The 144,179-nt window shown below is 40.6% G+C and overlaps 3 protein-coding genes across 8 annotated transcripts; 2 read left to right on the top strand and 1 right to left on the bottom strand.

Moving 5' to 3' along the window:
• Nucleotides 1-225: 225 nt before the first annotated feature.
• On the bottom strand, nt 226-20,678 carry HMGCR (3-hydroxy-3-methylglutaryl-CoA reductase). Of its 2 annotated transcripts, none has more exons than XM_072859248.1 (20): nt 20,522-20,678; nt 16,800-16,995; nt 16,278-16,389; nt 15,647-15,734; nt 15,468-15,552; nt 14,328-14,433; nt 12,833-12,939; nt 12,288-12,404; nt 11,616-11,767; nt 10,479-10,723; nt 10,167-10,339; nt 9,508-9,702; nt 8,765-8,923; nt 8,465-8,622; nt 7,289-7,394; nt 6,148-6,318; nt 3,036-3,176; nt 2,775-2,933; nt 2,313-2,467; nt 226-2,162 (listed from the first exon to the last, which is right to left on the bottom strand). In XM_072859248.1, the coding sequence occupies exons 2-20, from the start codon at nt 16,962-16,964 to the stop codon at nt 2,108-2,110; spliced, it is 2,649 nt and encodes an 882-aa protein (XP_072715349.1). In that variant the 5' UTR covers nt 16,965-16,995; nt 20,522-20,678; the 3' UTR covers nt 226-2,107. The 2 variants fall into 2 exon arrangements, with proteins under 2 accessions (XP_072715349.1, XP_072715348.1); XM_072859247.1 differs by lacking the exon at nt 20,522-20,678 and adding an exon at nt 19,904-20,487.
• A 2,537-nt stretch (nt 20,679-23,215) lies between these two features.
• On the top strand, nt 23,216-95,643 carry ANKRD31 (ankyrin repeat domain 31). The gene is made up of 26 exons (XM_072859687.1): nt 23,216-23,319; nt 24,224-24,279; nt 26,038-26,117; nt 29,220-29,266; nt 29,907-30,001; nt 31,017-31,057; nt 38,585-39,238; nt 42,522-42,799; nt 43,126-43,253; nt 45,873-46,052; nt 49,223-49,365; nt 51,754-51,898; nt 57,297-57,358; nt 59,717-60,263; nt 60,826-61,074; nt 66,184-66,378; nt 67,248-67,390; nt 69,402-69,561; nt 70,027-70,130; nt 72,489-72,567; nt 74,723-74,819; nt 77,391-78,453; nt 80,685-80,825; nt 81,397-81,493; nt 84,767-84,964; nt 95,492-95,643. Exons 1-26 carry the CDS (start codon nt 23,216-23,218, stop codon nt 95,641-95,643), a joined length of 5,238 nt encoding a protein of 1,745 aa, XP_072715788.1.
• A 4,108-nt stretch (nt 95,644-99,751) lies between these two features.
• GCNT4 (glucosaminyl (N-acetyl) transferase 4) lies at nt 99,752-119,335 on the top strand. Of its 5 annotated transcripts, none has more exons than XM_072860427.1 (4): nt 99,752-99,848; nt 103,155-103,361; nt 116,134-117,438; nt 117,890-119,335. In XM_072860427.1, exons 3-4 carry the CDS (start codon nt 116,135-116,137, stop codon nt 117,981-117,983), a joined length of 1,398 nt encoding a protein of 465 aa, XP_072716528.1. In that variant the 5' UTR covers nt 99,752-99,848; nt 103,155-103,361; nt 116,134; the 3' UTR covers nt 117,984-119,335. The 5 variants fall into 5 exon arrangements, with proteins under 5 accessions (XP_072716528.1, XP_072716532.1, XP_072716530.1 ...); XM_072860429.1 differs by lacking the exon at nt 99,752-99,848 and adding an exon at nt 99,862-100,180; XM_072860428.1 differs by lacking the exon at nt 99,752-99,848 and adding an exon at nt 100,246-100,329.
• The last annotated feature ends 24,844 nt before the right edge of the window (nt 119,336-144,179 follow it).

Below are 144,179 nucleotides of genomic sequence, written 5' to 3' on the forward strand. Positions count from 1 at the left end.
AGTCAATTAGTTCTCTCACTTGGGCAAACTGTGTAATTCAGCTTGGAGGAGAACAAAGGAGTACAGGCCTCTGCAAGCAAGGTTGAGAAGTTCTGGTGTCATAGGCCCACTGTGTTTGGTACTGTATGCCAGTCGTATTTTCCTTAATCCTCTTATTTTATGTTGTCTACTAAAGTATGTCACTAAGTCATGAAGTAAGCTTAAAACATCACAATTAAGCCAATACATTTTCCATTGTTTTACTGAAACTGAAAAAGTAGTTCTGTACCAAAATGTACACAGTTTAGTAATAATACAAAATGTTAATTCTGCAAGACAGAATGTCTGTTAAATCCACAAAAATGAACACTGAACCACCATTTATTGCCAGAACAGTGTTACTTTAAATAAGATCACTGAATGAACATAGAAACAAAGTAGTTCCAACTTCCCTTAAATAAAACGGTAGATATTAGCAACAATACTGCAGGAAGATAAACATTCATGATATTTACATGCTATCATAACATATCTAGCATGTAGTATGTCTTCATGCTTGCACATCAGCTTTATGAGCTCATTACAATGATATTAATGTGTTGATGTACTACAAAACAACCCATCCTGATTTATATCAAATTTGCACATTAGAAGAGCACCTCTGCTAGTCACCCCTTTAGGAATGCCGCTGCATTCCTGCAAGAAACCCAGTCCAATCTGCTGATCCCCCCCTCCCCCCAAAACCCCAAACCAAACCAAAAAACCCATCATCAAGCATATTAACAATTTTCCTCCTGTGATTAACTAAACAAGGCGATGCATTTAGCAATATTCCCCGAAAGTGAATCAAACCAGAATACACCTGGGTTTTCTGTACTACATCAAGAACACCTGAGACTGCTTCACTGGTCCAAGTACAGTATTTTAATACAAAAACTGCTTGTTGCATTAACATGTCATTCCACCAAATTCCCTTAATTAGTACTTTTCATTGAAAAAAGGATAGGATTTCTTCTTAAAATAAATACTCCCCCCTCAAAAAGAAAGTTTGAAAAGAATTAAAGCATAAAAAACCCCTAGTGTTAAAGAACAGTGTGATTTTCTGGCTTCACTTTATCTCAGCTTAAGCAGTGGATACACACCTATTCCTGGGGAATAGGTGTCAAACACTTACAAAAAAAATTAGGAATATACAAACACACTGTACCTTAAGAGACATCTTTTAAAAGAAGTGTAAACATCTGTTCTTGACTCCTGTTGTTTGAATGCACTCCTATCAAAAAAAGTCTGAGAAACTGCATTTGCTTAAATTACTAACCTGTCTGACACATAACTTTTTGGAGTTACCAGTTTCAAAATCTGTTTTTTCTACCTGAACAAAATAACAAAACAGTTTAAGAACACTGTTTTTCCCTACTTCAGTACAGATTACATTTAACAGTTCAGAACTTTATAGGTCACAAGTTTTCTGTAAAGGAATAACCTAAATCGTGGAGTTACAACATTGAGTGCTGCTTAGCTGAAGCAGCAAGCAAATTAAGTACTACATACAGACAGAGGTTTCTATAAAACTAATATGATTCAATAAAATTGTCTTATAGCCTAAGACCTAAGTTTTACATGTGAACAAAAATAAAATTGGGAGTTCATGGAAAGTGATTAGGCTTGCCATCACTTTAAAAAAACATGCTTGTCTAACCAGAAAATAAAGATGGCAAGGACCAGTGCATTCAAGCCAAGTTTAGACCAACTATATATACATATATTTTTTTAAATGTACAAAGTACATTAAATCACTTTTCAGTTTGGTAGTTACCAGGAGCTTACTGGTCAATCTCAACCTGTAAAAACGTAAGACTGACCCTTTAGAAAGTGATGTGTAAGAGTAAGAATTCCAAAGCCATGTTCAAGGCATCTGACAGGACTTCTTTCGTGAAGTCATCTCTAATCACTGAAGAAGGTCCAAGGCGTAAGTCGTCTCACACAAGTCCATTGATCTCTCAGTTTACCTTACACAGACATCATTGAGTTGAAGGTGATTTTCATTCTAAACTTCTCAGATATTTTTTTCCCCTGTGCACCTGATCAGTTGCTAGAACAGTTCTTCCTTTCAAAGCCATTTTAGTATTCAAGCCGCCTTCTTAGTGCAGGTTCCTTGAAGATCTTGTAGATTTATTTTTGACCTAATAAAAACAGTAAGATAACTACATCAGATACATACATAACAAATGTTACATTGCTATTATATGTGGTAATTATTCATTTGTTGAATCCTGTGTACTTGGAAGAAGGGCAAAATAGCAGACAAAGACAAGAGTTTTTCCATTTCTTACCTGTTGTGGATCATGTGGCTTTTGACTAGATGCCCAGCTGCAAGAGCTGCCATTAGTGATAATTCCCCTGCCATCACTGTAGCACAAACAATTTTAGCAAGCTGACGGGCATTTTCACCAGGGTTATCTTGGCTTGCACCTTGCACCCCTAACATCTGGAGAGAAAAATATGCAATATTGTGCTATGAAATCTAAGTAGATTTATGCTAAATTTACTATTAAAGTAAATCTTTCCAAATTATATCCAATTAGATAGCTTTAAGTCTCTCTAATATTAAACATCTTAAGCTTTAGAACCTAGATACATGAAAACAATTCATTAGATAATTCTAAAATTGTCATGTCAAATACACTGAGTTTCAAGAGGCCCCATTCTCACAACATTACTCGGACACAATATACACAACATGAAAGCAAGCTTTGATTTAAAAGCTATGTTGCTTTAAACTTTCTAATTTATACCTGCAAACAGGCCTGCTGTGGCAGCAAGTTGGTGCCTCCGCCAACAGTTCCTATTTCTATAGAAGGCATTGTGCAGCTGATGTACAGGTCTTCGTTGGTGGACCCAGTTCGCTCCATCAAAGTGATGCAATTAGAGCTGCCCACGTTCTGCGCAGCATCCTGCAGATCAGGAAGGAGAAACAAAACAAAAACACTCAACTAGGTGTTTGGTGAAGAATTACTGAACTAAAGAAAATCTGAATTGGTGTAAAACAAACCTACCTGACCACAGGCAATGTAGATAGCTGTCACAATGTTTGCTGCATGTGCATTGTAGCCACCTATGCTACCAGCCATCGCAGAACCCACCAAATTTTTGTTTATATTGACTTCAACTATATCTTCTGTAGTTGTCTTCAATACCTAGACAAAGTGATACACCTTTACTCCACCATTCCTTAGGCAAGAGTAGAAATACTCTATTTATGGTTAATAAGCCCTCACCCCTTGTTTGCTTCCAAATGGAATTTGATTCAATCATTGTCCTAGATGGACATTGTCCTAGATGAGCTCCAAAAGGAGCCCTTTCAAATGCAGACTGCATTGTCCAAGTAACAATGAAAAAGTCAGTGCGAAGGGTTTGGACTTGCACAGGCCTTTAAGAAAAGCTCACTAGCTACCTCCTCCATTTCAAATTCCCATTTGTCTTCAGAATGAAACAAATAAAATCAACCTGGCAGAAAAATACCATTAATTCACCTTGACATGGTAGCAACATTCCTCCCAAGTTGCTCCAGACACTCAACCCTCCCCAATTCTGCTCTGTGTAAGAATACGGAGCTAAACTGAAGAGTTCAAACACAAATCACTGTGCTGCACTGGTAAATAAACATTGTGCACAGTAATACCAAATTAAATGGCTCATTTATACTATACTGACTGTATTTTGAAACCTTCAGATAAGAGATTTACACTGAATTTAATATACAAATGGTCGAAGAGAACAAAAAAAACATAGTGCTGTGAGCAAAATTTAAGATACTCCAGTGTCACAGGAATGCAACTGATAACAGAGATCTGCACAAAGTCTACAACACTGGGGAAAAAAAAAAGTTTATGTATTAGAGTTTAATGTAAGTAAATGTAGTCATGTACATGGCTGGGGGTTGTGGAAAAACATCCCAAATTTACCGAAAAACTATCCATGCCCATTACAGAATCACAGAATCATTAAGGTTGGAAAAGACCTCTAAGATTATCTAGTGCAACTGTCAACCCAACACCTCCATGCCTACTAAACCATGTCCCTAAGTGCCACATCTACATGGTTTTTTTAACTCCTCCAGGGATAGTGACTCCACCACCTCTCTGGGCAGCCTGGTTCAATGCCTGACAAGCCTTTCAGTACAGAAATTTTTCCTAATATCCGGTCTAAACCTCCCCTGGTGCAACTTGAGGCCATTTCCTCTTGTCCTATGGCTTGTTACTTGGGAGAAGAGACCGACCCCCACCTCACTACAACCTCCTTTCAGGTAGCTGTAGAGAGCGATAAGGTCTCCCCTCAGCCTCCTTTTCTCCAGGCTAAACAACCCCAGTTCCCTCAGCCGCTCCTCATCAGACTTGTGCTCCAGACCCTTCACCAGCTTCGTTGCCCTTCTCTGGACACGCTCCAGCACCTCAATGTCTCTCTTGTAGTGAGGGGCTCAAAACTGAACACAGTGTTCGAGGTGCAGCCTCACCAGTGCTGAGTACAGGGGCATGATCACTTCCCTACTCCTGCTGGCCACACTATTCCTGATACAAGCCAGGACGTTGTTGGCTTTCTTGGCCACCTGGGCACCCTGCTGGCTCATGTTCAGCCGGCTGTCAACCAGCACCCCCAGGTCCTTTTCTGCCTGGCAGCTTTCCAGCCACTCTTCCCCAAGCCTGTAGCGTTGCATGGGGTTGTTGTGACCCAAGTGCAGGACCTGGCACTTGGCCTTGTTGAAGCTCATACAATTGGCCTCAGCCCATCGATCCAGCCTGTCCAGGTCCCTCTGTAGAGCCTTCCTACCCTCCAGTGGATCAACACTCCCACCCAAAAGGACACTCCATTACCAAAGGACTGCCTCCCCATTACTACTCTGGAATGAAATCTTGGGGTTATAATAGATATTGCCAGTGAATCAGCTGTAAAAACACAATTTGAAAATTAGAAAACTACTAGGAAGCAAACCCAAAAGACATAAATTATTTCAATGTATAAATCCAGCCTGCACACACACTTTGAATAGTGTCCAACTCTGTACCCAGAATTTTAGAAGTGAAAAAGATCTAGAGATAAGGATGTTCACAGACATGCTAGAATAGTCTTTTTACTCATTCCTCATAAAGAAACTAGTACTTCTCAGTCTGAAAATGAGAATAGCTTGGAAGGTGGAAGGGCTGTGTTAGAGATATAAAATCTTGAGTAGTAGAGTGAAGATAAAAGTCTTAAGTATCCCTTCCAGTACAAAACTGGGGCATCATGAAATGGAATCAACAACAAAGAGGAGGGGGTTCTCACACAAGGTGTAGGTCCACTGTGGAATTCTGCCCAGAATACTAGTGCTAAAAGTTTACATAGTTTCACTAAAGGGACTGGACAAATTACTGGGGGAAAATAAACAAACAAGCAAACAAAAAAATCCATCAAATATGAAAGCACCAATTCAGAAAATCTTGTACAAGTTGATGGAAGACTATGCTGAGTATGGTGTAGTAAACTCCTCCGTGGATATTGTCTCTCATGGCCAGTGCTGGTGACCAGGTAACAGGCAATGGATTTGGTCTGACACACATAGCCAGTCTTCTGAGCTCAGGTGGAAGGGAATCTAAGATAGTTCTTAAAAGGTAGGACAAGTTTGCCAGGAGCTAGGACTGGCACTGGTTATAAACGTTACCCTTTGTCATGCAAGATGCTAAGGCAGCTTTGGAATTAAGTGAAGCACCTGTTTATCTGTTTTCAGTGTAGTAGGAGGCATATGAACTTTGAAGAGAATGCCAGGTTTGTGCAAGAGACAACGAATGAGTGACATGATCAAAATGACTGGGTTTAATGACAGGCAAAACCCCATGTGTAAAAATCTGACAAACTGTGGCATAATTTTTCAAAAGTAAAAAGTGAAAATCCTAATGCCTTCAGCTAGATATGCATTGCTAAATATATGCACATTATGTCAGAAGAGACAATGAAAGGAAAAAATATCTACCGTCTCAGGAAAAATGGCTTATCCTACAGCAGTATCTGAAAACACATATAGGAATTATCCTTACCTGGAAAAAATTTACAGTTAATATTTATGATGTAAGATAGGCATCAGTTTTGTAAAATGTATGCATTTTTATAAACAAGTAAAAGACAGCAGACACTTACTTCTCTAACAACCTTGGCTGGAATGACTGCTTCGCAGACAACAGACTTCCCTCTTCCTTCTATCCAGTTTATAGCAGCAGGTTTTTTGTCTGTACAATAGTTACCACTAATAGCTATAACCTGGAGATCAGGAAACTCTTCATTCAACCTTGCCAGTGCTTTTTCAGTACCCTGTTAGAAGAGAAACGGATAAAAGGCTAGTATATCATTACAGTTGCAAAACAAGCTATTCAAGGACAGTGGAACAGCCAGATTAGGTAAAGTTTGATCAGATCATCAGTTACAGCTCAAGAAAGGAACATAATTTCAGGAAGGAACCTGAAACAGGAAAAAAACCCCCCACAAACCCAATCATCACTATCTTTTTTCTAACCACTTTGGGAATTATATGGGGAATAAATGGTTCTTCCCAGTACATACGGACTCTCTGGATACATTCTAGGTGAATGGGCATATGGTTACCATACTGAAGATACAACATGAACAAAGTCAAACACTACCAACATGAAATGAATTCTTTTTGGATGTAGTGGAAAGAGCTTCCCTACACTAGGAATTCAGACAAAAAGTCTGCTACAATTAGTACCTGTATATGACCAGACCCATTTACGTAATGGTTCTGATAGACTTAAATTTTATATAGGCAATCAGTGTTAATCTCAAACAGCACAAGGCATCCCCCCAATCCATGGGTCATGTCTTGGGTTGTTCCACGTTTACATAAAAACAAAACCAACCAATCAAAACTAGAGAACACCCCTCTGCTGCCATTCACCAGACTCCTTATCCTTTATTTACAAGGAAGTGATAAACACAATAACAGATTAATTACTACTGGATAGACTCTTTAGCCCAAAGCAACAGAGTAACCAGCTTAACTTCCATATTATCAAGAATATTTTATTTAAATAATAAGAAAACACCCCCACAAAGTTACTTTCTTCTTTCATCGTTCTCATCCTATTCTTGTTTACACTTGATAAGGTCAAACACTTTTATTATTTTACAGCACTGCAAACAGTGCTATGTCTTATCTTTCTGTCTTTACATGTCACGTAGTCACAGATTGGTAGGCTATAATTTATTTATTTTTAAAAGAAATATACATTTATTAAAAAGACTTAAGGGAACTGGTCCTTACTTTTGAAATCATATTCATTCCCATTGCATCCCCTGTGCCAGACTGAAAACGGATATAAAGGTTACGACCAGCCAAACTGATGAGAAGTTTTTGTAGGCGGGCAAACCTGCAAGAAAATTTAACTGTTACTTAAAATCCTCAAGCGAAAAGATTAAATTAGTTTTAAGCAGCAAAATGACAGTAAATCATTGCAGATAGCACTGTTAACTACACTGTGCTCCTCCTCCTTCAGTGCAGGAAAAAACCTTCAGCTACCATGCACATAGTTCTCTCGAGTAAATACTTTAAAAACGTTCACTGTAAAAGTGTTTGCTACCTTTTTATGCTTCCTATCCCTGGACTTCATGAAATAAAATATCCTGAAGTGCTAACATAAATTTAATTCATTTGTATTCATTAAAACATCTGACTACCAGCTATAAACTGAAAATTAGGCCTTTGGAAATTCTTATGTCAGTTTTACAGCAAGGCAAAACCCATGCTATCTTCAACAACAGTGCAAGTTCCACAAGTCAAACAAAACCCAGAAAATACTGCATTTAAACAGCAGCATAAGTTGATTCTGGCCGAAACACACGTCCTTGGCTGACACTTGTAAGATCGGTAAGAAGCAAAACTGATAAGGAAATCTCTCTCTGAATCTTCCTAAAGAAAGCAAGTAATCATAAGTCTTAGAAAAAACTCTAGGGCTTGAAATAGTAAAGACTTATTCTTAATACTGTTTTACATTTTTTAGCATTTCAGTTCTACCATTAGTTTATCCTGTATTCTCTGGAACCTCACAAATTAATTACTAACATTAGTAGTATCATCTGAAAGGCTAGATTCCAAACTTTGAATTCCTTTTTGCATAGTAACTACTAAAAATCCAAATAAGCTTTTATGTTTATTTTTAAACACTTAGACAAAATAAATTATGTATGAAGTATTACACAATGCGAATGTATTTGTTCCTAAGATACAGTAGTTTACTGCTTATCATTGGAAAATGTTTATTACTAGCCTTGGTACATAGCCAGAGTGGCTTTTGTTCTCTTAGATTCACACTACATGGGACAGCCAAAATGAAGATGTAATTTCCTGTATTGCAGTACACCAGAAAAAAAGTTAGGAGCCTTCCACCATCCACAGAAGTCTTACATCAGGAAATAAGGCTGGAATAGCCATTGTACTAACCTACTTGTGCTGTCAAAAGCTTCCTTCATTATTTTAAAGCCCTCAGGGCTTTCAAGCCAAACTTTCACTTCTGCAGCCTGGCAAGCGGTGGGCAGCCTTACAACAGGTCCTCGAGTCATCCCATCTGCCAGAATGCGGCTGCTTGCTCCTCCACCAAGCTAAAAATCAAAGCAGAAGGGAAACAGAGTAAGATTACTGAAAGTGAAATTTAGTTTTTAGGAAGTAAAAAACATGCCATATATCACCCCAAATACATTTTATAATACAGAAAGTTTTTCAAGCTACTCAAACAATACTTACATATATTGCTCTACATCCTCTGTTTGTGCTTGCTACAAGACATCCTTCTGTTGTTGCCATTGGCACCTGAAACTCTTTGTTATCCAAAAATAGTGGTCCTGCTACGCCTACAGGAATAGGCATATATCCAATCACGTTTTCACAGCAAGCTCCCATAACCTTACAAAAATAATACAAAAGATACCATTAAGGTTACACTACAGTGGTATGGTACAGCATGTTACATACTATGCCTGTGACTACAACAAGATATCTTAGCAAAAAACCCACAACTGTACCCATAAAGCAACCAATTCCCACTTCAAAAAGTTAACAGCTACAGCTATCAACAGCTAATACTGTTCAAGTCTAGTATTTGGCAGATGTATTGGATCTTATTAAGTCTCAAACACTATTAAAAAAGACCTGATAGTGTTAAATGAATTTTAAATAAACTTCCATTTTGAATTTTGAATTTTAAATAAACTTCCAACTTGAGCTCAAGGTAATACTATCATTCAGCTGAACTGAGCCTAAATGTTAGTAGAATTCTACATTTCTGAGATAAGGCAGATGCATACTTTGGTAGAAAATATCATCAAGAGCAATAAAAGGTAGTGCCTTACGTTTGCCTTTTTTTTTTTTCCTTCTACATCAGTTTTGACCAAGCTCATTGTTAATTCATATACATAATTTCAAGCATGTATTTCATGTATTTGGAAAATGGTTTTACAGTGAGTTTTGCTTGTCTGCCTTTTACTTACCAAAGAATAATTGTAATTCCTATAAGGAAGATATTGCAAAGATGAAGGTTCAGGGAGTTTCTTAGATAACATCTGTCTGCGAATGGACACACCTCGCTCCTGAGTTTCCATCAGGGTTTCCAGTTTGTATGCAGGAATATGCTTAGCATTAACTAAGCTGATAACCTCAGCATCAGTAAGGAATTTTGCTCCTTTCTGGAAATGTAAAGGGTGGTGAGAGAAAGTACAAATTCTCCTGATGAAAATAATTTTAAATGTTTCCAAATGAAAAAGGGTAAAAACTTTACTTTGACAGTATCAGAGAACATCTAAAGGAACCAACTTCCAATGTCAGGTTTTATAGTAGAACAGGATATGATCAAAACCTTTTTTCTCAGACACCCACTTATACACATACACATGATGAAGCTTCAATGACTTGGTATGTCATGAATGATGAAGCTGCTCCCCGCTTGCCCCCTCCCCGACTGGAGGAGAAGTGACTTATGAAAAGGTTTTGTTTTAGTCATAACCCCCACCCAAGTTATTAAAGCCATATAACTTTCTGAAGAATGACATTACAATCAATAGGATCATTTAAAAGCTGGAAAATGAACTGTAAGGATTCTTAAATCAGATGTTGCAGCAGAGGTTAAAAAAATCAAGTTATTTTTCCGTACCTCTGCATTTCCAAGTATAAGAACACATTCCTCAATAGAACGTGGTTCTTTAGGCAACTCAATTTCTTCCTCTTTTCCATTAAGAAATGAAGAAGTTTCCACAGGGTTGCAACTGCCAACTACAAACGTAGCCTTTGTTGATGACTCTGCTAATACAGGTTTTATGACTTCAGCTGCATAAAGACAATTAAAATGAACTTTGGTTTACAAAATTCTTAAGTTTTGATTCCAAATACAACACACCAACACAGATTTCACTGTTTGTTCCAAATATTCAGGAATAGGTTCAGACTTTAAAATGCTAAAAATTACCATTTCCATCTTTGGGAACTAAAGCTTCTTCTACTGTGTTAGATTTCTGATTGCTGTTCAGAAGTCCAGATTGCTTCCTGCAACAATTCTCAGGCACCTTTTTCTGGACCATCACTGGAGACGTTATGGGATTCTTCAGTGAGAGTGTGGATTCAGTCTCTGCTTGCTCAAAGAAAATATATTTGACAGCAAGGAGGAGGGCTAATCCAAGAGTGATTACTTGTTCAATATCCATACTGGCCATTCTAAAACAAACAAATAAAAAAGTAAATACACGGTATATACAATTTGTTGGTTATAACAGCATTCTGACATCCCTTTGCTTTAGAAAGGGTAATAGTTTCATCATAATTTAAACAGTTACAGAAATTCTGGACAAAAGACATTTTCTACCAGGACATTCAAGTATGCTAGGTTAGGGTAGAGAAATAATTCTTTATATCATTAACAACCTAATAATTTTCAGATGTCGTTAAATAGTTACTAAATTTAGGTAAAAAGCAGTCCCAGTAAGAAAAATGATTGTAAAATATTCTCTAACAGCTACATCAAATTGATTTAACACCTATCTCCCAATGATAAAATAGAAAGCTTCAATTATCATCCTCTATCAATAATAACTACTATGATATAAGCTGAACTGCTAAGGGTTGAGGGGCCGCAGAAACCCCTAAAACAGACAGTTCGGAGTTTTCAGAAGTAATATGGAACCTAACTTCAGTTGGTTCCTAACTTCAGTTGGCTGCTAACTTCAGTTGAGCTGAAGGAAAAGCAATAGTGACAGAGCTTTTGCACTTTTTGCACTTGCGTGTGAATGGTCAGAAGCGCTGCGTAAATAATTACTCTAGTGCAGTCAGAAAATTTATTTTCCAGTGTGCTCTGAAAGGTGTCAGTGCTAGTGGGAAAAGATAGTGTTTCGATGCATAGAGGACAGCTGCCTCCTCAGCGTGTTCTTGATTACTTCAAGGAGATTGGACAAACAGTGTAGTATTGAAATATTTCTTATGAAATGTCATCTCTGGTTCCAAGAAATCCTACAGTGGACAGATCTGCAAATTTACAAGTTTACCCTAGGCCCATAGCTTGGCAGCACTGGAGAATACAACCTAATCAAAGAAACACTGTGAAGTTGCCTACCGAGAAAGGTAGAACTGCCATAATGAAACATTAGGTTCAATTCTCTTTGGTGCGTTCTCATCCAATCCCACTGAATTTTCTGCAGTACTGTTTTGAGCAGCTGGTTCCGCTATCCAACGACTGTGGGCGTGAACAAGAACCAAACCCAGCGACTGTATTAAAAACACAAAACAACAAAACAAATACTGATTTTTCAACTGCAATTAGGTATCTAACCTACTAAGACGAAACATTTTATTTTTTTGTTTGTTTGGGTTTTGGGTTTTTTTTTGTTTCCCATGCCTCAGAAGTCTAAAGCTAAAGGCTGATTTTCCACACCTCTCACCAACACCCTTTTTGGTCTATCGTAACACTTGTAGCTTTGAACCTGTCCCACCGCATCCTTCCTCTTGCTCAAGTAATAAGCAAAGGAAGCTAAGGGTACTATAGGGGTAAGAGGGAGGGAATTAGTACACATGAAAAAGCCCTGAGTGTTTGGCACAGAAACGGCATACGCAGGAAGACTTTAGGTGTAGATACAGGGCATGTTATTAAAAATTACCACAGTAAAATAGACTAATGGCATGCAGAATACAAGTCTATAGAAAACAAAAGCTTGATTTTCTATCCTTCTGTCCTGCAATCAGGACACCTTACTGATTGCATAACCACAGGTGAAAAAGAGCCACAAACCATAATCATTTTGACCCTCTGTGTTACAGGATTTGGTTTATTTTCTTCTTCTTCCAGAACACGAGCAAAATGGCTAAGCTGCCATATAGGGCGCCCTTCACGACTCTCTCGAGAAAGCTGCAAAAATAACAAAATTCAAAAATAGGTCCTATTTAGTACATATTAAAAGAACCAACAAGTAAGCTTCAACATTGTATTTATTTGATCATTAAGAAATTACCAACAAAAGAGTTACCCTACAATCTACTGTTTAGTCTACGTTAGACTTTAAATAGTGAAAAACCCTGGATAGCCAATAATTTACCATATAATTAATTTACTCTGCTTTAGATCGTAACTCATACTATTAAGCATAACTCATTTACAGTGGCATTAACAAGTTACTGTTATCAGCTGAGCCACCATAACTGTTTTTGTGCATTCCCTCTGTTCACTTTGAAAGGAAGACAAACGTGCTGGCATATAACTCCGTGAAGAAATGTACAGCCTACAAAAAGCACGGGGTCTGAACACTAAGCTTGATGTTGTCTTGAAGTTGGTCTTACCTCTAATACCAAGGACACGCAAGCTGGAAAGAAGGTCATGAAGACAAAGTAGTTGGCAAGAACAGACATACAGCCAAAGCAGCACATAATTTCAAGTTGTCGTACACCTACATAAAAAAGAAGACTTTTTTTACATTTGAATAGGCAAGGGGCTTTCTATAGACTTGAAGAAGTGTTGCAAAAGTAAGACAGAAACCATTAAACTGATACTGCAGATTATAGAGGGAACTGTCTAGATTAATGAAAAACAAGCACGCCCTAGTCATTGTACATTAGCTTATTCTAAGCACAATATGTATTTATGGTATGGTATTTACAGAAAACTTTTGAAGTGTAATTCTAAATAAATACAAATAATTACAGTTCACCAAGATTTTAAAGCTTCACACTGAAAGCTTGAAACTCCTCACTTACCTAAGCAAAGAACAATTAGCCGACATTATGTATTGAAATCCCTTCGGAAAGATGGCCAATTAAGGGTTCAGGCAATAAGAAACAGTATATACCCCACCTACTTTTCAGAAGCCTGGTATCCAGAAAAAGTCAATTAGCCATGTTGCATATGCATTACAGAACTGCTTTAGTAAAGATGAAAGAGCTAACAGTATAAATCATTAAAAAAAAAAAAAAACAACTATATGCTACACCAAAATGAGGGTTTTTTTCCCTAAATGTAAACAGGAAAACAGCTTATTAATACACAATACCCTGAAAAGGTCCAAAATAATTTGAAAAGCAAGTGCTTTGAAAGATGCCTCTAAGGTATGCAAGGTAGTTTAAAAAAACCCCACACATAAAAACCAACAGACAAAATCAAACATGCAAACCAAAACCCACTTCAGTCCTAACTATGGAACTTCGTTTCATTTTACAACAAAATTAGTTATTTACATGTGAAAATCCTTTGCTTATTACATTTAAGTGTTCTCTTTTTAAGGAAAGACAACTGCTACTGCACACAGAACTGACAGAAGATCAAAATATGGGGTGGGGAAAAAAAAACAAACAGTAAAAGACTGGTTATTTTTAATTGAACTAGAGTAACTTTCCTTGCCTGGAACAATTTTTAGAAATACTTGTTTTTTGCAAGAATATGAAATAGGTGTGCATGTACTGAAAGTGTACCTAATTTTTAAGAATGCCCAACAGAAAAGTTCAGCAGCTACTTTAAGATGTTAACAGGAATGATGGGAATGATAGAAGGTCTTGATTTTATAAAAGCAGCTTCACCGAAGTCCCTTCCTACTGCAAAATGCTCAAGGAAAGCTGTTATCTGTATTTCAAACTTCTCTTCAACATGCACATATTATTCAAATTTGCAGGAAACTAGTAATATAGGCTAATTAGAGAAGTAAATGAATAGCTAAATAAATAGATTGAAGTCACTCCAGTCTCATGGGGTAACACCTATTATTTGAAACTCTCAATATCCCAATGTCTTTCACATAGTCTTTTTTAACTGGAAAGATTTAGACCCTTAGACTGTATCACTCACCTGACATAGTACCAACACCAATCACAAGACACTCCACAAGTGCATCCAGTGTAAACGTTGGGCCTAAAATTGCCATTCCACGTGAAATATTTTCTCTTACTTCATCCTAAAAAGAAAAATTTCTGTACGTTAATGTGAAGACAAAAATCAAATTAAGGGAGTACACATAACATGATTAGTACACGATTAGTAAATTGAGTGGTATTATGATATTAAGACCTTATGAAACATATTGAAAATGAACTATTATGAGAGAATACATTCTTTAATTGCTTTATTTCTGATAAGTTATTATACTTTGACAGTCTTTATTTACACAAGATTATTTAATTTTGATTAATTTCTCTACCTTTGGCTCATCAGCATTCTAAGCTCCTACAACACTGACAGACACAGACTTTAACTACAGTACATTCAGAACAACAGGACTTCTACACTTTTAAGACATAAAATAGAAGCCACTTAGGTCATGGCATTTCCAAAATTCTTGCAACACATACCTGTACCCTGACTTTTATTATTTTATTATTTAACTCTCTCTCTAGACTCAACTGACAGAAACGAGGACATAAAAGACACGAAAACTTTCCCCTGGGGGGAAACCGATTTCCTTCAGAAGCCAGGCATGGCAAACTCTTAGAGGGTCTGCTGCTGTTTTTTTGTTCCTGAGCCCTAGAAATTAACTTTTTTCTATCAATAACTGTTCTGGGGAAGACTTTGGTCTAGGAACTCCAGCCTCCTTAATAGAGCTATAAGCACTGCTGGTTTAAAGTTCTGAACATATAAAGTCCTCATCCATAGAATCAACTTAGCTCACATGATTATGCACACTCATTTTGCAGTGTTATTATTCACTTGAACACTGATCTGGATTGAAGACAACACAGAATCTGGATAAAATCTGATCCTTTTTGTGTATCACCAATACAGTATTCACTTGTATGTCTCTCCATCTGGATTATTCATAGAATCATAGAATGGTTTGGCTTGGAAGGGACCTTATAAAGATCATCTACTTTGAACCCCCCCTGCCATGGGATAATGTTCGTCTTTGAACATGAAATTCAAAAGCTGCATTGCAAAAAAGAAAAACAAAAACAAAACCCCAGCCAACCAAACAAAAAACCCCAACCCCCTGACCTGTGAGTTGGAACTGAGTGCAAATTTGGCTAGTGCACTTGCTCTTGACAGATCAATCAGAAGCAGGAAGAATGGTAAAGCTTCACTGAAAAAAAGAGGTATGTATGTTAAAATTCAAGGTTTAATGTACAGGAAAAAAAATTAAAGCAAGAAATCCAGAATAACAATTCATTACTTACTTTAAGCCTGTCAGTTCTTTATCCAAGAAGTGAATTACCACGGTACTAAAAACAAAACTTGAGAAGATTGTGAAGAGGCCAGCAATACCTTTAAAAAAAAAAAAAAAAAGAATTGGAAATTTTTGGTTCATACATATTGGGAGGGGGATAAAAAAGGGAAAAAAGAAAAATTACACCTTTAGATCAATCCTGAAGCAAACAAATGACAATTCTCATCTCTCAGAGTGCATTAACAGCAGTTGAGATATAAAAATAGCATCTACTTGAGTTTGTAAGATATTTAAATCTAAAATTTGTACTGCATTCAAAGTAAGACTCTAAGAAATAACGAATGAGAGATTTATGGCTTTTATCAGCAAAAATGAAAACTGGCTTAAACAGCTCTCTATTTTTGTTTCAAACAATAAACAATTATTTCAGGAATTACATTTCCAGTGTTTATATAATCCTACACAATCTCTCTTAAAAAAAATTGGACTTTGATCTATGCAGAACATTTATTCTGCTATCTAGCAAATAATTAAAATAACCCTGTACTGTACATAAGTATTAAAATTCTAGTACTTATTACCAATTTATATTAAAAAAAACAATTAAAATGCACAGCAAATACAAAAATCAGATACAGTACCTAAAATGTATTTTGACCCAAGTTGCCTTAGGTTTTGAAACTGGAAATATATATAAAGGATTGCTATACAGCGCGTGATTGTCAGGATGATGATGTCACTGCTCAGAACATCCTGTTTGAAACAAAAAGCAGTTCAGTTAGCTTTTACATTAAGTAGTAACTTGTTGTTAAGTTTCAGTAACAAAAAAAATCCGTTGTGAAGCTGCATTAAAAATGAAGTTTCAGAAGAAAATAAGTATCACTGCTAGTCTGTCTTAAAAAAGTAAAATATTGCAAACAATATTAATACAAAATCCTTGTTCACTAGATACTGTGCAACTGAAAGTTAGATTTAATGAAAACCTTCTGTAGCGCATCACAGCTTGCATACAGCTTTAATATCCACAATGGGAAAAGAAGGCAATAAAGAAGTTTCTGCATAGCTACTTTCCTCCTAATACATCACAACCTGATCTTATTCTACAGAAAACCCTGGATCTACTGATTAACGGTAAGTATTATAACATGAATTTAAATCCTTACTTCTTCAAGTTTGGGGCACTCATAATTCCAGCCACAGATCTTATCATTCCCAGTGAACATCTTCATGGATATCATACAGATGGTGAGAGTCACTGTTCCCACAATGACTTCCCATGGATGAGAGGCTACAAAGAGGCCATGCATTCGAAAGAGTCTGGACAACATTTTCAAGACTGTTTTTCTATACTTCGTGAACCTGCAACAGAAGAGTATTTCATATAAGCAAGTACGGCATTCAGGGAAAAACGACAGAGCTCTATAAATTCCTGCAAGTCATCCCTCAGGAAAAAAACCCCAAACCAGTTAAGTAACAGATGAGTAAGGAAACTAATCTTCACCTTTCAATTTTCCATGTAAAACACATTTATTTCTAATCTTCTGAAATACAGTATGATCTGGTCCTGCCTTCTCAATCTTTTTTTTTTTTTTAATACACATCTCCCTTGTTTCTTCAAGGTCTTACTACCACTCTCACAACATCTCTTACTATCTTCTGGTTGCACAATTTTTATACCACTTTGACTCCAACTTCTTCTTTTTACCACCTATGTAAGCACTCACTAAATTGTGTTACTTCTTTCTACTCACTCTTCCTATCAAAAATATTGATTAACTTTATTTTAACTATATAAATTACCAACTAACCATAATGGTACAGTTAGTTGGTAATTTATATAGTTAAAATATCGTTAGTCAACCATTGTTGACCAATGGTCAACTTCAACAGCAGGAATTGCAATGTTATCTTCCTCTGACTGTGTCTTCTCTACTTTCTGCTCAATATTCTTCAGCGATTCAAGTTAATCATGTTCAAAACAGTTCCTTCTTCATCTCAAGCACGAGTCCTTCTCACATACAGTATGCTGTGACAATTCTCTTGTACCTGTAACTAGTTCCCAGGTTACTGATGCATTTCATCATCCCCTTTGCCTTCAACAGATAACAAACATTCAACAGAAACTCTCACATCTCTCTTTCCCATAACTGAGAACATGGATGTTCCGTACATCCTTCAGCTACAAAAACCGCATCCCAGTCTATATGCTCTGTGTTGTATGTTTAGACAAGTTCATCAAGAATGTTGACTTATGTTTTATAGCATAGAAACAAAATGCCATAAAATTATCTCTTAAATACATTAGTACGGGGACTTTGCTTTTCTCATTGCACAAAATCAACAGCTTATAAAAGTCTGTGATGAATGTTAACTATATAACTACATCATGAAGTTCAGAAGATGCTTAAATAGTAGCCTGGCTAACAGAGACAATCTATAATTCAGTATTTACATGTACAAACCCAGCACTGTGAAGATTTCCCTAGAGGATTGAGGGCTCTACACACTGTCCCTTCAAAGTGGATAAAAAAATCCCTGTGTTGCCTTAAAAGTAACAATCCATCCACTAGGCTCCTGGGAAGGCAGTCTTTCTAGTATTATTTCTTTTGCTTGGACATCAAAAATGAAGCTGTCATTCAATGGAGAAATAACAGACAGAGCAAATCTATCTGCTTAGTGTTCCTGAAGATACCAGAATCATCTTGGTTTCCTAGCAATGCTAATCTTGATCACATGAGCACCAACAACACCAATCTATTTTTCTTTCTCCTTCCACAGTGAAGGTGTGGCAGGATTTTCATGGCTCATGGAACCAAATGGGGAAAATCATTGAGAGGACTGCCTTCCTTATGAACAAATTATTTCATTTCCTGACAGAATGCTTTTTAACAAAAAAAACCACAACCCCACAACAAAACCACTCCTTTTAAAGTCAACATTATCCCTTGTTTTTCCCTGTGTAATATAATCTACATACTGTTTTGTAAATTTATGTTCTTGAAAAACTGTTACAAAGTGGTATTGTAGTTTTTCCTCAGCAGAATGGAAAGTATCTTTTAATTAGGAAAACTAAAATAAGACATAGCCAGAGGAATGTCTTAGTGCAAAGATTTTGAAACAACACAGAAAATAGAAAAGGCATAGCAATGTCCTGTGAAAATACAAATACTTTTGAATACCACACTGTTTCTGGAAAATCAGAATTAGTACTTACTACATGACTATATAGAGTCCTACCAGTTCTAAAACTAGTAATACAACACCTGAATTCTGACAGTTAGAATTATTATCTAGGAATTATCTTCGAATTAACAAATTGTTACTAGAGCTAGAAAGATTTCAAAATCTTTCTTCAGATATTATTTTTCACATTTCTAAGCAAAACTAGTAAGTGTAAAATGGCTTCACATAAATCAATTATGGAAAAATGCATTAATTTGATTATGAAAATAATTATCCATAATATCTATTATTAGACAATGTTTTATCATTAACTGCTGCTATGAAATACAGGATGCCTCACTGCTGATCTTGGGTTTAACTGAGTGGCAGTAACTCCTAACCTAAAAGGATTCCTTAAAACCTTTCATGTTTATTTATCCTGCCTGAAGTGCATGGCGTTTTTTGCTATGCAGTTGACATTTCTAGAAAATATTGATGAAGATTTCATACACTGATTCTGCATTACTGAGTGCTGTAAAAAAAAATTTCAATGCATATGATCAGGTCATATTTCTAATTGTGTTTAAAGTATTTGTATAGTTACACTGACTCACAGCTTGAAATTAGCAAGACATGATGTTAAATATGAAGCTGAAGTTTATCATTAATATCATTTTGTTAAATTTCAAAATGGTGGTTCAAAAGGAATGCTTTATAAAACCTATCCATTTCCTGCTCCTTTGTTTTCAATCAAAAATTTCCAGGAGACAATAAAGTAAAGCAATCCATTCTAGGAATCAAAACAAAATACAAACAAAAAACAAGTGCAACCCCTTCAAAAGTTCAACCAGAGTGTAAAAAGCAAACTAGACCGGTTGTATGTAATGCTTTAGAGCATTAATCTGCATGTAACAGTACGACTATTCGCTTAAATACCTAAGCTTTGTCACACAGCCCTCACTAACCTCAGAGCAGTCACCTGCAACACCATCTATTAGATCAGCACAAATTTCCCATCTCTTGTTAGCTGATTCAGCAGTAGCTACAGTATGAAAGAGGAACCGAGTGGCAAACATAGCTGAGCGAAAACCTGTGCAGAGCTCACCTGAAAAGCATATGACACCACACAGACCCCGTCAAACTGCAAGGTAGCGTTTTTTGTTTTCAAAAAGAGACACCACGCTCCCGCAGGCCCATCACTGTAGCCCCTCAAACCCCGTGCGAACGGCGGGGAGCAAGGCCCTCCAGCGTGACCTAGGCTGGGCGGCCCCGCAGCCCGCTGGAAGCCGGCACGGGGAAAGACGACTTTCTCCCTGCAGCCACGCAGGCCCCGCACGTTGCCGGGCGGAGCTGGCGAGCCCAGCGCAACGGCAGCACGCCCAGGGGCTCAGCGCGCCACGGACGGCCTTCCGCGGCCCACCCCGCGGGGCCGCGCCTTCGACGTCTAGAAGGCACCGGGACAGCGGCTCTGACCTCCCCCGCCCGCCACGCAGGACGGCGGGTAAGGCGGGCCGCGACACGGGGCAGCCGCCGCTTCCTAGGGGCAGCGATGGCGACAGTGCCCTCCCCCGCGCCGCCGTTATCCGGCCGATCTCCGAGGAGCCGCTCGGGGCCCGGAGCGGCAGCGGCTACGCAGGACCCGTGTCGCAATGGCGGGCTGCCCGCACCGCGCCTGACCGAAACGCGGCCTTCCTGCCTTCCTGCCCTCCCCTGCCCCGCTCACCGCCCCGGCGCCGGCGCTGCACCGCCGCACACAGGCGACGCCCTCCTCCTCCCCGCCGCGCTGCGGACTGAGCCCTCCGCTCCTCTCCGAGCAAGGACACCCGGGGCGCGACACGGCAGCCGCCGCCATCGCCCGATCGCGCAGCCAATGGCGAGGGCCCGGCACGCCCAGCCCGCGGCGCGTCACTCGCCGCGTCGCCGGGGCAACCGCCCGGCGAACGCCGTACAGCTCGAGACTGGATCAGGAGCGCGGACCACGCCATCTCGCCATGGGCTGCCCGCCAATGGGCCGTCGCGCTCCCCTCTCCGTATTTCGCGATTGGGCAGCAGGATGCGGCTCATTTGCATACGCTGATCGACCGACAGACCCGCCGCACCCCCGGCGCCGACAGCGCCGCCGGCCGCCCCGCGACGCGCAGGCGCAGTGCCCGCCGCGCTGCCTCCGCTGCTGGCGGCAGGCCGTGCCCGGTTCCTCCGCCCGGGCGAGCGGTCAGGGCGCCGCCGGTCAGCTCTCGCTATCAGCTCTAGCTGTCGCGGTGCCTCCGCGGCTCACGCCGATGCTGACTACTCCCCAGCCTTTCCGAACTGCTTCATGGATGCGCCATTTCCTTTAGAAAAATTTCTAGTAGCTCCACATGATACTGTTCTGTGAAGCATTAATGCGATTCTCAAAAATGGATATGCTGATGAAAAGGTTTCCTAAAGTACTAAAAATGCTAATTTCCACACTAAGGCAAGTACCAAAAATGCTAATTTTATCATCACGTTCAGTGGGAGCAGGAGTCACTACGATGATTTGGAATTTGCAGTCTCTGCAAGTATATGACATCACACCTTCTGCCATCAAGTTTTCGCATCTGTAGCTCTCGCGGTAGCCTGCCCGCAGCCCAGCCTGGATGCGCTTCACCAAGGCGTTAAGAAATGGCGTAATAATTCACAGCTCTCCTGCTTGTGGAAAGCAGCGGTGCGCCCAACATTGAGAAGAAAATGCAGTATCTTTGTGGCTTTTGGCCAAGAGGAAATGCTATTTTTACTCATGAAGCACGGGAGGCTCCTCATTCTTGTTGGGCACTGAGTCAGGTGCGACACACTGTTCTTGGTTGCACTACATCGCTCGAGTTCTGCATGGCCATTTTGTGCTTCTGGGTCTCAGCTGGCAGGCTAATGTGTTTAAATACAAACAAAGCATAATCTGCAAGGATTTTGCTGCGGATGACCTACACTCTGGCCCTTCTGAACTGCTTCTTGGATGCGCCATTTCCTTTAGAAAAATTTCTAGTAGCTCCACATGATACTGTTCTGTGAAGCATTAATGTGATTCTCAAAAAAGGATATGCTGATGAAAAGGTTTCCTAAGAACTCCACCCAAAGTGGTTGTTGTCAATGACGAAATCATTCATGCCAGCTCAGTCTTTTAACATATAAATACACTTTTCATTCTCATCTTCAATGTGATACTTATAAATCCTAATAACTTACTACCATGTATCCATCTTCCCGACAGCTTATTTTTTAACACTCATGTTTTCTCACCTTTATTACCTGAAAAGAGTAAAGTGTTACCAGCGAGATTTCTGGAGTCATTTGATAATATGCACAGCAATTACTATAATTGCATACAGATATGACTACGTCAAAGCAAAATAGCAATTTATACACAGTTGCAACAATTATGTATAATTGATAAGTAATTTAAAATGACCTTTAGTACCTTGCTGTTTTCCATACTTTTTCCATAGCAATGCGTGATGAATATGACTTGGCAAGTACTAAAAATGCTAATCTTATCATCATGTTCAGTGGGAGCAGGAGTCACTACAATGATTTGGAATTTGCAGTCTGTGCAAGTATATGACATCACACTTTCTGCCATCAAGTTTTCGCATCTGTAGGTCTCATAGTGGCCTGCCCGCAGTCCAGCTTCACACTGACAGAGGCCACGGGAGCAGCGCTGTCCCTGCTGCTGCAGAGACGTAAGGCAAAGCTGAGGCAGAAGGGGTCTACCTGAGGAAAACGTTGCTGCGATTAACAGATGATCGCTGGGTTATGTACACGAGTGCTACTGCAAATACTGTGAAAATAGTGGCAACTAATAATTTGGTTATCTCAAACACGTTCCTACTCTTGAACACATGAACCTATTCATTGTGCTCAGGACAGCAGATGAAGTTAGCTGCTTGAACGTGGCCATGGAAGTACACAAATCAGTAAAAGGGAGCAATTTTAGATGACAGGTGGGTTGGTACGATTATGTTAAGCGCTTTGTGGCTCTGCTGAATGATGCGTGTGACAGGGGGAAAACCAGGAACCCAACGCTAGTGAGGAGGCACAAACCCCTGCCTAAGGTGTGGGGATGGCATGGCCGCCCCAAGCAGGCCAAGGCCAGGCATGCTGAGGGAGACTCACCCCAAAGGCACTGAAGGGAGAGCTGCCTTTAACTTCTACCACCAGCCACTCCAATCTTGCCCGTGCTCGAGGGGCTGCGCTTGTTGAGGACGGGCCCTCCTCTCCCGCTCTGCCTCTCCCTAACCCCTGTCCCGGCTGGCCGATGCCACCCGAAGCGGAACGAGGCGCCGCAGGGCTCAGGCATCCCACAAGATGGCCGCCGCCGCTGAGGGGAGCCGCGCGGCACGCTGGGGAGAGAGGCGGCCGCCGGCGCCGCTTGGGGGGGGGAGAGAAGGGGGGCGACGGCGCCATGGCGGAGCGGGGTGGCGGAGGGGAGAGCGATAGCGACGAGACCGCCGTGGAGGGCTCTGTGACGGAGAGTGATGTGGAGGAAGAGGAGTTCCGTAGGAGGAAGTGGTAACGCGGTGTTGTTCTGAGCTGCGCGTACCTGTGCCAGCGCGGCGGCAGGTGTGGCGCAGGGAGAAGCGAGCCCGCTGTGGCAGGCTGAGGGGCCGCTCCCGGGCCGCCCTGAGGAGAGGCGGGCCGCTGCCCCCGGCCTGCCCAGCTCAGGGTTTGATCTCAGGAAAACAGCCACACACCGGAGCCATCCCTTCCTGCATCTGGCATACCGGAGTGCAAAACAGCTCTTCTCGATTATTTAATAAATGTGTATTTTTAGGGGTTTTTAAATCTTTTTTTAGTTTTTTTTTCTCTGTTCAGACCAGTTTTCTATGCCCTTAGACTCAGTAGTTCTCAGCTCTGCAAATGGCCGCATTTATTTTACACACACCTTGTGGGCCTCCAAGTTTGTGCCTCTGGACCCTCCTGAATAACATTTTAGTCCGTGAAGGTAAAACGTACCAGAACCCAACTCAGAGATAATAAAGAGAACACTATTACATATGGTTGCTGCTGATGTTATTTCTCCACAGCTTTAACTTGATACCATTTTCATGACATTATCTCTTGTATCCTTTAAGACATGGCAAAGAATTGAAGCTACCAGGCAGCTGTACTTGTTTGTACTGGTTTTGTGGCCCAGTATTGCTTGGAAATATGTAAAGCAGTGGTGTACCTCCCTACCTAAGACTTTCTATGCAAAGTGTCAGGTATATTGTCACAGGTTGGGGGTCCTTTACTGTTGGTGTTAGTGTTACAGGTGTGCTCGCCCAGCCTGTGGTTAGCAATGTCCCAACAGCAGAGGCTAAGATGGGTGCCCTCAGCTGCCCTCAACTGCCCTTTGAGTTTCTAGGACTAAAAAGCAGAGCATACAACAGTTTAATGGCTGCCTTTTTTTTTTTTTTTTTTCCCCCCAAAGGTTGCCTTTTCTTAATAAGGACATGGCTTTAACAACTGAAATAAGAATTAATGAAGGTAGGACAGGTTCTTTTTTCAGTCTGTGTTGTTTTTTTCTATGAACTGTTGCTGCGGATGTTGCCTGAGTCTGTGTTATTTAAAATTAAGTGTTGCATGAAGTTCATTCTTATGAACTGTATGTGCTGTCTTATTATATCCATAGTTTTAGCTTGTATTTTAGAAGAGTGTTCAGCACATTTTTAATATTTGAAAAATAGGTTTGCTCTTAATTTCAACATTCTTCCTGTGTACTATAACTGAGAATGCCTGGCTTGGGAAGTGTTTTAACTATATATAGGAGTATCCTTTTTATTTAGATGTGTGTATTGTGTTTGAGCAGAATAAAATAAATTGAATCTAAACACATAATTGGCATATAAATGGAATCTATACACATAATAGTCATATGTCACTGTAGTTGCATCTAGTATTTAAAAAAAATCTTTAATATTTTTAATATATCTGTTATCTTTAAATTTAACATACAAAATTTGGGTAGGGATGTCTAAGTGCATTATGTTAAGTGTATTATTAAATTATTTTAAACATAAATGCATGCATGCTCATTTAAAGCCTTAAAATCTTCCCTAATAACTCCCTTAGAGCAGGTTGCATGAGCAAGCATGTTGTAGTTACGCAATAGTTTTACTGGTACCTCCTTGGCATTTTTATATAATCCATTTGACTTGCACCCTGTACGTATTATTCCCGCAATAGAGACTGCCTATTCTTTAAGTGACGCAAGGTGTTCTTAGTGTTATTCCAGATTTTTTTTTGTTTGTCTTTTTGCCAATTTGAAGACCTGAGTGGACTATCATTTTTTATCAGCCTGCTCTGAGTTAATATAAATCTTATCTACAGCCCATTGAAATCTGCAAAAACTTTTCCTATGGCTGTGGTTTCCTGATGCTGAACGTTTCATGGCTGCTCAGTAGTTTTGCCTGAGGAGAGAAGCATCATCCCATTTTGAACTTACCTGTGGTTATCCACTGGAATTAAAACTTGGCAACATTCAACATACATGGTTTAAGGCATGTTTATTTGACTCATTGTTCAGTTTGTGGAGTGAGGATTTGTCTGAGGGTTGGCTGGGGGTTTTTTGTCTCTTTAAATGTAATAGATTATGATATTTTTAGCATTCTGCCTGCAGCATTTTATATTTGGTAAGTTGGAATCGGTATTTCATTATTCATGTATTTGCATACTTGTATAGTAGCAATTTGGTGATGAGATACATCACATAAAGATTAATTCGATGGGTATTTTTTTAATGTCAGTAACAACATTTTAGTTTTGAAACCTAAGGGTCCAACCTTAAGGGTTTCTTCTCATTTTTTTTTCCCAGAGAGAAGTTCTTCCTTTGCATAGTCATTAAAGAAAGTATTCCATATAGGAGTACAAATATTTTTAGTCAAATGCATCGGGCAGCTTACCAAAATTGCAGTTGTTAGTTTAAAAAATAAGAGGGAAGAGTTAATCTCCAATATGAATTCAGGGAGCATTCTAGAACACTAAGTGAAATAAATTCTCCTCCCCCCCCCCCGCCCCCCCGGTTTTATTAATTTCTGACCTCTCCTATATTGCAGTTTCAAAATCTATTTAGATAGACTGTTTGACCACTTAAGTCCATTGCGTATCAGAAGCTCTGATACATATACCTCAATTATAGAGTTATGTAGAAATTTATGGAGTTATGGAAAGTTATGTAGAAATTAAGGCAATCAAAACTTCCTTTAATTACTGTATTTTTCCTCTGTTGGCTTGTTTTTTCCCTAGGAGGTCCCTCTCCAGAAATCTGTTTTATACAGAAATTTTATGATCACACATATAATCAGAAGGAAGAACAGGTAAATCCAGTAGCTATAGAAATGATACATCTCCTGCTACACATATCTAACTGTTAATTATTAATAAACTCACTGGGCCTCCCATTCTTTATGTGCAAAACAGCCTGGTGGCTTGCAGCTGAAAAGAATTTTATGGCAAGACAGTTGTCATGTGTGTAGCACATTCTCTCCAGGAATATATCAGACTCTCTTCCCTGGGATTTCATGAGGGTATAACCTTTCAAATTTGAGGAACAAGCTCATCACAAAGATGAAGAAGTCGTGGAGCACGAACTTTTTAGTATGTTCCCTTCAGGAGCTGAAAGATCTGGGTTAATCCCATCTGGGTTAACCATGCCAGAATACACCCTTGGTTACTTATTATGAGATTAGCTATGATCCAATGACTGGACAATTGTTTCTTTAAAAAATAAAGAGATAATAATCTGAAATGCAGAATGAAATGTCTGCTTTCCTGATGATGGGGTAATTATTCTACTCAATGGATAATTCTGCATTCCATAATCTACTAATTAGCCTACCTTTTAATATATTTGCCACAGTTGGTAGGTAGCCCATAAACTTCTGTTCAGTTGAGCAGCTTTCCACCTGCATATGACACTCTTATGAAACAATTAGAAACAAACAGGTATTGTATTGAGATTGTTTCAAAACCTGTGACTGTTATACTGTCTTTAGCACTGTGGATTCACCACTCCAAAGACCGCTATCTGTGTATACTTATTCCAGTATAAGAGGGTTTTTTAAAAGAACTAAACTGCTTCCTAGATGACAAAAACTACATCGAAAAAAGACACTCCTTCTACTGAAGTGACTGTTTTTACAGAGCATTACAGAATTGCAGATAAATTTGTCTCAACTGACAGTGCAGGAAACAGTGAACAAAATCGAAAAGATGCTCTTATTTCAAAGGCTTTCCTCCATAAGTTTATTTTTCTGCTTGCATGTCCCAGGGTTGTCTTGACTGAAGTTTATCACAGTTTATAAGGACTGAGGGAATGAGGAAAGTGCCCATTTACTCTCTCCCTTTCTCCTCTGGGAGCTGATCTGACTATCCGCTGCCTGACATAAGTCATGTAAGAAAGTAGATTGCACCAGTGTGGCTCTTCAACCACTCTGAGAGCCAACATGGAATGTGCTTACATAGAAGCTTTCCTTCTACTGTGTCCTCAGCAATGATCTTCTGTGAATACAGCATCTTGATGCAATGTGATATGAGGGTTGTGCAGCCCGGAGTGCCTGTGAATTTTTTCAGGAAATGTAACAACTGTTCCATTTATTCCAGAGAGTCTTGGCTTTCTTTGTACTTCAGGTGGGTTGGGGAAGGCTTGGGATATGCAGTCCTATCTTTGATTCTATCATGTAAGAGATTGTAAGTAAGATTTTTCTTCCACCAGACTTTGGTAGGATTTTGTAGGATTCAAGTTCTTTCCAACTGACAATTCAGGTTGTTTCCATTATCTGTTAACACCCTATTCCATGGCTTGTTCAGGCAGGCCTCATGATGGTGAGTTTGTGCTTTCACCTTTTTCAGGCTTTTTTTTCTTGCCAAGTTTGGTGAAGTGCACCTAAAGTTGTTAGGTGGCGCTTAGCGGCTTTTAAGCATTAGTCCTTTTTTGGAACACATCCAGAGTCCCCTCAGATAGTTGGCTGTATAAATAAGTGCTGAAATGAGAAAAATCAGTTGAGTTTTGCAGGAATTTCCTTACCAAAAGCAAGAGGGCAGGACAAAAGGCTGTTCCCACTACTTGCAGTCAGTGGCGACAAGTACTATTTGTGTAACTTTTATGATTTGAGAAGACCTTTCAACCGATCAACAATACACTGATTTTGCTTAGAACCTAAGTTTTTAGCAGACAAAATAGCTCCTCCTTCTTCTGAGATACAGTGGTAGTTCATTGAGCTTTAAGGATCTGCTGGAGCAATGTTAGCCAGTCAAAGAGATTTAGTAGTTGTTCTGCTATCCTACACACCTCGCTTGGTCTCTGGATAATGTTCTGTGTAAATACCCAGGCTGATTCGTACGAAGGGTGTATTTAGGAAAGTCAGTAACTTTCTGCTGACTATCCCATTGCCATATTTTGGAACCTACATCAGTCAATAATTGTTGCACAAATTGTTTCTAAAGAATCTGTTCTGTTCCAGGGAGCCTTTTAGCAGTCCTTCCTCCTGGGCAATCTCCACCTGTTGCTCTTAAGGGCATGGCTAAAATGGTTGTTCTTACTGTGTTGCTAATACCTTGTGCAAGCCAAGATGTACTTTCCCAGAGTTTTCCTAGTGCTGTGAATGTTATCCACTGTATGTCCATGATTTGTTTAAAACTGTAGCCAGTATGCTGATAGTCCACTAGTAATCCGCAGTCTTCAGCTCATCTGGAAGAGAACCGTTCTGCAGTTCACTTGCCTATCTTAATCATTCCTAGGTTGCCTTAGACTTTACATAAAGGCTCCTTTTTCCATACTAGGGGAGATCTCTCCCTTACCTATGGTCAGAGGCACAAAAAGCGGATCCAGGCTCCTTTTACAGAAGAGTTTGAATTTGGCTCCTGCTCTCACATTAGCTCTTTCTTTACCAACATGCCCTTTCCTGTGTCTGCATGTTGCAGCCCTGCCACTTAGAGCTTGCCTATGTGCAGGTCTTGTCAGCTAAGTTTCTTAGTTCTGCCTTCTCCAGGGAAATTGAGAGTTGTATACTAAACTCCACAGCCTCTGGAGCAGCACCCTGTCTTATTTAATGAAAAGAGGGACTTGTTACAGAACAAGATTAAAACTGGGAGTTGAAATAAAAATACCTTGTGTTTTGGTCTTTTGGTGTATAAAATACCTGAAGTTTAAAGCCATTGTGTCTTGCATTGGTATGTTTTCCTGTGCAAGGTGAGTGTTGTCTTTCATAGTCTTGATTTATTTTTCAACATTTTTCTCAAATAGCACAAATTAAAAAAATATTTAAGTGGAATGGCTTTTGTATCTTATTAGTAATGTATGTAAAGATAGGATCTAAAAATTCTGTTTCCTGACTCAATTGCAGAAAGAAGAAGATAAGCTTGTAAAAAAGCTGAGAAAATAAATAATGAAGTACTTTGTGTACCAACTTGTTAATTTTTTTTTTCAGATACCTCAAGAGACATATGCATCTGACCAGTCTCAGTCTCTACTGCAGTGAGTATAATACCTCACACAGGAACTCCAGTGAGGCATACTGTAATTAAACAATTCCATTATACCTCCATTTGTATGTTATTTTGTTCTCGGTGTTCTGTCGTGAAGCAGTTTTCTTGTTTGCTTAGTGGAGGATCAATATTTATGTCAGAGGTAATTCTGTGTCCAATATGGGTCAAAATGTACCTGTATTTGTTTTTATTGATGAGATTACTGTTAATGCTATAAGGGCCTAAGCAACAGGAATGACAGTAAACTACTCAGGAAAAACCATTAGGCAAATAAACAAAAATTTGTAATAATGTTAGACCTTCTTTTCTTAGAACCTATGGGAGGATTTCAGTAGAAGATGGATTTATAACAGAAATACAGAAAGAAGTAATAAAAAATAGGAAGGGCCATTTTTTCTCTTAATGAATGTACAAACATAGCTAGCTCCACTTAAGAAATCTGGAAGTCTTAGTTAATGCATGTCCTTGTAAAGAGAAGTATGCCTTCAAAATAACTGCAGTTTTTCCCACAAATAATTGTAAGTACAAAACTGCATAAATAAACTCAAAGTACTGTAGGAATTTTCTTAAGCTGAGCAGATTACAATTATTTCTGAATAAGAACTTTCTATTGTATTATTTAATTCTAGGGGTTGGATAAAGTGTCCATCACTTACTGAAAGTATTTCTAAGCCTGGTTTTTCACTAAATGCTGCAGTAGAGGAACAGCAAAATAATTCTGTAGGTATGTCATATTTTGTACAAAACTGCAAGTTGCTCTAGCTGTGGCAAAATCATTTGAGAAGCTGAAGATGAGTATCCATGTAGGTTTATTTAGAATCTGACTATATGTGGCCTTTACAACAGCTGGTTAGTTTTCATAGTTGTCTTGGACTACAAGTTACTTTTTTGTAAGTATTCTATTAGGATTGTTTGAAGAAATAACTGTTTTCCCAAGCCAGTGGTACATTTCCAGCTTAAAATTATTACATTGCTGTGAAATTTTCTGACAGCAGTTACAAGCCACATGATACTCAAGTGCCATATGGATGTGTAAGGTAAGCACGGATGTAACAGTCATTGAGGGTTCCTACATGCTTCTTACTAACATATCCAAGCATCAAAGGCATCTGTAAGAACAGAAAAACAAAAATACTACAGGTCATTCCCCAGGTCTGTCTGTCACCTGCTGCTACTTCAGTTGTACTTCTGTTCCTCTGTGCTTCTAGCAGTGCAGGACTGCCCCATCTGTTTTACTGTCTCCTTGTTTGGGCTAATTTTTGCTAAGCCAATAGAAAACCATTCACTTTATTTCTGATGAGGAAATTCCCAGGGAGTCACATGAATGTCAAAACACAGTGATGGGAGCAGGGTGGTTGCGACCAGCCCTTTTCAGAGGCAGTAAATTATTGGATTGTTTTAGCTGTATTGTCTAATTGCATTGTAATTACAGAGGGCAGGGGATAGGTCTCACCCTGTGGAATGGGCGGCAATTCTATCTGCTGATAGTCTTTGGAAACACAGGCCTCTAAACCACAGTTAAGAAATGTGACAAAATAGCCCTGGAATATAATTTGGTGACTAACAGAGCCTAACTAGAAACCTTATTGTCAGTTCCGCTTAGGGAACATGACTATAGTAATTTTTAAGGTTTGAAACTTCAGCCTTAATCAGGAAGTGAGGCCATTTTATTAGAGATGATGACAACTTTCAGAAGTGGAAAGTACAAATAAAATATTTGTTTACTCTCCTAAATTTAGATATCAAATTGAATGGATTTCAGAAAGATTCAGAAGAAAAGGTTAGTGTATTTTTACACCTGAATGTATATAAAATATCATTTAATTTAATTAGCATTAGAGAATATTTTACTGAAGAATACCTTGTTCTTTCATTTTAAAAAGCAGGTACATAGCTGTTGAAACTGACACTGAGCACATTAGGTGAAAACAACTTAAGAGCTAACCTTTATTTTCTGCCTTTTGGGTAGGAACTGCAGTTACTAAGCTTGTAGGATGCAAGGGTAGAAGCATAGCAGTAACAGTGAAGTAGGAAAAACATCACCATGACACAGAATCTAAAAGGGCTGTTACTTAAGCTAAAGTAATGGAGACTTTCAGTACCTTAAAACATGTTTTCCACCAATGAAAGTTGTGGGAGAGGCATTAGGAAGTTCTTTGAGGAGGAACAGAGTATCTGTAACTGTCCTTCTGTTTGGGAGTAATGACTTGTGGCCAAGAATAGGTAGTACCAGTCTCTGATACATCTCTTTGGTAATCCTAAAGCTGCTTATGAGTGACAGGTTTCACTGCTGATGAGGTAAAAGTGAGGGAATAGCTTTGGAGCTACCTTTTCCATTTGTTAGCTCCTTTCTCAGCAATACTGAATCGGGGATGATTCCACTCCAGTGTGAGGCTGTCCACTTGGGTGTTGCAAGGTACTGCCCGTTTTCTTTGCCATGTGTTTCTGCTGCTTCCTTTGGGCCAACACTAGCGCTTGTTTGACTCCCAGCATGAAGCAAGTTTGGGGGAACAACTGTCAGATGCTGTTCAATTTTTTTTAGTTGGCTTAGTTTTCAGCCAGGTTATTTTTTTCAATTCAGCTCCCCAGAAGATTAGGTAAGTGCCAGTGCAGCACAAGAGAGGATGTAGAAACGCACAGCTGAAGGCAAGTGGAAGGACAAGGACTGTACCAACACTTATTTAGATAAGCTTAATGCAATCTCAATGTTACAAGCGTAGCTCACAAATAATACTGATTATTTTAGTAATTATCTGCTTGCAAGCACTGCTTTTGCACATAAAAGAAGGAAAACCTTGCAACGAAGAAGGAATTCACTGACAGCTTCCAGAAAACACAGTAGCAAAAACTCAACAATATATCCATGTGAACCATCCAACCCAGAAATATCTTGAGCAAGAGTTGAAGGTTCTGCAACCACTGACATAAACATCCAGTGGTCAAATGTTCCCTTGATTCCTCTCCACTTCCCCTCTCCCCTTGTCCTTTCCAGCACTCCCTCCATTTGTGATTTGCAGTCAGTGAAGTCCAAGCAGCAGTGAAGGACTTGAGCAGATTTCTCTTCAGTCAGCAGAGGAAGTGCTGGCAGCATTTCATGAAGGAGTTCTTGGCCTTTGCCTCTGTATTGTCTGTCTGTATGCTGTCATCTGCAACCGTGATGGTACTTACGTCTGCTCTGCTGCCTCTGCATTGTTATCTCCTTCTGTTACCCCTCTGAGGCACAATGCCCTCTTTGTGCTTTTTGATTTCTAGTCTCAGTTCATCCCTGACCAGTTCATTGCTTTCAGGTCTATGTATGCTGGACGAAGAAACTGTCATTGAAATTTGCTCTGTTGCTGTTTCTGCAGCAAAAAGTAACTTATTACCAACTCCTATTGCAATGTCATGGACAGTTTTGAGGATTTCTGCAGCGCTAGTGATATCAACTGCATGGGTCCTAGAGAAGCAAGAGGATCTTACTGGGTACATGTAATGCTTGCTGCCATTTGCAGCTTCTTAGGAAACCTCACATTAACTTACAGCACGATACCAGTTCCAGTATTTCTTCTCTGACATTCCATTGTGGAGCAATATACAGCAATATACAGTGTAATTATCTGCTGAAATAACCTGCTTAATGCAGGGACCATAGCATTATGACTGTTCCATCTAGTCCCATAGATTTGTACCTATAAATAAAAAGTTAGAATTCTGTATAAATCAATTTTACTTTCTTTTTTCAGGGAGCCTGATTAAGGTTAATGTTGGGGAAAAAACAGTACTTGCTGAAATTCACCAAAGACAAATTTGAGACCAGTATGGCAAACTATTCATGTCTTGTAGCAAATACAATTGGTTATGTGGTTAAGTATCCCTTGTCTCAGAACAAAGGAAAAAAATGAAATCCTGTAGGCTATTCCTTTTGAAAAATATACAACTACCAATATACAGCTATAATACCAAGTTTATTAAATTAAACATTCTGATTGTACGGAGTTAGTTAAATAGAACAAAATCAAAATGCCTTGAAACAACGATTACCTGTGATTAATAGCCTCTGGAGAATATGCAGATAGAGTGCATTGAGAATATCTCCAGAGAGTATATTTTAGGAGCCTGGAGTCAGAAGGTTGGGATTAATCACTGCAGTGAATTATGCTTTTTGCATATTGGGTGATGTTGGCACTGGCAAGATCTGAGTGCTGCAGGAAGACCTCTTGTGAGAGGAACCAATGGCCATCACAGGTTCTGTGTACTGATTTGAAGAAAGGGCAGGACAGACACCTTGACAACCAGCAGTGAGTCACTGGGCATGTTAGTTTTGTGTATCTATTCCTGAAAATACAAGAGATATTAATTAATTAACATAATATCTGCATAGAAGTCGTGACACCATAAAATGTGTCTTACTGGGTTTTCTTGATTTTGAGACGTAACAGCTCTGTTTTCTGTTGTGGTTAGTCTGTTAATAGTGGGACCAATACTGTTCAACGTCTGCATTAATGGCCTGGAAAATGGAACAGAATGCACCCTCAGCAAGTTCAGAGATGGTACTGGGAGGAGTGGCTGGATCACCAGATAGTTGTGTTGCCATTCAGAGGGACCTGTACATGTTGGAGAACTGAGCAGAGAGGAATGTCATGAAGTTCAACAAGGGGAAATACAAAGTCCTGCATCTGGGGAGGAATAACCTCAGGCATCAGTACATGCTGGGGACCAACTGGCTGGAAAGTAGCTCTGCAGAGAAGGACCTGGAGATCCTGGTGGACAATAAGCTGGCCACAAGCCAGCAATACACCCTTGTGACAAAGAAGGCGAACAGTATCATGGGCTGCATTAGGAATAGTGTTGCCAGCAAGTCGAGGGAGGTGATCTTCTACTCAGAACTGGTAAGGCTACCTCTGGAATACTGTGTCCGGTTCTGGGTCCTCAGTACATGAAAGATACAGACACAGTGGAGCGAGTCCAGCACAGGGCCACAAAGATGATTAAAGGACTGGTGCATCTGGTTCTGTAAGGCCTTTGACATGGTCCCCCACAACATCGTTCTCTTTAAATTGAAGAGATATGGATTTGATGGATGGACTGTTCAGTGGATGTGGAATTGATTGGATGGTCACATCCAGAGAGTAGTGGTCAACAGCTCAATGTCCAGGTGGAGATCAGTGATGAGTGGTGTCCCTCAGGGGTCCATACTGGGACCAGTACTGTTTAATATCTTCATCAATCACATAGACAGTGGGATCGAGAGCACCCTCAGCAGGCATGCAGATGACACCAAACTGAGTGGTGCAGTTGACACGCCTGAGGGATGGGATACCATCCAGAGGGACCTGGACAGGTTCAAGAAGTGGGCCCATGTGAACCTCATGAGATTCCACAAGGCCAAGGGCAAAGTCCTGCACCTGGGTCAGGGCAGCCCCCAGTATGAATACAGGCTGGGGGATGAAGGATTGAGAGCAGCCCTGCAGAGAAGGACTTGGAGGTACTGGTGGATCAAAAACTGGACATGAGCCAGCAATGTGCGCTTGCAGCCCGGAAAGGCAACTGTATACTGGGCTGCTTCAAAAGAAGCATGGCCAGCAGGTCGAGGGAGGTGATTCTGCCCCTCTATTGTGCTTTGGTGAGACTCCACCTGGAGTCCTGCGTCCAGCTCTGGAGTCCTCAGCACAGGAGAGACATGGACCTGTTGGAGTGGGTCCGGAGGAGGGCCACAAAAATGATCCAAGGGCTGGAACAGCTCTCCTGTGAGGACAGGCTGAGAGAGTTGGGTTTGTTCAGCCTGGAGAAGAGAAGGCTCCAGGGAGACCTTATAGTGGCCTTTCAATGCTTCAAGGGGGCTTATAAGAAGGATGGGGATAAACTTTTTAGTAGGACCTGTTGCAATAGGACAAGGAGTACTGTCTTGAAACTAAAAGAGGGTAGATGTTGACTAGATAGAATAATTTTTTTATGATGAGTGTAGTGAAACACTGAAACAGGTTTCCCAGAGAGGTGGTAGATGCCCCACCCCTGGAAGCATTCAAGGTCAGGTTGGATGGGGCTGTGAGCAACCTGATCTAGTTGAAGATGTTCCTGCTCTTTGCAGGAGGACTGGACTAGATGACCTTTAAAGGTCCCTTCCAACTCAAACCATTCTATGATTCTACGGTCTTTCGTATGAGGACAGGCTGAGAGAGCTAGGACTGGTCAACGTGGAGAAGAGAAGGCTCGGGAGTATCTTACCAATGTGTATGTACACCTGACAGGAAGGAATGAAGATGGGGGAGCCAGACTTCTCAGTAGTGCCCACTGATAGGACAAGAGGCAACAGATACAAATTAAAAAGAAATAAATCCCATCTGAACACAAAAACCCACTTTTTAACTGTGAGGGTAGTCTGACACTGGAACAGGTTTCCCAGAGAGGTTGTGCATTCTCCACCTGTGGAGATACTCAGAACCTGGCTAGACATTGTCCTGGGAAACCTGGTGCAGCTGACACTGCTTGAGCAGCGAGGTTGAACTAGATGATCTCAAGAGGCCCCTTCTAACCTCAACTGTTCTGTCATTCTCTGTGCATCCCTCATGTCCCAGTATATTGCAGTAATCTTCATCTCAGCATTCTCACGAAAACTGGTAATGTTGATCTTTCTGAAGCCTTAACTCTTTTATAGTGATTCTGTTACATGTGTGTATTGAAAAGCTGAGCTTCTCTGCTGTTGTTTGACTCCGAGCTAGCAGATACGGGAGTCCATTTAACATTTCCACTCTACCCTTATTATTTATGCTTCAGTATTAGTCCAGTTTTATCTTGTAACATTTGCAAGCCACAATCTGTGATGCCAAATAGCCACCAATTTCTCAATAACATTTTAATTGTTCTCAAACACGTGGAAGAAGAATCCTTGCATGTCAAGATTTACCAAGGTGATGTGAATGTACTGCCATCTCTTGGAACTTACAGGCTAGATTTAAGCTTGGTCATGTAGTGCATAGGGAGAGGTAGACATCTAAGGCTCGACTAAGCCTGGCTCGCTCACTGACCTTTGGTGCATTGAGTTTGTTAACATACAGTTTTTATATCCATGGCCAAGGAGTTGGTTTTTTTAGATGAGACCTCTGCTTGACTTCCGTGTCCACCTGCTTCCTCTGGTGTGAGGTTATGAATCAGCCGAGGCTGGAGTTGACCATGGCCATGCTCAGCTGTTACCCAGTGCGTGCTTACTGTGTAAGATGGAGAGACGAGATTCTGGGCTGATGCTATAACGTCAGCAGGATTTGTGCCTGGATTAAGGAGCACCTTGATTTGGATTTGTACTGGGAATAATTGAGACATGAGGATAGTGGGATTTAAATCAAGGCTTTCAAAGTAGTGTGCTCATGCTCAGTGGAAGAGATTCACAGATGGCATGAGGTGGTTGGCATTCAAACCCTAAAAAGAACTAACAGCCTTATGCCAACGAGATACCTGTTTCTCTTTGGCATTCTTACATAGGAATCGATGTTTTAAATGAGTTGCTTGAAGCATAGCTCTTCTGGTGGAGAATGGACCTGAACCTGTGTTTACCACAATGTTGATATTTTACTGCTGAGCTACTGACTGAGGGGGAATCCTGCTCCTCCTTTAAGTTAAACTTATGTGTATTCAGACCATATTTACCAGACTGGGATCCACAGGAGAGAGAACTCCCTGTTTTGGTTCAGTTCCCAGCTGGCTCAGCCTTGCTCCTTCAGCAGCTCCTCTGTTCCTTTTCAACAGACAATTGGAGGAAGGTAGAGGGACCTTAGGCACTGGGGTTTTAAGTACTTTTATGGATAAGTGGCAGCTGAGGATGGGTTTTAGGGAGGGAAAGTTTTGACTTTTATTATGTTCTGAAGATTTTAATTACTTCTAGAGCAAGTCCCACAGGATTTTGCCAACAGAAATAAGTGTTAAAGAAATTTAGGCACCTGTAGTTGGATGGGGGTTTTGTGAACACCATCATATTTAAGTGTTGGATTTCAGTTGGCATTTGGGTTTTTAGGATCTTACAAAATAAGTCATTTATGCCTGCCTGATCCTTCTCCATTAATATAAATGTAAGTTTCACCTGCCCTTCAACAGATGCACCAAGCCTTTTTCTTAGGAAATTTGTAATATATGTACAGGCTGTTCATCCCACAGTTCTTCAGGTACAGAAAGTTATGTCAGTGGGTTTTTTCCCCAGTTGTTTGAAGTCTGCACAAATTGGAGAAGTGGTCTAAAAAGAAACTGTAATTCAGTACAGCAAAGTAAGAAGTAGTCAGTACTTAAAAAGGAACAATTAGCTGCACAGGTACAAGATAGGAAACAGCAGACTGGGGAATAATTTTTCAACAAAGAGTCAAGGATTTATAATGGCTTACAAACTGAACTTGAGTCAATGCTGTCAGATTTCTGCCCTTTCTGTTTTATTGTGTGTGACCTTTATCAAAATTATGTTACCAGTGGTTAAAGGATTCTTGCACTGCCCAGTATTGCCACTTGCTGGCAGCAAGAATCTGAAAATGTATTGAAAGAGATTTTGTTAAGATCCAGTATTACTAAGCAACAGCACTATTATAGGCAAATGTTATATAGAAAATATATGTTTTAGGTCTGCTGAGGCATCTGATTTTCTCCTGCAGAAGCATTTGAAACAGGGATAGGAAAAAAAAATGAAAAAGCTATTAATTGGTATAAAAATGGGTGCATCTATTGAAAGTGGTTCAAAGTGATTAGAAAAACAGTAGCTGTATTACTTTTCCAAGAACAGTTATGGTTTTGTGGGTCTGTACTCAGTGTGGAAACGCAAATGTGCAGCCTCCAAACATACTCCTAAGGTTTTGAACAGAAGCTTGTGAGGCACAAATGCTCCATACCTGTGTGGGATCCATATAAACACATAATCAAAACTAATCTATTGTGTTTTACTAACTATGCTTTTTATATTATTATGAATATGTTAACTTTCATTATTTCTGTGCGACAGAAATTTTTAATTCCTTTCTTTTAAAGCCTTTCAACACCGTCAGGTCATTGGCAATGGTATAATATCTTTGACTTTATAACAGATTAAGACTTTTTTACTCTGGATTTTCACTGCTAGGGAATTCAACAGCTGAAGTACTCTGCTTTTGAAACTGAGACCTCAGTCTAACCCCTGTTAAGAAGTTGTATGAGTTCTTAGGGAAGGCTTTGAGTCTTGTAGTTTATGCAATAATTGTGAATAAAATGTATATATATATGGATGACTTTGAAAGTGAATGTTAGTTACATGCTTTTTAGAGAGAGTTCTTCCATTCCTTTTTGTAAACAATTTTTTTTTTTTAATGTTTAGATTTTACAGAAATTCAGTAATGAAGATCTCTCTCCAGAAATAAGCCTCTGTCTAGATGCCCTTCTGGAGGATATAATAATGGTTCCAAAGGAACAGGCACCACAAGATATATCTCCGCGTGTTTTAGAAGATTGCCAGAGAACCTGCATGACCATTATTGACACGGATAATAGAGTAAAAGAACACTCTGCTAATAATGATACAGATCTTTCACTGACATCCCCAGGGAAGATTTTCATGGAAGCATTCACTGAACAGAGTATAGAGACTGGTGAATTTGAAATCAGTGATTTGTTGAGATCCTTCAGTGATTCTGAGGGTCTTAAAATGATAAACCCATTGCCCGACAAGTTAGAGTGTCAGGGCCATGCCTTTTCTATTGATCCATCAGCAGATGAGAGCAGTGATGCCCTGCCAGTACAGCTTGTGACAGCTCTGAATGCCTTGTCAGGATCTGTAGTACAGCCTGTCACTCCTGTAGTGCCAAATGAGAGACAGCTTAACACTGAGGAAGAGCAGTTAAATTCAGAACCCAGTATTCCCCAGTTAGATAATGACTGTACACAAATAACAAACATGATTAAGCCTCAACTTGCTACAATTCAGGTGGAAGAAATAAAAGCCTTAACAGGATCTAACTTGCAGAGGACAACAAATGAGCAAGTATATACACAGTTTAATTAGTATTTGAAAATTTGTGTTTCTCATAAAATATTTTATAGAATAGTCAAATTACTTGGAGATGTGAATCTTAGTAAAGAATAAACTGGCATCAGTAATTTACATGCTTAATACATTTAAATTATTTTGTTTTAAAAGTCCAGTAGTGTTTTTCTGTTTTGATATATCCATGGTATGAAAATGGCTGAGCTTGCTGGGATGGGAAATCCTAGCAAAGTTAATTCAGTGACTGACATGGAAATCTAGAATCAGCACTGCAGTTTCAAAAACTCCTGGTCTCCCTATACGTCTTCTGTGTCTTGCATTCTTTCCAAGGAAAGTTCCAAAACACTATTCTGTTATTTCATTGTATCGCACTGGCATATACCTGCCAGTTCCAACTCTAGGTGCCTACCCCATCTGCTTCTGGTTTTTCTCCAGACTGTAGTATGCTGTTTTCTGCTATCGTAGTTCTCACTGCTGTAGCATACAAATGCTTTGCAAGTATTACAAAAGGAATTACAGCTATGTCTTTCCTGTAGACTAGAAAGATTACTTATGGGCATTTTTTACACATGGAGTTAGAAGTGCATTTACTTTGTTTTGTGTTGTTTATGTTCATGTCCTCCCCTGAAGGAGCCAGTATGTATGGATACAGCATGTGATCCTTCTTTCTGTTTTCTTCTCTTACCCTGTGCTGTTCTCTCCACAGTGTTATGTCCTGTGCTATAAAGGCGATCTGAAATAGGTCATTTGTATTCAACAACATGAATGCAAAAATCTGGAGAGGAACGTGAAGAGAAAGCAGTGCTGTAGTCTCTTCCTGTTTAGATTATAATAAGGGAAAGAGAAGGACACATAAACATATGTTTATGCTATAGAGTGTAGTGGACATCCCTGGTAAAGGTGGAATCAGATTCTCTGCTCTGTCTTGTCTTTGAATAATCTGGAGATTATTCTGCAAATCAATGATAGGCCACATATAACTATCTATTTAAGGTGGTTTTACAGCCACTTTGCTTCCCCACAATGGCATAAAGCATCCAAAGACTATGAGTTAATTCCGTCTTTTGCTGGTAGTATTAACTGAATATAACAGTATGTAATAAAATGTGTCACAAAGGTAGCTGATTTAAAGGTGCCAAAAGGTCTCTCAGAACCATAGTAACTTAGAAAGTTCTTTCAGTGAAGTGTTGATTTCTGAAATTTGTAGCACAGCTGTGTGAAGCTTAATGTATAGATGTACTCAATATTGCTGTTAAGATTGTGAAGCAGGGTCCTGTGGGAATGGGGATCTATCACCTCTTGTCGATTAATAATTGATTTTAGCTTTTTTTGTGCCTCCATCTGCTGTTCTTGAAGGCAGAAAGTAGGGAGGCAATTTAATGAGGAAAAAACCCCAGTTAATTTTTTAGTAACTGTTGCACTCTAACAGTATATTGTTCACCTTGGTCTTTTCTCATCCTTGTTTCTTCAGAGTATCCTTGTTGTGGTGAAACAAGTACCAGAAAGAGGAGGGCCTGTACTGTCCTGTAGATGCAATCAGGATGCTGAATAACCCATTTATTTTAATATGTGGTCCCTTATAAAGCAAGTGGCTTTTTTTTCTCTTTGAAGTGTTTTCTTCTTCTTTAACCCTCCTCCCATGGCAGATGTGATGCCATGGAAAGTACTGCATTGATAGTTTTGTAAACTGAAACATCTGGTTTCCCCAACTGCCATGTTAACGTGCATCATCTCTTGACCGGGAAAGACCACTTCTAGGAATGTAATTCACCTCTTCAGTAGCCTCTCTGCTGAATATGTAAATTAAAAAAATTAATCGTCAAATCCTCCATTTCTATCTGTGTCCCAAGAGAGGACTAAAAAGTTCTCCCACATCACTGTGAAAGAATTTGTATGCATATGTGCTGAGGGTGTGTCCTAAGAGCTTTCAGCATTACTCAAGTCTGTAATAAGCTAATGAGCACCCAGGTTTCAGCAACTTGAGTGATACTCAGCAGCACGTCACACTCACTTAACTAAAACAGTGAATGAACTCAAGTAACTCAAATTAACTGCCATGTGATGCCATATCTTTAGGGTGGGATTTCTCTCCCTTACTGTTAGAGATAAGCCTCAAAGAAGAGCAGCGAAGCTGGTGAAGGGTCTAGAGAGCAAGTCCCATGAGGTGCTGCTGAGGGAACTGGGGTTGTTTAGCCTGGAGAAAAGGAGGCTGAGGGGAGACCTTACTGCTCTCTACAACTACCCGAAAGGAGGCTGTAGTGAGGGGAGTGTCGGTCTCTTCTCCCAGGTAACAAGTGATAGCACGAGAGGAAGTGGCCTCAAGTTGCGCCAGGGGAGGTTTAGATTGGATATTAGGAAAAATTTCTTCATGGAAGGGGTTATCAAGCATTGGAACAGGGTGCCCAGGGAAGTGGTTGGGTCACCATCCCTGGGGGTATTGAAAAGACGTGTAGATGTGGCACTTAGGGACATGGTTTAGTGGTGGACTTGGCAGTGTTAGGTTAACAGTTGGACTTGATGATCTTAAAGGTCTTTTCCAGCGTAAATGATTCTGTGATTTTATACACCAATCATTTAGGTTCCCCTCTGCACAACGTAGAACAAAGTGAATTGCCATCATCTATGAAAGTAGCTCTTCATCTAACCAATGGTAGGGGTAGCAAGGATGCCTAATGTCATCTAGGTGCCTGGGTTTTAGTTGGCTGAAGGTCAGTGAAGTGAATCTCATCTGTGGTGGCTGTAGTTCAGGGATGGTATGTCTTTAGAAATAACTTCTCAGCTGAGAGTTACTGAACTGCAGGTGAAACATGGTTCTTGATCTTGTGCACATTTCTAGGCTTGTGCAAGAGTGAGATAAGATGGTCTAGCTTAAGACATCTCAGCCATCACTTTATTTTTTAGGACAGGAGCTCACGTCCATAGGAGACTGAAATGAAGCTGTTAAGTCATTTCATATGTGCAACCAAACAACTTTCAGATAATAACAACTTTTGTTCACTGTCAGCCAGTCTAGATTAAGTTGTGATTCTGAGTATCCTAATTCCCTTGGCTAATTCTGCCAGAGGCATGTGGTGTGGTGTACTACTTTAGGCGTGCTTCTCCTCTGGCAGCCTCTGTCTCTCGTATCTGTAGAATTCCAGTTACTCACTTAATCAACCCCTCCATTGTCTGTGAGCACACATATAATTTATAACACAATGTTCTTGGAGCTCTTATATATACAGCCCTTGTTTTAATTGCATGCTTACCAGTTGCTTGTAATATTTCTTTTTTGTCACAGCCTGTGGGAGATCAGCAGAGAGAGAAGGAAGTAATTTCAGATTACTGGGGTGCCACCTCTAGTGAAAAGCAGACTGGTGAGGGAAGTTCACATTCAATGGAAGCTGCAGCACGTGCAGAAACAGCCCAGACAACATCAAGGAAAGCAATGCAGTTAAGAGAGACCTCCTCAAGAAAGTGCAGAGATCATGTTTCCAGTCATCGCCAAATACTAGAAGAGACTCAGGAGAGGATGTCTCACAGTGGCAAGACAACAAAAAACAAAGCTAAGGATTTTAAGTATGACAAAATCATGCATAATATTCTTAAATTCTTTTTTTTTAAATTAATGTAATTAATACAATGTATACAGAGTATCATTCCTCATGTGAATGACTTTAAATGATCAAAAGGTAAAGGTTTTACCTTTTATTTAAAGATCTGGAAGTTAGTTTCTCTCCTGATTTACTCTTTACTGAGTAGTGCCTGATTTAGCCTATATACTTGCATGCTATTACAGACTTCCTTTTAAAATGAAATATATTGACATTCTTAGCTCTACTATAAACATCAATTTATATAGAGAATAGAATATTTTTGTTGATTCTAAGCAAATCTCTTGTCAGTAAAATTCAGAAATCTACTTCCAAAGACAAGCAGGATCTAGAAACCAACATATGCCAAGAAATAACTCTGAATGAGGATAGAAAAGCTAAGCAGAGAAGAAGGAGCAAGAGAATTGAAAACAAACTGAGTAAGATATTCTCTGATGTTTATTATACAGATTATTTTTTTTTTAACAACTATACTGAATCAAATATAATTCCTAACCTTTCCAATATATTGTGATGTATTTCTTAAAAAGGTGGTATAAACATTCATTTTAATAATGAAAATTATTGATAATTTCCCTCACTTGTTTAAACCTACATATTAGCAACCTAACATTCGACTTCTTTGCATAAACTCCTTAAGAATCATGAGAATTTTTTCAGGATGCAATTTTTGTCATCGTGTTATGTATGAAAAAATTATGGTGTATTCTGAAAAGCAGAAGAAAAATGCTTTCATGCAGAGTGAAATTGTAGATCCTGATATGCATTTATATATCCTTCTATAATCTAGTATTCTGTGTGCAGCATCATTCTGAGGGCAGTGCCATCCCCAAGAACTGACCTATACAAACCAGTTTATTCTATTTTGAATGCCTGCTGTTGTTATCCTATCTGTTTTAAATATAGGATTATAGGGCCTTCACTACCGCAGTCACGGAGCGCTCTTTGAAGTATTTTTCCTTGCAACGTGCTTTGCCAGAAAGATTGCCATTTTTCATCCTTTGAAGATGCATGCAGAGAAATTCTTTGCCTCACAGAGGAAGCATTTAGGAGAATAAGAATTTCCTCACTTAAGTGCTCACTCCAGCACCTTTAAGATTAAGATCTTAAAAAAGTTTTTGTTTAAGCCCACTCAGTCTGGATTTATCTATGCACCTACAATCATTTAAACAGCTTACAAAGTTTGGAAGTATTTGAACTGTAACAGCTACGTTATAGATCTTACAAAATATGAATCATTCTACCTCCAATTAACAAACCTTCTCTTTTGCAGGGTTTTAATTATTCCTAGTGGAAGCATTGTTTTTATGAGATTCAAAGTTGTATGAGTAACTGCTCTTCTATTTCAAATTGACTTACTAGTTTCCACTCAGAAAACAAACTGTTGATTTTTTAGCATGATTTCTGCAGAAGGAGTTGCACTGCCTATAGAGGTAGCTTCATGTTAATCCAATCTAGCAAGTTTACCTCCCTTTTGCATCAGACCTAGCAATCAAGAGTCTGTGAGTCATCTTAGTTTGGTAATTCACTGAGAAAACAGCCCCACAAAAAGTTTCAGTTTGGATCAGCAAGTATCATTTGTTTTGCACAAGGTCAGACACAAGGAAGGGGCTAGGGAAGGTAAGGTAGAAGTGGTGGGAAATAGGTCCTCTTGAAGTAACAAGTTAAATTGGGTTAAGTATAACATAAAACTGCGCCTTATTCTGTGTATGTGTGGTTTAATGCCTCCTGAACTGCTTGGCTAGTTTAGACCAGCTTTGAGTAGGCACTGCAGTACCTTAAATGATTAAGGTCTTGCAAGGCTGGAGAGGTAGAGGGGAGGGACTGTCCGTGTGCTCAGCTGAGGGAAGGTCCTCGGTAAACCCATACCTGTTAGATTCTAAAAATCTACACAGAGTCAAGAACTTAAGAAGATTGGGAATTAGTCTGAGCTCACAGTGTATCACCATGTACAAAACGGAAGAGACATCAGGCTTTGTGAGTTACAGCTCTAGAACTGTGTTTTAAGGTCATACTTAAAATGTCTATTTTTGACACCCAGGTGGAGTTTTAGGGCCAGTGAGCCACATCTGCTACAGCTTGTGGAGAGGAGCAGTGTATATAGCCTGCTGTCCCAAGGTTTTTCATTAGTAGATCAGTTAATGGCCCAGGTCATGCATTTTGCTTTCCTGCAGGCGATCCTCCTGCCCTTTCCTTCCTCCCTTCTTTCTTCCCTCCCTGTTTTTCAGAAGAGACATTAGCTAGGGTGCACTTCTCCACAGTATGAAGGGATGCTGGGATGGCAGTGCTGGGGAAATACAGAACAGCTCATCTATGTGTTGGAAATCATTTCACCCAAGCTGAAAACTGTAATGAGTGCGTAATGGGACATAGCATCTGTTTTGTAAAATAATAAACTAAAAATTAAAAATAGTATCTTTTACACTTTATTTTTTACATTTAGGCCTCATATTCCCAAACAACTGTTCACCTTTTGCTCATTGCAGAAATGTCTGAGCTGGTTGTGAAGTAATGGGGAGAAGTAATCTGAGGGAGCTGATCTCAATCACTATCTTAGTGTAAATACTCCTTGCTCACGAAGTTTAGGTTTTTAAAACATAAATGAGTATAAAAGAACTGCTCATAAATTTGACTTTTAAGAAAAGACATATTATTGAATAACTGACTGGGTATTGAAATGCTCATCTTGTAATGAATTGTAACCTAGAATAGCAGTTTTACCATCCAGTGGGAAACAATGCACTTTGCAAAAATGTCATTAAAAAGGAAAAAGTCTAAACTTAACACACTTTTACAAAGTCATTTTCCTGTGTGTTGAATTTCAGTTGGAGTTTTGTTATGGAATTCACTATGGCATCTTTTATTGCATGGTATTATTGTTTAATTGGTAATGTATTTTTTGAGATACTTGTTTCTATGAGATTGAATGAGCATTTTTTCTACAGAAAGCTTATTTACTAACTGTAATGCAAAGTGAAGCCAAAATAAGAGAGGAAAGATATTTTTCTGTTACACACATCTTTTACATTATTTTTCAGGACAAGAAGCCTTTTGTAGGAATTCTGTAAATCCTGCTTGCCCCATTTCACTTTCAACAGTCAATAGGAGGAATATTTATGGTGAGACCTTACTGCATAGAGCTGTTTCTGATCAGGATGTAAACCTTGTACGTAACATAAGAAAAGCTGGTGGAAATGTAAATGTTCAGGATTATGCTGGTAAGTTGCAATTGTGTTAAAATACTGTTTTCAAAACAAATATCTACCTATAACTAATAAAAGTGCATATTACGAGTTTGTGCAGTGGACAAGACTGTAGGTTTGTCAGTAGATTATTAAATTTTTATTGCTTTAACTTGGTAATTGTCATGAGAAAATATATAGACCTATGTATAAAAGTATATTAAAAAAGAAAATTTTGCGGAAAAAGTAAGCACTTAAAAAATTACGAAGTGATGCAATTAAGTTTACTTAGCCTTAATTCAACAATCCTGTGTATGTTTATCACAAAACAGTCCCTTAATTAAATAATCAATGCAATGTTTTTTTAAGATTTTTTTTTTGGTCCATTTCAGTGGCCAGCTTGAGACACCAAGATTTGGATTTTCCAGTTTAATTTTTCAGGGACTGTGGTTTTGCCCCTTGCATCTTAAAGGAAGTTGTAGTTTCATAATTAAGCACTGCTTTGATTTTGTGAAGTCGTGAGTACTTGGTATTTTGCATTTTTACTTCATCTTGGGCACCAAAAAAAAAGAATGACAAGTAGTGGCCATCTGTGAATGTTTTGACTGAAGCAATTCACCTTATGGAGCTTCATGTGTGATACTCTGTGTCAAAGACATTGCCACACCCTAATGTATCAATTAGTTGTTTCAAATGTAAGACTGTTCCTTATTTTGCAGTTCCCTGTCTCATCCATTAGGCTCTGATAAACTTTCATAACAAAGAGAAAATGGTTTCACAGACAGCTGGCTCATTTGGTAGAAAAATTTGATTCATTCTTACAACTGTTTCCATCCTGTGCTGTGGCTAGGATTTCACAACTGTTCTGCGGGAACAAAAAAAAATGTGTTCTGCAGTTAAAGGCTGTTGCATAATGTAGGCATATAACAGACCAAAATTAAGGTAGAAATTCTCTGTCTTCTGGAATATATTGAGAGATAGATTAGGTTAACAGCAAATTTCACTTTTACAGCATAGGACTCTGGCATTTGAGCTAACAGTGACTCGTAATGTGTGTTAACTTGTGCTAGAGGTAAATGAGAAAATATTTTGTAGATGGGTTTCAAAGCCACCCGCTGACAACAGAGAAATATTGATAGTGTGGGTTCAGCTGCAGTCTCTGTGGGCAAGTGTACTAAAATGCACTGGTTCCAGTTTTTGGCCTCACAGCTGCTTCCTTTTTCTGCCTTTGCACATTTCGCCAGGCCACTGTTTCTTCACCCCCCAGACTCTGGCTGCCATTTTTTGGTGCAAAAGGAGCACAATTGCACAAAACGTGTTTTAGTTGAACTCCTTGAAGAGATGAGAGGCTGACCTGGCCCTACTTCTTTCCTTTTTAGTGAGGGAGGTATAATTAGAAAGGAGTTGCCAGACCTGTGCCATTTTGAAATGCGCTTTCCTCTCACTCTCTTTGGGAATCGTTGTTCTGATGATTATATTCTGCCTCTATGCCTTTTTCTCTATCTTTAAAGCCCCCCACCAGGGATTATCCACATCTTAGCCTGGTATTTTTCCTTATTCCTGTGCTACAGTACTCTGCTTCAGTACCTTACTGAGTTCTTGGATTCTTTTGGGTTTTTTTTTCTGCTTTTTATTTCCTGGACATCAGCATGTAGGATATGGACAGCATGATAGAAATACTGTCTGTACTCTCAGTTTGAGTCTTGATTCACAGTGCCTTGAGGGAGCTGAAAAACAGTTGCAATGAAACTTGTGTTTCTGCTTGATCTGGAGCAGGCACAGTGTCCTTGGAGAATCATGTTGCTAAACTCTAATGATTGTCAATTGAACATGTTGCAGGTTCAATTTTTCAGGGGCTTATTAGTGTATCAGAAAGAGGATTCTTTTTACTGAGGGAGAAATAGGTACTTTCCCCTAAGTGAACCTTTTTTATCCTCCCCTTAACAGATTTCAAGCTTTTGCTCCAGAATATGGAGTTACTAGAGTTTCTTAATGAAATAGGCTCTATAAAATGCAAGTAAAATGTTTTGCTGGCGATACTGTTAAAATCCATTCATCTTAAAGCACTGTCAACATTAGGCAATGTAGTTAAAACTTAGTTGAGTTTCAAGCATTTGGGAACAAAGCCTAATAGCACAAAATTTTTGGACAACCTGATGCAACGTCCTGTGCCAATAATAAACCCAATTCTATACAAATATACAATATTCTGTATTTGTATAGAATAGGGTTGGGTGGTGTATAAGAGAGCCTCAAGAGTTTCTCTTTCCAATGAAATTAAGATAATTTTGCTTAATGGCAGCAGAACAGTCTTAATAAGTCTAATTCACATATTAATTCACATATTTACTGTGTGAATTAGGCCCAGACAACCTTCTGATAATGGGAGATGGTTGAAGAGTGAGGCTGTCTATCAAAATGGTCTTCTGGAGGGCATGCTGGTTTGAGATCTGGAAGATAAGAAGTGGAAGATCCTTTGTTTTCTTCCCTTACTTTTCTCACCCTACAAAAAACTGTCACATAATGAATGTTTAAGGAGCTGATGCAAGGCTATTCTAAACCCAGTTCAAAGATTTACATTCCATCTTTTATTTTTCCTCAACACCTCCGTCATGGAGTAGACTTATTCTGTGGGTCATGAAGCTTATATCTTGGTTTATTCCATATAGCTGGGAAGGGATATGGAATTTCAGGAAGCATTATTCATTGCTTTCTTTGGAAACTCGAACCATTCTTGAATAGTCTTAAAAACATTTTTGTTTGGCAATAAAGACTCCAGGTCTTTATTTTGTCTCTTCTTTCTTTCTTACCCTCTTCAGCATGCCTATATAAATAAAAAAGTGCCATGAAAAATTATCTTGTTCTTAAAATAGCATATACATTTTATTCGGGGCGAAGTTACTAAGATATGGATGGAATCATTTTTATTCTCTTCTTTCATAACAGAACTATCAAATCCAAAACTAATATTGTTACAGCAGCACTTGTTTCTTCAGTAAGCGCAAATTTTGACAAAAGAATGAGATCTCCCAACCCTTTTGACTTTTTCATAAACATTTTTTCATACAACGTGTTGTAAAATGCATCGGTTTTTACCTTTTCAGTATAGTCTCTGAAATATTTATCAAATAGACAACCTAAAACTGACATAATTTTTTATAAATTATTTCACCCAAATGTGATATACAGGTTTTTCTTTTTTGTAGGCTGGACTGCACTACATAGAGCAAGTATGGAGGGCTTTTATGAGATAGCAAATGAGCTTTTGAAAGCAGGAGCTGATGTTAATGCTAGAGGAAATGAACAAATAACACCATTGCAAGATGCAGTGAAAGAAGGCCATTATGAGGTATATTCCAAACTGAATGCAAATTATGGATTAGGAATAGAAATTATTGTTGTTGGGTCCAGAAGGTCCCTTAATCTTTTTACATGTGGCTGGTCTTTTCAGATTATGGGTAAATTCAGGAGCTGGCAAGTCCTTTCTGCCCAATTTCTGTTCAAACCATTCCATGCTTTACAAGGTTTGTCCAAAAGCAGAAATTAATTGTTTTTCTGTTTGGGACAATGGCTGAAGTACTGAGGAATAGATTGCTACTGTTTAATATTATTTGTTTCACTTATTTTATAATCAACTTCCAGAATAATTTATGACCTGAGCAGTCTTCTGGAGTTTTCATGGCTTTTTTTCATAATTTAGTAAACATGCATGTATGGTGTGCAGCCACAGCCATGCACAGAGATTTTTTGTGTATTAACACATAGCATGGAGAGTTATGAAGACATGGCTTTATATTTTATATGGTCTTAAACAAAGTCAACTGAATAGTTCATGTGAAGTAATTATACGTTTTGTTGCCAAATGCTGTGGTTTCATAAGCCTCTGTCTGAATTGTTGATCCTCTTTCAGTCTGGCAGTGGTTGGTTGCCTCCGCCTGTTTTTTTGTGCATGTTCCTAGGGTGGCCTAGATTTATGTAGGAGTTCCGCATGTCCCTTTTACCTGCTTGCTGTTTCTTGCTGTAGAAGTGCACATATGCTACCTATGTGGGGTGTAATAAGTTTTGCCCCTAAACATTTGCTCTCTTTCTGTTTCACAACAGAGATAAGACTTAATCTATTTCTCCCTGTCTCCCTGGAGCAAAGAGGAAGGGTGCACTTTTGTTTAATAATTTTCTCTGAGACTTGAGAGCCCCAAGCTTGGTTTTCAGCTTGTGGATCACAGACTCTTGCGGGTTCATGAAACATTTCTGAGTTCTGTGAAAGTACCTAAGACACCATGTCCATGGTTATGTATTGAAGGACTCTGCATCTCCACAAGTAATATTTAGGGGTCAGCAACCTGAATGATATTGGAAGAGCACTGATCTCAGCTAGGTCACTTGGGTACACCAACATCATTCAGCACAGAGTTATGTGAGCTGGTATATCCACAGGGAATGGTACTACATGGTGGTACTGTATTTACTCAGGAGCAGTATAGTTATATCACTGAAGTGGGCTGTCAGACTGAATTTTTGTTGCTTCTGACTAGCAACAAAATAGTGATAGTGCTTCAGTAATATGACTTTTGGTAACATGGTATTTGGAGCGGTTTCTTTCAGAGCTACCTTCTCTGCATGAAGTTATTATTGTAGATTGGAAACTCACCTTTAGATTGCTTTATCCCTTTCTGCACCTGCAATATGGCAAAATTAATTTCTTATTTCAGAAAAATGGTAAGTATAGAAAGACTTTCTAATAGTACAAGTTGAGAGGGAGAGCATACAAGTGTGATGTGTAACTAAAGATCTCATTAAGGAAGAAGAGTTCTCAATGTTACTCGTTGAAAAAATCCATAGATTTGGGACAACTTTTGAACCCCAAGAGGGTTTTTGCTGTGGATTGAACCCTTTTTTATTTGCTCTGCTGTTAGGAGAATGTATGAATTGAGAAAACTTCACTAGCAATTTTCTCAGTAGCAATTTGGTTAGAAGTAATGAGGGACTTTAAATGCATGGGTGAAGGGTGTGAGTCAAGCTCAGTCTGAAATGATAACAGATGCTGAAGAGAGAAAGGCAGAGGTACAAGTAAAACCACACTAGGGCTGGAATAAGATTGCAGGGTTACCCAGAGAAAGGAAATAATCAGATTGTGAATTTTCCATGTCTTCAAAACATATTCTGCAAAGGTAGATGGAACATTTTGCTAAAGTTATGATTTCTGGAATAACAACAGAATCAGGCTTTATATTTGTACAGAAATCAGTGCTGGCAAGACTATCTGAGTGGGTTTCATTGGACCAGATGTATGTTGTACATCTGAAATAGCTGTCAAAGCTTCCCTCTGCAGTCACAGGAGTCACAATAGACACAGCTAGAGCACAATTTATTTTCTCCTAAAGTAGATATCCTAAATAGATAAGCTGACTCATACCCTAAAATCACCTGTTATTTTCCACCAATTAAGACCTATGAGGGGGATGAATCCTACCCTATATTTTGGGAGACCTTGGCTTAATGCCATCATGTTAATAATGAACGAATTTATAAAAATGAAAATAATAAGACTATAGGATAATGATGCATCTAGGGGAATGCTTGGGCTATATTAACTAGAATAGAGAGGAATTATTTGTCATAGGCCTTAGATTTGGTTTTAGTTGCTCATGTTGTCGAGTACAAGAGAGGAGCCTGTATAAGGAAGGAGTATGGAAAATACTGTCAGAAAAGAAATGATCTGACAAACTTATTTTTCTAGGTGGCAGAGTTACTACTTTGGTATGGAGCTGATCCTTTATTAAAAAATGAGATGGGAAGATGTGCATTAGAAGAAGCTTCTGACTCATCTATGAGGAAACTGCTTAAAAGCTATGTAGCAAAATCCAGAAGAGATTCAGTATCAGGTAAGAGAGGATTATTCTGAGAGAATTATATCGTCACCACTAAATGGAGAAATTCAAAACATCTGTTGCACTATATTTCCTTAATTACTGCTAGTAATTCCATGGCCTTCAGTGTCTGATGCCCGAGTACCAGTAAGCACTCCTTACCCAGCACAGTTGCTGTACATTGGCAAAGTATAAAAGATAATGATGTCCAGCTTTTTCTTGGGCTGGAGCTACCTTTAAATTTGAAATGAAGATGTGAAACACAACATTTGTTGCCTGTCTAAATGTAAGATGGGGCATGGCTGGACTTGCTGATGGCTGAGGTATAGCTTAGGGCTAGAGATAAAAATTTGGTTCTAAACTGGCTTAGAGGATGAATTTTGAAGGATCCATAAGATAAAAAATGGAGGATCTAGGATTAGATCTAGATCTTAGGGGTTGCCACGTCTTAACTGCTTATCCTTACATGCTAGTATTAGGGCTGGGACTAGAGTAATATTAGTGTAAGTAACAGCTAGTGAGTTTGCAAGGGGTTGGTAGGTGAACGTTTTGGTTAACACGAGAGTTGGATCTTGTACAGTCTTAAGAACTAACTTGAGAAGAAGGTTCAGCAGAGGCTGCTTGGTCAGGGGCAGGTACAAAGAAGTGCCACAAGATAAACCTTGATTAGAGTTAGAATTAGGACTATTGGACACCAATGGGCCAGTGTGGGCTGTGGCTTGTTTAAGTCTGGAAGGAGTCCCCAGCTGTCGGACTGTTGTCCATTATTGCTCTTCCATGTGGGTGGTGATGAAGGTGCAACATGTAGTCCAAGGGTAATCAAAAGATACTTCAGGGCCTTGGGACAGTTGGTAAGGGAATCTGGTGCACAGGTAATTTTTTCCCTTGTCCTTCCAGTTGTGGGCAGCGACATTGGAAGAAACAGACAGACCCAGTCTATTAATACATGCCTCTGTGGCTGGTGTCACCACCACACGTTCGGGTTTTTCAATAATGGGATGGTCTACACGGCACCAGGCCTGCTGGTGTCGGATGGGATTCACCTTTATCAAAGGGAGAAGAGGGTCTTTGCTCATGAGCTAGCGGGGCTCATTGACAGAGCTTTAAACTAGACTTGAAAGGGGAGGAGGGTAATATCAGGCTTGCGCGTGACAAGCTGTGGGATGACACACCAAGGTTAGAGGGACAGGTTGCTAGCAAGGGCCCTTAGCCTGTTGCTCTGAGATGTGCTGGGTACACTGGAGCACACTTGAAGTCTTACGGAGATGAGCCAGGGGCTCCTGAGGTAATAGGAGCCAACAGAGGAACACCAGGGAAATACCTCAAAGGAATTAAGGTTCCTCTAAAAAGGTCCACAGCCAACAGTCCAGCTGAAGTGCCTCTACACCAATGCACACAGCATGGGCAACAAACAGAAGGAGTTGGAAGCCACCGTGCTGCTAGAAAGCTACGACCTAGTTGCCATTACTGAAACTTGGTGGGACAAATCCCATGACTGTAGTGTGGCTATCGATGGCTACAGGCTGCTCAGAAGGGACAGGTGAGGAAGGGGGGGTGGAAGGGTTGCACTCCACATCAAGAAATGGATGGATTGTGAAGAGGTGTCTCTGAAGAATAGCCACGAGCAGGTTGAAAGCTTATAGGTAAGAATTAGAGACCAAGACAACAAAGGGAACCTTGTGGTTGGTGTTTACTACAGGTCGCCCAATCAAGGGGAGCCTATTGACAAAACCTTCTTACTCCAGCTACAGGAGGCATTGCACTTGCAGGCTCTCATCCTGCTGGGGGACTTCAGCCACCATGGCATCTGTTGGAAAAGTAGCACGGCGAGCTGTAGGCAATCCAGGAGACTCCTGAAGTGCATTGAGGATAACTTCTTAAGCCAGGTAATAGACAGCCCTACCAGAGGGGATGAGATACTGGACCTGATGATCACCAGTGCAAGTGAGCTAATAGGCGATGTCAAGACTGGAGGCAGCCTGGGCTGCAGTGATCAGGCACTGGTGGAGTTCGTGGTCCTGAGGGATATGGGTCAGATGAAGAGTAAAGTCAACACCGTGAATTTTAGGAAAGTAAAATTCCAGCTGTTCAAGGAATTAGTCAATGGGACCCCTTGGGAAACTGCCCTCAGGGACAAGGGAGCAGAACAGAGCTGGCAGATCTTTAAGGATGCTTTCCATAGAGCGCAAGAGCTCTCGATCCCCAGGTGTAAGAAATCAGGGAAGGAAGGCAACAGACTAGCATGGATGAGTCAAGACCTGCTGGTCAAACTAAAGGGCAAGAAGGAAATGCACAGGCAGTGGAAGCAGGGGACGGGTATCCTGGGAAGAGTATAGTGATGCTGCCCCATTTTGTAGGGATGGGATCAGGAAGACCAAGGCGCGGCTGGAGCTGAACTTGGCAAGGGACACAGAGAATAATAAGAAGGGCTTCTACAGGTAAGTCGGCCAGAAAAGGAAGGTCAAAGAAAGTGTACCCCCCCAATGAACATGACTGGCAAACTGATAACAAGAGACGAGGAGAAGGCTGAGGTACTCAACAACTTTTTGCTTCAGTCTTCACTGGCAACATCTCTTCTCACACCCCTCGAGTGGATGGACTGTAAGACAGGAACTGGGGAAGCAAAGTCCCTCCCACTGTAAGAGGAGATCAGGTTCGAGACCACCTGAGGAACCTGAACATACATAAGTCTATGGGACCTGCTAAGATGCATGCCAAAGTCCTGAGAGAACTCGCTGATGTAGTTGCCAAGCCACTCTCCATGATATTTGAAAAGTCATGGCAGTCAGGTGAAGTCCCCACTGACTGGAAAAAGGGAAACACTGCACCAATTTTAAAAAGGGTAGAAAGGAGGACCCTGGGGACTATTGACCTGCCAGCCTAAGCTCTGTGCCTGGGAAGACCACAGAACAGACCCTCCTAGAACCTACGCTAAGGCATGTGGAGGACAGGGAGGTGATTCGAGACAGCCAGCATGGCTTCACCAAGGGCAAGTCTTGCCTGACCAACCTAGTGGCCTTCTATGATGGAGTGACTACATCAGTGGACAGGGGAAGAGCTACTGATGCCATCTATCTGGACTTCTGTAAGGCCTTTGACACGGTCCCCCACAACATCGTTCTCTCTAAATTGAAGAGATATGGATTTGATGGATGGACTGTTCAGTGGGTGTGGAATTGATTGGATGGTTGCATCCAGAGCGTAGTGGTCAACAGCTCAATGTCCAGATGGAGATCAGTGATGAGTGGTGGGACCAGTACTGGGACCAGTACTGTTCAATATCTTCATCAATCACATAGTGGGATAGAGTGCACCCTCAGCAGGTTTGCAGATGACACCAAGCTGAGTGGTGCAGTTGACACGCCTGAGGGATGGGATGCCATCCGGAGGGACCTGGACAAGTTCAAGAAGTGGGCCCATGTGAACCTCATGAGGTTCCACAAGGCCAAGGGCAAGGTCCTGCACCTGGGTCAGGGCAGCCCCCAGTGTGAATACAGGCTGGGGGATGAAGGATTGAGAGCAGCCCTGCAGAGAAGGACTTGGAGGTACTGGTGGATCAAAAACTGGACATGAGCCAGCAATGTGCGCTTGCAGCCCGGAAAGGCAACTGTATACTGGGCTGCTTCAAAAGAAGCATGGCCAGCAGGTCGAGGGAGGTGATTCTGCCCCTCTACTGTGCTTTGGTGAGACTCCACCTGGAGTCCTGCGTCCAGCTCTGGAGTCCTCAGCACAGGAGAGACATGGACCTGTTGGAGTGGGTCCGGAGGAGGGCCACAAAAATGATCTAAGGGCTGGAACAGCTCTCCTGTGAGGACAGGCTGAGAGAGTTGGGGTTGTTCAGCCTGGAGAAGAGAAGACTCCAGGGAGGCCTTATAGTGGCCTTTCAATACTTCAAGGGGGCTTATAAGAAAGATGGGGACAAACTTTTTAGTAGGACCTGTTGCAATAGGACAAGGAGTACTGTCTTGAAACTGAAAGAGGGTAGATGTTGACTAGATAGAATAATTTTTTTATGATGAGTGTAGTGAAACACTGAAACAGGTTTCCCAGAGAGGTGGTAGATGCCCCACCCCTGGAAGCATTCAAGGTCAGGTTGGATGGGGCTGTGAGCAACCTGATCTAGTTGAAGATGTTCCTGCTCTTTGCAGGGGGACTGGACTAGATGACCTTTAAAGGTCCCTTCCAACCCAAACCATTCTGTGATTTTGTAAGTTTAGAGTCAGGGCAGTAGGAGTAGGCAGGAGTTACTGGCTTCAAATATGAGTGAAATGAAGGTTAATGCTACTGTAAGAGATTAGCCTAACAGGGACTGCTTATTTGGGAAGTTCCATGATTAGAGGTTAGGGCTGCAGCCACCAAAGATCATCTAGATATTCTGAGCTGTACAAAGATTGGTGGGCTAAAAATATGTTCTTAAGTTACAGTTTGGATTAGGATTTGACTTAATCAGTGTTCAATAGCTGGGCCATTGGGGTTAATTTAGGACTAAGACTGGCAGGATCCAGTGGACTAACAGTGATCCTAAGGCTAGGGTTAACATCTGGCATGCCAGATTTCCTGAAGTGGTGGAGAAAGAGTTGCCATGCTGTGAAATGCCTGTTCAATTTAAGGCTGGTTCCAGCGTGGGTTGTTGGGTGAATCTTAGGGCTGGCTTCGGGGTTCATGTTGCAGTACAAAATAACAAAGGGTGACGAGCTAGATGTTTTTCAATATGCTGTGGCTGGTCTAGGTTTAAGAACATATTGGCCAGAAGTAAATGCATAGAGTTGCATGGATTAAGTATGTATATTAATATCTAGGGTAAGATCTTGGTGGCTGCTATACTCTTTTTATGCCATTTTATCAGCACAGAGGGTAGCTGGAAAGGTAAAGCAAACCACCAGCAAGGCACTGAATTGGTGCTGGGGAATATCGCTGCCTATTTTTACACCAATGACTTAGCTTTAGCTACTCCATCCCTTTCACTGCCCAAATATGCTATACAGGGAAGGATGTAAGCTAGGCTATCATCCCACCATCACTGGCTTCAGAAAAGTCTCTTGGGGATCAGGGAAGCCCGTTAGAAGTTAGGGAAATATAGTAGCTCCTCCAAGTTTCAAAAATAATTGCTCAAGTCACTAATCATCAAAAAAATTTGGAAGCATAACGTCATACTTTACTCTCACCTGTCCTGGTTTGTACAAGATGCCATCTGCAACAAGGATCAGACTCCAAGATTTTAATATACTTTTTATATATTGATATATTTTAGATTCTAATAAAACCCTTATGGCTTGATAATTTTTCTGGATAGCTAAGTGTGGTAAGTTCTGTTGCACGCAAGATTGTGGACACAAGATGGTATATATGTAAAGTAAAGAATTATGGTCTCTTTTCAATTCTGGTTTCTTTCTGTCTTTCATTGTCATTTCAGGTGGAGATAATTCAAATAATATTTTAAATACTCGAAAGGTAGAGGATACAAACCTGCAACAGGTACATCTTTACAAAGAATCCTTAAGTTAACTTGATGCTGAACTGTTAAGGGCTTGCTAGCAGTCTTCAGTAAACTAAAGCAGATGACTATTTCTGAAATGTGTTTCAAAACCAGCACATAATGTACTAGATGCTTCATACCCAGCAGGGACTGAAACAAAGTGATATTCAGTGTTATGCCAATTCTTTGGCAAGTGGTTGCTGATCCATAACTGGTCCTTGGGATAAGCTGCAGCCTCATGAAGATGCAGGACAAAGGCAATCAGCTGCCTCTTACAGGCAGTGATTCTTGCTGAGTTTTTGCAAGTGCTGCAGAGGTAGTTTACAACAAGCATGATACATCAGTGGCTCTTTGTACTTGCAGAAACCTGACTGAAACTGCAAGATGTTGTTTGGCTTGTAGCAGTAGGATAGCTGCTTCTTGCCTCTGTGTAGTAGGCTTGTGTTGGGTTTCGATAGGAGAGGGTTAGGGGGTCACTGTCTTGCACAAGGTTTGCACAGTTACACCGTGAGACCTCAGTAAGATGCGGGAGCTAGTGCCTCACATGATGACAAGACAGCATGATCAGTCACTTAGGTCATAGCTTGTTTGCATATAGCACAACAGCTTTTGGCATTAAAAGCTGTACTCTCCCCCTCCTGTTTTCTCCCCTTTGAACAATGATAACTGGTAATATGTGAAACATATAATGCAGTGTGCACAGGCACTTTATTCTCACTTCCTAAAGTTCTAGGTGGTTATGATAACTGTTCTTGTTACAGTAGTGCAATCTATGGTGTCCTTAGAAATGTTATGCTATAACAGCATCCATGGTGTATAGTCTTAGATTACACTTTAAAACATTAGTTGATTGATGAAGGATATTCTCCAAGTAGAAGGTGTGGTAAACATTTGATTGGGAAAACCTATTACTGTGGCTGTATAACTGATGATTTCAGTAGTTGTGTGAGTTGTTGCAGTGTTTGTGTTCTGGTTCTATCTCCAGATATGAAGTAATCAACAGGATAATTCTAGTTAGTCATTGGCCTTTGGAGTGGTTTTGGTGTGAGAGTGCCATGAGTTAATCCTGTGTGGTTTTGCTGTGTTATTTCCCTTTCTTTATAATTTCCTAGAATCATTGCAGACAGGTTTGCCAGAGATGTGAAACTGTAGCTCTGGTATATGACCACAGAAGCAATGTAGTTTTAATTCTTTAAAGGCAGAGCATTAATTTGAAACCAGTTCAATTTTCATAAATAAATAAAAGTGTAAAGCACTTCAGTAATATTTATCCTTGGATTTCACTCATCAATTTTTACACTTTTCTACACATATTTCTTAGTTCCTTAATTTCTTTGTCCTGCCGTCTTAAAAAGCTGCACAGGCAGAGGAAATAAGTTAATTTTATAATAGCACAGTTTTATTTTAGTATATAATAAAGCAATTTATCAGAAAATGAAATGAAGTATGTGGCCTGTTTTCGAGATAGAATTAAATGCAGATGGCACAGTTCAACATGATAATACTAAAGCATCAAAGGAAGTTTTGCTAAAAATGAGCAAAGCAGGAAAAACAAATTTGGTGAAATATCCAAAAAATAAAGTTCTTCAGGATTTTGAAGGCAGAAAACCGAATTAAAAAAAATACAAGTTCAAAAAAGAAAAATAAATCTGCTCTCCTTATAGCAGAAGCTACAGCCAAGAGTAAAACTATTCAGAAATAATGTCTTATGTTAGATGGACCTCATGTTTAGGTCCACTTACAAACCAAGGAACAGTTAAATTGCAGAAAATTTATTTCCCTGATGCTAGACCTAATGAAATGGGCCACTGTGTTGCTGTTTCTAATCATAACTGTTGCATCCCAGTTAATGTTGTAGTAAAACTGAGCTAAGTCAGACAGAATTGCAACAGGGACATAAATTCAACAGTGGTAACAGTGAAAATCCATTTACAGAAGAAGAGAGCAGAACTGGTGGAAGCTCAGGAACTTCTGTTGTAACAGGGGAGGAGATCACCAGTTTGCGTTGCCCCACATTAGTGGTTTCCAGAGAAAAAGTGTCTGCACAGCATTCTCAAACTACTGCTTTAACAGAACTTGATTCTCAGTCAATGCTTACTTGCTTTGACTTCCTCTCATAATGTATCTGTTTTAAAGTTAGAACAGAAAGTCAAGAGTTATGACAGTGATTAACATAGTCTCAAGCTGAGTAACAGTAGTAGTTTGAGTGACAGGAATCTAAATATCAATACGAGAATACATTCAGAACGAATTATTTCTTTGCAAAACTTGACAAATCAAGTTAAATTTGATGTTGATGGAAACAAAATTAATGGATCAACTCTAAGTTTAAAACTGTCTTTGCCTTGTTTGAACAGATTTCCTTACAGACAGTTGAGTCAGAACCAGCGTGTGCAAATCTTATGGATTCAGACAGCATGGACATATTGCAACAGACTATTGTAAATGAGGTGCAAAACATTTATACTAATATTTCTGAAGATGGAACAAGCTGCACTGAACAGGCACGTCAAGCAAATGCAGAAACACTGTTAGCACATAAGCTTTCAGCAGCTACTAATGGAGAAAGTGTTTCTGGAAGTCTTTATAATTCTACCAGTGGTGTACTAAGCACCATTGAACAAAAGGATCCACAGCCAGAGAAAGGAGGGAGGATCCTGTTTAATGCAGAACAAGGTGTTGAAGGATGTCACATTGAAGCTGAAAATGCTGGTAGTTTAGAGATCAAGCCTATAGCTTTACAGCTCCATGAAAAGGACACACTTCAAATTAGACAAAAGAGAGAGGATCTTCAGGAGGCCAACTCAAAAGCAGATTTGCATTTCGGAGTTAATGCAGACAGCAAGTCTCCTTATTCATTTCAGATTGTGGAAAATATGCAGAAAGAAACCTCCCAGAAAACAGGTGCCATGTTTTGTTTGAAAATAATTATTTTATGAGTTTGTTGTAAGCATTCTATGTGTTTTATTAAAAAAACCCAGCAGTTGGTCTCCAGAGAGTGTATTTTGCCATAAATAAATAGCAGACATATGGAATGTGTTGTGGTACAGTCCACTATGCCAGATTAACTAGTTACTAACTTTTGCTTTTTATTTTTGGGGGCTGTTTTATATCCAAGTCCCCACTGTATTTACCAAAATGTGACTGCAATGATCAGTACAATAATTAGAATGAAATTCTTCAGTAGCTTATTTTTTTTAATACCTAAGAATCAAAAAAGGTCATATTTTCACAAAAGAATCTTTGAATTGTTTTGGATTCAATCTCAGTACATTAACATACGGTGAATAGTGGATAAAGGATTCATTATGTTAATCTATTTTCAAAAATTGAGGGAGTTACTGCAGGCATTTTTTAACCTAGACTAGATGGTGATTTTGACATTCATTTTAACATGAGTTATAATTTCTGAAAATATTGAGTATTATGCTATAGATAGTCTTATGTTCTTTTGTTAAACCAACAGATGAAGGAGTGTGTGCTGGAGTAAGTGGAACAGAAGGCACTGAAAAAAATGGAGGAGGACTAAATGCAAAGACCAACATGCTTTCACAGTTTACTGAAACAGAAGTTGTCCAAACTAAAAGAGCAAGATTAAACCTTCAGGAGACAAACCAAAAGGCAGCCTCATATTCCAGTAGCAGCAAAACCAAGCTTTCATCTAATCAATCACAATTCAGTCAAGCATCAGAACAGCAAACATCCAAGAAATCAGGTGAAAAGTTAATATTTTATAAAAACAATGGAGTTTTTTTCCAGACATACATGAAGGAGGCTTTTTGTAATACATGAGAGAAAGTTTGGAAAAACACATATAGCACGTTGAGCAAATACTCTAGTGAGTTCCAAATACTTGAAATATTTTCAGAACTTCTGTACTCCGATTTACAGAATGCACATACTTACTCTGTTTTGTTTATGTTGCATTCATCAGTCTTTCAGCATTGTGGTTGAGGGGACGCAGGATCATAACCAAGAACTTAAAATAACATTGAATTGATCCTTAGTTAACTATATTACATAAATGATAGTTTAAAATAACACTAAATTGGTCCTCAGGTAACTATTTTACATATCGCAGATCAAAGAATAAAACCTGTCTCTCTGTGTATTTGGCACAAAAATATCCACTTATATTTTACAGACTATATCCTCATTAGGCACAAATCAGCATAGGCTCTGATTGTGCTGGTACATTTGGTTTTAGCTGTAGTATCAAAACAAACCTACTTACATGAGGATAAGGATCTAGCGTCGTCCAGTAGTTATGTTCTCTTCTGCCTGCACGTACAGCTTTCTGTTTAGCAGTTTCATCCCATGTCTAAGACTTGCATTTATCTGGTAGCCTTACCATCACAATAGAGCTCTGGTCCAACTGATTACTTGTCATAACCCCCAGGTATTTTTCGCTTACTGCTTTTTTGGTAAAGCTGGCAGTCATCTCGTGTGCTTTGGTTCTTTCTGGAACTGTAGCACTCAAGACTTACTAAAACCAAAACCTCCAGTTCAGATGGGATCCCTCCTCTCTTAAAACTTTTAAATGTAATATATCTGGACTGCTGATTCAAAAATGTTTATCCTCATATCATTTGGCATTCTCCTTAACTTGTGTTGAAATTAAAGCAACTGTGTCATTAGATGGTAGGAATTTCTTGTGTAACTTTGCCTTGATATGGAATAGAGTATTTGTCTTTTCTGATTATCTTAGACAATTCTGTCATTTCTCTCTAGTAATTAAGAGTTTGGGAATTATTTTTTCTGGGTTTGATAGATTTTAAAATACTGCCTTCTTAGGACCTTAGTTGTCTGTGACTATCTCCTTGTATTCTTTTGTTTTCCACAGCAGTTTTCTACAGCTCCTTATTTATATTTGTTACCATTCGCTTCCCATTTTTTAATTTCTTATTTACTGTTGCTCTCTAATTCCCTTCCTAATCCAGATTAGTTTTTGAATTCATGCAGCTTTTCATCTTGAGTGTGGGATATGTTGTGAAATATTTCCTTTCCTAGCTATTATTGATATTTTTCTGCTGACATTTTTTCTTCAAACTGTTTTTTACTTATAATTGTTTCCAGCTCTGAGAAGCTCTCCCTTTCAAATAACTACTGTGTCAATGTAAATGTATGCTTTGTACACATACATAGGAAAGGGTGTTTTATATATATATAGGTTTATAGAAGTATGTCTGAATGCATGTGTATTTGTGTGTGGATATAACATTTGATTTATTTTTTTCCAAGTGTGTGCAGCAAAAAATTTTAGTTTCTTCCTTGGACTACAGTTCTGTGTTGCTGGGGTCTATTGGTCAAACTTTGGTTGCCTTTGAGTAGGATGTAAATGAATGCTAGCATTAAGTATATCGTATATATTTTGAAAATCAATTGGATTCATGCTCCTACATCCATTAAATGCTTTTCAAACCAGTATGCATAACAGCATGTATACTTAAAATAATACATTTAACAAATATACACACCCATGCATACACACACACAAAATATGGACAAATACATCTGCACACATACTATGAACGTAGTAATTTGTTTACCTCTTTTTGTTGCTTGCTTAGTACCCTCCTTCTCTTTGGGGACTTCGTCTGGATGCTCACTAGTCTTACAAGTTGAATTAAGGAGTCATCAGCCAATCTCTGCAATGTCCTCTAATGCATGACAAAAAACATCCAGGAAATTATGTGAAGTTCCTGCTGCTGATCATTTTCTCTTTGATAGTCACAGTCTTCTTGTCCTCTTCTACCTTCAGCTGTACAGAATACTCTGTCCTCTTCTTGTCTCAGATGGTTGCTAGTTTTCAACCCATCTTAAGTTCCTGCTCTCTTGAATTTCTGGACTGCAAGCTCATGTTTTCTTTTGGAAGTCAAAGGGTGAAGGAAAGAAGTAGGTGCTTCTAAGTTGTTACTTACTGCTTTCCAGTATTTGGCAGTGTCAGTATTTAGCTTTCCTATCTCCAAATTGGTTCCTCCTATTGTAGGAATGCCTTTTTACTTCATTCTGGAAAAAAATCCGTGGCATATCTGATACATATCATCCACTGCTAATTATTGGAAGAATAAACATTGAAAATAGAAATTATTCCTTTCCCTACAGTTGTTCTTTTTTGTAGCTCCTGTATTCCTGCTCAATCTTTATAATAAGGTCTATGTGCGTTAATACATTTTTGGATTTTTTTCCTTTATATTTTGCCTCCTATATATACAATTATGATTTTAAAAAAACTTCATTCCAAACATGTGTCTTATATTTTGGTCTCCTCTGGAATAGCATTTCACAGATTACTTTTCCCTCCAAAAGAGTCTCTTCAGGTAATATTTTATTCAGCTAAAATTTAATTATTTTCTTCATCCCAGGAGAATGTTGCTGTTTGAGAGGTGATGCGGGAAAGTATAGCCCTTCGTACAGTTGAAGGCATTAATAGCTTTGGAGACTGGGACAATGGCATTCAGATTGCAGCAGAAAAAAGTGGAAGATGGGATGTTTTCTGACTTGTGGGGTTTTCAGATTTTTTTGCTGTCTCATACCTTTTCTTCATTAACTGGCTTTTGTATCTCATCTGATTGTTCCTGTGTCCCAGTGGTCTTACTTATATTATTCTATTCTTGAATAAAAGTATTTTCTTCCTAAATGATGCAGTGTCCCTTTCATCTACAGTCGGTTACTTACGAGGCTCTCAACATTCCTATTCTGCTTATACAGCTTGCTGTATACAGCTTGAGTCTTTTCTTATAGTTCAATCTGTGGAAAGAATTACTCATAGACAGAAGTTGAAGTATTTAAGTTTCTTTTTGAAGGAGGATATCCTTGAAGTTGTTGAGGTATGGCAGCCTAATCTAGTCTGATTGCTGGTTACTGTAATCTCTCCATCTTATCTTTGTACGTGTACTGACTGGATTTTGTATTTGCCAAGTTCCTGATCTTTCTTGCAACCCACCTGGCAATACATTCCACGGAGAACCAGTATTTTGTAATTCACATACCAATGTCCCATTATGCTTTTACAGATGTTTCGTAACAACCATGAAGAAAACTGTAGTGCATGACAACTTAACTGGAAAACTTTGCAATTATTTCTGTTCACTTGCAGCCGATATTGCTAACGGTCATTAGCTTAATGGACTGTTGTGTGCCTTTTTTTTCTCCTACATCTCTAAAGAGTCCCTAGGACATTCTCCCATGAATCAGAGGGAAAGAAAAGGAAGAACCCGAAAGCAGATGATTGCTTTGGGAGTTCAGACCCAGCAGCTTTTAGAGAAAACACAATACATTATCTTACAGAAAAGTAGGTCTCAGATTAGAGGCGTATTTCAATAATGTGACCCCTCTGTGTGCTCTAGAATCTCAGTTTTCATTTAAAAAAGAAACTCTTTAGCTCTTCTGGTTGCCAACACGGTGTTGGCCAAGCACCTCCAATGCAAAAAGGGCTGCCTGAATGCTTTCTGACAGGTTATAGTAGCCAACATTGAGCTCCATGCTGCCATTGTCTGGCTGTAGCAGTGCCTGAACAGGCTAGTTTAAATTAGGTATGGATATATCCTCACTATATGCCTGTCTTTAATATAGTTGCAGTATGCCTTTCATGTTCTTCCAAACAGTCTTGGATGACAAGCTCAGTAGTTTACCTTAAAGGAAACCTTGGTCTAGAAGGCAGGAGGAGCCTGAAGAAAGGCAGCTGTCAAATCCTGGAAGATGTTTGATAGCAATGGATACTGATAACTGAAAATATTTGAGAAGACAGCTTGTCTTATGAGAAGAGGAAATGCTTGGGTGCAGCAACTAATTGTTCATAGGAATAATTAAAAAAAAATAGATAAGAGTTGCAAAATGCTTATTTAAAACCTTACACTTTCCTTTTTTTGGATGAATTACAGATTTTCAAGGAATCTGAGAAAGAACATAGTGAACTTTAAAAAAAAACTGATAGCACAGAATTATAACAGCAGGAGCAAGAGTTAAAAAAAAGCTAACATACATGGTAGAGCTTTGTAAGATTTATACACCCTGTCTTTTTGTTAGCAGTTTGGGGGAGGGTGTTGTCCTTACTCTATATGCAGAATTAGTACTTTTTTAATCTGTTCTTTTCTATGTATCTCTTACAATTTGGTATGCCTGTTACCTGAAGCCTCAGAATTAGGGCCTGTCTGATGATCACATGATAAAATTTAAAGTGGATGTTGTTTGCTTTGTGAACCAATAAGAGAAGGATTAAATCAAGTTTATTTACAATTATGGGTCCAATCCTGCACAGGTTTAATTAAAAAGCAGTTCAGCTATGTCAGTAGACATTAATTAAAGATTTCTAATCAGTCTACAGGACTTTTTCACATCACAGCTGTAAAAATACCGTATGTAGAAACCTATCTCTTCCCTGATACAGAATTAGGAACGGAAAAGAGGTGATGGTCAAGTCTTCACTTTTGTATAGTTTCTTAAAAACCTTTATGTGTGTACTTCACATATTTAGCAGGCATGCCTGGTAAATTGAAAGCAGTCCATGGAGAAATGTAACATACTCCCCTACCTCTGTACAGTATAAAACTTCAACCTTGTCACGTTTTTATTGATCCCTAATTCATTGTACCCTCCTTAAGTTATCTAGATTTGAACTGTAAATTCTTTTGCATAGGGTCTGTTTGTTATCTGAGCTGTTATGCAGTACCCTCTAACCTTTTGATGTAGTCAGTGTTATTGAATAATTAAGGCAACAGTATTGCACACATTTACATTAATTCAAATGAGTTATGAAGCTTAATTCTTTGTTGATAATGAAACATTTTTTGTGGTTCCTAATGAACACCCAATATGTGTTTAGAATCCTCCCTATCTGCCAGAAAAGAAGCTGCAATTTTACATGGTACCTGTAATACAGGAGCTGGGAGAAAGACAAAAAAGAAGAAAAATGCAAAAGGAGAAACTCAGCTGCATGTTGCTGCTAGGAGAGGAGATTTGTCTTTAGTGAAAACTCTAATATCATCTGGAATTTGTGTCAATGAACAGGACTATGCAGGTTTGAAAATAACTCTTATATGGATTTGTTTTATGATACAATTTAATATAATTTATAGTATATATGGTTTTATATAATTTGTGTAATCTTAATATAATTGTGGATTCTTGATTTATGATATAATAGGAGGAAAGGAAGTCATTCAACAAGTGCAAGCACAATCAGTGAAACTCTGGATTTTGTGTCTCAGCATGGAGCTAATGCAGCCTTTTTCTCAGCAGGGGCATTAATAGGGTCTTGCTCCTCTGCTGAAGAGCACATTTTCAGAGATATATATGGGAAGTGGACTTGAAAGTTCAACGGGAGAATTAATGCTTACACATGATGCTTTTACAATGCTTACACATATATATACACGAGAAGCACATTAATACTAATCTTATTTCGTTAGGAAATGAGGACAAATATCAGTTGACAAGATTATTTTTTCTTTTTCTACCTAAATGTATAATGCATTTCTGTTTTTATAGTCTCAGAATGGATGGTATTCTACTCTGGATGCCTTGCAGACTTGATATTATAAAATGTCACTGGGATTACAAATCAGACTATTAATATTATGCTTCTGAGTTTTTAGACTCTTTCTACTCTATTGTTTTCTTTCTTTTATTATTTTTAGTAGTGTAGTAGAAAAGTAAACAATATTTTTCTGCTTAATATTGGAGACGTTTTTCTCTAAAGTAAGCTGAATTACACAGGAAATAATTTACCTTGGCATTTCAAGATGATTGTACAAGATTTATCTTGAAGTGAGTAGTCCTTTGCTTATAGTACAGCAAACGCAGCAAAATATATAATCACTAATTAGTGATCTGTGTGGATCTTTCCAAATAAGATGCATGCTGTATGTGTCATCTTGCTTTTATTAGGTTGGACAGCAATTCATGAAGCTTCCAATGGGGGATTTACTGAAGTGATCATAGAATTACTGAAAGCCGGTGCTAATGTTAACAGCAGAAGTCTGGATGGTATTTTGCCAATACATGATGCTGTTTCTGGCAATTATTTGGAGGTATATTTTTCTTTTACATTAGATTTCCTGAGCCTGATTTCCAGCAGAGTGTCAGCAAAGCAAAATCCTGGTTTAAATAAGGAAAGTCAAAGTTACAAATACAATTTTAGTGTAGATGTGCATTTAGGAAATAAACAAATATTCTTTAAAGATACCAAAATTAGAGAAAGAAATATTTTTCAATTGTGACAGTTGAACTTGTACAGCTGGTTGACTTTTTCAGTCCAGTGGACAAATCAGAAAAATTCAGAAGCTCCCCGTGGTTTTCTCCCACATATTGGGCTTTTAAAAAATAATACTGAAATTGAGCATTCTTAATTTGATCATCTAGTCCAAACCCCCTGCTGTGGGCAGGGACACCTTTCAGTAGGTCAGCTTGCCCAAAGCCCCATCCAACCTGACTTTGAACACTTCCAGGGATGGGCCATCCACATCTTCTCTGGGCAACCTGTTCCAGTGTCTCACCACCCTCACAGTAAAGAATTTCTTTTTTATAAAGAAAAAAACCTCTAGGTCTGCTGTTTAAAAATCAACCATTTTTTTCATTAACTGGTCCCTTCCAACCCAAACCATTCTATGGTTCTGTAGAATAGAATAGACTATTTCAGTTGGAAGGAACCTACAACGATCATCTAGCCCAACTGCCTGACCAATGCAGTGCTGACCAAAAGTTAAAGCATGTTATTAAGAACATTGTCCAAATGCCCCTTAAACACTGACAGGCTTAGGGCATCAACCACCTCTCTAGGAAGCCTGTTCCAGGGTCTGACCACCCTCTTGGTAGAGAAATGTTTCCTCAGGTCCAGTCTAAACTTCCTCTGGCACAGCTTTGAACCATTCCCACGCATCCTATCACTGGATCCCAGGGAGAAGAGATCAGCACCTCCCTCTCCATTTCCCCTCCTCAGGAAGCTGTGGAGAGCAATGCGGTCGTCCCTCAGCCTGCTTTTCTGCAACCTAGACAAGCCCAGAGTCCTTAGCCGCTTGTAGGACACTCCTTCCAGCCCTTTCACCAGCTTTGTTGCCCTCCCCTGGACACATTCAGGGACCTTCACATCCTTTCTTAAATTGTGGGGCCCAGACTGCACACAAATAAATAAAACGTTGCTTTGGCACAGTGAATTCCAGGGAACTGAGAATAAAAAGGTGATGCCAGATTAGCTTAAACATACCACTTCTATTCCTGTCAGAAGAGTTGATATTTCATCACATTTATCTTTTCTGTGAGCAAAGATAAAATGAAAGGGGTGATTTCACAGGCCTGGTGTCAAACTATCAGTAGGGTTCTTGAAAACCTGTAAGCTATTATTCAGTATTGTGGGGGAAAACTGGTGGAGAAGATTCTGAACTTTGAGAGAGTGTGCTTTTTCTGACACATCCTGGTACTTAACAGCATTCTGAATGTGAGAAGGAAGAAGAAATGCTAAAGGTGAGAAATCATATATATGAAAATTCTTTACCATGCAAGCTCTAACCTCATCAAAAGTTTCATGTGATGTGAATTTTAGGGGGTAGATGATTCCACTGACACCACTAATCTCATTTCCACATTTTACAATTAAGCAGACTTGCCAAGTGGTTTGGAATTAGGAAAAAAATCATCGGTGCATGTAACCGAAAACCAAACCCACTATTAAATACTTACAGAAAAAAAAATCCACTTCTTTTCTGCACTTTGGTCTTAATACAATTGACCAGTTCCTTTTGATTTAGATACATGAAGTTTTGTAATTGCTTTCTATAACAATACCATAAAGGTCGTCCATTTAATGTCAAGTTGTAAATTATTTGTGTATTTTAATGGAAAAATTAGAAGTGTAAGGTACAAGTCTGTGTTGATAATAGCCAATTAAACTTGTTTGTTTAATTGGGATTGCAAGTGTAACAGGTTTTAAGAGTATTTTATTTGTACCTTTATTATTTGTGATTTATGATAGATACAACTCATATAGTTGTATTATAAGTCCACAACAAGAATTATCGTAACACAAATAATAATACTATATAATAGGCAGCCAGGATTCTACTACAGCATGGAGCAAATCCCTGTGAGAGGGGTGGTTCAGGGAAAAGTGCTTTGGATGAAGCTTGTGATGATGAAATGAAAGAACTGCTGAAGTCTTACAGTGCTATGGACTCTGTACTTCCTGTTGAGACTATGGAAGTTACAGGTATGTTGGTTTCATAATGTAAATCATAGGATTACTCTGTAATCTTAAGGAAAAACTGTACATCGGAATACTGCTGGTTTGTGGAGCTGCATATTGCCTGGCACTGATATTTTTAACTCTATTAACTACTGAATTTTATTTATTTATTTATTTGTTTGTTTTCAGAAAATAGGATACTGAGGGTTTTTTTTTTCCTCAGAGAATGAGTTATAAGAACCTATTTGGCTCTTCAGATTTTTTTTTGTTTTCCATATTTCCCTTCACAGGAACGTTGTGGTTTTGAAAGTGGTAGCTTTAAAGACTTATTTCCTTATGCTACCTAAATTTGATGTAATTTGCATATACAAGATTTTTTTTTATAATGTGATCTGCCATTGCATCTTTGTAACCTATATTAGCTAATCTAACCTATTATGCTCCTGCAAATTAATTTTAAATTCTATTTGGTTTTTCTTAATTGCGGAGAGGGGGAGTATCCTTCTAGGTCAAGAAGATCAAAACATCATTGTTATGAGTATTGTAAAAATTATGATGCAGCTTTGGAGCCACAACATGAGAAATACAGTGCAGTAAGTATAGATAATACAGTTTTGTTAAACTGCTTCATAGTGTAGTATGACGCTATGCATTTACTGACTGAATAACATAAAAATACCATTTAAATAATTAACCCTTTAGAATGTATGTAAAAAAGAGCATCGTTCAGGGGCTTACAGTATATAACTGTGGTTTATAGTATGTAAATGTGTATACTATCACTTCTCTCTGTTCATGATTCATGTGCACTTACATTTATTGTGCAAACAGTAGTCAATACTTATATACATTTCCTATTGCCTATATGAATAGAAAAAAGGTCAGGAATCCTTAGGCTTTTCATTGCATTTCCAAAATGGCTCTTTGAAGGAGTAATGATTTTTCTTAATGACAAAGTATTTAGAGATTGTTTAATCATAATTTAAAACAGCTAGGAAGATTTTTGCATAAGATGTATGTTAGGAGAGCTCTTGCTGGTATCTGTAGGCTATGTCTACATTGTCCAGGTGATGCTGTCATGGTGAAATTCACTGTCTAATCCCTGCAGTGCTCTTAGAGGTGGGACTCTGAGCATGGTCTAGTTTGAATTTTACCTGCTACACCACTTAGACATTCACAAGTCTATGGGGCCTGATGAGATCCACCCGAGAGTACTGAAGGAACTGGCAGAAGTGCTCACCAAGCCCCTTTCCATCATTTACCAGCAGTCCTGGCTAACTGGGGAGGTCCCAGTTGACTGGAGATTAGCAAATGTGACGCCCATCTACAAGAAGGGCCAGAAGGAAGACCTGGGGAACTACAGGCCTGTCAGCCTGACCTCAGTACCGGGAAAGCTGATGGAGCAGATCATCCTGAGTGCCATCACACGGCATGTAGAGGATAACCAAGGGATCAAGCCCAGCCAGCATGGGTTTAGGAAAGGCAGGTCCTGCTTGACCAACCTGATCTTCTTCTGTGACAAGGCAGCCCACCTAATGGATGAGGGGAAGGCTGTGGATGCTGTCTATCTAGACTTCAGTAAAGCCTTTGGAACGGTTTCCCACAGCATTCTCCTGGAGAAACTGGCTGCTCATGGCTTGGATGGGCGTACTCTTTGCTGGGTAAAGAACTGGCTGGATGGCCGGGCCCAAAGAGTGGTGGTGAATGGAGTTTACTCCAGTTGGCAGCTGGTCACAAGCAGTGTTCCCCAGGGCTCTGTGTTGGGGCCAGTCCTGTTTAATATCTTTATCAGTGATCTGGATGAAGGGATCGAGTGCACCCTCAGTAAGTTTGCAGACGTCACCAAGTTTTGTGGGAGTGTTGATCTGCTTGAGGGGAGAAAGGCTCTACAGAGGGATCTGAACAGGCTGGATGGATGGGCTGGGGCCAGTTGTATGAGATTCAGCAAGGCCAAGTGCAAGGTCCTGCACTTGGATCACAACAACCCCATGCAATGCTACAGGCTTGGGGAAGAGTGGCTGGAAAGCTGCCCAGCGGAAAAGGATCTGGGAGTGTTGGTTGACAGCCTGACAGCCTGCTGAATATGAGCCAGCAGTGTGCCCAGGTGGCCAAGAAAGCCAATGGCATCCTGGCTTGTATCAAAAATAGTGTGGCCAGCAGGACTAGGGAAGTGATCATCCCCCTGTACTCGGCACTGGTGAGGTTGCACCTCAAATACTGTGCTCAGTTTTGGGCCCTTCACTACAAGAGAGACATTGAGGTGCTGGAGCGTGTCCAGAGAAGGGCAATGAAGCTGGTGAAGGGTCTGGAGCACAAGTCTGATGAGGAGCGGCTGAGAGAACTGGGGTTGTTTAGCCTGGAGAAAAGGAGGCTGAGGGGAGACCTTCTTGCTCTCTACAACTACGTGAAAGGAGGTTGTAGAGAGGTGGGTGTCGGTCTCTTCTTGCAGGTAACAAGTGATAGGACGAGAGGAAATGGCCTCAAGTTGTGCCAGGGGAGGTTTAGACTGGATATTAGGAAATTTTACTTCACTGAAAGGGTTGTGAAGCATTGGAACAGGCTGCCCAGGGAAGTGGTTGAGTGGCCATCCCTGGGAGTATTTAAAAGACATTTATATGAGGTGCTTATGGACATGGTGTAGTGGTGGTCTTGGTAATGTTAGGTTTACGGTTGGACTTGATGATCCTAAAGGTCTTTTCCAACCTATACGATTCTGTGATTCTGTGAATGCCTGGGCAAAACCAAGCTGTGACAGCCCCTTGCAGAGCATACCCTTGGCACTATGTTCGTGTATCCTGCCAGTGACCCCATTGCCCTTACACAGAAATTCCCTGCCTGGAATGACTTGAGTCCACCAATATTTATCCTGCAGGCCCTGCATCATGGCCTGTGTTTTATATGGTGCACTTGGCTCTACTTCTTACTTTCATTTTTGGTTTTGTTAACAGGAGTCTGTGGCTGCTATAAAAGATACAGAAGAGAAACAAAAAGAACTGTTGCAACTTGAATTGAGAACTTCCAAAGATGCAGGTAGATGTAAATTCAAGTTGTTTCACTTTTTTTGGGAGGGTAAATATCTTTGGTAGCATAATTGTTTTTAAAATAGTATTGCACGTAATATATTTGAATATCTCCTCTGGAAAATACAGCTTCAGAGAATAAGATTTTAATAACAGCTCCCAGGTAAGCGTACTTCCTTAAGTACTTCCAGTTTACATAAGAATTAATATGATGACAAAAAAGGGAAGCATGCCACTTGGAGGCATGTGTTTCAAGTCAACCTAATCATATAAAAATGGATTGTTAGATAGGAATGCACACTGTTGGCAACATTATTCAGTTACAAGTACATGAGCCCCTCCATGATCAAGAAGAGCTATGTCTGTATGTAAAGTAACATGCAGCATTTTCATTCTAGTGCAGCTGGACTTTCAGGAGCCTAAAATAATTTATGAGGGAAAAAAGAGAAATCTTTAAGGCAGACACTGTGGATGATGGGCAGTTTCAGAAATGCTGGTGCCCGGAGGTGTAATTTGTCTTAGGCTATCAAATCTCAGTTCAGATTAATCTCAAGAGCCTGCTAAGTGACACTGACTTCCTAGGAGATCACAGTGCTGGTGCTGTGTAGCAGTTTGAGTCTATTGTGTCTGTGCCGTGACTGTTCAAGTGGCAAAGCTTGCTGCAGGAATGGCTTTGACCAAAGTCTCTCTCCTCAGCTGCCCTTGCCATCTAGGCAGGGCTGTTTACTTTGGAGCAGCTCATGCCCATGAAACAGTTTTGCTTCCTGACAGAAAGGAGGGGTTTTTTAAAAATTTATTTTCTTGAATATAGGGTGGAGCTTTCAAATTATATTTAAAATATATCAATTTATCCCTTTACAAATGAATGTGAAATATGGAATTATGCAGATTTATAGCTTCCAACTCAAATTTATGGTGTATGATCTGTTAATTAAAATCTATATGTTTTCTTGAAAAATGTTTGACAAACAGGTAGATGATACAATAGACAGAAGCCTATAGACAGAGATTGGTTCAATTTCAAAGCAAAAATAAAACTATCAGACTTTTCCTGTTTAGGGGTATGAGAGAAATGAACATGGTGATCTGTTACCACCGCTGACAAAAGCATTAATAATCTAGCACCTCTTAAACTAAATCATAGTTATTACTTGAGAAGAGGCACGAGATTGAACAAGAACATAGAAGTACATTGACAAACTTATAACGTAGAGTAAAATCCTCAAGCTATATGCATGTAATACAACCTATGGGAAATAATAGATTCAAATTCCCTATTAAGCTGCCTTAATAAGAGCAATATTTTCATATTTTTCTATTTTAATAAGTAAGTAAATACTAGTAGATACTATGAAACAGGTTTGGGGAAATATTTTCTAAGTGCCATTTTTAATCCTGTAATTTCCCATTTTTCATGATTATGGAAAGCTTGTATTTCCTGTTTTAGAATTTCAGGAATTAGATTGCATGTTATTATCTATTATCCCAGTGGTATCTACTGGTCATGGTTTCTGAGCTCTCCCTTATGTTATATGGCTACGAGATAGGGCATATAAAGAATAATTTATAATTGCTCTTCTTCTTTTAGAAAAATATATCTAACAAAAAGGGACAACTTATAATTAATTTTATTTTATAATATGGATCTGAAACTGTGTAAAACTACAATGCATCTGTTTTTACCATTATATATAATTTGGAACAGTCTAAACTCATTAAACTGTTTTATAATACTTCAAACATAAAGGTTTTAGCCACTTTCTTAAGATCGTGTAACTTCTGCAGGTAGCCTCACATATAATTGTCATGTTACATAGCTCCTTGCAACACAAAGAACTTCAAAATTTCAGTGCTTATCATAGGACAGTTCTTTAATCTGTCCTGTTCTCTGAGTAATTTCCTAGGCAAAGCACTTGCACTTCAAAATTTTCCAGTACTAGGGCTATTTCCTTTTAAGTTAAACTTGTAATTAATTCTATGAAGAATTTCATTAAAAGTACTCTACCTGTAAAGAGCCATCAGTATGGATGACAGTATAAGGTACTGCTGTAACAATATTTTCATACTTTGGCTGTGTATTTGCTACATTAAAAATGTTAGTAACTATAATTATTTTCTACTGCTTATTGCCATCATCATTTTGATTATATCAAAATATTGGACAGATGTGTATCTCCAAAGACTGTCTCAGATGCAAGATACTTTGAATGAAATGCTTGCAAAACAGAAAACAGAAAGGGATACCCTTGCTAAAAAATACAGGTAAGTAGAATACAAGGATTGTATTTATAGGAAGCTATTCTTCATAGCAATAGTGATAGAGATTGTTAAAAGGTTAGTATACAGTAGTGTGAAAGTAAAACTGGTTTTCATTCAGATTTTGCAGAAGCATGATCCATACTGGCTTCAGTTACCTCCAGTAAGAGTTTACATCAAGGAAGAACTTCAGGGTTTAGCTAACGCATACTAATCAGTTACTGCGCACACAGTGAGCATTGAAATTAGGTAGTGAACATACAAAAGGTGCGGAAAAATACCTAAGCAGAATTAGGAAATGGAGGTACTGAGCAATTGGATTACTTTTGCAGCATCATGGAGGAAAGCATTAGCAACTCAGACACTACTTTTAGCGTCCCTGCCTCTGGTTTTGTTTCTTTAGCACCCTAGATTGGGAGTGTTCAACCAACAGCCACAAGAGCCATTTAGAGCAATGGCTTGAAGCATGCTTGCAGGCATTCCTTTTTTGTGAGGGCATCTCAAATGTGAGCTGGGAGTGCTTACCTCAGTGTGACTATGTGAATTGTCAGCTTCCTGCTGCTAACTCTCACAAGGCCTCTTTTTACTTCCTTCTAAGAGAGACTGCCTGAATGCTGATCATGTGGTGAGTGCTTAGCTAACAATGTAGCATCACGTTCAGTGGATGTTTCTAGGCCATCTGATGAGGATGTCTACATATTGTTTGTGTGAGCAGTATTCGTTTGGTCATATAAAAGCAACAGTGTACAGCTTTCAGGTAGTTCCGTGGCAAAACATACAGGCTGGTTGAGCAAAGAGACTGAAACATTTCACCATCTATAAAATGTAAGATAGATAGATTACGCAGATAATAAAAAAAAAGAGAAGGTTTTATGTGAAGAGAAGTTAGGGTTCCAAATCATCCTTGTGAACAGACTAATGACTGACTTAAGAAACAAGAACAGTAAAATTAATATCTGTACAGACTTATCTGCCTTCTAAAATTGAGAGTGAAACTGTGTTCCAGACCAAAGTGATAAATATTTCTGGGTATTGCAGATACCCTGCAGCTCATGCAACACCTGTCCATCAATAGTAATGAGCTACATGCCAAATGACATCAAATTTCCTTTTTTTTATTTATATGGTGAACATTTTATTTTTAACTAATTAGCATATAAGCTTTTGTGATCCATAAATGTACAGAAGATCAGGAGGTATCATCACATTTTCCATCTTTCCATTGTTCAGTTAGTTGGCCCAGGGAGAGATACTACTAACACTTTTCCATTTCTATCTGTTTCTTTAAAGATATTAAGATGTATATCTCACCTAAGAAAAATGAGCAAAAAAAAGCATCATGTTTGTTAGTGACTGTACGTTAGTTTGCCTTTGTCATTTTAGTCATGCTATCTTTACCTCTTCAGCTGCAGCTTCTTCTGTACCTGTATAGCAATAAAGCAACAAAACTTACCTGAAGAAACACTGCTAGAAAAGTCTGTGGAGTCTCACTGGCCTGTGGAGGAGTCCATAGTTGTCAAGGCTTGCTCATATCAGTGATCGACTGTATGCTGATATGTTGATCGTATCATGGATTCTAAACACATATGATAGCAAGCAGTATCACAGTACAGACACCAATACCGTCATACTGTGGTTTGGCTGTCCTTGTTCTGCACCAACTAGTCTTGCTGTACCTCTGTCCTGATCCCCTCAACGGTCTCTCTGTTCGACGACTGGGATGATGATACTTGCATGGCACCTCTGCTGTGGGTGGAGTTAAAAGCAAACCATGCTGCTATTCCTTTTCCCATTACCACACCTTGTGGTACTCTCCTGTCTTCCTGCCATGGTGCCAGAGTGGTAGTGCAATCACTTGTCCCATGAGAGGGGATTAGGAGAAAAGAGTATTATTCTGAGCTGGTTGCTTTTGTGCCTAAGGAATTGGGGAAAATAAGGAATTCCCTTCCAGCAGGAAGGAGGTAAAGTCCCCCAAGGAAGGAGTCTCACAGGGAGACCAGCTTAGCTAGGGAGCAAGGTCTGATGGAGGGAGAGACATTCCCAAGCTAACATACAACATTCTAAACTGCTCTGTCCTCTTTTCTTAATGGTCATGTGGTATTATTACAGTTGTGGCTTCACAAAATGTTTTGTTGTGTACACCATAAAAAATTTCTGGTAGTATCATCCTTCGGTAGCTCATCCTGAGCTCATTTTAAAAGGCTCCAAATTAGAGCTGCAGAGGCGTTGAATTCAATTAACTATTGTGATTTGTGGTGGTAAAAGAGCAGCCAGTGATAATACAGACCCAGTTTTGATTCTGTGAATTAGGAGTGGCATAGGAGGACAAGGCTATTACTGAAGTTTTGATTCTTTGCATCGTACTTCTTGATGGGATTCTGCAATTTGTTGTGCATAAGCCTGGGATTTGAACTATAAATTTTATCCATGATAAAAAGATTATTCAAATTGTAGATGTTGGCAGAGCCCTTTGAAAGATATTACTGTTCTTAGTGGGTTACGTCTATTAAACTTTTTATTTCATGTTTACAGTAACTCTGGTGTCCTTATTATTACTTTTTTTAAAATTTTCTATAGGGCTTCAGTGGAGTCTTTTAAAAAAGGAGCACTGAGGAAACAATTAGTTAACCTTGCTTCTAGGCAAAAGAGTCTGTTGACTGTTGCCCAAAACCAGGAAGAATTAGTCCAGAAAATACAAAACTACAGAAGAACAAAGCAAGTGTTCAGTGCATCACGTTCAGAGAAGCAAATCTCAGACTTATTTATTTCCCGTGGAAATGATAAAAGACAAAGTTTAACTGCTGATGAAATCATGTGTCCTGATGTAGTTACATTTAGTATGGGGCTTGGTGCCAGCATGCTTAATGGAAACAGAGTAGAAGCACATCTCTCTTTAGAAAATAGATTTTCAGCTCAGGAATGCAGCCAATATCCACACATCTGCTTGGATGAGACAGGAGCAAATAAAGAAGCAATTAGAAGCAAAGAGACTTCTGATCATGCTTTGGCATCTGAAAACAGGGTAAGAGAATATCACTTCGACAACATGTCAAAGCTGACAAATGCTGTAGAAGTGGTGACATTGTCTTCAGAACCTACTGTTTCCACTGCTAAAACAAAGTGCTCACAGCAAAAAGAAATTGATTGTGTAGCAATTGCAGAACAAGGAAACAAGTATTTAAATCCCACTTCAGTGGCCAGTGCATTAAATATTGTAGAACCCCGAAGCACTGTTGTCAATAACAATGTCTGTCAGCCAGGCAGTGACTGCCAGCAGGTTCTTACAGATGGGGATCTACACAGATATGTGAATAAGAAAGAAGCTTTCCAGCAGCAGCAGCAGCAGGAGCAGCAAGTAATTTTGTCAACATCTGCAAAGAACATTCCTAATACTCTCCAGCAAATGATCTTTTGGAGTAGTCAGAACTCATTTAATGCCAACTTGGTGCTTACAAATCTTACCTCAAGTACAGATCCAGTAAACCTCAGTGAGAAACCTTCCCAGAGCTGTAGTACTCAGGAATGTGAACAAAAACAAGTGAGATATGGAAGAAAAAATAGGAGAAAGCTTCAATTGATAGATCTACTTGAATTGGGAAGGATTAAGCCAGGAGAAGATGTTTTAGAATTCAAACTGCAGGTAACTGTTGAGATATAATAATGTTAATATTAGCATATAATGAAAAAAAAACCCCACTAAAATGGGGAAACAGCAGTTCTCATGGTTTAGTCTACATCTTCAGCACTTAGTATTGAAAATTTCTATTCATTGGTTACAGATAATCTTTTATGAGTTTTAAAGGAAAATGCTATGGATGATGTCTTCTGTCATCCCATAATTTTAACACTCAGAATATTGCATATGTAAAATTTGTGTTTACCTTTGCATTATCAGTTTGTTAACATTTCCTATTGCTAGAACAAGAATGGAATCGTTGGTTGGTCTACATTGTGTAATACCTGATTTTCATATTGGGAGGAGCGGGAATGTTAAGGTTTTTATGATGTCATGTGATTCTTGGAAGCAACTATCAAGTCCCTCAAGTAAAGAAATGTGACATCAAGGATTTCATAGTGCTATGATAGACATGAATGTATGCAAAATTACTTGCTTACATACCAGCTGGTTCTATAGTTTCCAGTCTGGTATGAAATATATTTGAAAAAAAAAACCAAACAAACAAACCTCTTTTTTAATTACAAAAACATGTCCCTGTGCCTCCAAATACGAGCAGATTTGCAAGGCAGTTGCCAGAGGACTGGCTTGGTATTGAGCAAATGATGGAGTTATTGACTGAATTTCCAGCTGCAAGCTAGTTAATTTCCAGGGCAACATACTGATTAAAACTTGAAAGGTTCTTTTCAGCCAACTCACCAGGTGTAGTTAATGTAGAAAAGACTCCTTTTTCTGCACCTATAGTCTGCTCGGGAATGCTTTTCTTGAGAGCAGCCATTTTGTGTGGTCTTGTGTTTTGTAACACAAGGCAGTGTGAGTAAGTCACAAGCCTTTACATTGGGTCATATCATAGGTATATACACGTGCTTCTTTTCTTTAAAGGATGTGTAATATTCCCCTGAACCTCCAGGTGGCTAAATGGAAGGATGAAGAATTCAGTATGCTTACTGTCATTTCTCAATACTTTTATCTGTGATACCGGCTTGATGCATGTGTATCTTAAGGAATTATAACCCTGTGCTGAAATGTTGATGTTTGGAGCGCAGAGAAGTCAATGATTTTTACTAGAATGAAAATGATGCTCATTTATGTCTTGGAAGACAGTGCTATAGAGATTGAAGTTTAGAAGCCAGTGCCTATTGCATTGCAAAGAGGAGATGATCAGTAAAGTTTCCTTCTTTATCATTATGGAGGTGTACTTGATAGCAACATACAGCTAGTACATTGTCCTTACTTAAGGTTAGCTTTGGGCAGGCAGAATGCAGTTTTTGAATGCTGTAGACCTAAGCTATGAAACTGGGAACTGGATTGAGTGTTCGTCAAAATATTTGGGTTAAACATCTTAATTTAGATTCTTATAGACACCCAAGCCAGTGGATATATTAGGAGGAGGTTCAATATTTGCTGGTGGATCATTCTCTTACTCTGATTGTTTAACCTCATGCATGCTAAGCAACCTTACTAAGTTCTAACATAGTTTACCAACAGCTAATTTTTGCATTATTTAGCTAAATGAGACCACTATAACAAAACCATAATTTACTGAACTGTAAACAGCTATAAGCCATGCTTCTGGAGGTGCATATATGTTTGCAGAACTGGGCTGCATTAGTATTATCAAAGAGGCAGTAACAATAAATTATTTTATATTTAATTTTGCATAAGATAAGGCTGCCAGGTTCCTCCTAAAACATGTAAGTGATGTCCCTTGGCGTAAGTGAAGTTCTAATGCAAGTATGTTTCATCTTTGAATCATTGCTGGAATTTCACTGACACGCATTTGTTCCACACACGTAAGACAGATTGTATTTGAGTAATAGTTTCTTGGTGCACAGACTTGCCTCTTGTGAGTTCCTGAGTTCACTGTTGCAAATTAATTTATTCACAGCTTTGTTATGTCTAAGAGGAACTGAGATGCAAATACAGTTCTAATAAACACACGTAAGGAGATTTGTCCTCTGACAGTGGTGACTGTGTGGCCAAAACATCTTATTCTGGTGGAATAAATCCTCTTATTTTACATACTGCAGTTTATGATACTGGCATTAAATTCTTTAACTTTTTTCAGAGAAAAAGAGAATTAGCTGCAACTTTTCAGCTGTATTGTTCTTCAGCACTTTTTCATGTTTTGAGGATGTTAATTCAGATTTGTTAATTTATGAGTTGAGAATTATTTCTTAATTTATCTTTTTTAGGAATTTAGTCATAAAGCCACACTCCTAAACAGTGGCAAGATCAGAACCAGTAAAAGACAAGTACTTCAGAATCCAGTTCAGTGGGTTAAAGACCTACTAGGAAGTGATATTTCTGTGACATGGAAGTATGTGTGGAATAAGGTAGGCCTAATTTTACTCCCCAAAATAGCAATAATAAATGGCAATAACAAATTTCACGAATCTGGATCTCCTTACTGTTCTTAAAGCAAAAGAGGGTATAAGCCTAAATTTTAAAAAGTCTTTTTACTCTAAATGAATAAGCAGCAAAGAAATAACTACATAGTGGTAGCTGTACAGTGATGAACTATTCACAAGTGTTGAGAGAATGTGGAATGCCCGCTCTGTAAGCTATCAGTGCTTTTAAATAATAGTTTTAAAGATTATTAAGAGATTGACAGAAAAAGCTGAAAGTTGGTTAGAATGAAAAGGAGCAAGCTTATTGAAATGTCAGGGTGTCAAAGACAAATGTTGCAAAAATACTGGCAGAGTTTAGAGGGCTTTGCAGATGAGTTGTATTAAGCTTTTATAATTTAGAATTCAAATTAGCAGAATTTCTGCTTGATCTTGACAGACGCAGGTTAGACTGTTAAGTGCATAAACTCAGTTCTGTAAGAAAAGTGAAATTTTTAGACCTATCAGAAAAAACCACTAATTAAAATGACCAGTTATCCATTTAGATTTGTTTGTACAGGTTACATATCTTGGGACACAGTTGTCAAAATTTCTTGTTGAAGAAGTGTCAGTTTCTAGTGACGTGGAATTACCATCAAAAGAAAGAGAACCTTTGGGTACGTACCACTTAAAATCTAATATTCACCATGACTGAAAGCAGCAGAAAATTATTTCTAAAGAGCTTAAACTCCAAAATTCCTCTATTGCTTTCTGATTTTTTTCAGGGCTACATGCTTATCACAGATCTTGGGCTTGAAAAATAGTGCCAGAACTTACACATGACCTGTAAAGAAGTACATTTATTTTCTTCCATAAACTGGTTGTGTGAAGAGAATAATTACTAATGACTTGGTTGCTATGTTAAAAAAAAAAAAAAGTAACATTTTACGTTAAAAAATTTTAATATATAAAGTGAAGTTTTTAATAAGCTAATTTAATACTTTTCTGTTGGCAACTCAGATACACTATAGCATAAATTTTAATCACATGTACATCTTAAAATCACATTAATCTGTGTTGGTGGAAATCCCAGTATGCCCAAGCAACCGTAATAACTAGGGGGATATTTTATTCTCTAAAAATAAACAGTCATAAGAAAAAGAGTGCATTGATATGACAAAATGACATTGAACAATTTTTTCAGAACTGCCCATCAGACTTAAGAACTTCAGCCTAATTTTGTTAAGTAATGTGTTCCCAGGGAAACCCAAATCCCTCTGACAGCTGGTTGCACGTGGAGTCCAAAAAGCTTTTGGGCTTTTGTGATTCGTTCTGTTAATTTGATGAGACAGTGCACCTCACGTGAACTGAGATACCAGGCTTGGTCTGTTTGTAACTTACTAAAAGTAAATTAAAAGATAATAATTTAAAATAACTAATTTCATATTCAGACTACCATGTTCTACTGGTATTTGCTTCAGGCTAAGAGCATCCAGATGATGAGTTTACATTGCCCTGCTTCAGTAACTTAAGTTTATTCCAGGTGTCAGTGACTTAAAAATTGATTCAGTCTCCTAACTTTTTAATAGGCTTTTGAATATTTCACTAGTTCTTGTAAATTATTCCTCTCATGGAAAATTTATGATAAACATTGTAACTTCTAAAACAGAGAAACCCATTTATTCAAAAAATACTCTTGACAAACAGAAATCAGCCTGAAGACCAGTAAGTTGTTTTTTTCCCCTGTTTTTCACAAATAGCCCTGGGTAATCTGGGAAAGAGTATTTAAAGAAGTTTTTTTGTCATGTGTAATTTGAGATCACAGTAATGCCTAACCATTAGCCCTAGGTGAGAAACTGAGGAAGGGAAAGCCAAGGTGTTCTCACTTTCAGTTCTGTTTCAGATATTATGTGGCCAGATACATAGTAGGAAATTAAACAGTGCCTTAAATCGTTCCAGAAGAGGATAACCTGCACTGTTGTATTGTGAGAACAGTTGCGGGCATTGGGCAGCTCCCATATGGCTTCCAGACCTGGTTCAGGAGTTAGCTTGTTCCAAGGGCTGTTCCCAATGGGCACTTTGCCTGCAGCCAGCCTGCTCGAAAGCACAGGAAAGTTTGCTGGTGTAGATATGAGTTATTCTGTGCCGCTTGCCTGGGGACATTCCCATTCCCTCTTTTATCTTTCTAATGTACTTACAGCCTGTGCGTGTTTTATAGTAGAAGTTTATCCTGCTTGTCTAAAGAATCAATCTTCATTTTTTCTTTCGGTATTAATGAATTGAATTTTTTTCTATGCATCCCAGAGCATGATTAAAAAAGAAGACTGGGGCCTGATAATTTGAGCATTTTTGGAGGAGAATGCTATTATTTTAAATACCCCTCCCCCACAGTTCTTCCAGCTTCCCATATCTTAGCTCAATGTTCATTGAGCTACTTGTATGAAGAGGATGGGGAAGTGGGAAGAAAATTATATAGGCAGTGGCTGTATCTAGCCATCTTTTAAGAGAAAGAAGCAGCTACCACTGAACTTTGTATAGAGCCCAATTTAGGAAGCATGTCCTAGAACCCCTACCAAATCCAGGTCCCTAGGCAAGACAGGTGAAGAATTTGCTGTTCTGCGGCTGCCAGCATAAGAAATGTCCCAGCTTTTCAGCTTGGTTGAGATTAAGGGGCTTCCAGGTTTGTATAGCAGCAGAATTTTAGGTACCTGAGGAATGTTAATGCAAAAAACTTGAAGAGCCCATGAAGTAAAGCAATCCCAGACCAATGCAGGTATTTAACAGAAGCTTTAAAGACTGCAATTTTGGAATTAGTCATCTAAAGCCTAACTAAATTTCACTTTATGTCCCTTCTTTGAGTCTAAGCCTTTAGTCTCTTTTAGGATCACGCTAGCAGAAAGCAGGAATTACTGTACTCAAGTCCGAGTGAGAACTAAACATTAAGAAAATAAACAGTACTTTTAGACTATCTGTATGTAGGAAAGCAGAAGAAACAAGTGATTGTATGGCTTGGAATTTACTCCTCTGTGCTTTCTGATACATGTAATGATGACATAATGTTTACTAAAAATGACCAAGAATAACAAGGATTCAGAAGCAGATGTCAGCTGAAGAGCAGATGTCAGTTGCAGAGCAGATGTTGGTGTTAGATATTTCACATTGAAATTCCAGCAAAGTGGCTTAAAATAAAAGCGTATCCAGTTGTTACAGTAAGCGTGATATGTACATTAATTTTGTAGATTGCTATTTCAGGAAGATGGTCTTTGGAAAACAGCATGACTAGTGCAATTCTTGTGCTCTGGCAATCCCTTACTGCCTTTAATAACCATTAGCCACCTGTAAAGATTAGAACAACTCTTGCTTACCTTTAGTTATGAAAGACCCCAAAGCTGTGTGGAATAAAGAGTGTTTTCAGGGGAATCCAGATGATTTCTTAGTTGCTGAACCCAGATGATTTCTTAGTGGCTGAACCATGGGAGCTGTTTCAGAAGGTTTATGTTAGTGTTACTTCAGGTATCAAGCATAAAATGAGCAGCTGAACTCAATAAGGTTGCATGAAAGCAAATGAGAATAGTTTTGCTGTGATCATATGTGATATCATATATTTCTGTTTTCCTTGAGACAAGCAGTGAAACACAAATATTTAGTAAGCTACTTTTCATGTTAAATTTGCATGGCATCTAATGTAATTTTGCCAAAGAAGACATATTTTTAAAAAAAGAGAATGCCTCAATCATTTTACAGCAGCTACGGCTGGGCTGGTAAAGGAGCAGAGGAAAGTCTGCCCTTCCATGTGTTAGGCGGTGTAAGGCTAAGCAAAAATTTCAACACTTACCTTTAAGAAAAACAAAAAGCATAACTGCTCTGTGCATTAAACCATTAAACCACCAGTGTTAAACGATACTGTTTATTCTTATAACAAGGTTGTCTTGATCTTTCTATGCTCTCAGGAAAGAATTTTATCACAAGGGACCCCAGCAACCACAACCAGCACCATCAGAGTCCTGGTACTGTTTCCGTTGCTCAGCCTCATGGGAGTTTTGATGTGAGCAATATGCAGCCAAAAACCCCATCGTTGCCACAAACAGAAGTTGTGAAAACATTGCTGTGCGCTGAAAGAGAAGCAGCTGTTACCAGGGAATTTAAGAGTAAGATTTTTTTTAACTGCCTAAAAATCCTAATGGTGGGTGCAAGGGCTATACAACAGATACAAAAGGAAAAAGAAAGTAGGTGACGTGGAATTGATTTGTGTGGGGGAGGGAAAGAGTGCTGGGGAAAAATGATGACTCTGCTGATGGGTTGGATTGATCTAAATGACCCAATAATGAAGTTTTTCAGAGCTCAGTATGTTTGACTCTCCTGTGTCCAAATCAGAAACATTTTGTTATTTTGATGTAGTTAACAAAATAACTCCATATCATTTTACGTACTCAGTTAAATATTTCCACAAAATAATAGCATAGACAAATGTCTTCTGGATTTAGATGGAGAAATATGATACAAAAGCATTGCTGAATGATCTCATGTAATCTACTTTAAAGAGAAAAGTGTAAATGTTCCTGAAGATGCTCTGATCTTTGTGGAGTTGACTGAGTTGTAACTTTGTGTTTTCAGTATTACATTTTTATGTTGATTGCACATTAAACCCTCTCCATAATATTTGTACAATTTGAACAGTGCTTACTGCACTTTGACTTACTGCATTTTTGCCTCTACCACCTTTGATTACACCGCAGAGGGATGACCCTCATCGACCACAGTGCAAAGTTAGAGCAGTCAGCTCTAACTGCCACTGTGCCCAATGTCAGGTAACACTTTGCAGTGAAGTGGGTAGCAGTGCTGAGTTAGGTCTTCTGTGGGAGACAGTGAGAAGCAAATCAGAGGTGAAGTGCCTAATCAGTGTCAGCCATTATAAACTGAAAGTGTATCCACACTATAAAGCAATCCTTTATGCTTCTGCAAGTCTATACATAAGCCCTGCAGCTACTGTGCAAAGGATTTAAGTAAACCCTGGAGCTGAGAATCCTCTGCAGAAAATTCTTTGTTATCCCACTTCTTTTTTTTTTTTTAATAGACGCAAATAGACTTAGTATCTTAAATGCCAGGGCAGAATATTTGGAGGGAGGTGGTCTTTAAAGTTAGAAAAAATAGATTGTGTAGTAGATTGTATTCACATTTACCTATCAAAAAACCCAGGTTGAACTGCCCTTTGATATGTTTTGAAAAGTTACACAGGTTATGGCTCATAGGAGTTATGTTTCTCTGTTGAACAGATGAACAGCCACGTTCATGTTTTCTCAAATATAGTTACTAGTTATAGTTCTGCTTGTCAAGCTAATGGTCTTGTAGCATGTATGATCCTTGCCACCCTATTATCTGAGTGCTCAATCTTGTCTGGAAACTGTTATAGCAAGAGTGTAGAGTCATTTTGTAGCCAAAGGTAACTGCTAACAGAAATGTGGGGATTATGCAAAAGTAAACATTTATAATACAATAAAAATCAATAAGTTGGAAATTTACAGAAATGTTGTTCCATTTTGTTTATATCTACTACAATTGCCCTGTTAATTGAAGGAAGAAGCTGCTGAACATGCAGTATAACTTTTAAAAAATTTAACCACCAGCCCAGTTCCCACATCTCTGGCTTATAGAACCCAAACCTTTTGCATCCAGTTCTGAGGAGAAATTTTTCAGGTTTCATAGTCTGACCAAAAATATTTCTGAAAGCAAACTATGAAAATCAAACTCCTACTTAAGAAGGAAATTCCTTTAAAAACAAGTGTCTCGGGGTGAGTGTTTAATTGAGTCTCCTAAATGAAGCTTTGGATGTACCGTGAGAAGCCTCATAGCCCATAGATGGATTTGCTGTATTTGTTTGCCCTCTACATTTGTTTTCAAATGAATGGTCAGATACACAATGCCATTGCTGCTTTACTTCACACTAAATAAATTCTGAATGTAAAGCTCAGCTGCTTAAATTGGCTTTTAACTAGTTTACTTTCTGGGCTTCGCTAGTGCTGGAAAATGATAGAAGAGTAATTAATTTCAGTTTTCTTGCTAGTCAATCTTATCGTCTTGTCTTGTGCACCAGTACAAAGTTGTGGTGCTGAAACTGCTGACTTGGCAGGAGAATATTTAGATCCAAATGAATTGCTCCAGTAGAATGAAATAAAGCTGTTAAGTATTTCAATACCTCGTAGATAGGTGTAAAATTGGGCTACTAGTAAACATCACATGTGCGTATTTGCAAGAATCTTCCATTAGACTTTAAATTGTAAACTCCTCAGAAGAGGGATCTCATATGCGTCTTTGAACTGGTTGAAGATATTACTTTGGTATTAGTCCAAACAACAAATCTAGCCCATTGTAGAATATTTTTCCTGCAATATGTTTAAAGCTCCATTAATTATAATGCAAAGAAATGTTACCCGTTCTTGAAAGCTTGCAGTATATTTTGTGCTGCGTAGTGCTCCATTTCAGAGTCCCAGATTCTGCTTAGGCTCAATTATATCAGAAACTACTGGGAAACTCTACTGTTCTTATCTTCATGTTTTTGGAAGAAAGCTGGAAAAGATGATGCATGTTGTTTAGTGATTCATAAGTCAAGATGTAAACTGAGAACCCCAAGTTTAATTTTATTTATTTTTTTAACAAAATGGTGTGACTTAAAGGAGCTTGATTCTGTATATCTGAATTTTTTGGATTGGATATTATTGAAGTAGTGGCTCATCATCACCATCAATAATGGTGTTAATAATATGGAATAGGAGAAGGACTTGGAAGTGCTTAAAAAAACCCCCAACAAACAAACCACAAAAAACCCCAAAAACCAAAAGCCCCACAAAACCAAAACCCTAGCATCTAATATATGTGTTTTCCTTGTTACCTATAGCAGAATATTCATCAACTGCACAATGTCTCCACTTATGTTACAGTAAAAGACAGGGAGATGAACTATATATTTGTTGTATTTTGTACTTTGGAAGCAAAGTGAGATTGTAGACAAATAGTTCTATCCATAATCCTTTTCCATCTCAGAGGTATCTCAAGGTGCAGCTTTTATAGTGTTTTCTCTTCTTTATGGCTTGCAGACAAGATATTTAAAAGTATTTTCCAGTACTTTAAAGTTCCAGGCATTTGCTTTAGGAAATTACATACTTTAGAAAGAAGCACGTAGTTGTCAGCAGAACTTACAAAACTGTATTTTCCAGTAACTTTGCATACCATAACTGAAGTATAGGCTTCCTCCATCTGCACACTCTTCCTTTCCAAAATCCTCTACGTGCTCTTATGTGATTATCAGCAAGTTAGAAGGTAGAATGTCACGTGACTGACTCAGAGTTGAGCTATGTGGCCAGCAGGAGTCAAACAAAATTCACTTATTTGGAGGCCAAAAAGGGAAAAAAAAAAAAAGGCAGCAGCTCTCAAGGACTACATGCCATGGAAGCCAATTGTAAGAATTTAAAGTCTGTATTTCTTATCTGTGAATCAGGTTTTTCTGAAACTCGCAAATCACTTCAAAAGTAACTAGGTGACACTGTGATTGCACAGAACCATAGACTAATGTAGGTTAGGTGGGGCCTCTGAAGGTCTCTAGTCCAACTTCCTGTTCGAAGTAGGACTAACTTTCAAGTTAGATAAGGTTGCTCAGTGCCTTGTCGAGTCAAATTCTGAATATTGTCAAGGATGGACACTCCCCAACATCTCTACAACATACTTGTGTGCTTAACCATGCTCATGGTGAATTTTTTTCCCCATATATCTAGTTGGAATCTTGCTTGTTAAAACTTGTGACTGTTGCCTCTTTTGTTGCATACAGAAACCTTATTTCCTTAAGAAACTTGGCTAAAAGTAAGTAAACTGACTCCTAGTTAGGAGCTTTAAACACTGTCTTTCTGGCCTTTCTCCTGTGTGAAACAAGTTGTAAAAGAAACCCTTTGATAACTGAGCCATCTTCTTAATTCATCAGCTGCACTATAACGTTTCATCTGCTTTGGTGGTCCCATGGAGACTGAGAGAAGACTAAGACAAACAGAACAGAACTGTTGTGGATGATCTTCCTAGAACACATGTATCTTTTCTTATCTTACTTATGAAAGCAATAAATGAAAGGCAATGTGATAAACAGCAAGCTTCAAGAGGCAGTGCCTTCATCTACTGCATTGCTTGAAACAGAGAGAAGACAGACTTTTTTGACACCACACTCTGGTAATGTGAAATGAAAGCATTTAGGAGACTACGTGATGATCTTACCTTGGTGAACGTTCAGGTTATATCACACTTCTATCTTTTTTTTTTTTCAGGAGTGACTTTTAACAAAGCTAGGATAAGGCTTCTAAATAAAACAATTCAGTCTTTAAATCACCGCATGATAATAGCTTAGGAGAAGGCTCTAGAAGTTGTTCTGAGGCTGTACATAAAACTCACCGAATGAGTCACAGCTCCTGTATATTTTGCCAGTGCATGAAAAACATAAGCTATTGGGTTTTCTATCAAATAGCTGTTCTGACCTGAGCCGAAACTTGATTTATACTTTGTCTTCTGTTTCTTCCAATCTGCATCTCAGTGTGCTATAAACTGCAAGAATTTTAAAGTGTTCTGTTTTTAATTATCTAAGGTGGTCCCTGGAACTGCTTCATATCCACTATCTTGGCACATTAAATTCAGGTTTTCTAAAATGGTTAGAAATAATTAATTAAATATTTATAAATAATAATAAATATAAATAATAATAAAAAATCATGTACTTTCCTTCCAAATTAGTATTCAGGTGAATCATTGTATAATCAAGTATACAATAATAACTCAAAATAATAAGTTTTAAAAGAAAGAAACTTATGGTGGAAGCCTGCACCCTGCTAGTCATACCAAGAAATAGTCCCCTATGAATCGAAAGCAGTCTTAGTGCCTTTTAATAAAGGATACTAGTGAATACATTTGTTGTTACTGAACTTGGTAATTTGATATTTAAATAGAGTGATTGACTTAATCCAGAAACTGAAGGGCCATCTGGGCAGCCGTATAAAAATGTATGTGTGAGAAAAATGGAATCAGCCATTATGTTTTATTTTTAAAGTACTTATTTTATTATATTTTATTTCTTCATAAATTCAGTCTTTAATATAGATTATTTTATGAGAGGCTGTATGCATTTCCTGATTGGTATTTGCATGTATGTCAATCATACCTCTCTCACCTTTTGAGGGAAAAATCATGTTACAGCTATACTAAAGAAGGTAAGAGCCACTGAGATTTAAATTGTTCTGTTGTTTCCCTGATAGGTTACTGTAACATTGATGGATTCCTGTAATAGATTGGAGGTTTTGAGTTCCCCACACTGCTAAATAAAAAACTTACAATATCTTAATACACCAATCCAAGGATTCAGAATGTATCATATCATATAAAGTATTTGTTACTGGATAACAGGCATATACCCAATGTATCTAGGAGAAGAGAAAAAACTGTTACTGTATAAGATTATGATGTAGGCAAAAGTTTTAATGGGGAATAATATATTGTATTTATATCACTTATCTAGGCAATGCTTGCAAGAAAGCGATAAAGTATTATTAATATTGTACATTTTTCAAACATTTAGAAACAGAAAGATTTACTATTAACTGTATCTCCTGAAAAAGTATAACATCTTCAGGTCCGTGTTGTGGGAACAGTACTTCCTGCTGCATGAAACATAAAATAGTTAAAGAGATTTCAGCATAAACCTTGAAACTGATGCTTTAGAATAAAAGGCATGAATTCTTGATCTTTAATCATGCCTGCAAGTCCTTTTTTCCATGCAGATACAGAGTGTAACAAGAAAGGCCACTGTTATTAAATACTTTCAAAGAAGAATGATTGTAGATACCTAATCTTTTTTTATGCTTTATGACATTGCTTTTGCCAATCTCATTAGAGAACAAAAAGAAAGAATGAACTTCTGAGGAATTCTTTGTGGAGTGGAGGAAGAAATGTTACTTTCTCAAATCTATTTTATTTTATCTAGCAGCATTTATCTAGCATTTTATCTAGAAGCAACAGAATAGAATAATTTTTGTGAAAGTATGAATTAAGTTCCACATTACTGCTATGCGAATTCTAGTTATAGGCAAATGATACAGTGAACAAATGAACGTACAGATGGTGAGTTGTGTCTGATACGTGAAGGAAAGGGACTATTAGAAAGTGCTCTAAGTCCTTCTGACACTGTTATATCTGTGCTATGAAGTGTCTGGTCATTATAGTGCATTAGGTAGCTTCCAAACTGAAATTATTCATTTATTTCATAAGATGCTATGAATAACCTTTGATTTTTTTCGAAGGGTTGTAACTACCATTGCAAAAAATGCAGCATGCGTAATTTAGGATCACTTGATAAATTAATTCGCAAAAAATGCAGCATGCATAATTTAGGATCACTTGATAAATTAATTCTTGGGGAAAACATACTTCCGAAATTGGGATGAGGTTGGACACAGAGGATCACAAAGCAATTAGCCAAAATCCCTGCTGGCCTGTATCTTTTAGGGGATGGACACCTTAACTTCAGGTGCCTGACTGGCATGGTATGTCTGATTGTTAGACAAAGATCACTCGTTACTGAACAGTATGTAAAGGCAAAGACCTTGGACTCCAACATTCACAGGAGGAAAAAAGAATTAAGATCTATATCATGTGGAGTGAATCAAGAACTGTGGAGAGGCCTGGAGAAAAGCAAAGGCATTTTGAGGGTGGGGGAGGCGAGGGAGGGGAAATTACCAGGGAAGCATCGTATTTTGTCAGAGAAAGATCTTACAATGACAGTCTATCCACAGACACCTCTTTTTGCAAGATACCAGGTCTTGATCAGCTGAAAGAAAAGTTATTTTCAAAATTGTTACTAGCATGGGCAGAATTCATGTGCCTCAATTCAGTAGCAGGCCTTTAAAGAGTCAGAGGATCCAAAAATGTTGTTTATGTGATGTGGTGGCTGTCATTTCTAAGACCTTACTTGGTCTGAATGGACAATGCCTTTTGGGACTCCTGGATTGTGACTGATCTCTGTTTCTAAGTTCTTGAAGGAGCGTGGATAAGGCCCAAGAAACTTGAAAGCTCTTAAAGACAGATTTTTGTTCTAAATATTCCCTTGTGGCACTCTAGATCAAATGCTGTCACCTTTAAGTGTGTTGTTCTTAGATCTTCTCCTAGTTATGCATCTGTAGCCCACATCTAGACTAGCTGCACTGAACCAGATCTATCTGAGTCAGAAGGATAACATTTCCTGTGACTTTGCCACAGATACTGCAAATCAGTTTGGCTTTCCCTCAGATGTGATAGTAATCTTTACCTGTTTTAATACTACAGAGGTATTAAAACTGGATTTACTGATACCTGTAAATTGACTCAAATATGTTGCTTAAACTGCAAGAGCATTTAAATTCCGGTTACAAATTATTTACACAAGTAAAATAGTTACAAAATGCTTAACTATATCTCTGGATAGTTCCAGCACTTTCTTGCTTGGAAAAAATTAGGATACTGGTGGGATAGCCATTTTTAAAAAATCATCTTTCAAGGGCTATTTTAATGATCAGAGGATGGTGACCTTGCACAGAAGTGGCAATCTTCAGTGACTAACCTTTATGCAACTGGAGATTCTGGTCTGACATTTATATAGTTGTGCCACTAATGGGAATTTGCCTTAAATACAATTTTCAGGTTCTTAGCTGCCACAGAGACAAGATCTTGTAAAGCTGTAACAAAACGGAAACACAGGTTGAAACACATTTAGAATGGTTTCAAAACTGTTAGGCTAAAATAGATGCTGACAAAGACAGAAAAGCTATTGGCAAGCAGGATGGAAAAAGTACCAAGAGACAACATGTGTTTTCCCCAGATTTATGGAAAAAAAGTTCATTCTGATATTGTTACTGATTGATACTTTATCTTGTAGTTCATGAAGATGGCAGAAAACTGAGAGCACCTAACAGGACAGCAAGGGTAGGAAAGCAGAGAAAGACCCTGTCTGTGTGCATCTTACCTTACTAAGCTTTCTTCTGTACCCGAGGCACTAAGATGAGTTTTGGATAGCAGTATGGGAGCCTTTCTCTGCTGCTTACAGCATGTAAGCTGCTGGCCTTTTGTAAGGGGATGAGAGTTAACAGACAGCAAAAGGGAGGAAGGAAACATCAAAGTGGGTTTTTAAAAGATTAAAAATAATAGTAATCAAAGGGAGAGAGAAAAGGGAAAAAGAATTGAGAAAGAAAAATGGAAATGGGGAGGACGTTAGTCGTCTGTGTCAGCATATGGAGGAAGAAACACAGGGACTAAATGTTCAAATACTGATCCATCCCTACTGGGGAAAAAAATGATTGTCTATGGATATAGAAACTTTGATATCAAACACTGATGTCAGAACTGAGCAGGACAGCTTTGGGATGTATAAATTACTGTGCTTTTTCTAACTGTTGATTGTTATCTAAAATTACTGAAGAGTAGAGATTAGAGAGAGTAGAGATTTTAATTATTCACTCAGGTAAAGTTGTACTTATGGTAGAATGCTGATATTTAATCTACAAGATCTTAATCCAATAGGTAAAACATTAATTTGACCCAAAGGAGTCAACTGCTGAAAAAAGTTATTTCAATAGATTTATTTGGTCATATCTTTATTACACTTTCAGATTTGAGTTGAGAATTTTTAGTAAATAAGTTAGAATATTGCAGTGAGAGGGCTGAGGGGAGCATTTCAAAAGTAAGAAAGGAATGTCTTTTCTCCAATTATGATCTCTCAAAATGGGATGTTAAATGAACTTCTGACTTTGCCAAGAAATTTTCCTGTACTTACATACAAAGTGTGGACATTTCGGGACGAAAAAGCTTTTTTCAACAAATCAAAACAGGTTGAAGTCATGCCTGTCATGTCACTGTAGACTCAGTATTAATGACAAGGTTTCAGCTCAGTTTCTGCCGGTTTATTTTATAAAAAAATTCCCAGACTTACTTTTAAGATAATTTTTACCTGAAGGTAAAACTATTTTGTGGCTTCCCATCCAAGCATTCCTGTCTATTTCCTTTGATACATCACTTCTAGGTGAGTGTGTAAGTTGCCGCCTTCTGGTGTGACTGACCGCTGCTTCATAAGCAATAAAGACTCTGTGAGGAGCATTGTGATGTAACTTCTTGAGTGCGACTTGTATTCAGTCTGCCCATCTTTGTTATAGTCCAAGATACTTAAATATAGCCTAGACGTCAGATCATGTGTTGTGTTCCATTATGGCACGAGCATACTGCAGATGCGCTGAGGGTATAAGATAGCGAATGCAGTGCTGTTCTCACTGGAGTCAGAAGTTTTGCTCTGTGTGTCATGAGTGTGGAACAACATACATCCTCATGCACAAGACTCTGTATTTGCATTTCTGAACATAGACCTCTCGTTTCAAATAGCAATTTGCCACTTCATTGCTTTGGGTAGTGAGCTCCTGGAAATCAGAAAGTGGCAGGGAAATCTTCACCGAGACGTGGAGTTAAAAGGTCTAATACCTACAAGATACACTGTTTTAGCATTGGGACCTACCGATGATGTCAGTTCAGTGAATATATTTTGCATTTTGGAATCGGTGTAGGTGACACAACTGGAAAACTGTGGTAACAGAGAAAGACAAACTCTTGGGATGACACGTGGTAGGCCAGAAGTAAGCGCAAAGCTTTGCGGTTGATTTACACCAACTGGTGTCACTTCAAACATGTTTTCTCTGCATTTTGCAAAGGATTTATCTTGACTGATCTAATAATCCTGAAATACCTATCCTGTTTTGCTTCTCGAGACACTTGAATGGTGTCTGAATACTGGGGTTTTTTTGTTTCTTTCTTTTTTAAAAACAGAGGCCATCTCTACTTTCATGAGACAGCCCTCCCTCTCTTGATAACATCTGCTGCATGTGACAGTTCTGCCCTCCCTGGCAGTTTCTCTGTTGGGCTGCTTGTGGCAGCTCAGCAGCTCTGATGTTTTGTGCAAGGGCACTGAAGGGAGAAGTGTGGATGAAAGATGAACAAAAGCAAGTAACTCTGAAAACTACAGTTCCAAGTGCCTTTTGGAGTCTGTGCTGTTATGGAGAAAATGTCTTGTAACGTTTCTTACTGCTGGATTTACAGTGGTCCTTTGTTACTGATTTTAACAGTGAAAACTACAAGTTCAGCTTCTCCTGCACTGACACAAGTGCCTTAAGTTTATGCATTGCAGATAGTTGCTTCCAGTCCAGCAGATACTTAAATATTGCAGATACCCATTGTTCAGTCCTGCATTTCCTGTGAGAGAGATTCCTTAATTTTGGGGAAGTACGCTAAACTTACCCCTTCTTGGACATAATATGTGACTTTCAAGCAATGCTGAGGAACAACTGCATTTTCCTGTTGTATAACTGGAAATGGCCGGGACGGTTGACTTCTCACCCTGAGCACCACATAGTGTAGTATCGCCCTTGTCTCACTGAAGTCTGGGTGCAAGTGAGAGTTACCGATAAGATGTCTGGGGTCTTACACTACAAGATTCTTAGGACACATTACAGATCCCTAGGGATCTCTAAAGCTTACATGGTTCTAACGAGCTGTTAACACCTCTCTAGATAATAGTGCCAGTGATTGCTTTCCATTACTCTGATATACACTCTGTAATCATTTACATTCATTTTGAACAGGCTCTTCTGTCCAGTTCAACTCAGTTGGAAGTCTGACACATTTTCTTCAATTCAGTGAGATAGTAATGGTACGTAAAGAGGAGTTTCTACCATGCCCTGTAATGGAAAAGCACTGGAATTTCTACAAAGGATGTGAAGGTTTTGGATTCTAAAGACTTCTTGAGTGCTAACATTTTTTTCTTCATTGTTACTTAAAAGTAAACATTTGAGCTTGTAGAACTAAGTGCTTCGTTACTGTCATTTTGATAAATCATTTACCCAGCACTTGGAATGGACTGAAAGATTGTTTGGGTAAACGAGGAACTGGGGAGTACTTTGTAGCAGGTGAGGATAACTGTCAATATTGAATTTTGCACTGTAAGATTAAGAAATGGGGAAGTAGATGAGGACTGTTACACACTAGTGCTCATTGTGAATTATATACCAGGTTGATAACTTTGTATGAAATTCCACTGATTTCAGTGGCTGCCCATGCTTGATGGGGCTGCACAGAACCAGATGGGTATCAACACCAAGAGTCACTTCCTACACCTAAACCTGGAACTGCTCTGCCTGAGCACATGCTATCAGAAATGGCTGCACATGTTTGTGTAATAACATAAGCTTTTAGGTTAGGTGAAAAATCAGGATGGGCAGCTTTGAAAGTCACCAGCAGCTTTGCTTTACATGGCATGGATATAACAAACATTTGAGAAGGGGGTGAGTGCTGGGAGAGGTTAAAAGAGGAATCTTAGCCATTGGAAGTGCACAGGGAAATCCCATTCATGTTCCAGCCAAGTCTTTCTGATAAGCAGAAAATGTGCTGGCATATGGCAAGAAACGCAGTTAGCCTGTTTGTGGAACACGAATTTTTCAGTCTAACATCTTAGATATTCACCCTGATCTCTGGAGGATTTCTATTTGTTTTAATTTTACAATGTGTGAATCTGCCTCAGTAGCGTATTTATAACATATTTGACTGTCATGAGAGTTATCTGCATTCAAATAGCATTCTTGCTCTTTCATTCTCTGGATTTTAAGAAGAGATGAAATAATAACACCTGCTACTCCTAACTCCAGTGAATGGGATGAGAAATATCTCCTGTCAATACATAACAACCTCAGCTAGCTATTTGGAGTGCAAAGAGCTGTTCTGCAGAGATTTGATTAGTGTCTTAAACAGAAGGTGGTATAGGGAAGAGAGAGGGGTCTGATGTGCAGAGAGCTAACACTGTGCCCTGGGATGCATGAGCAATCATAGCCTGATGGGCTGTAAGGGCAAAGAAGTGCAAACTGCCTGGAAGTCAAAAAGTTAAAAGCTACTGAGTGACAGGTATTTAGTAAAGGTCAATTTCCACACAGAAAGAAAATGGAGCGGTCTCACAGCTGCTGCAGCAAAACAAACCTGAAGGCATATTGGTTTAAAGGAAATGTTCATTCAAATACTAAACTTTCACTTTCACTGAAAAGTGAAAGACTTTTGACTGTTAAAATGGCTACTGTATTATTAGTTATATGTTTGTTTGACATTTTTTCTTTGTTACAAGATGTTTAATAAAATTAATGTATAAAAACTGGGAGGACTTGACAGTAGTACTTGTAGTCCATTATATTAATGTGATTACATGACCTAAGGCAATCCTAAGACAGAGTGACAAAAAATCTGATTGATTCAACCTGGGCAAAGAGGTAAAAATGTTTGGTGTTACATGAAAACCACTTTAACATATAGCAACCATGATGCTATATGTTAAAGTAAGCTACCACGTTTTTTTGCAATATTTGTATTGTATATAAGCATCTTGAAAAAGGTGTTAGCTTGACAACGTATGTTTTAATATGACTAACAGAGGTGTGATTCTGCTTCCCAAATCTTCTTACAACTCTGAATTTTCCCTGTTCTCCCTACCGGAATCATCTCCTTAATGTAACGATCCATTAAGAGATGGCAAAAAGTCATATCATCATGAATAGGGTGTTTTGTTTTCTCTGTTTAAATTTATGCTTTCTAAGTGTACTTTTGCATAAAAATACAAGCTGTTATCACAAGTCAAAGATAGGCAGCTAGTAGTGATGCTAACTACAGCAGAGCAATAAAGCTGCTCACAAGTGGCAAACAGCAACGGTTAGTCCTCCCAGCCCTCCCTGCTCCTTTCATGATTCAGTTCTTTTATTTCCTAAACCCCTTCTCCACTCCTAGGCTGTGTGTTAGCACGTATTTTGTGTGGTGCAGGCTAAAGTAAAAAGGACATAAAATACAAACCCCCCGGTGTTCTGCCTGCTGTTAATATTCAGATGGGGAATAAGAGGAGAAAGAGATGATGCAGTGAACAAAAGCCACGAATTCAGATTCATATTTCCACATATTTATTTATTTATTTATTGACGAGATTGAGTTAAAAAAAATCAGTGGGAAGATTAATACCAGTGAGGAAGAATGTGAGGCACAAAACAAAGGCATGAGAGTGAGAAGGAAGATAAGCAGCTGGGAGGCAGACAATACAAGATTCATAGACTTTAAGGCCAGCAGGGACCAATGTGATAAGCTCGCCTTCTGAATAACACAGGCCAGAGGTTATGAAAAGGTGTGAGCAAGGGAGGCACGGGGAAAAGAGAAAAGGAGTAAAGGCAAAGATGCAGATAGAGCTAAACTCACTCTAGGCAGAGGATCAGCACAAAACATTGCGCCTTCTTTCCAGGCAAAGCTGAACTATAACCAGCAAGAGCAGTTAAGGTAAGAGAAATGTGGGAATGAAGGCCAGCTTTGGAAAGGTATTTAAAGTACTGTAAGGCGCAAATACACCTTGGGTTTTTGATGGTGGAAATGCCACTAAGGAGGGGGGGAGGCGGAAGGGTCACCAGAGTAATGTTGCCATAGGAATTTGAATAAATTCTTGGAGCAGTTGCAGTTGGCGAGTGTTTTGTCATTATGACACAGAGGCAAAGACTTTTTGTTCTGCTTTTCAAACCTTAATGTTAACTGGAGAAAAACGCCCTGTTTGAATGACGGAGAGAATGACCAACTGCTTATATGAGGTTCAGGTACTTTTTCTGGTCACCAGTAGTCAAGTGACCAGTCAGGTAGGAAATCATATAGATGTTCTGGACTTTGAATGATTTAAATTTCTGGCCGTATCAAGAAAAGAAGCTTAAATGTGACACGGGAAGGGAGTAAAACATGTCAAAGATGGAGCAGTATGCAAAGAACTCCTAAGTTTTTCATACATATAAGGTTTTTTTGGGTTGGGCGTTGTTGTTGTTGTTGTTGTTTGTTGGGGAGGGGTTTGTTGTTGCTAAGGCTTTGGCTTCATCTCTGGGAGAAAGTTTTACCACTTACACCAATATTATTATAGCAGAGTAACCCGCAGGTGAGTTGTCCAGCAGCTGTGTCCTTTTGATTTAATTTATGTTTCTGTGGAAGGAGCTCAGGCATACGGTTACATGTAACTCGGTTACAGTGGCTTAAGCAATTAGCAACCTTCAGCCGAGCTGTCACAGACCTGCCCTGCTGCACGGTCTGCACTACGGGAGCAGACAGACGCTCTCTGCTCTGGCGGCGTCTTCCAAATTGCCCAGCGAACCCGTGCACCAGGCGTGCAGGCCCTCGGAGAGCGGAGCCTAGGAGCTCAGCGTGACCTTAAAACGCTGGCCTTTGCCTGGAGGTCGTTGGGGGACTGCAGTATTCCAGGGCAAGGACCGGTTGTTTCACTATTAGCAGAGGTTTAAAGCCAGACCGCAGCTCACTAGTTCAACACAGCAGCCACCGCCGGCCCCCCCGCCGGTCGCCCCGGGGCCGCGGCGGACCGGCCCTGTGCACGTCTGTGCTTTCCCAGGGCCGCCGAGCAGAGGCCGCCGCCGCCCCGAGGGGGAGGGCGAGGAGCTCGGGCCGCCCCCGGGCCCGTCCGCGGAGGCGGATGCGCCTCGGCCGCGCCCGCACCCGGGCCGGCGGCACCGGGGCCCTGCCCAGCCCCATCTCGTCGCCCCGCCGAGCGGGCTCCTTCCCGGCCGCAGCGTTTGCAAAGCCGCAGCGTGGACCTGCGCTTCCCCCTCGGGCCCCGCGCCTCCTCGGGGGCAGCAGCGGGGCAGGTCCGCGCCGCGTTTGCAGGAGGGGCAGCGGGGAGGCTCCGGGCTCCTCCCGAGTCCAGGTGCTCGCTCCGCTCCCGGGGACTTCGCCGCGGCACCCTCCTCCTCCTCCTCCTGCCCGCCAGGTTGCGGGGCGGGCGGCGGCCCCTCCTTTTTCCTCCACGTCATGGGGTGCCGTGTCGCACACATGTCCGTGCACACACATCATATATACACACGCACACGCGCGCGCCTCCGAGCAGAGGAGCGCGCCCTGCCCGCAGCCGCCGGCCCGGGACGGCCGCGCTCCGCTCCGGTGAGTGCGCTGCCGGCGGGCACGTCCCGGGACGGCGGCAGCGGGGGAGCCCGGCTCGGCTCGGCTCGGCTCGGCCCGGCCCCACTCCGCCCGGTCCGGCCCGGCCCGGCCCGGCCCGCCGAGCAGGGCCCTAACTTTTCTCGCGGAGCGGCGCGCTGGCGCCGCAGCAGCTGCCGCCTCCTCCCGGCGGCTCCGCCATAGGCGCAAACTTGGAGGCTCGGCCGCTGCGGCGGACTTTGGGAGGGAGGAGGCGGAGGAGGAAGAAGAGGAAGAAGAGCAAGAAGAAGAAGAAGAAGGGGCGGCAGCTGCGTGGCTCCGCGGGGGCGCGGCGGGTGCGCGGGGCGGCGCTGCGCGGGGGCGGGGGGGCCAGGCAGGGCGCGGCGCTGGTGGCAGCCGGCGGGGGAGGAGGAGGAGGAGGAGGAGAAGAACAGGAAGGGTCGGTGCCGGTGCCTGTGCCGGTGCCTGCTGCTGGGGAGCTCCGGTAAGAAGGCGCCGTGCGTCCTAGAAGTTAATTACGGGGGGCTTTTACGTCTCGGGAACAGAAAGAGGCAGCGGTTAACAGGCTGCAGGCGTTTGAAGTCAGGGCACACACCTGCCTGCAGCCCGGCTCGCAGTAGGTGTGCCCAGCTGCTGCAGCCACATAAGCTTTTCTTGAGGAGCAACAGTTACACCAACTTAACGTGTGGTTTGGTAACAGGAACTGCGTTTATTCTGATGTTGGCTGAAGCCTCTCGTGAGTTTTTTTGTCTCTCGGTAAATGGCTAGAAATGCATGCGTTAGTCTGTAGCTGTGTTTAATTTGCCAAGTGCACTTACTTATTTCTTCAGTATGGAAAGAGGCTCTTTTTCCTTGTGAGGAAACAAAAAGTAACAGAACAGCAAGGATCTGTCAGAAAAAAACGGGTTTTTTCCTCGATGAGAGGTGGTAGGAGCTTCTTTCTCATTATGGGCTGAATAGACTTGCTAATATCAGAGTAAGGCTTGTGGAAGGAGACCTTAAGGGGAACTTCCCTTGAGGTTAACTCGTCCACTGTGTCCCACCTGAGGATCTGCTCCATTGAACATCCTCTGACTTGTTCCAAAGATCTAGTCCATAAACCAGCCTGTTTCATTTTGAGTTAGGCAAATTTCCTTAATAGTAACCTTTTAAAATAAATAAACTTCCTTAATAATAATCTTTTTGCATTTGGTAGCCTGGGAGAGAAACAGCTGAGGGGTAGATATGGTAGATAAACTTGCAACTGGAGTGGAGGCGGTGAACAGGAAAGAGCTGCCTGCTCTCTTTCAGACCAAGAACTACAACAGTCAAGTGATACTTGAAGGCAAAAGATTGAAAACAAGTAAGAGCGTTTTTTTACACAATACTCAGGGCAGCTGTAGAGTGTTTTGTCCCCGCCCCAGTCTGCTGCATGTCAGAAAACCTGTGTGAGTTCAAAAGCAACTGTATGGAAGAAACAGAAATTTCGTGAGAAGTAGAAAGTTGTAAAGCTTTGGAAACTGCTGAGCTGTAACGAAACGGAAACCAAAAGAACATGTGGAGAAGATGTTGGAGAGTACTTGTTCTGCTTCTGCTCTTTCTCCTCCTTCCAAGCATTTGCTTTTGGGTACTCTGAGACAACATGCTGGGCTGGATGGGCCCTGTGGATGTGATGTGCCTGTTCTTCCATGCATGTAGCTTTTCCGAGATGGTCATAGAAAGGGAAGTGAAATGCTGCTATATTTGTGCACCTGTGATTTTTGGTCTTACATATCTGATACTGATGGGTTTTGGTGCAGTTCTTGTGTATTTTTCTGTACACTGGCCAGCTGTAAAGGCATTTAAAGATCACTAACAACCCTGGCTAATGCTTTTTGACACACGATTCATATAAATGAGGAATTCTTAAGGACTACTACTTTTTTTAAAAGCAGTAATGGTGATAAGGATACATTCGAGTTTGAATTGCTTGTGTTGGCACAACCTTTGTGCTGGGATTACACTGGGAATGCAGGAAAGGGGACCAGACACTGAAAATCACTTGTGTACTGGGTTCTGTAGATTTTGTGGGTGATAACCTATACTGTGCATGCTTTTTTCTGGCCTAATATGTGCAAATTATTCTAGTCAGTCAACAGGCTGTCTGTGATTATCTTAAAAATGCCTTGGTGGCTGAGACTAGATCTCTGAAATTTTTTAGAAGTAGTCCAGGTGGGCTGGGAAGAATTAACCAAAGGTAAAGTTAAAAAAGCACCAAGTGTCAAAGCCGTGTGCTATCATTAGGTATAAAGAAACCAGTGAGTGCTGATGTATAGGATTCAGGGAAGCCTGGAAAATGTTGAAACATTGGTTGAGAACAAACAGGTAAGTCAGAGATTGTTGATCATGTGGATCTTGTCAGCCTGGCAGCTGTTTAGCCTGGCCAGATGTGGCTGAGGGCCTCAGTGGGTGTTCACAATGTACAGTGTGATTTCGAGAAGCTTTATGTCCACTAACAGGACAGAAACAGAGCATTTTCAGACTTCAGCAGGAACATAAGCTCCATAGTACAGAGGTGTGCGATTTATAAATCCGTATGAGCTGGAAGGCTGATGATGAAGAGAAGGCTGGTCTGCACAATACTTCGGTCAAAATGTGGATGGAGAGGAGGAGAATGCTACGTATACTTTAGGAGTACTGCTGCTGTGCTTTCGTTGAGGGAAGATACTGTGGTATTTGTTTGTGGTACAAGCAAATAGTACAATGTTTAGTTCCCCAAATTTCTTTGTATCCATTACACACACAAAGCTTAGGTATATTAGCACAAAAATATGCTTCTTGCCATATAAGAGACATTGTGTACCATGTGAGGTATTTATGTATAGGTGAACTTGCAATGCAGATTATCGTGTCTAAACAGTTTCAGAAAGTGTCACCAGGAGTGTGGAGTCATACCAGTAGCCCAAATTTCTGGCCTTGGCTCAGTGGTCAAGCTATTTTATCTGTGGAGGGAGCAAGGCCTCTGAGACCTGGAGTCTCGGTACCTGAAGTACCATGCAAGTCTTGAAATTGGTGAGGCTTTTGACAGACATTCATCACATCTGGGCGCTTTCCTGCCTCTCCCCAAGTCCTCTTCACCCTGCTGTAGAAGGAAATTAGGTTGCTCTGATGTGATCTGTTCTTTTTATGGTGTTTTTCCCCCATCTTCTTGGCGCTTAGAAATACTATGCGAGTAAACAAAAATATATGCTTATTATACAGATAATGGTTTCTACAGCTTATCACACGAAGTCTCCATACTGACTATTCTTCAGCTAATATTTTACACCTTTCTTTCATAATCTATGCAAGCAATAATGTCATCCCTGCTACTTCTGTGCATCCGACTTCATACACGCTTGAAACACCGATAAAGCTGAAGGCTGCAGACACCGGCAGGATGGAGCAGACACCAGGACATTGTTCAGCCACGGAGCCAGCCATGGCCATGTCGATCTTCTGGGACAGAGCATTCTGAAGAGCTCCACAAGGGGAAGAGACAACAGCAAAGTCCAGGAGGTAGGTCTGCGGCTCTCCTTGAAATGATCTTGCTGATGTGACAAGCTGTAACTTTGGCAGTGAAGACTTGGACGTGGGGGGAATTGACTCAAAGAGGGTGATTTACAGCGGGGGCTTGCGGACAAGAGTCTGCAAACAGCTTGGTGGAGAGGTGAAGGAAATGGAGAAATATTTTGAGCTGTTAATGGGAGCTTTTCTGCAGCGCGGTGCAGTTTCTCCTGCCTCCCTGTCTAACAGGAAACTTCCACCCTCTTTTACGGTGCTATTCCTTGCCAATGTACACAAGTTCCGGCCCTTTGGGCCCGATTTTTATGTTATGTGGTAGTTTGGGGGTAAAGGTTAACCCTCTCTCCACCAAGGTAGTAGTATTATTTTAAACTCTCATATGAGTCGGAACGAAGCTGTTAAACTCTAGATTTCCCCGAATTAGAAGTAGGTAAACTCTATTTACCAGGGTTTGTGTTTTTTTTTTAAATAATTCATTAATATTTTTCTTATTTTTATCTTGAATCCTGCTTTTATGGTGCATTAAGTCCTTGGCAAACATGGATACTCCCATCTCTAAGGTTAGAAAATTTAAGTACTCAACATATAAGCAATCAGACTTGAGAATTTCCATGGCTGACTGTCCCTGGGCTTTCTAAACACTTCCTTGCTTTGACAGCGTTGTAAATCCTCTGGCTGGCAGGACAGAATAGTTTGGGATGTACCAAGGGATTTGCCAAGAGATTTTTCTTTTCAGGCCTCCACTGGAACAGCTTCCATCAAAAGTTATTGTAAAGTAGTTCAAATTAGTTGGGGATGCAGAGGAGCCAGGTTCACTTCTCTTGTGCTGCTGTCTTCTTGCATGACCCTGCAGAAGTCGCTTGCCTCTTTTCCTGGCCAGAAGGCAGAGACACAGACTTCCTTTACCTCAACATATCTCTGGGACGTGAACATACAGCAATTAATGTTAGAGATTTTACTGCAATTATGGGGATCACTGATGTTCTGGAGGCAACTAGAAAAGAGCATCCAGCCTTTTCTAAAGAACATATAGAGAGTTGGGACTGAGTGGCAGACAGACAAGCAAAACAACTTACTGTGTCAGCACAGCAGGTTCTGTTAGGAAACACAGATCTATGTATCCCCATGCAATGAAGAGTCCTCATGTTTAGCACTGGGAAAAAGTCGTATGTGATACCCATAATTGCCAAATCTTTGCTGAACCTGTGCTTCCCATGTATGTGGCGAGAAGCTGCATTTTCTCTTCCAGAAGCACAAAACAGGCTGTGGTAAACTGTAGATTTTTGTTGTTGCTTTTCCTTGGGGCACTGTGTTGTTTGAAGTCTTCAGGGTCTTAAAATTGGCAGGCTTATAATTTAATTAGGCTTTGGTCTAAAAGTACCAGCGTATTTTTCCACATCTCGCAATTATAGGTCCACAGGGCAGCATGTAAGTAATTGTAGTTACTTAGCTCTTTAGTTGTCCATCATTTAGAGGAAATCTGTTACATCAGGTGGGCCAAAACAAGGGCGTGAGCTGGTAGCGGTTGCTGCTATGTTACAGGGGCATAGGCTGAGGCTCCAGTGCAGGGAAAGTGGGTGGAAAACTAGACAAACTCGATAGAATCCACTGATCTAGATTTCATGCCAATAAAAAGTACTCCTCTAGAAGCTCTGTGATCCCTATCAATAGATAATTTTGCAATGGAAATAACCAGCTAGCAGCAGTAAACACTAGCACATGAATAAATTAACTTTCCCAGCTAGCAGCATTGAATAATCCAGTAGAATTACAAGTTTAATTCCGACAGTTTAAAAAAAAAAAAAATTCGCTTAGCAAAGCACTTGATTACTTTTCTCTTTCCCCAGCTTCCCAGGAACATCATCCCCTCTACCTTCCCCAGAGACCCATCAAGTGTCTTGATTTGTATAGAGTAGAGGGAAAACCAGAAGGAACTGACTGCAGGGTTGGTCATGCAAACAACTCAACCAAGTTTGCATCTCTGTGTGAGCGGGTGTGTATTTAGCAAACAGAGATATTTTATCAGGGAGAACTTTTCCCAAAGTGTTTTTGCCTGCAGGAGAGGGAATTGTTCCCATAGTTCCTGCTATTGTATGGTAATGGTGTTGATTACTGGCATACACTGTGACCTGGTTTCCAAGGAAAGGTGTAGACACTGGTTTTGCTTCAGATGCCTTTGAGGGATGGGGGAGTAGCAAGTCAGAGAAAGCACCTGTTTTGCTGCTCTGATTTTTGTTGTTGTTGTTAATGCTACCTACATGAAAGCACTTACCCTCAGTGATCCCTCGCTCCATTCTCCTTTTTCATCATTTCCCAACCTCTGTTCTGCTGCTCCTACTCAGCACCTATTCCCTTTTTATTTTTTTAACCTAAGTGATAAGCAAGGAGCCTGGTTTGTGCTGTGCGTCTGCAGAAGGGCTTCTGCATGGGAGAGAGAACAACATGGTGGGGTAGGAGCACTCCTGCTCCCCTGCATTCGGTCTCTCCATTTCCTCTCCTTCTACAAACTTGCATTCAGACTTGACCTTTTCACTTAACTCTTGCTCTGTGGCAAGCACAAAAGCAGGTTGCCACACGACAGCATTCGTAGCAAGTACTATGTATTTCAGATCCACTGAGGAGAGAGCACTGCCTACTCACAGCCTGAATTTTCCAAGAATCCCTATTCTGATAGCAGCCAACGTGTCTTGCCACTCCACGCTCTGGGTTAACCACTCCCAAGCTGATGTGACAACAGATGAAGAGATGGTTCGGCTGTCTGGCATGACACCAAAAATTGTTTGTGGCAACCGTAGAGAGTCACAGACCTCTTTGATGGGTAATGCTAAAGTAGAAAAGAAGTAGTATAAATTCCGTAGGGCTACACGTTAAGGGAGATCATGGCTTTTGGTTTTTTGTAGCTCAGTGTAGTTGGTGGTTGAGCTTGGACTTTTGCTTACCTACTGAAAAGGTCCTTCAGGAAGGACTGGCAAAGAGCAGAGCAGGGGGGCCAGTGGACATTGGCTGATACTTACCTTTTGTTCCTCAGGAAAGTTGCAGTGCATTGGTTGTTGCAGGCAGACAGGTTACAAGCTTCCTCAGGTAGCCCTGTCTGCGTGTCCTGCTGCTGAACCTGTTGCTTTCAGCACTGTCTGGAGCGCCTTTGCCTCTCCATGGGGCCAGCCCACTCTGAGCAGAGATCCCTTGAGCCTCCCTGGACAAAACCCAACCTTCAAAGCAAGATTTTCATCCTTCTGCCTGCTGGGAGGCTTCTGGTGCATCTTGGCTCCACCAGGCTCTGGGCTTCCTGTGATGGACCTGAGCGGCTCATGACAGCTCCACCCTGTGAGCAGCATCCAGGGAGCTTGTGGGCTCTGGCAGCTTCGACCTTTAATCGCTGAAGCGCTTGTGTTTAGTGGAGCACAAGCTATAGCAGAAAAGACACAATGAAGAAAGGGAATGAAGTGCCGGGGAATTGCAAAATTCCTTATAGTCTCAAACGAAGTGGTTGATGAACTGTTAATAAATCAGTGCGATCTGAATACAGACAAAGTGGGAGTACCTCTGCAGTGCATAGAAAAGATTGGAAGAAGACCACAGATTTTGATGAGGCCAATGACACATTTGCCCTTTTTAGACCAGTTAAAGCAAACTCTTAGTTGGGTACTTTTTAGTTACAAATGGTCTCTATCAAAAGTAGCTTGTCTGAACCTTCACTGTTGTTCATGCTTGAGTTTGCCCTGTGGGAGTTTTTGCTAGATGGGGAGAAAGAGAAAAGAGTAGATGTTAAAATGTAAATACCCACAGGTCTCTGACTTTTGAGTTAAAGAAAAATTACCTTGGATAATGCAGCTGTTACTTTAAAGGAACAGGTTTTTGGAAACTGCTTTATTCCCAAGAAGGCTGTTTCCAATAGCCATAGATGAGCCATTTGACAAATAGGAACAGAGGCTTCTGGAGGGGCTGGGGCGGCTGCTTCTTCAGTGCCAGGGGGGTCTGCTATCTTTTTTGCTGCAAGGCAGTCAGTTTTTATATTTTCTGATTTGTACTGATGATACAGGGATGCAAGAGGCGGTTGACTGTGAGGACTGCAGGTGAGACTTGCTGTGCAGAGCAAGAGAATGTGAGAGCTGGTAATTTGTTCCTGCTCAGGGTGAAGGGAGCTGCAGACTCCTCCTGTGCGAGAATGACATTGGCATCACTGGGTTGCACAGCCTGGGAGTTGCTGTTACTCTGGGTACATGGGGTTTATGGAAACAGCAGAAATAATAGTGTGAGGAGCAGCAGTAAAGCCTTGGGCTCTCTCAGGAACCAGGACTCTCCATATGTAAATCATTAGGGTCTTAGTAAAGTGGAAACACGCCTTCAGAGAGGCAGCATGAGCCCAAAGCCTGCCAGTTTCTCTGCGTTGCTGAAGGGAACCTGTCTGTTTCTCTGGGTTGCTTGAATCCCTCCTTAACCTTTTACAGAGGGGCGGCCTCAAAGAGGGCTGAAGCCTGGTGGATACAAGCTGTTGGAGGTCAGCCAGAGCAGGAGCTTGGTTCTCCGGGCTGGCTCAGGCTTGTGGTGACTGGAGCAGCTTCCAGGCCGGCTTTTCTCCATTGCTCCTGAGTGCTGTGCTGGGGCGGAGGAGTTGCTGGGGTGTTACTGGCAGAGGATCAGGGTCAGGTGCAATGCAGAACGCTTCACACCGGAGGCTCGGGAACACTGCACCGTTGCAAGCGGAGCTAGCAGAATGAGCAGTGCTGGTGCAAAAGCTGGGCTCTTGTCCTGGCTCCTGTTTGTTGGGGCAGTGACTTTCCTAGGGATGCCTCATCCAGCCCATCTCGCAGCCCGTGCGCTGGGACAAACTGATGGTCCGTTGCAGTTCCTTATATCTTTCCACCAGCTGCGAAGGCACCTCAGATGCTTAGTTTGACAAACATTGGGCAAGGTGGGTCTCGCATACGTGGTACAGCAACCAGGATGTGGAACAGTTTCTCTGCTGGTTTTCTTCAAGGCCAAATCCAGAAGCACTCTGGGTAATTTAAACACATTGAGTTCTGCTCTCTGGCATAAAATATTCCTAGATGTTGTGGGACAACCTCAAGCAGTCCAGTGGAAATGTCCCTGCCCGTGGCAGTGGGGCTGGACTAGATGACCTTTAAAGGTCCCTTCCAACCCAAACCAGTCTATGATTCTATGAAATAATGCATGATGGCACGGTTATATAGTTTCTCAGTAGGACTGGTGCTTTAAACTTGCTTTTACTCTGAAGGAATGGATGTATACCTTGTAAAAAAAAGTTCTTCCAAATAAATTAATTTGCATGCTCACAGGAAGCTCGTTAGAGCAGAAATTTGGACCACCACATTTCATAATGTGCAGACTCAGGCGGTTCATATCTGACTGTTCTGTTCCTCCTACAACACATAGCATCAGCAGCTCCTATTTTTCTTTCAAGGGCCATGGGCTTACAGGGAGGTGGGCATGACTTCTCTCCACTCCTCTTTGTGTATGTGTGGTCTGCTTCCCTCCAGGGAAGAGGTGCTGGGCCGGTAGGAGGTATCCTGTGCTACCCCAGATATGCAGTTCACCAGCTGAACCATGACGATTTATTTGTCTGCATAGCACTGAGAAGATGCAACAGTTTAAAAGGTCTGCTTTTGCAGTGATTTGGTAAATACAGTGAAACTTCAGGTAGGCACACTCAAAGCTAATTTAAATCTAGCTTACAATGATTGGTGTTGTTTCCACAGCATCTTAGATGTTTGATGTTAGGGAACTATAAACAATACAAATTAAATAATATAGGAGAGTTACAAGCTTCACTTGCAATGACCTTGCTGCCTCTAGGATAGTGCACAGTGGCCTTAGCCAGTGTGTTTAGATCAGAATGCAACAAAAATTACACAGTATTCAGGTGAAACTATGGAAGAGCTTTTTAGGCAGACAGATCATCACTCCCTCTTAGGCTCTTCCCTGGAGGCCAGGATTGCCACTGCTACTTTTAAAAAATTTTTAGAGAAGAGAACATCTTTTTTATTATCAGAAATGCAAATGAAGAAGCAAACATTGCTCTAATCCAGTTTAATTTTGATGAAACAAAAAAGCTAAACTGCAAAACAGGTCAAAACGTGGGTTGTTGCCATCTCTGATACTTTGTTCCCATTCAAAATTGGATTCCTGTTAGAACTTTTTCAGTTCAGTTTAAATAAAAAAAGGAAATGTTTCTTTTGAGTTTGAAAGAAATACATTGACTTGAGGCAATGGGCATGTTTTTTGGGAGTGCCAGTGAAATGCAAAAGCACCCAGTTGTTCACATGGCTTACACAACCGGATGTTCAGGGTTTTCTGTCCAGGTTGCATCTGGTGTTAGCAGCACACCTAACCCTTGCTTAACCCTTCTCAAGGATTGCCTTTTAAGTTTCGATATCGTGGAAGGCACCCTAGAGCCTTGCTGTCAATCAGAAGAGTTGTAATTAATGCCTGCAGTTCGTGAGTGGAAGCTTTTAACTGGACCGCTCCCCAGCCACTGTGCTGCGCTCCCAGCTGAAGCCCGAGCACCTGGGGAGAGGACTTCCTCCTCTTCCTAACAACTTCACCTGTTTTCATTTTGTGATTGAATCCTGAGTGGTGTGTGTGGCTTTATGAATAAAGAAACCTCCAACATAGCAATTTTTGCAGCTGAGGGCATGATCTTTGAGAGGCTAAGAGCTTGGGGGATGGATGCTTTGCCTTTGTCCATCTTCTCTAAATGCAAGCAGCAGTTGTGAAGGGAGAGCCACTTCCCAGATTTTTATAAATTTTTTTTCGTGTTTTGCATTATGGTGCTAACAACAAGGGAAATGCAAATTTCTCCAATGGAAATCTTCAGATGAATTGCCGTGGATTAAACTGTGATGTAACACATTGATAATGGGCCCGTTAATTAGGCTGATTCAGATGTGGGTGTTTGTTCTTGGCCAGCATGGAGAGAGTAAAATCTGGGAGGTTTAGCAAAAGTGTGGTGCAGAGAGAGGAGAGGAGGATTTCCCTGGGAGCCAGGGTTTGTGAAAGGGCTGTATAACTCGCGGAGGATCCGGGCAGAAGTCCTATGCCTGGTGAAGACCCGGGGCTCCTGTTCTCCTCGAGTGCCTGGTCATGCAAACTCACCCCCATTCCTGTTCACAGGAGTCGGGGTGACTCCTGGAGGGTGGGATGGTGAAGGGCAGGCACGGGAGAAAGTGGCTGGCAGCTGTGCTCTTGTGCTGAATCCTGTCCTGTCCCCCTCTCAGCACCCAAGAGCAGAGTCCTGGAGCCTGGGCTGCACTGGGGTCGGTGTGGGAAGGAGAGTGGGAGGAGTGGGGTGCTGCGGGGGTTGCTTCCTTCCGATAGAGAGGCGCCTGGCTGGATACACGCATGATGTGCTGCAGTCTTTGCTCACCACAGATCCAGAGTAGCCGTGCCCCAAAGGCACTCTTAGGGAAGTCTGCAGGGCAAGAAATGTTATGAGTCAGCGGAGCTAGAATTAGAATTGTTTTAATACTTTTTTTTCCTCTCCCAAAAGAATCCTAAAAGCAGGCTTTAATTTACCTTTAATTAGCCTTTCCTTTGGTTTCACCTTGCAAGCAGTTAACATTTCAAGCAATTATGGTCTCTCAGTAGAAATTCACCATTTCTGTGTTGTTAGAGTGATCTGTATTGTAAGAGCCAAGAGAAATAGCCACTGGTTCAGTTTGCTTCTCTGGCCTTATAGGTGCACTTTACTTTTACCACTGTGACAGTGTTCCAGTGTGAGCTTGGGTATTGAGTGTGCTATGTGATTTACCCAAGCAAATTGCCTGTGGATGGTGTATGGGTGCAAACACTGCTTTTCACATTTGTGATGTGCCCACTGTAGGGGTTTGCACACTCTTGGGTAATCTGCAGCTTCACGAGCTGTTAACTTGTGTTTACAGATTGCTGGAATAAGATTCAGTAGTTTGCAAACAGGAGCAAAAATTTTTTGCAGGAAGGTAAACTTCTGCACATCTGGCTGATAGCAGCTGGAAGCCACTATTGAGGTAACAGGTCTTCCACAGATATTCCCCTGTGATCAGGCCATACTTCACCTCACTTCCCCAAACCTTTGCTGTCTTACCCAAAATATATATATGAATGTCTATAGACACATATGTGTTATTTCCTCTTCTTATTTCCACGTTTTCCCTCTCTTCCCCAGTTGCTGCAGGTCAGTAGAAACCAAGGTCTAATTCTAGTGTATGTCCTATACACATTTTCTAGCATGCTTTTGCCTTCAGCTTGGCCTTCCTTCGCAGTGCTTCCTTTAGCTGGCGATAGCCTGGTTCATAACTTTCAATGCTTTCAGTACACAGGGGAAAAAGCCTATCCTCTGGTTTTATAGGGTTTTATGAGTGTTGTGTGAGACAAAGGAGAGCTGCAGAATTCTTCTGCAGCCTCCCAAAAAACTGAGATGTGTGCACTGGACTGAGGCACGTAGGAGGGAGTGGAGCACCGCTGCCTGCTTGAGGAGTGCCGTCTATTTTCTGGTCCTTCTGCAAGCCCAGCGTCGTTGCCTTAGGCAGACACAGACAGCTGAGCCTAGCTGGAGCGTGCCTTGGAGGGGAGGACTGAGAGTTTCAATTTGAGACCAGCAAGGCTCAGCCTTTGCTCCATCCCCTCGGGAGGCTTTATTCTGCTGACTAAGGCCAACACAGTGTTTAGCAAGCGGAAGGACTTGATTGGCAGCTGAACTTTTTCAGGAGGGTGTGAAACTCCCACCACCCTCCTTGTTCCTCCTTTTTTGTCAATGTGCAGCTTGTGCAGTAGCAGAAAGCAAATGATTTCAAGTGTTTGAAGGTGTAAAGCAGCCCAAAACAGCTTCTTGCAGGGAGGAAAATACAAAAAAAGGCAGCAAAATACACCAGTGGAAAACCTGGCCGTTCTCTGTGTGGGATACAAATATTGCTGTCATGGATCTAACTAGCAATCCCTATTCTGGTCCAGCAGTAGATAAAAGCAGATTCAGAGAACAGAGTGATGGTCACAAAAGTTTTTATTAATAAAAATTGCCAGTCGGAAGTCTCGGCAGCCTGATGTTGTGGTTCCAGGGAATTTAGCTTTCTGCCCATATTTATGTATTGGCAAAGGTAACTCTGAAAACTCTCAATAGCCAGCTGATTGCCTAATTCCTTCCTGAATCCTGCTGAGCTCATGGTCTTTAAGGTACCTTTGACAGGCTATAATTATGTGTTGTGTAAGAACATGTGGTTTGTTACACAACACAAATGTGTTTCCCTTGTATTTGTTGCACGCTTGTTTTCTTTGACCATCCCTTGTTCTTGCATTACAGATGCAAAGGATAAATAAAACCACCTATTCATCTTCTCTGAATCGTTCAGTACTTTGCATCCCAGCTAGTGAGTGCCCTGGCCCGATTAGATGCTGTATATGTGTGTATGTAGACCAGCTGTGTGATATGTGTTGGTCGCAAGATGAGATCAGTCTCCATTAATTTCCTCAGGAGTCTTCTCGCATGTAGAAGAGAAAGTGCAAACATTTTATGAAACAAGGCAAGATGGCAATGCCAAGCTCCCTTCCTAGTGTAAAATCTGTGCAAAAGAGGGAATGTTGGTCCTGCGTATCGTATGGAAGCACCTGAGAAAAAAAATACTCATGAACAAGATAACCAGAGGTAGCATCTGGTCAGTGCTACCCCAGGTAGGTGCTTCAGATAGATCTAGGTGCCTGTTCCCATCTGCTGTGTGTCATTCATTCCTTCCTCCTCCAGAGAGGAATGCATGTACAGTACACTGCTATGTCTGAGTGGGGCTGCGAGTGATGCATGTGGTAAGAAATAGGAGTTTTGCCCTTGCATCAAAACCTGAGGAGATTTGTGGTGGCCTTTCTGTCCTGAGGGATTTAATTCCCTGGTCTCGCACTGTTCCTCAAGAAATCCTGGTCTTTTGCAGAAACTAACTTCATCCTGGTTAGAGGCAAATGATTTGTTCCTAAAGAGCAAAGCTGTTGCCCTCATACTAATATACCGAGCCCAGCTGTGGAGTGCCTCAGAGGTAACAACAAGAGAGTATGAATTTAATGTGATAAGGATTGAGCAGGAGAGACATCAGGATATTGGCAGTGGTGAACTGTGCTGCTGGAGAGATGTTAGAGTGCCTGAGAGTGGCTGGGGTCACACATGGCCTGATTCTGTCTGGACCACTATGGTGATGGTGATATAGTGTGTGTTATGAAAAACAAAAAACAACAAACAAACAGATGGGGCTGTGGATGTAATTGCTGGCTCCTGATGCTCTCATCTGACTAGATGCTGGCCAGGATCAGCGAGAGATCCTCCATAAACAAGGGATTCAGTGGAGGAGCTGAGCTTTCTCACCCGTGCTCCTTAATGCTCCTCCACAGGGAATTTGAACCATGTCACCACAATCTTCTGGATTTCTATGACCTCTTATATGGCACAATAGTGTCCTGTGTTGGCAGTGCCAAAAACCATCAGAATGTTCAGGGAGCTGAGTGTGGATCCTTTGCTCATCAGCTGCAAAGAGGGAGTCCTCAGTGCTGTCCAGGTGATTTCTTGCACATCCTGGTCTAACTCTGGACTGCACCAGGCTCCAGTGGTCTAGATTGGTAGTTTCAGCCAGGGACGTGTGGTGCGATGGCTTTTTCGTTGGTTTGCCTAGAAACAGAATGTTTGGCACTGGGTGGCAGCTGGCCAAGGCTACCATAGATGGAGGGGTTTTGGAGTAGTGGAGGATATGCTTTTTTTTTCCCCCCTCCTTTTTCTTTGTCCAGGCTCTCTCTTGCCTTTTTGAAGGAGGTAGAGAGGAAAGGAAGATTCCCTCTCTGGACCAGGTGATCCCTGTTCAGCCAGGAGTAGTAGGGGTTGTCCTTGGTAGCCAGGGAGACAACTGGGCAGAGGCACAGGGCGGGCTTCACAAGACCACCCAGGTCTTGTCCCTCCAAAGAAAAAAACGGGGGCGGGTTAGCTGTGTTCTCTTCCGCAGGGCTTCTGTCACACGGCTGGAAGCCTGGCTTTGGTTAGGAGTGGCTTTTGAGAGTGACTTGTTCTCCAGGAACGTAGGTACAGGAACTACGTAGGTAAAGGGGAGACCTGCATTAGACATTGAGCTGGGATTAGTTTGGAGAAGAAGTGAAAAGAAAGCACCTGCTAGCTAAGGGGGAAGGTGGGATTTTTGGCTTTGTGGGGAGATCTGTTTTTTCTCGTTGTTTGTTAGCGTTCCTGGAGGCTGTTTGTAAAACCTGCAGAGAGCTGCTGAGGTCTGGCGTCTACAAAATGGTTACGTGTTGGCTCACCCTGGTCCCTTCCCCGGTCTGTACCTGGCACCCCTAGGTGAAACAAGGAGGTGGCATTTCCTTCTCCTTTCTGTTGCCCCAAGAAGGGAAATATCAAGGAGAAAGAGGCACAGGGAAAGGGGAGGTCAGGGAGAACAGACTAACGAAGCAGCTCTGCTTTGACAGGCTGCGTTTTAACTGAAGCTACAGCTTGCAAGACCTGACATTGGTGGGAACGCTAAAGATGCCCAAGTTAGTCTTGCAGTAAGTGTTGCATGCACACCTCAATACTTGATTTTACATGCATACCTGGAATCTGCAGATATCTGAGCCACTTCTGGTGGCCCCACCATTTTATTCACTCTGAAACATTCTGGAACAGCTTCTTCTCGAAAGAAAATATTGGGAGCTGTTCAACTAGAGACAAAGTAGAGCTTAGTTTAAGCTAAGTAGAGCTAAGTTTAATGCTGCACCTGGATGTGGACTCTGGTCTAATTTTAATTCAGGGATAGCAACAATGCTGCTTGCACTCAGCCGGTGAAGTGGAGCTATATTGAAAGAGGATCACTGTATTTAGCTTTTATTATGGTAATACCTCAGTTGTTAAGTTGCTACACAGGAATGTTGTTAAATACTCTGCTGCATAAAAAGGGGCCCGTGTGTGTGTTTGCAGTCGCATCCAAGGTTGTGTCACACGGCAGAGAACAGGATAGATGCACTATTGCTCACTACTACCCCTCCTGCCTTCAAAAGGTTACATTACATACTCATCCCAGCGGATGGAAGTGCTGTGTCTTCATCCATCTCTTTCTTCAGGGCAGGTTAGCAGTATTTTCCAGAAGAAATCTGGACAGAGGGAGGACTTTGGGCTTGTCAGACTCTGTTGGGAGAGGATGGGAAGGAAAATCATTTTCCCTTGGATATCTTCATGGGCCAGCCCCAGTGTTAGAGGCACTGAGGATACTCTGACTGAATTCTAAAGCTTTCAGTTTAATGTTTTATTTTTTTTAATACTGATATCTACCAATCGGCACATTCTTTGCAGACTCACACGAGATCCCCTTGCTGCTCCCATTGAATCCCCTGTAGTTACTCAGGAAAATAAGCAGTCATTCCTACTCACTTAGAGGACAGTCATGTTTCTGCCAGTGCAGGGGTTGCTGTACTTCAGTTTGTGACTCATAAGAAGTTAAAAAAAGGTTTGGAAAATAAACAGTGGGAGTCTTGTTCCAACACTCTTATTCAGCTGAAAATCACCTGAAATCCAAGTTGGTTTATTGCCTTCAGTCAGCTAATTCAGGGGAATGAAACCTTTGCCTATTATTGTGGTAAAACTGTCTCTGAATTAACATGATGATTAAGAAGAAACTACAGATTTCCAGTGCCCTGTCCTGCTAAGGTGGTGTTTATGCTGTAGACAGACTGGTGTGCACACATCTTTGTTAAAAGCTGGAATTATCTCTGATGCTTTGTTCTTGATTTAAAATACCGTCACGTCTCTGTTTTCTTGCAGAATGAAGAGACGCAAGTGTCCCTCCAAATGTCCCGCACGAAGGAAGATCCTGATCCTGTGTGTTACGGGGTGGCTGATTGCACTGCTGAAGCTCCTCCACGTTGAAAGACACTTTTTTCCCTCTAAGGGCATTTATTTCGTTGAGCACTTCTTGAGCACTTCTCCTTACGTTAGAAACAGGTATTCTTACCTTAGAAATGAGTTCCAGTATGAAATTAATTGTTCATCTATATATGAACAAGACCCCCATGAAATTGGCAAGAGTTTAGAGATAAGAAGAAAGGAGATAATTGATTTAGCTGATGAAGATGTCGTAGCGATGACGAGTGATTGCCATGTGTATCATTCACTTAGGAAATACCACCTAAAACCTGTTTCTCCAGAGGAGGAGAGTTTTCCAATTGCCTATTCTTTGGTTGTTCACAAAGATGCAGTAATGGTAGAAAGGCTCATACATTCACTGTACAGTCATCAAAATATTTACTGCATCCATTATGACCAAAAAGCAGCAAAAAGTTTCAAATCTGCTATGAACAATCTAGCTAAATGTTTCCCCAATATTTTCATTGCATCAAAATTGGAGATAGTGGACTATGCACATATTTCACGGCTGCAAGCAGATTTCAATTGTTTGTCTGATTTGATGGACTCTTCAGTTCCCTGGAAGTATGTTATTAATTTGTGTGGCCAAGATTTCCCTTTGAGGTCAAATTTCGAGTTGGTCGCTGAACTGAAGAAACTTGGTGGAGGAAACATGCTGGAAACTATAAAGCCAAGCAGTAGCAAAAGAGAACGATTTACTTATCACTATGAACTTATGAAAGTGCCTTATGAATACATGCAGATGCCTGTAAAAACCAACATTTCCAAGAATCCACCACCTCATAATATTGAGGTATTTGCAGGCAGTGCCTATTTTGTTTTAAGCCGAGCATTTATTCAATATACCCTTGAAAGCCCTCTTGCAAAAGATTTTTTCGAGTGGTCAAGGGATACATACTCTCCGGATGAACATTTCTGGGCCACTCTTGTACGTGTTCCTGGGGTCCCTGGGGAAGTTCCAAGGTCGGCCCAGGACGTAACAGACCTACAAAGCAAAACTCGTCTGGTGAAGTGGAATTATCTTGAAGACCATTTATATCCTCCCTGCACTGGTACCCACCTTCGCAGTGTCTGCATCTATGGGGCCGCAGAATTAAGATGGCTTCTGAATTACGGGCACTGGTTTGCCAACAAGTTTGACTCCAAAGTAGACCCTGTCCTGGTAAAATGCTTGGCAGAAAAACTGGCAGAACAGCAGAAAGAGTGGGTATATTTGTCCTCTGATAAATACTTTCTGCACATAAATTCTATGAATGCCTCGCTATAGCAGCACTGTCTTCCCTGCTGTCAGTACTGTGTACTGTTATGGCACAGTGCCTGCAGTTCCTCTGCCTTGACCTGCTGCAGGATGTTAGTGAGTGAAATGTCCATTCTGCATGAAGTTCAGGGCCCTGGAGAGCCAGGTGCCTGGCCATTTATTTATGAAAAGTCATGCCTCTCTGATTAACTGTTTTGTAACTTGCCACAATAATCCTGCAGTTGTTCTTCAGGGTGATTCTGAGAGGGTGAGGTTTGCTTTTGGAGGTTCTGGCGCTGTCTGTCCCAATAGAGTATTTCAGAAATGTATTTTACATCAAGTGTGTTTGCATCTTTCCTAAGAAAACTCCAACAGGTCTGTCTGTCCCCTTTTCCTTCACTTTTGTTTTTCTTAAAGGTATGAAACAAAGACCTCTGTACCTGCTACCTCAGGAAAACTGGAAGTGCCCAGCTCATGGACAAAAACAAGAGATCAGCATGACACCAAATGAGCCGTGTGGCCTCACCAGAAGTCCCAAACTTCCCGTCTGTGGGGCTAACAAAGATCTTTGCAATGTGAATGTGACTGGATGATATAAGGGAAAGAAGATCCTTAGATAACCACATTGTCCGTAGCATTGTTCTCCTCTTCTCCCAGCTCATCTGTGCATTGCTTTTCCTTCTGTGAAGCGTGTGCTCAGGTGCCGTGCCATGCCTATCAAATCAGTGGTGGTTGATTGAAACAGAATTATGCACTGTTATTCTTCAAAGGCAGTATACGAGTGTGCCCTAAGGGCAGTCTCTGCAGCCCCTTAGAGTAGATATCCATGCCAAAAGAGGTTAATCTTCATTTCTCTCTCTGCCTGTAGAAATATCCTCCTGTGAAATCCCAGTCCTCTTGAGATAGTATGTCTACACACAGTGGATAACAAGTGCTATTTCTAATTAGTGTTCAGCAATGTGGTGCTATGTTGAAATGCCAAACATGTGAGGTTGAGCGGTAATCATAAGAATAGCCATACTGCAGAAATGAAGACCCTGTGTAGAAGTGTCTTTCTGTGCAAGTCTCATGACCTTATGCCACCACGATCCCAGGCTGACAGATGCTTGAGCAAGCCCTGGTTCAGCTGTAGAGCAACTGTTCTTCCAACAGCCTCTGCGTCCTGGTGGCAAAGTGGCCCAGGAGCCTCCTTGCAGCTGGGGTCCCCACGCTACCATGTGAGGGAAGTGTTTGTTAGTCCAGGGGTCTCTGCAGAAACCCTTGCAACTCAGAAATGCCTCTTGGCATTTTAGAGGTTTCTCTGGAATGTTGCTCTGCCACAAGTTCAGTTTTGGTGGTTCCAGTGGACCGTGGGGTCTAGCTTGCTCCATGCTGCTGTCCCTCTTTCTACCCATCTGGCTTTTATTAAGGGGCCTCTTCCCACAAGTGACTTGGGGATATCTTGTCTTATCGATCCACAAATTGCTGCAATAACAACCATGTCTTGTACCCATGATAAACTGTTGTTTCTTATTTGAGTTGAAATAACCAAGTCATTTTTTGGTCTCAGTTTTTGTTTAAAAATTTAGTCGTGGTCGAGTCATCTGTGGCTTAAGATTGGGTTTGAGAGTCAGGAGTCGTGGGCCTTTTTCCCCATTCGTGACACTGATTTCTTATGAGACCTCAGACAAGTCATTTGAGTTTTCTGTTTCAGCTGTTCCAGCTGTAAAATGGGAACAATAATGTTCTATTATCTTGCTAAGCACTTCGAAACCTATGGGTGTTGTGGGTTGGTTGCACAGTACTAATTGCTTATCAAACTATTTATGGAGTCTGTGGATCCACAGGTCAAGTATTTCTTTGATGTACTGTTTCTGAAATAAATGAGGATTATTTTTAAACTGTGTGTTGCTTACTTCAGTGACTTGCCATGTCTGCCTAGGGCTGTCCTGACTTGATGTGATTTATAGACACTTTGTAGAAAATGAAATATTGACAGTATTTAGAGATTCATACATCAGTACTTGTATATAAAGTAGAGAGTTCCCACGTGGAAAAAGGTTAATAAAAGAGGATGTTAGCATCCCAGAGGGCCAAGCCACAGCCTTCTGTATATGTAAACTGATGTTTAATGATATATTTAAAATTTTTTATTTAGTTAAACTGGCTTTATGTATGTATATACACACACATCCCCATTTGTGTTTGAGTGGTTTGCTCTACCATAAATTTATAAAAATAATCCACCAGCACATTAAACTTAACTGAAGTAAATAATTTTAATCAATATGCAACTTTGTGCTACTTTGACTAAACTGGGTTCAATGATACCTGTAGTTTAACTAGTTTGAAATAAGGCAGCTCATGCTTCCTAGGTAGTGAAGAAGTGGATGCAGACACGGCACAGCGTGAGGCAGCATCACCCATTACAGTGGTACGTTTGCTAGCTGAGGAAGTACAAGTTGCACAGGCATAGTTGCAACTTTATGAAGTGCTGATTTTTTAATGAATTATAGATATTTCTGGTTTTTGAAGGTAACTTTAAAGGCTATCCAAGCTTGTAGAAAGGCAGTTCAGAAAAATCACAGGATCACTCGGGCTGCAAGATCATCTAGCCCAGCCTCCTGCTCACAACAGGATCGACACTAAATTTGGACTGGGTTTCTTGGGCTTTGTCCCAAGGAGTCTTGCAGATCTCTAAGGAAGATTCTGCAGCCTTCTGGGGCAACATTTTCCGATGTTTCCGGGAAAAAGAACAGCCAAAATATAAGTTCCTTAAATTTTGATTAATTTTCTCTCTGTTTTTTGACTTTGCATTCAGCAATGTAGGTGCCATACTGATGCCTGTATCATAGTTAAGTGATTAGACTATGGGGGTGGGTAGCAACTTCATTATTAACCTTTGACTTCATCATCTTTGTTCTTTACACAGGTAGGTCTTTCTTTGCTGAAAATGGACCTGAGGCATGATCCACAAACACCTTTCTCTCATGAGAAAAGTGGTTGAACCTAGTTAATGGCAAAGCAAATATGAAGTTTTATTTGGGCTGGAACTTACATTGTAGGCAGCTATTTGCCGTTCTGCTCTCACAGGGATTTTTTTTGTTTGTTTCTGCCTTAGTAAAGCTCAGACATCCCTTTCCTCTTCCTCTCCTCTCCTTCCTCACTTCTCCTGAAAAAGATTCCTTCCTCTTGTAAATTATTTCACAAATTTGAAATGCATGTACATTTGCACGTATTAGATGATTGCCTCTGTCTTTGTTCTGCTGAAGAAGCCCCATGCTGGCTGCATGGAGCAGCTGGACTATCAGTTAACCTGATTTTCCTGTTCAGGAAGTATGCGTGGGCAGGGTGCTAGTGCTGCTCCTGGCTGTCAGCACTGGTGTATGGGTCCAGCCCACCGTTTTGTTAGTGGCTGAAGACAGCAAAAATCCTGAATGCATTCTAACATGGAAAAGTTAAGTGAGGAAGAAATGGAAATAGTGAGCTTTAACAAAAGAGATGCATTCGTACAACTTGTCTCACTAATGAATTCCTTAGGCTGGACATGGAGTCAGGAGGATAGTATATACAAACATAAATGCCTCACTACATATTTTCTTTGACATTGGAATAAAAGGATGTGAAAGGAAAGACTAGAACTGAGACACCTAATCTGTAATTGTAATTAAAACAGACTTGGCCTGTTGAGCATTTCTATGGCTGCTATGTCATTACTGTGGCATTTGAATCAGAATGTATGAACATGAGAAAACCAGTATTTGGGCAGCAAATGTGGAGTATATGTGGCACACTAATGTGTGTTTACAGTGTGACCTTGATTTTTAGTTCAGGTATAATACCTGTTTCTATTTGGTGTTTTTGCAGAACTTGCGTCACTCTTGGTGGTGATAATTTCCACTCACATAGAAATGATACTTCAGAACAATGTGATCTGTTAGTAAGATGCGGTAAATCTGTACTGAAGTACCCCAGTGCTGTTTGGTATTTCAAGCTGGTAGTTGAACACTCCCTCCTGGTCCTGTTTTTTGAGACCTACCAGACTCTTTGATTTTCTATGGCTAAAGTATACTAATCTTTATAGTACCAATGCTTCTTAGAAAAGGGAGAAAGCAAAAGCCATGAAACTTTGGACAAGGCATTGTCTCAAGTGAGACAGGAAAGAGCCAGATGGTGTATTGTAAAGGGAGACAGGGACAATATGTTTTCTTGCTACAGAGCTGCCACGTATGTGTCTTAGCAGAGATTTGCTTAAGTGGAAATGCTTGCATGTAGCATGATTCCTGCTGCCACCTCTGATTGAGGTAAGCTAGACTTGAGTTAGTACATTTTGAGAAGGAAGATCATTCGGGAAAAAATGCCTGGAGCCTGTATCAGTTTCTCTTCTTGTAAAAAACAGGTGCCCTGACAAATCTTGAAAATTTACTGCGGCTTGACTAGGTAGAAAAAGACTCAGGAGTCTGTGCTAGTTGCATTAGAGAGCACAGAAGGAGGAGCCCCTGATTTTTTTGCTCAAGGCAGGTCAATGATTTTTAATGATGCTTTCTGTGTTATTTGGAGAAACCAATTTAAAGATGTGCTAATTCGAAAAACTAGTGACTGACTTCCACCTTGCATCTCAAGTGTTTGCTGTAACACATATGAGTTTATTTAAAAGACTCTTCCCTGGGCTACAATTAGAGACTTCATTGCGATTTAATTAAAGGCAGCAGCTTTTCTATTGCTGAGACTTTTTTCTCTGCCTGAGTTTGTTCTCTGAGACAGAAAGGATGGCAAGTCTAAGCTTTACCTGGGGCGATGAGAAGATTAGAGACTATACAGAGATGCTGCAGGTGGCATTATTACCACCATAGCATAACAGCTGGGAAACAAGAATAACTGCATCTTATACCGTAGATGTTCGAGTCACTGTTTATTCATAAATGTAATAGGAATTGGGAATCATACAGTTGGAAATAACTACATGCAAATATTTTAGTGCTAAATTGCTAGGGGCCATAGGAAGTAGGATGAAAATACAGGTGGTACTTGCATTTTTATCTGACACATGGAAAAATTAGCTCTATATGAATTGCAGGACCTTTCAGTTAGCATAAAAGAAGTCCTCCTCCTCCTACAGAGGTTTGAAATGGCAGAATTGAAGGCATCAGCTTATTTTCTCCAATAAATATTATGCTTGCTTTCGTTTCCTACGATTGTTTCTTACCTTTTAATACAGCAGTCCCAGCTCCTTTGTGGCCTTAAGATACCCATATCAATTACATTTTATCACTTACCTCTCATTTACTCTAAGCTGCTTTGGAGTCCAGAACTTGCTTTCTGTCCTGTAGCAGGTCTAAGGGCTCTTAATACAAGTAGCATGTTGCATGGCTGAATTTCCATTTAATTCGCTTTAGTGGGACATGTGCACGTGCTCAGCTACCCTGGGCCTGAACTGGTACAACAGTTATGAGCTTCCATCACTAGGAGATTAGCCATATTTTACTCCTCTGTATTTCAAGGAAAAATTATCAAAGGTATCGTATCCTTTCTTCCTATGCTAAACTTAACTTCTTCCTCTTGTCTTGAATTCTGCTTGCTACAGGCTATATGTAAAAAAGCTGTGTCAAGAAGATACATCCAAAGGAGTAAAACTATGTACATCACCAAAAAAGGAAAAAAAAAGTTGGTTTGGAAAAGTCATTTCAAGTAATTGAAAAAACAGATGATGCTGGGACTGAACAGGGATAAAATACGTGCAGCTGTTATCACAGCCAGTTGGAGAGCCACTTCTCTGACATTTGTATTGCTAATAACATTCTTAAAAATGCACTCTTATTTCCAAGCTTTTGCTCAACTTTCACAAAAGCATTCACAAGCTTTTGTGAATGTCTGCAATTGGTAAAGCTTCATCGCTCTTTGCAGAACAGAGTTGTACCCTATTAAACCATGAGCAGGTTTAGATGGTTTATTTCTTTGTCAGGCCTCAGATTCCAGACTTCCTATAAGGTAGAGAAGAACCAGAAAAGCATCTGGCCATTGGTACATGAGTGATCGGACAACACAGCCTCCCGAGGATGGACCTGCCTCCAGAAACTGAGCTGGAGCAGGAGTCAGCCCACTCAGCCAGCAGAGCAAACACTGCCTCTGTTTCATGTCATTAGAGCGCATCATTATAACTTTCAAGACCAGCCAGCTAATTCTATTATCTGTGTTGTTTTCATTGGCTGAAGAATCTTGGAATTCTTTCTTACGTCTTTCTTAAATAAAGATTTATTTAAAATCTCTGTACATATATTTTGGGAACAGACACAGTATGTCTTCTTGTACTGCGTGCCTTGTCCTCATTTGAAACCAAGGCAGCCAAATCAGGTTCTGAAGTCATAAAGCCATAAAGAGCCAAAGACATGAAGAACTGAGTCATCCTAAAATTAAGTAGCCGTAGCATTTTGCTTCTCTATGGTCATTAAGTGGATGGTTTTATATTCAGTTTCAGAAACCCAAGGCATTTCATAAATTGGAATAGCAAGAAGTGGAGATACTAAAGAAAAATTTATCCAGAGCATTTACCTGGAAGTTGTTGTTTCAGTCTCTGTGAAGTGAGCTGCTTTCGTTGCCACTGCTGGACAGACGCACACGCCACAGAGCTGCTGCTGGCACCGTGGCACTGTTGCCACCTTCCCCAGCGCCTTGGAGGCTGTGCTCTCCCCCTGGTGAGGCACTGCTCACTGCGGTCGCCGGGCGAGGGGGCAGAAGAGGTGGCCTCTGTCCCACCACTCTAGAAATAACCCTTGGGTAGTGATCCTACCTAGCAGCATTTAAAGGCCGTTGGAGTAGATAAACATGACAGACGATGAACTTTAATACTGCAGCCTTGGGAAAGAGTGGAGACAAGGGCTGGGCTGCAGTGGATCCCAACAAGAAAAAACACTCAAACTCAGACGTGCAGAGACGTTCCCTTTCGGATGACCAGAAAGTGGAGGTTTGGGTTGCATTAAGGAAATGCGTTGCATTCTGCCAGCTAGTTTAAACTGCAGCAGGAACTCTCTTGCTTAGTCCAAGAGTATTTGGCCACCGTTTCATCAAAACAGAGTTTCCTCTGCTGTCATAATTCTACTACTTTTGTTTGGTTGGGGTTTTTTGATAGATTTTTTTCAAATCTACTTCAAATTTCTTAACAACTGAACTGCCGAGTTCTGCATGGTGTTCAAGTCCAGCTGAGGGGTAGAGCGACATGAACTTGATTTGTCAAGGGTTTCAGCTGCCTTAGAGGCTTTCCACAATTGCCAGGTTAGCTGATGGTAGCGTGAAGCTTGGGTGTTGCTCACAGTTTAAAATTAAACTGAAATGTTTCCTGTTAAACAAGTGGCACTTTGCATAGTGTGTGAGAGATGGCTCTGAATATCTGTTTTCCTGGTGGCTAGTGCCTTCTCCTCTGACGGAGGCATGATGAGGCAGTGAATCTTTGCACTCCAGGAAGCGCAGTGACTGCTGGGCTCTAAGGGGAGAGGATCTGAGTCCTCTTTTGGGTGCTGTTAATTGAGCTGAATGTCCTAGGCTGGGTTAGCTGGCAAGACTGGTGAGAAGATCATGTTTGTCCACGCAGTCAAGGCATAGGGATGAGGGAAACGCCTGCTCAGACAGTTCAGTTCAGTTTTGGCTGGTTTTGCACAGAGTCAGAAAGTGATGCAGTCCTGGAGTGCTATCACTCCAGGGTAGGGCACTCAGCAGCCTCTCTTGTTTCCAAGGTTGGGATGGAGGTGTGTTTGAAGACTGGAATGCCAAACCTGGAGGGGTTGTGTAGCTGCTGAATCCACCCCTGGGTGATTACATTGCTTCACAACAAACTGGTCCTGAAGTCTTTCTAAGAGTGGATTCATTCTCCTTTTCTCTGGCTGCCGGGTAAACGCTCCTGCAAAATCCTTCTGTTTCTGTTTTCTGTTGAGTCTATTGTCATGATCAACCATTTGAGCGTGTTCTTCATTTTTGTGATATGTACAGAAAAGCAAATCCATATGCGTCTCCTTGCTGAAGAGTCCTGGAAGGCACAACCGGACCATTGTTCATCGCTGCAGTTGACCCTGCTGGTGTGAATGAGCCATGTGCTGAATGTTTAATGGAAACTGAGTTATGGATGAGTGACTTGACCAGATAAAAGTAAAATAATACCCAGAGGGAAGTGAAAGCAGCCAAAAAGAAGTTATGTCAGTGCTTCTGATAAATGGAGATACCTGCCTTTTTTTACCCCCAAGCAAAAAAGCACCTTGATCCTAGGCCATAAATGCAGAAAATGAAGAAATCAGCTACTATGGTATTGCTTAATCTAGCAGACAGAAATATAATGGAGGTCTAGCGGCTGGAACATGATGCCAAATATTAGCAATAAAATTCAAATTATAACTCTTTTTCAGCAAAGGAATTTGCCTTTGGAACAAATTGCCAAGGAGTATGTTTGATCCTGTATCATTTGAAGATATTGGTAGTTTAGCTGTTACTTCAAGGCTTGATGTGGGAATTACTCTGATTATTCATGGTCTGTACTATGCAGAAGGCAGGCTGCATTTGATCAAGGCTGCAGATAAAATCATAGAATCAACTTAGGAAAAAATACAGCTAAATTCAAGTGGAAGTGGGAGTCGCTCATATTGACCATTACAAACATAAAGGACCCTTGCATTAATTAGCACCAGTGATGGTGGTCTACACGTAAAAGTGGCTAGTTTAAATTTTTCTGCTCTTGTCGAAACAGCTGAAGCCGTACTAGTAGAAGTTACACCTGTTTAATAGTGCTTACCCTTATGTAGTTTACTCTTGTTAGGAAGGAGAATAAGCAATGAAGGGGAAGATCATCTGTACAGCACATATACAAGCAGCTACATCAGCAACAAGTCATAATAAGCCTAATGAGTGATATTAGATCGGTACAGACACTTCAACATAAAGGTCCAAAGACCTGAGATCAGGGAACCTGGTGTGGATCTAGCAATCCAAACTGGTAACTGTGCGCCCTGGGACTTGAAGTATCAGGGCTCAAGTGGCAGCCACAGCTAACAATGCTTGCGGCTCAGATACGTGGGAAAAGTCTGCAGCTGTCACTCGTGATTGCTGGTCCTGCAGCAATAGCATGCTGTATGTGAGCTTTCATGCTACAGCCTTCTGTACCAATGCACCCAGAGTCTTGGTTTACAGGCTAAAGGAAAGTTAACAGCCAGTGGTGCAAACTCAGTCTAAAAGCCAAGCAGAAGTTTTTAGTGGGTCATATGCTACTGAAAAGTAACATCTGCAAGTGAAGTTAATGAAGAGGTGCTGCTGCTGCACAGTCACACCTTGAATGTTCCTTGGCGTAAGGTAACTGCTTTCTCTCCCAGCACAATCCCTCTTCAGACTTCAAAGTGTTTCTCCTCCCTGTTCATTGCCTCCACAGGAATCCCATTCCTGCCACCAGGTTGCTTTAAAAATTAGAGACAGGGCTTACTCAAAGGCTTTTCGAGAAGCATAATTCTTGACAGTTGCAAAGCAACTTTTCCTGTTCCAGAAACTTTTTTTCCGTTTCCTGAAACAGTTTTAAAGTCCAGTTTGCCAGGCTCCGTGGGGGCCTCCTCAGAGAAAGATTAAAGTTTAATTAAATATTAGGAGGAAAGAGAAATGATTGAAGCGTGAATGAGCCACGGAAATAAAATGTAATTTCTGCTAGTAATTCTGGTGTCGTCTCGGGAGCACGCGCCTGTGCTCTCATGTCGAGGGACTGATCCCTTCCTGCTGTGGCTGCAGCGACCCAGCTTGGGTTTTTGCTTGTTTTCCAGTGTCAGGAGTGGCCTCTATGACAAATCAGTTTTACACTTCTGCTGGCAAATATCTTAAATATTTAATGATTCTGAAATGGGTTTTGATGTGTTAGGGCAACAGGAGTGTTAATAAGTGGACCGTGGTCCTGCAGCTGCATTGGACTGGTCAACTGGTTTGTCCCCATGGACAAACCGCGTTACCCTACATTTATGAAATGTTAAACTGGCTACAAAAATTCATAATTAAGTTGTCTAAAAAACCATTCTGTTTGTAGATATTGCTCTGGGAGCAGGGCTGCTTTATGAAGACAACAGTGTCTACTGGGGCTGGTGTCAGAGCTGGTAGACCTGCTGCTGCAGGGGGTCTGTGGGAGGGAGGCAGGGAGGGATGTTCCCCCGGGTACAGCCGTGCCAGGCCCAAGCAGAGGGAGCGGGGAGGTCTGCAGCCCTCCCTTACTGCTGGGAGGGGGTCTGTGAGGCCAGCTGGTGAGGCTGCGGGTTATGGGAGATGTGCGGGGTCACTGATGCCGTGGGGAAAAAGTGAGGGCTGGGGAGAGGCGGAGAAGGGAGTGCCTGCATAAAGGCGGTGGGGAGCTCCTTGCACAGTACATATAAGATCTGGATGGCTTGAAGGCTTTTTTTGTTTTTTTCAGTATGCATTTTTTTCTTCTAGCTTTTGTCAGTGTTTTTCCATTATTACTTGTATTGCTTTGAAAAATGCAGGTTTTCTAAGATGACCTCCATTTTAAGATCCAGGCCAATGCCTTAAACACCTGCCCGGGGTCTTACCTTATTCCTGGATCTGTATGTAAAGAATCAGCAACTTCTGAGGGCCCGGATATAGTCAAAATAGTGCCAATGTGTGTAGGCTTTATTGTGCTCAAATGAGGCATCGTTTAAGTGATATTGCTTTTGTCTCTGTCCCCTCCTATGTCTCTACAAAGGTTTACATTCAGGCAGCCCCTGAATTTGGTGGTTTTGGTATTGCAAGTAATCAGGTTTAAGAGCAAAGCATAAGTGATACTATGAAGAAGAAGAGACAAGACATCACAGGTGCAGAATATCTCTGGAAAAAAAAGTTTAAAAGTACGAAGAAATTAGTTTTGCTTGGGTTCTGCTATGACAAAGCCATTTAAATAATGTCAGTTGGATGCTAATTATATTTTGATTTGAAACAAAGCTCTGAGCTTGATATTGAATTACTATGAGGCTTTGAGGAAGTTACCAGTAAACTTGTCAGAAAATATCTGCTGAAACTGCTGTTCTACAGAATAGTGGACTTTTGATTAAGTTATTTCTCCTGCAGCCATATTGACTTTCCTTTGAAAAAAGTTAAGTTTTAAAGATTCCCCTTGGTTTTGTTGTTGCTTGAATATGAAAAACTCAGGTTTTCAGATGAAACATTTTCCCAGTTGCTCAGTGAAAATACGTCTAGTCACTGTGAGGTTGTAATAGGTAGCGTGCTATTGGATAGTTTCTGTTTGCAAAATATGTTGAAGAACAGAAGTGCTGATGAAAGTTATGCAAACACATCTCAGGGAGGGTTTGACCAAATATTAATAACTTGATGGCATGCATATACTCTTCAAATCCTCTCCAAAATATATTTTTCCTTCTGCTGGCTCCTTTTCTCCCTTCTGGCTTGTCCTATGTGGCACTCTCTTCTGCAATTGCAGCTGGGTAAATCCTCCTTTGCAGCTTGTCTGTGATACCACTTGTCCTGATAAACTGAAGAACGAATTAGCAAGGTATATACTGCCTTTGACCAGGGGAAAGGAAAACCTCCTTGTCGTATTCTTCAAACCTGTGGTCTAAAATAAGCAAGAAAGCAATATGAACAGGAGCTAAGATTTTGGACTTGGCCACCCACCCAGCACGTACAGAACTGCAGCATTCAGAATATGTACTGAAATTCTGAGACTTGATGTCACCTTTAGTATTAAAAGTGCAAATGATTCTTGCAAAGCAAGCTAGCAGTAAATAATAAACAACAGTGGTACCTCTATTAAGAAGTAAGCCTCCTGCAAACACACTGTGGCTCTGTATATGTGTATGTATGTCCTTGTTACCCCTCTGCCATGAAAAAACATCTGACTCACTGCTTGGCACATAGATTTTCAATCAGCCCATGTATGGTGAATAATGCAACAGTTACCAATGTGATATTTATTTCTAGATGCTGAAAGTTGGTTTTGGTTCAATAATTTATGAAAATTAATCATCCTGTCTCCATCAGCTTTGGGAATGTCTGCAGCACACAACAGCCCAGAAGGTCATTCTGAGAATTCTTTTCTGATTGCTTTATACTGGCTTCTTCCTACAATATTAAAGAAAAAAACCTCTGCTCAGTATATTCTGCCAGTTAATATAGACAGGTATAAATAGATGAATGTGTGTGTGTATGTGTGTGTGTTTTCACTGTGATCTCATAGATACTGATTAGGGGTTTCATTGGACCTGTCCATTGTTTATTTTGTGCTTCTTTCCTTTCTAGCCTACATAATTGTCTTGCAATGACCAAGAAACCCGCAGAGCAGTTCTTGTGCTGCTTGTGAAGACAGAGCAGCTGAGCAGCAGACTTTAATAAGGCTGAGCTTGGCTAGAATAAGCATGATTTTATGCTTCAGAATCTGGGGCCAGCAGAACTCGGGAGCATGAGGTCTGTAGGGAAATGCAAGTAAAAGAGCAAATGCATTAAATCATGCTACAACTGCACTGCACAGGCAGATCCTAGAGACTGTCTTTAGAGAACTAATGAAGTTAGGGCCAAAGCAATTTCCCAATGGTGATTTGCTCATTATCTTTCTATATTAGCTTACTTTCAGCTTACTCATATGCACTTCTTAGCTTTTATAGGCTAGAAGGTACAACTCCTTCTCCTCTCCCCAAGGACGTGCTCATGGATTGAGGAACCCATTCTGTTCCTCTGCAGACATGCGTTGTAATGACAGGGCACTGTCACCCTTCTGCCTATAAGCCAGGTGTGCCTTATATTTCTTTAGACTCTCCTTCCCTCGGGCACCAGTAATAAGAATTAAACTTACATATTACAAAAAGGAAGAGGGAGGAGACCTATGAAATTCCCGCATTTGTGCAACATGCTTGGTGGAGCAAGAACTTCATTATGTTTCCTAAGGGTTGTAATGGACAGTGGTTGTAACTAGAACACACTCTTTTTCCAGACTAGAGGAGGAGGGATGCTTTATAGTCCATTGGAAAAATTAGGAGTGATTTAGGGTAGATAACAGAGAAATAACAAGGCTGTGGTTTAGAATTTATTGAAAAAAGGAGTGCCTGAAAAAACGCAATGCTGGTATTGTAGAACCAAAGAAGTAGTGAGCTTTTTACAGAGCAAGGGATTCTGAGCCATCCTGATTTGCAATGCCAAAGCAATTCCTTTGCACCAAAGCTATCTCTTCCTTTCCAGTACAGGTTATGTGTCTATTTACTAACAACGTCAGAACTCCCCGTTTTGGGAATACCATGACCGTGGGGCTCCAGGGTAAGAGCTATCATTTCATCCCAGCCCTTTTATGAGGCCTAGACATAGTACTTACCATAAGACAATATAGAGATTAATACATGCTAACCATTAGAGGCAGAACAGCAGAGTAGTTTAGCACATACGAATAAACCTTACAGGGAGCCTGGATCAACTTAATGTTAGGCCAACAAATGACAACCAGAATATGTCGGAGGTGAATGACAGACCTGAGCCTGGGCTTTCCACAAGTGGTAGGAAGTAGCAGCTTGAGTATCAGGTTCCCAGCGAACACAATTTTTATCTTACTAAGAAGATGTGATCATATACAGTTACCTGATATAAAGTAATATATATTATTAATTAAGATAATAAATAGCTGGTCCAGCATCATGATTGCATTCCTCTGTCTTCGAATGTAAAAGTTCATATCTGCACATAACCAAACCCTTGTTGAAGCTTAGATAAATTTAGTAAAATTTCCACCGTAAAAGGGGATTTCCCTAGTGTTCATTATAATCTTTTATCTTGATTTTAAAGATCTGTTTTCCTTCTTTTTACATTTGTTGGTATTTTCATTCCATTTCGACATAGCCATCATTTGCATTTGTTTCCTACCCCTGTAGCAAATCGATTTGTCATGTTATAGCCATATTGGGGTAAGTTCCTTGAGCTCTTGTGATTTCCCAGCTAACGTCTGTGGGCAGTACTGCTTTTTATCAGGTAAGAAACAACGTGCCTAGAAAACTTGAACAGGAATATAGTGCTCTCTTTCAAGTTAATATAACATGTATCTCATTGAAAGGATTTTTTACTGTTAAATAAAATGTGTGTTTTCTGTTTGCTGATAACAAGTGGTCTGTCGTGCTGCAAAGTATGAAGCCAGGTAGTTCAGGCAGTGACACTGGTCACTCAGCCAGGAAGCAGTGCAACTGGGCTGAAAATGAATCTTGGAAAAATTAGCATGCCAAATGCAGGCAAAGTGATACAAATAAACAGTAAAGAGAAGTTAAAAGTTTTAGTTCCTGAAAATTGCTGACTTGAGTTTTGTGTATAATGCTCCTGCGAATTTCACATGAGGGTGTAGCTGTGACACACAGCATTCAGGGCAGTTTGCATAACCGCAAGCTGCAAGCAGTAGAATTTGCCATAAGAGAAAAATATATATATAATTCAGTTAGTTTGCTGGCTTCTGTAGGACAGTAGCAGTAGGACAAATGCATCATGGAGCAGTTTACTGACTTACCAAGCCTAATGCTCCACTTCACTTTTCATCTTAGACAGCCCTGATATGAAAAGCTATTAGGAAAACTCCCTGAAAAACAATGTGTCACATTTTGTACAGAACCACTTGAGGAAAAGGTACTTACCACACTTTCCCAAAGCGCATGGTAATGACCTGAAAGAGCTGCTGAAAGATTGTTTTAGGCTCAGCCTTATTGCAAAGAAGACAAATAGTGAAGGTCATCTTACGTACTCTGTGTTGTAGGGATGATTTGATTCTTTGTTGATGGTTTGTGAGAGCTCTGGGAGGAGCTTTGATGCCTAAATCTCATCTTGTCACCTCTTCAGACAGTGACCTTCAAAACAGTGAGTCAGCCAGTGACGGAAGCAATGCTGCAAACACAGTCTTCCTTTTAACAAAATCGCTGCCTTTGCTTTTGTGAGTGGCAGTGCTTCATAAAGGATGAAAAACCATGGGATTGGACACCTGAGGCACCGCTTCTGAGCGGTGAGCGTGCGACTTGCACAAAGCACTGGCGCAGTTTTCACAACGATTCATGAAGAAGGTTTGTAACTGCAAAGATCGTGGCAAAAGGGAAAAAAGTTCTTGTTGTAGCAGCTTCCCCGCAAGATGGGGGGGAAGCTGCTAAGGTGGCCATGTGCGTGTCATGTCACCTTGGTGATTTATATGGGGTTGTCCTTTTGCTGTTTTTTTTAAAGCAAAATTGAAATGCCGCCATTTGGGCTGTGGTTTCCTTGTGCAGTACATGACCTTGCCACTCAGATCAGTCATCAGGGCTGCTTTGAGGAAAACTTTATGGCTCACCTAAAATATCAATGTATATATCGACTCTTCGTCCAGTACTCAGAGCTGCGCTTACGGATGTTGTCAAACGGAGGAAAAGGGTGGCTGTGCTTGGTCAGGCCGCTCTAACTTGGAGAGACTTGTTGTGCCAGGTCCTGTGCCATGCTGCTATGAGTCTGGCTTGCTGTGGGTTTGCCCTGGCTGGGCCAGGCCCTGGGAGAGCTCAGTCTGCTCCCTGGCAGATCTCCTTGGCTCTGGTGAAAAGCCTCTTCCCTCCTCTGTCTCCATGAACTTGAGCCTTTGCCCTTTTGCTACCTACAGTAGTTCAGAGTAACCCACTCACCCCACAGCAGATCTCCTCAACCACAATAATAACGTGCCATCCCCTAAGCACAGCATAAAAATTATAACCACAGGGACAAAACTGTAATTCATATGAAGTTTGTTTTCTCCTTTCCACCACAGTTAGAGCATTGAGCTCAACCTCTTTTAATTTTCTAGTCTCTGGGGTTTACATTAGGGCTTACCACTCACTCCCATGTGAAAAAGATAGTAGGAGAGATGTGCAACATCTCATGGGAAAGAGGTGCATCCTTCTGAGGTCTCAGCCACTATAGTTGTGGTATTTGGTTATTCCTAGGACACATTTGGTTCAAACAGTGATACACTACGAGACTCACAGTCCAGGGTGCAATGGTTTCAGGAGAGCGAGACTTGTGCAGTCTGCCTTAGTGGGAAAATCACTGTAATAGTGGACACCTTGTGTAGGCAAGCCCTGGAACCTGGGAGCAAGATGTGATCCCATTTCCATTAGCCATTGCACAAACAAACGTTAAGCTCCAGCTTTTAATATCCATTTGTTTCATACAAAAGCTATTAAGATACTGCATAGAGTGTTTTCAGGACACTTATTTGCAGAGATAACTAGTGACCTAGGAAAATCTTCCCATTCTGCGTAATCCAACCCATGGTAATTAGGATTTCTAACAAATGAACCAGAAAGATATGATTAGTTTAATGAAAAATTACGATAAAATTAGAACAGGGTGCTGTAATATGGGTCAGCTAGTCATACACATTTATAATCACTAAGAAGATTTATGTCAAATGACATGAGAATTTAATTCCGTACATTTGCAACAATTCCCCTCCTCTTTCCCCACACAGAAACCTGTTCACTGGTTGAGGATGAATGATATTTCACATTTTTCACAGAGATAGCTCTTAAAAGCAATCTGGTGTCCTGTTGCCAGTGATTGTCTGGTAATGACAGTAAGTGACATGCTGTGTGATGCACCAAACAGAAAGTGTGATCACTGGTGACAGTCAAAACGCCAGGACGGTGCTGCCCAGATCAGCTAACCATGACCCATTAACATTGGCCCATTAAAAGCAACTCAAATGATGGGACATAACACTGTGCTTAACTGGATAACCAGGGGAATATGAAGAAGAATTTATAGCTAGGAGAGATGAGTGAGATTCAGGCAAGCCACTATCTGCAAGAAATGACTGGAAGCTCAGAATGGAGTTGTTCTGGGAAGGTCCAGGACAGTCAAAGGTGGCAAAGTAACAGCAAAACTGGTGACAGAAATGGGTAGGGGTAGGATAAAGCTGAAGAAAAGGGCAATCTTATTTGGGTTGCATGCACACGAAGAACTTGTCAGAGAATGATTAATGCCTCTGTAGAAATTGAGGAAGCCCAATTTTCCTCTATCCAGTTGAGTTAATCTGGATTTTCATAAATAAATTGGTATCCAGCAGCCTGTGGTTTTGTCTCTTGTAAGCCTTAGCAATGAGTCATGTTTGCTGCTACCCAGAAACCTGATTTGCTGGCAAGGGTTTCCTCCCTTGTACTGAAGACCGTTGTATTTGCTTCTGGAAAGTGGAACAGAAGATCATGTTTCAAGGGGCACTCATTCATTGCTCCCTGGCAAATGTGGCTTGAGCTCTGCAAGGTGCCTGAGAACACCATGAGACCAGAACTTCTACAGGCAACTCTGTATAGAAAAATCCTTACAGGTTTGGCAGGAAGCAGTCTTTCTGATGGGTGGCTGAAAAAATCCTATAGAATAAGTAGCAGACTATCCTACTCTAAAACTTAAAGGCAGTTTTTTTCTCATATTCACAGAAGTGTTACCTTTGTCTGGGACAGAGCATTGGCTCTGGCAAAAAAATAGCTCAGTGTGTTTGTTTTGTCAGTGATCAAAGCAATTCTTTTTTTGGGTGTATTTTATACCTACTTCACCTGTCAAATCTGGCTCTAAATAGAGATAATGTACTGTAGGAAGCACAGCAGGGAAGAGAGGCAGGGTGATGTTAATGTTAAGGATGCTGTCCTCTGGAGGGATGTATCTGCTTCTAGTGGTGGACCCTCGAGCAACGTGAGCCTGTTCCTCCGAGGAGCACAGGGGGGATGGCTTAGACACTGCAAACCTGCAGAGTGAAGGGGATGCTTCTGCATATTCCCCATGAGACTTCAGGTTTCTCAGCTCCTTTAATGTGTTGCTGATTGCTCACAGCTTCAAATACTGCCCTTTTGATTCTCTAAATAGATGAAGGTGCTCAAAAGCACATCAGCAGTAGCTGCAGTATTGCAGGACACGTCTTCTGTGCTTGGCTAGTGTTTGTACTTCCAGATGAGTGTGGTCTTTTCTTGGAGCTCACAACAGCAGTGGGCAAGGGACTAAACTGTGTTTTACGGGGTGAAAAGTGCTCTTTGAGACAGTAGAGAATAGAAAAGAGGAAGCAAAAGGGCTTTGATTTTAACTTTGTGAGATAATTTTATTGCAGGCATGTGCAAGTGTTAAGCACAAGAGAAGGTGATAAAAAAACTTAGAAGCTGGGCAAGAAAATCACAGAAGATCCTGCGCCTGTGTTGCTAGGAGTGTTCTCTCCTCTCAGCTGTGTGCATAGCACCGAAGAGACTTAAGGATGGTGAAGAGACACTGTCTTGACAGGCAAAAATGTTTTGGTTTGAAGCCACATTCAGGTGGATGCACATGATTGAAAACTGTATCCTTTGGGCTGTGAAGGCAGTGGGGTTGCTCCTGAGCTGTGTGACAGGGTCACAGGCTGCACGCTGAGAAGTGGAAGGCTGCTCGAGCCCCTGGATGAACCCCAGGGATGCTGCAAGCTCAAAGGCTAAAATCTGAGGAAACAGATAAGGACGGGAGTTTGCGATGCAGCCTGAGGAGGAAGAATTAATATAAACGTCAGGTACATTTTCAAAGAAATCCCCCAATGGAAAACCCCCTTGTGCTTTCAGAATTAACAGCCTCCAGGGAAAAAAAGGAAGTTTGCAAACGCTGGCTTTTTTGCAGGGTCTTCCTCAAATGGCAGAGCAAGTCTGATACGCTCTGGGTGGAGAAAATGAGGAAGGCTGCAAGGACTGCCCTCTGTGACCAGCTGCCTCTCCCGTTTCCTTCTAGTGATTTTTTTAAATAGTATTGCTTCTGTATTACTGAGAATGCTCTCTGAGGAATCCTACTAGGAAGGGAGCTCTAACAGTTTTGGGGAAAACAGGAAACTTTCTTTCAGGAAGCAAGCTTTTTTGCACAGCAGAAAGTTCTGCTGCTCCCCTTGGCTTGGTGGGCTCTGCCACTTGGCAGAGCTGTCACTGGTGCGCGGTGCGCAGGGCATCAGAGGCTCTTCCGTGCCAGCTACTGTGAGGAGATCTTCAGGTTTCTGCTCCAGCTGACACTGGGTTCAAAGCAAGTTACATTTCTGCAGCAGGACTTTTTGCATCTGGTCGCTCACTGGAGGTGGAATTTAGTGGGGCTGCCTTTGGTTGCTCACTGTGCCAGACAGCAAACACAGCATCCCTGTGCAACCATGTGTACATGCATAAATACATATATATATTTTTGTGTGTATTTATGTAGGTGTACATGTATAAATACACACTTTTATGCAAATACAGACATAAAATACACATTCTAAATGAAAGGCTTTGTATTTGCTTTCCTGATTCATGGGTAGTTATGCTGTTTTACCTTTCAAAAAGAAAATACTGCAAACAGCACATACAATTTGTGCCTTTCTCTTTGGCCTCTGCTTAAGGCCTGTCTTGTTGCTCTCTGTACTTAGGTAGATGCTTTCATGAGTACAAAGTGCATATTAATGACTTCGTCTGGCCAATTTCTTCCCATTTTATTGGCGTGGCCATTAGAGCATTTTATGGTAGTTGGCTCAGATACAAATGAACTCACCCTTTCCACTTTTCACTTACTCCTACTGGCTTTATTAGGACATTGTTTAGATTTGATCTTTGGGATCTCCCTTTGATGCTTCCCAGAGCTTTCCCTGGCAATTTTGAAAGCATGTGATAAAAAGAGAAGGATGAGGGGTGTGAATTCAGTCACATTACCCTGACTGTAACAGCAGAATTTGGCCCAGTCACTAGGCAGAGCATATCACTTCATGTCCTTCTGGATTGCTCCAGTCCAGCACAGCCTGGCTGAACAGGGAGAGCTCGGGACTTTTGCTGCTCTCCCATCCATCCTTTCAGGATTCAAAATTATACCTGTGCCAGGGCTAGGACATGGAAACAACATAGGCTGCATAAAATGTGGGGAGGCTTTCTGGCAGCTGGGAGATCAGCATTCAGGATCTGCTCCTTTGTGCTTTTGCTGGTCCTGCATGACCCAGATCCACAGTGCTTTGCTCCTGCTCCTTTTTGCTTTGCTCTGCTCTAGTATGTCAAAAACACTCAATTATTTCTACGCCTTCTTTCTTCACATTTGTTTTCACTGTGTCCCAGATAGCAGAGACCTCCTTCCTTGTGTCTTTAAAATAAAACATTTCTTCCATGAAGTCCTGATCATCTCCTCAGATGATAAAAGTAAATCTCCCAGAACCTTCAAAAGGTTTTCATTACCTGGCACAACATCTATAAGCTCTTGTTGCTGACTATATCCTCTTTTCCTAGCAAATGTTTTCCTGCCACAGTGTTTGTTCCTGCCACTCATCCAATAATAGTTTAATGTAAAGTCTTGTGGGTCTTGTGGATGTGAGCAGGCTTTATGTGTGAATTAGCTGAAGAGAAATTGGTGATTCATATTGTATTTTACAGCAAAGAAATCTACAGTAGCTCTTTTCACTTTATTGGATCTGCTGGTTTCATAGTACTGGAGATAAGAACCTGGCCAAAAGACATTAATTCTTTGGAAAAGGATCGGAGGAGCAAAAAATGCAGCCATTGGATAGTAAGTTCATTGCTGCATAAATACCTACAAAATACCTTGGAAAATTCATCATCTCCTTATGTGTACCAGAACATGAAAGATTACAAAAAGGTGCTTTAAACAGATTTGTTGTTTGGAGTGTGTGCATGTGTGTATACGGGTAGTAGTAATACTAGGAACTAAGCAGAATTAAGAAGAAGCTATCTGATTATAATGCTACTAGACATGAGAAAATGTAGAAGGGGAAAATCAATAGATTAGATTATCACTGAGGCATCTGTAGCTCGTGTCCTATTAAAAGCGCAGGCTATCTATTTAACAGAACATGAAACTTAAGCCTCTGTATGAATGTGAGCAGTTCTGTCCACGGAGATGTAACTACAGGTTGCAATCGATCCACTGTGAGCAAGGCAGAAAAATGGTTCTCCAGGCAAATGTTTCACAGACCTGTCTGTGAGTGCTGCATAGGAAACAATTTTTCCACAGTCCTTTTGGATCTCTACAGAAAAGAATCACCAGCTATATCAAGGGTTTGGAGCCCCAGTCTTGGTGCATTGTTTGATGTTAGAGTTTATGTTGGCTGCTTGCAAGACCCAAGAGAGCACTGGAACAAGGCATGGAAGTAGAAAATTAGGATACATAAATTTTCAGCCTCCAGAACTTGCATATCTGTCTGATTGCACAGTCATAAACTTCCAAAATACATTTTTACTTTTTATCAGGAACAAAGTTCATTATCATACTCACTCTCAGGCAATTGTCAATGGGGAAAATACTAATTACTTGCAATGCTTGCATATACTGAGTTTTTTAGTAAGGGCTGCAGTTGCAGTGAGCTCCATGCTCAAAGGAGTTCTGCGTTTAGCTGCCTCCCTGAGGTCCTGTCTGACTTCTCCTGAAAGCTGTCATACTAACATTAATTGGTGAAAGGAACAAATACAACAAAAACTGTCTCACTCAATGACTGTGTTCAGTGGGAGGCCATTAAAGTGAGCAGACTGCATCTGCTGGATGTGACCCTTTGCTTGCAGACCTCTCCGTTTAGTATCACCTTGATTCATATTTATCATGGCTTTGTGGGAAGCACACAGAAGGTGGAAATCAAACAGAAAAGGCAGAGAGGATTTTCCACGCTTCAGCTTCTGGCTCAGGGCACATGCAATGACAAAATCAGTCAGACGAAGAAGCGCTGCAACACTGGAAGCTCATGCTGTGTAGCACCACCTGCATCGTTGACATGGGCATATCAGAAAACAGAGCTAGCTGTAGTCAAGTCAAAGAAAGAAATGGCTCAGGGCAGCAAAATGGCAATGGCCTCATTTTAGCCTGTGCCAGATAGTTGGGAAGCTGGGCTGGGGGTGCTGCTTCTGCTGAGATAAGGGGTTGAGGTGTGCAGAGCTTGCTCCTCCCTTCCCAAAATCTCCCACAGCTGATGGTAAAGGAGCATCAAGATTAAGTCTCCACAATCCCTTTTCCACTACTGTTTCCCTTCCTGGGTGCACGGTAGCATGACCTTGGTCCAGCCCTGGCCCTGGTTGCTGAGGGGGCCAGACAAGCCTCGAGGCAGCTCTGCGGCAAAAATGTGCAGCTGAACCTGCAGTGCTGATTCTCCCAGGCACGGGCTGGGGTAAGTTTGTGTTCTCTGAAGAAAAAAAAAAAAAAAAGTGAAATATATCTCTGTTGTGCTCGGACACAACATGGACTACTTTTGAGACTCTTCTCTCTATCTATGTAACTGCGGGTCAAAGGCAGACAGAGAAATCTTCACAGTTCCTAGGTCACTAAGTTAATCAGAAAGGCTGAATCTGCCTACATTACACTGCGGTGCAAAACAGGGCAATCAGCTCTACCACTGCAAACAAATAAAACCCACCCACTAAATCGGGACCCATTTGGCTCAGTGGCCAAATAAGACAAATCAAAACACTTGGGATTACTGGATCCTGTTTACACAGCTAGTCTCAAGCAGGCTGATCTGTTCCTGTATCTTGCTGCCCTCTCTATAGAGAACATAGGCATTCACTTTAGGAAGATGGCTTTCCTGTGTACTACAATTAAGGTATGACTTAAGTGTTTCAGTCAAGCAGAGTAAAGCCTACCCTGGGATCCAACAGGAAGTTGGTCTTTTCTGGCCAGCGGCCAGATTAAACCAAAATGTGTTTGATGGAGCTTCTGTACTGACTTGTAGAGAAGATGGTGCTCGCTAATAGCCAGCAACAAAAGGGAATGAGGAGAGACAGCAGTCTGGAATGGTTTGTTTTTATTGACAGAAATGACCTGCATGCAAATTAGGTTCCTTCTCAAATCGTTTACAAGTAACCTTATTTTACCTGCCCTTAGGTGAGAATTGCAAGCTCTGCAACACACTGTAGACTGATATCATCACCACTTGCTTTGTGATCTACAAATACCTGTGGTCCCTTCTCATCAGATTATGCACCAGTTTTGTTATGTCTAACCCTAATACTCAGTAGGTCTCGAGAGGGCTTCTCCACCTCTAATGCTTTGCCCTTCTCTTTCATTGCTGCTTTTCTTACAGTAATGCAAGACACAGAAATGTCTGGCTTGGCCTGATTCTCAATATTTTGTGCACTGATACCAACGAAGCGATACATACTATTATATGGTGGTCTCCAGTGAGCAGGGCAGCATCTTCTGTTATGAGTGTTATCACATAGATTCTGGTGAGAAGAATTATGTTAGGGTGATATTTCATTTTTGTTTTTTTTTTTTTTTAATTTCCTGCTCACTGCTGGTTGAAGTGATAATATATCATGTAACCAAAGTGTTGGCAAATTGCTTCAGAAGAGTTGGGGACAGAAAGCAGTCAGAACATGTGCAGGGCAGAAATTGCAGCTGTTTTTTCTTAATAATTAGGGAAGTATATTTCTGTGACTCTAGCTACAAAAGCCACGAAGTTAGATTACATTAAAAGGTTTCACACCCTATAAAATGCTGAATTTCTTCTGGAGAGACTTCCTTGGACTAACCAGAGAGCCTAATGCTCCTTACTTAGGCAGCAGTGTTTGTTGCCAAAAATTAAATGGTGTGGCTCTTCTGCTGGCTTCTACCTCAGCCAGGTGGGAACCAGTCATATGCGCTTCGTGAGGCACGGTGCCATGGAGCAGACAAGCAAGCATAGCTGTGCCAGCTCCTTACAAGCCATGTGATTCTCCTGCTGCTTCCACCACTTCTTGCCATCCTTTCTGTGGTCCTCCTGCAAAAGGATATTATAATTTCTTCACAGATGCATTGACAAAACCAGAAGACACCAGATGTCCTAACCTGATCCAGAAGCTCAGGCTTCTCAGCCAACAGATATTAATAGCTGATAAACCAGCCTCCAGTGGACCCTGATTAACTGTAACAAAGAGCAGAGATGTAATAAATCTAAGTGTAGGGCATAGTTCAGCTCGGCCTTCATGACCACCCTTGAAAATGATGGGGTGATTGAAAATTTGAGCCCTCAACACCTCAATGTAAGACACTACAGAGGCCATCAAGAAACAACAGACTCAAAAAGTACATGGTGACAGATCCTGCAAGGAAAATGAATCAAAGCCTGCTTTGAGCCACCTCGCGGGTGCAGTGCTGAGTCAAACTGGCCTTAAGGGCCAATTGCTAGTCCCAGTTGCGTGAAAGGACCCTCAGGAGCGGTAAAAGGACCCTCAGGAGCGGTATGGCAGCTTGTGCTTACCCGTGCCGCCTGCTTCATTGTGTACCCTTCACATGGGGAGGGTGAGGAGAGGAGCATGAGGAGATGCAGCAAGGCTCTTCTAAAATCCTCCTCCCAGCACAATCTCCTGGAGGCTTCTCAGAGTTTTCTAGGCATCAGGTCAACCATATAGCCACATGCAGGGGGAAAGCATAAAAATGCCCTACAGTTTTCCTACCTTACTGCTGAGGCTGCAGGCAAATGTGAGCATTAGACACCATGTAACTTGATTAGGGAAGCAAGTTTCATATTTCTGCAGCAATGCAGACAAAACCAAAACAAAGGCAACCACCCCCCACCTTCACCCTCAGTTTTTGCCTTCTGAAGAAAGCCAGGTGTGTATCTCTCCCTGCAGGCAGCAATGTAAAAAGGAAGGAATTTTCATCATTCATCAGATTTCCTCTCCTCAGAAGTTGGTTGCTCAGGTCTCTGCTTCCCCCAGGTCTTTCCCAGTCCTGGAGGAGAGACTGCGCTATAAGCTTGTGGGTTTTATGTGGTGTGCTTTGGGACTGACTAACAAAGCTCATTAACCCTGTTGTAATCTATAAATCCCAGGCAGCTCAGCAGAACAGAACAAACCTCAGGACTCTCCTGGACTGGCGTCTTCGGCAGAAAAGCGGGGCAGCCAACACCAAGCTTGCTTGGGGTTTTTGTCTCTTACCATCTCAGTCCGCTGGGACTGACAATCTGATCAGACAATCATTTTCATTAACCATTGCTAAAAGAAAAAACAGGAGTCGAGCTTAATACGGCAAGCAGCTACTGTAGTTTGTTAAGAAGCAGCTCATTTGGTAGATAAAAGCTATTCCAGCAGTATTTTTTTTCTAAGGGGGGAAATACTCGAAGATGTTCACACTTAATTAATCTTCACTTCTTCTAAAAAGACAGCAAGACTTTACCCATGTTTTATCAGCTCTCTTCTTTTTCTCTCCAGTGTCTGTGTCCCTCATCACCAGGAGACGGGTGCAGAATTTTCCCAGTGCTGAGTATCTCTGCAAATCCTGCTTTTCACCTCCTGTCTCTGGGTAGGGATCTGGGAACCAGATCTTGAACTTTAATTACTGTTACTTTATGCATGTTACTTGATCTCTGTGTGCCTCTAGTCTAACTATTCTATGGCTAAATGAAATGAAAAAAATAGTTCTCATAAAATACAGCTCCCCACCTGCTTTTCTAACTAACTTCTTGCCTACAGTAAAGCACAGCAGCTGTGGGAAAAGATCAGCTTGAAAAGGTAGACGTCTGTCACTTGAACTAAAAAGGGGACCCATTAGCTGTGAGTAACAGGGTGCTATAGCTGCTAAGATCAGTCAAGAGAGGGATGCAAGATCAAATACAAAGCCAGGATACAGCACTTTGCAATCAAAAATTTGGTGGTGGTTGTGAGGATTGTGAAGCGGACCTGTTGAGTTTAGTGATGAGGGTTTCATTGAACTTGATGGAAACAAGATCTGGACAACAAGGGCAAGAAGCAAGCAAGAGTACAAAAGTGGTTAAAATCAGCTTTAAAATATACATGAAATTAATGAAATCAAAATTTCCTCTGAAATATTTGCTCCTTGATGACAGGACTGTGAAGTTTTGGGACCTCACCACGGCAGAGAAGAGCAGCTCTGCAGCACCAGCCAGTGGTCCCACTCCTGCACAGGCAGCGCCCACAGGTGCCTTGCCCTGATGTGCAGTCAGCATGGGCAGCCACGGGACTGGCACCGAAAGATGCACCACAGTCGAAGCTTGCAAGGCACTTCGGGTACCTGGCTGCAAAACTCCTCCATCCTCTACCTCATTCAGGGATCAACATTTACAAAGAGCAGGCAGGGACAGGAGTGCATGCGTGGAGGAATTCCCTCTGTGTGCAGACATCTAGAGACTCTTCCCTCAGCTCTTCACTGCATGAGTTTGGGAAGGGGATGCTGCTGATGCCAGGCAAGCCAGGGCTAGAGGCAGAAAGATAGGCTAGTACGTCTTGTAGGGTGCGGCGCAGAGTACAGATGGATAAAGCCATAGATATTTATTGTTTGTGTATAAGGAGTCACCTCTGAGTCCTAGTGAAGAAATGATCCTTTGATTTCAACAGGGTATTGTCAATGTTGCCTTTACAAGCAATGTTTATGTTGGGCTGGGACTTTGTCAAAGCATGCTTTAAGCTCCAGTGGAAACTTCTGCTTTGCTAAGTTCCCATCAATATGCATAAGTTATTTTAGTATTAGAGCTTAAATGTGCTTCTCTTTGAAAGGCATATTTATGTTCAGGTGCTGCAGCTCATCACAATTGTTTGGAAGATTCTCTGTAGTCTAGATGAAACACCTTTCTACTTTTTCAGTTCATCTTATATTCACCTGGCATTCTCAGAGCTCCAGGCTGGGAATTTTTAATTTCACATTCCAAATATGAAACCTCAAATGCACATTTTAGCAGGTCAAAGTCAACTGGCTTTTTTTTTAAAGCGAAGCCATCAGAAACAAGAGGGATAAGTTACCATTTAGTTTTGTTGGTGGAACGCTAGTGGCTGGACAACCGTCTGGGAGAGATTTGGTAAAGAGAAAGGTTGTG

Source organism: Ciconia boyciana, chromosome 4 (genome assembly GCF_034638445.1).
Source record: "Ciconia boyciana chromosome 4, ASM3463844v1, whole genome shotgun sequence".
Classification (NCBI taxonomy): domain Eukaryota; kingdom Metazoa; phylum Chordata; class Aves; order Ciconiiformes; family Ciconiidae; genus Ciconia; species Ciconia boyciana.

What these genes read in the sequence shown, in the direction of transcription:
- HMGCR (XM_072859247.1), bottom strand. An exon ending in TTATACTTGGAAATGCAGAG is followed by an intron (nt 9,703 to 10,166) that starts GTACGGAAAAAT and finishes TTACATTTCCAG; the next exon opens with AAAGGAGCAAAATTCCTTAC. An exon ending in TCTACATTGCCTGTGGTCAG is followed by an intron (nt 2,934 to 3,035) that starts GTAGGTTTGTTT and finishes CCTGATCTGCAG; the next exon opens with GATGCTGCGCAGAACGTGGG.
- ANKRD31 (XM_072859687.1), top strand. Translation starts at nt 23,216, where the DNA reads ATGGCGGAGCGGGGTGGCGGAGGGGAGAGCGATAGCGACGAGACCGCC. An exon ending in ACAGCAAAATAATTCTGTAG is followed by an intron (nt 30,002 to 31,016) that starts GTATGTCATATT and finishes TCCTAAATTTAG; the next exon opens with ATATCAAATTGAATGGATTT. An exon ending in AGAAAGATTCAGAAGAAAAG is followed by an intron (nt 31,058 to 38,584) that starts GTTAGTGTATTT and finishes TAGATTTTACAG; the next exon opens with AAATTCAGTAATGAAGATCT.
- GCNT4 (XM_072860427.1), top strand. Translation starts at nt 116,135, where the DNA reads ATGAAGAGACGCAAGTGTCCCTCCAAATGTCCCGCACGAAGGAAGATC. An exon ending in CTGGCAGAACAGCAGAAAGA is followed by an intron (nt 117,439 to 117,889) that starts GTGGGTATATTT and finishes TTTTTCTTAAAG; the next exon opens with GTATGAAACAAAGACCTCTG.